Below are 104,481 nucleotides of genomic sequence, written 5' to 3'. Positions count from 1 at the left end.
TTTTTATACCTTCCAAATTAAAAAAAAAAAATCAAAACCAAAACCAACTTAACTGCTTGACTTCTCAGAGTCAGAATGACAAGTGACATTTGATACGGATGGCAGTTCACTAAACCTTCTCTAGCACATGGACAAGTAACACAGCAATTCTATTTGGGAAACCTACTGCAACTCCCAGCCTCCCCAAAAAGAACAGACAAAGTAGGTAGCTTTTGATTTATCCGGGGATGCACTGCTCAAAACTGCATTCATCTGCTGATACATGTCCACACCCAGGTGATGGGTACAAGGAAAGCCGTCTGTGTAAACCTAGAAACAAATCACCAGGGCTCAACTCTGCTTCCCAAGGGGATACTCAGGCTGCCAACTCTTCACAAGCACTGCAGTTCTGCTGTACAGGACGCAGGCTACAAAGCATGTCCAAAGAGATTGTCCACACTCTTAGAAATTATCCCAACTGTTCTCTCCTGTTTTAGATAGCCTATAGCCAGCTAACCATGTACCGCTGACCAAGACACTGCGTGAGGGAAAGACTAAAGCAGACAGACTTAAAGAGAACGGTGGCACATCTCCTCACACTAGACACCAGTTCTGGCCTGGTCTGTGAGGCAGAGTGGCCGATGACTGAGCTCACCTCACTCTAACAGGTCAGGCTCAGCAGCTCTTGGTAATTCTGGGGACTTCTTTAATATTCTGGGCTCTATTGTCCTCCTTTAGCCCCCCACTGCCAAGCACTGTCAGTGCAGAAGAGAGGATTAGATACAACTTTCATCTGACCTCCTCATGATGTTTCTTAAATATTCAGTGGCAAGCATATATATTTGCCTGAAACAGCAAGAGGAAACATGTGAGAAGGCTGCAGCATATTAACACCCTGAAGAGGAAATTCATCTACTCATACTTCTAACCAAGCATGAAGTAGGACAAATAAGGCGGCTGCTGCACAGTAGCAGATTGAGCCTGAGAGTGAGAGACAGGAAATCTGGGTCCTGTTCTCAGTGCTCCCTGTGAGCTCGACCAAGTCAAAACCTCTTGCCATCCCTGAGTTGCCCAGGTGTGCAAGGAAGGAAGATGGGCAAGTAACAGCCATTGCACCTGATGGCACTACCTGAGAGCAGGGGAGTGCCGCTGTCTCATGGACTGCATGGGTAAGGTCACCACTTGTGTAAATTGAAAGGTAACATGCAAACACAAGGTTGCTGGGGTCTAAGGAAGCAGTTTCACATAGACACTAGCAATTTCAGCAGAGAAGAGACTCAGAGACATTTCAGGATAACAACTGTAGAGCATCTATGGGGTGATGCCATACTAAAGTGCTGCAATGATTTATCACCGTCTCCCACCCGTTTCCCCTTCTTGTTACTCCCCTCTTTCTCCAGAGGTGATTTATCACTGCCAGGTAATTGATTCCAAGTTTTTAAGTGTTTCTTCTACTTATACTTCATGCAATTAAAAAATGTTTTCCTAACCCCAGCTTGTGACTGTCCCTATCTTCTGCAAAGCTTTATGAATATTTATGACCTATAAGTCTGATCCATCAAGCTGCTGAACACTGAAAGTCTGTAGTCTTCACAGGAGCGCTCAGCACTTTGCCCGATCTGCTTATATGCATGTATTCAGTTACCGGACGAAGGCTGGCCTCTGATACCACTGATTTCAGTGCCTGTTCATCATGTGCAAAGTGATTATTTATGGAGTGACGCTTTGCGATGAAAGCAATAGGCTCATTTCTCGCTGATCTCTTTAAACTGTGATGACTCCAGAAACCTTGTTGCAATAGACTGGTTTATGTCAGTTTGAAGAATCAATCTGATCTTTAGGTAAACACATATACATATCTGTATCTAATGGTATTTTCTTATGATCCGATAAATCACAGTACTTGTAAAAATATTGAGGGGGAAGTTCAAATGACACAAAACCTCACATGACAATATTGCATGCAACTACATTAACAAATAACGACACTGAAATATTATCACAAAGCATGCAGTAATGCTACTTGTTTACAGAACGCATGCAGAAGGCCCACACAAAGGGTATTTTTAAACTATTGATTGGTATCTTCTGTGGGATATTTTAAAAGTACTTTGCATCTGCAAAACTCAAAAGTGAGTTGTTCGTGTTATTTGGAACAGGTTAGACCAAATGGAGAGCCCCTTTTAAATCCCATCCTTAGAAATCACTTTGTGTTGCGGATTTCATGTTTGCTTCAAGTGTTTAGTTAATGACAGACATCTGTAGTAACGGCTTTTGCAGAGATGTTTTAGTATCCTCTTAAGAAATAAAAAGCTAAGTGTACGCAGCTTTCACAGTGAAGCTGTGTGTTTGGATCATCACATTTTCTTCTTTAGTCTAAACCAGATAGCACCAAACCAGAGAAAAAGATTCCCAGAACCAGTGAAAGAACTATTGTCTCAGTCTACACTTACTTACCATGGCCAGGCTTTTCAAACTTGCCCACTAGCTCTGAAGGCAGCTCAGTGTCTGACTGTCCTGTTTGAAATACATAGATGTAAAACTTCTCAGGATCTGAGTATCTGCTGCATCCACTGATTTCAGCTGCAGACACTTAACTCAGCTGAAAGCTCAGAACATCAAGTTAAGCATGAAGAGCTAATGAGCCAATTTAGAAAACCTGGGCCTGTCTGTCAGATGAAAAGGAGGACCCTGACAACACCAACAGATCAGCCAGGTGGTCCTAGGAACATCCATAGAGCACGGGCCTCCATAACACAAAAGCCACCATGACAGAAATAATAACCAATACAATTACTGGCAGCCATGGAGGAAAAGCCTGAGGCCTAAATCATTGCCTGTTGGAGCCAGTGAGAATTGGAGTGAAACATAAATTGGTTGTAGATCTCTTTTGCCCAAACGTGCATCTGCAAAATGGGACATATTAGTTTATTCACGTGAATAACCTCCACAGCTGAAAAACTGAGATTTCTGGTCACCAGTGTTGTCAGCTTAGCAGTCTGTACAGTGAATTTACATAATAAATGTTTATATAGTACCAATACTGAGTATTCAGAGATAAAAGTGATAGACAAAATGCACTGCATGTTGTGAAAAAAATGGTGGGTATGCAATACAGTATTACCTACTATTCAAACCTCATCTCGGCTAAAAATCAGATTTCTTCATTATAGTTCTACTGGTTTTGAACTGGTGAAATAAATCAGAGAAAATAAGTACGATGCATGAATAGATCACTGACACTTTGAACAAACATAGGCAAAATGAAAAATGAGCATGTCAGAATCCACAGAAAGTTTCAGAGCCTCAGCCCACAAAGTAATAGGTATTAGGCATGGGAAAGAGACAGAAGGTATCTAAATTTTCCTAAAAATAAGCTGTAATTTTACAAATGCTTGCACATGTGACAGCCCATTGAGCAAGCTTTCACGGTCAAGACAATGTGCTTTGATCTTTTTTCCCCTTCCACATTTACAGAATGCCATTGACATTGGCTAGAACTTCAATTTAAATAGCCTTTTTAATATCAGTAATCTATTGTAAATTCAGAAAAATCAAAACATTTATAAATATATTTTATATATCAGAGTATAACATATCTAGAGTAAAATAAAACTATATAGTTTTGAGAGGCATTCTGCGCAGCTTCTTCTATATGCTGTAAACTGTTTGAAAACCTTTGCAATCCTGCATCAGTTTTTTTGGCTTTATTTTTAAGCCAACATACAGGAAAGAAGAGATTATAGGGTTGGCAGATACTTTCGCCTAGGCCATCTGAAGAGCCCTGCTGCTGCAAAGACTTACATTGCTCACTTAACTTTTTGTGTTGATAGTTAAGTGTAGGTGCAAGGCTTAGCAGTGAGGTGGGCGGTGGATGCGGAGGTGGGAGTTCAGCCCTACACCTGAATGTTTACATTCCGTTCCAAACATTCATATTGACCCAGATTGAGAATCTGAGTATAAGTACATATGGAGTAAAAGATTAATTTCTTACTACAGGTAAACTTTGCCTCTGTATACTTAGTGCATTATCAGCTGTGTATAATATTAAACACAGACCTGTAGTTTACTGATGCTTTAATTCAATGTTTCCTTGCACTGCTGTTTAAAATAATCTATTTCCTCAAAAATGAATGATGTGCATATTGGATGTGTTAAATTTATTAAGATCATAGATGACTAATCGCAGAGCACCACATTTAATGTAGTATTTTTGTACTGTAATGGAAGCATGCCTTCCTTGGGTTCTTTTCCACATACTAAATTGTATTTATTTACCTGTATTTATAACTGTGCAATTTTTAAATATGTTTTAAAAATAAACTTTGTCTGTGGCTTCAAATATTTCAAAATCTCTTTTCAATGTGAAAATGGTCTTGACTATAATTACTTGAACTGAAAGGAGGGACCTACTTCTCCAATTGAAATAAAGGATTTTTTTTAATAAGGTCTTCTATCCTATTGTTTACGAAGTGAACATCCTCCTCTGCTTAAAAATTAAGCCCAGAAGACACTTTTTTCATTACCATTTTTCATAAATTCATCGTTACTCTGAGGTAGAGTTATTTTTATAATTTATTTTTATTTCAACATGTTGATCAATTATACTTACAACTGGAATTTATACTAGCTGAGGTCTGGCCCAATCCATTTTGCGCATATACTCCATATGAGGAAAAAGGGAAAAAAAGTAGATGAGAATTTTTCCTGAAGATCATGCAACTGCACACCTCAAAATTAAAACAGAAGTAATAATATTACAACACAATCTTTCTGAAAAAAAACCAAACTACCCACTCAAAACAACCAAACCCCCCAAAACCCCCCAACTTTCAGTGATTGAAATTGTTACTCAAGCAAATTCCCACAAACCACAGTGGGACTTGACTATCAGTGTTTTTCCGTTCTGGCTTTCATGTGATGAAGTGAAAGAGGTGACAGAGTAGAAATGACAACAATCTTTATGCTTTTACTATGGGACTCTAACATAAGCACAGACATGAGAAGGACATAAAATTCCTGTACACCGCTGTGGACAGAGATGACAACCAGCAAGGGGGCTTTGACAGTTATAGCAGAGGGCTATTGACAAAGCAGGACAACATTGGCATGGATCTGAAGGCTGATACTTTCAGTGGACATCTGGGTTGCTCCAGAAAAAAACCCAGAAGATTAGAGCCACAGTTTGCCTGTAGAAGGAAAGCTCTTTCAGAAAAGCCAACTGTCTGTCTATGGCTTTAACCAGAACTTTCCACCAAAGAAGAAAAGGGAACAGACACTAAAAACACACTAACCCTTAGGATGCAAGTAATGCGTGCTCTTGACACTGGTATGTTTTGCCAGGAGATGTTAAGGTTAGTTTAGTTCTTACTGCGCAAATGTACCAACAAAGAAGCAGCAGGAATGCCCATTAGTTATGTGCTCTGTAGTGAACACAGACTAGGAACACAGCACTGCAGTCCTGAAGCCAAACAAAGACAGTGGCTGGGAGAAAAGCATTAGTGCCAAATCCTACATACAGAACTGCTCAACAAAATCACTGGGAAGCATACTGGTAAAGAAGTCTGAAAACATAATCACCTACTCCACACCAGCTGTCAGTCATGCACTATCTGTCTTCAGTATTTTTATGGCATTCGTCTTTCACCACAGCTGTCAGTGCCTCCCTTATTCACGTTAAGCTTGTAGCACACCTGAGGGACAGAGAGGTGTTACTTCCCATTTTAGTGAAGGGGAGCAGAGACTGGGGCGGTGTTAACTTGTCAGTGATCTAATACTGCCTTCCACAAGCAGTCGGCAAAAGTTAGCAGGTACAAATCCTATACAGGAAATTTTTGCATGAAGTCTGAACACAGCCCTTTAGCTTGTACAAGGAGCCACATTCTCCCACCTCTTCCAGTTGCTACAAGTGGAGTGAACACAGTGCGGCATGACTTGCCACAGTCACAAAGGACATCTGTGATAGAAAAGAAACCAAGAGAGATCATTAAATTTGGACTTCAGTAGGTGACCCAACCCATCTTTACCTTTCTTATCATCCAATGCTTCACGTGTCCTCTACTTTCACGTAAGGAAATGTCACTTATAGCCCGGTAGGTTTACCTCTTACCTCTCCTCCAGTTCCTCGTCCCATGATCTTATAAAAAGATGAAAGGGTTGCCATGCCTCGGTCTTCTTTTTTGGCCTATTGCATCTGCCAAAGAGTCCCAATGGTCACACTGCTATGTAAAGCCATTACACATGAGGAAAAAAGACTTCTCCTTTACTGAACAGCAGGTGAAATTTCTCAATGACTATGAGGAACTACAGACCAAGTTAAAGCAGGAATTTGGGGGTGAAATGACAACACTCTTCCACATGAACATTGCCAACTCTCATGTTCAAAGAATGTCAACTGGCTTAAAGGTTAAAAAGAAAAAATTCAATCAATTTAAATCCTATTTTCTATTTGTGTCATGTTTTATATCTACTCAGGGCTTGGGGATTTTTAATTTTTTTTTTCAATCCACAGGAGTGCCGTGAGTCACAAGAAATCAAGAATCTCACAAATCTCTTTGTTCCCTATGCAGGTTTTTTCAGTAAAACACCAAACATGACCACAAAGAGTAAGAAAAGAAAGCAGCATCAAAACATACTCAGTCTATTCCTCTTCAGTTCAGACAGGAAAGAAAGAAGCAAGAATCCACACAATCACAAGATGTGAGAATATTTCTTTTTAATTTAAAACAGTTGCAACAATGTCTTTCACAACCTTTCTGATCTCAGACAAATAGTCTCCAAACTGTTAACAGTGCTTCAAGCAAACAACTCTGAATGGTGCAAAGTAAACCGGTACAGACACTTCCAGGATACAACAGTAAAATCACTGAGGAGTGAATAGAAATCAGAAACTGACCTCAGCCATTCAGATAGGAAAGGTGATGAGAAAAGAATAAAAAGTTAAGTCCAGTTACATATTTTGCATAGTCTGTCATTGCATGAAAATAGCAAAGATGATAAAAATGGCTGCTGCCAGGATGGAGGACAACAGGAATGAATTGGAGATAATTCTAAAGCAATCTAATGAGCTCTGGTTGCAGCTGTATTCAGAATGTACTCTACAAACCCAGTGGAGGCTGTCTGAATCAAAGAAACTGGACTAATGCTGGTTTCAGTTACACCAAAGTAAGTCAGAAGTAATGCCACTGAACCCAGTAGAATTACAAGTGATAGTAGTCCAGAAATATCTAGACTTGTTTTTAAACCACAGCTTTGAATAAATTAAATTTTTATCCTAATTATATTTTAGCTAGGAAGATTAAATAGGAGTTTGTGCCTACATGTGTTTTGGAGAGTGGAAACTGTGACTCAGAATGAGGGGTCTACTGGATCCAGCACGCTGCTAGGAATGAGAGGAGAAAAGGAAAACAAGGAAAAGTTGTTGAGTTTTTCTTCCTTCCACTCTCCTAACCTGAATGTATCACATGAAAAAGTAAAAATCAGTCGGAGAAATAAGAGCATTATTATTTGCTGCCAACTCCTGGCTTGCCATAATTTTCAGGTTAGATTGTCTCAAACAGCTCACAGTGATTTTTCTTCCTCCATCCTTTTTTGTCAAGAACCTCTCAGCACACCTAACTCCCTAACAGCTATTACAGTACCCAGACACATGGAGTTTCCCCATCAGCCGCTGTCCACTGTTGTGGACAGGTTGTGCACTGAGGCCTGGGCCAGCACAATTAATTGCATACAAATTTTAGCAGGCAAAGCTTGATAAATTAGTCATCTATTCAGTACAGTCTGTTTGAGTGTGGCTTCTGAATGCTGAAGTTTAAAAAACCAAAGTCCTCTCTCCCACATTAGGCTGAAGAGTCAGGAATTTACATCCTGCTCCTGCAGATTCATGATGTTCTTCACACATAGCCCATTGCAAAAGTGAAATGACTTAACTAGCCATTTGAAAAAGGAGGGAAGCCACTACTTTGGGAAATACTGAAGTAGTTCCTCAAACAGCTGAAGAACTTTTAACATATTTTCAAGCGCTAAATTTTAGAAGATCCATAAGCCTTTCACCTAAACTGCTCTCTGCACTTCTGACCCACTTGGTAGTTTAGGCAGGCAGTACACAAGAGTGATGAACTGAAAAGAATTTCAGAAGCTGAGGTGCTACAGTTCATCTATCACAGCCAGCAAATGGCTCCCACCTTTCATTTACCATTTCCAGTTTATCAAGTGTGCCTCCTATTAACTGAGATCAATCAGTCCCACAGCTATTCCAGTTTTGGGAGGTACCAGACAAATGGTTTGCAAGAGTCCAAGCTCCATCCTTAATCCTATGAGAGACCAGCCACGTTTCCAGTTTAATAATGAACATGTGAACTAATCTATTGGCCTTTATTTACCCAAGGTTTCTAAATAAAAAGGTAGTGGCCACCAGATCCTGTTAGTTTATAAATAGCCCTTTAAGTTCATGAGGCAAGAGTGAAGCTGTTGTGCTGAACTTCCTTGGAATATAACTGCGCATAAGGAAAAAAGAAAAGAGAAGAAAAGAGAAAAGAGAAAAAAGAAAAGAGAGGAGAGAAGGGAGAGAGGGGAGAGAAGGGAGAGAGGGGAGAGAGCAGAGAAAAAAAGAGAAAAAAGAGAAAAAAGAGGCCTTTTGTCCTTTTTGTACTGCCAGAATGAAAAACCACAAACATAGATATATGGAAGTTTTGTTCTTTCACTTTATATAGAAGATGTATCACTGCATAATTTGCTGATCCCATTGTCAAATCTGGCATTTTCTGGTGAAATACACAAATACTCAAAACCTGGAAGAAGGAAAAAAATTTCTGGCAGCTTTTATTTTGTCCAGAACTGGTGGCTCAGTAATTACAAGGCAGCTGAATCTCACAGGAGCCACTTAGTATTGTGCTAGGATGCCGCCGTTCTTTTGTGTCAATAAGGGCACTAAATGCCAGAAGCTTTCCCAGCGATTAGGCACCATTTCCACTCTACAGAATTATTGCACTAGAATTTCTCTCATAATCTTTTAAGATCAAAAATTGATTTAAAAAAATCAACAGTGTTTTTTTGGCTCTGCATGAGGCTATATGACCAGAGGGAGAACTAGTTTTCCCCAAATGCTGGAAAAAATGCCCTGCTCATAACCAGATTTTTAATTTGGGCTCTCTTCTGTAGTGTGTAGCTGCCTGAATTTTGCTATTAAACTTGCAGGCACTGACTGCAGAGAAAATGTAATTACAGCTCCCTGCCTCTCTCTGTAAGGAGTATTTTTTTTTTTTTTGACTGTTCCAATTTATTTTGAGGGCTCAGTAAGATTATATGAGGCAACTCCAGCAACAGTCTCTAAGCAGTGGCCAACACTGTAAGCCTTTGGGGGTTTTTTGGAATCATGAAAGGTTTTGCACTCACCATTGTATTTTTTCTAGAATTAGTGTTTTCAAATACAATTTAAAAACCCACATATAAATTCTTGTCTGTGATACAAAGTGAAATAACAACCCAAAGAAAACAAAACAAAACAAAACAGGAAAGGCCAGCCCCTACCTACCCACCCCTTCATCCCTGCCAGATATATAAAACCCCTTTCAGAAGGTGTCTGTTGAAGCAATCAGATTATTGGTGTGTTTGCAAGTTTTAAGAAAGCTGACACATCACTTCAAAGTGGGGTTTTCCTTTGTTGGTTGGTTTTTGTTATTGATTTTGGGGGGTTTTGGATGGGGTTTTTTTAAAGGGAGGGAGGAGAGAGAGGCAAATCAGTAAATCAGCTATTTTACTAAGCAATTTCCCTCACTCATGGATGGAACTAAATAAGCAATCTTTGGCAGAAAGCACAATTGCACTGTGAGTACTTTGTCAGGGAGTTGAATTCAGCTGGAATGTGAGTGGTCTAGATGCAAATTTCCCTGAAATAAATATAATGGGACATTACCCCTTCTTTACCTCCTTCATAAGAAAATAAAATTTAAACAATAGCCTTGCCCTTCCTGAGGGTATGCATTTAATTTTATAGTCAGAAAGTCTGCTTCTTTTAGCCATCTGTAATCCTGAATCTGTTGGAAGAACTTGCAAAACAAACATCCAAGAGAATATGAAAAAAACTATGTCTGCAAAAATAAAATCTACTATTTCTCTTTGGCAGAAAATATACAGGGCACTGACAGGAGATTGCTTCCATCTCCATTAGTTTCTTAGGTTTACACATCAAAAAGGCAAACCAAAATACTATAAAACTGCATTCCAACAGATATAACTTTAGTTGACTTTTCTCACTGTACCAAAAATAATCTCTCAAATAAGACATTCTGCTTTGAAGAACACTCACATACCCCCTTCCTCCAACTTTATATGCAATATGATTTCTCCTAAGTGGTCTGGAGTCTGGTTGAAAACACTGGCTCCCAGTTACCAAAGATGCAAATATTTCTTTGTGGTCTTCAACACACGCATGTACAGAACAGGCAGGAGGTGGGCTGAACTGGGCTATTTTTGTTCAACTCTGAAAATTCCATCTTCTCCATTTACTAGCTGCAAACTCCACCAGTAATCTGCATGGTCTTAAGGTACCCTTTAAGGTGTATAAATTTAAAACAACATACTATACATCACCTAATAGAAATTTTCCCTCTAACACTTAAGGCGGCATCAAATGACTGTTTTTAAATAAATATCCCATGTTTTCCTTTGCTTTTTGGCAGTCCAAGGATTAGGGGTCTTTTGTTGGTTTTAGATTTTCTTTTTTTATTGTACACTTTTTTGGGCAGGTTAAAAAGGCTTATGGCTTCTTAAGGCCAGGTAATAGATTTGAGGCCTAACTTGGTATCCTGTGGTAAAAATAAATGTAGCCCAGGTCTTTGGGAGGTCGTTCTGAGGCACAGACTCTAAGGTCATTGTAGATCACCCATCTGAAATGAAAACAAGATTGATTACATTCCACGTGTGTAAAAATCATCACAAGTTTATCAGGGACTTCTCAGATCCAAACTTCAAAGAGCTTAAAATCTAAAATTAGACAACAAAAACAAAAGATCAGAGAAACAGCACAAGCAGGTTTACTAGCAGAGTCAGAAACTGAAAAGGAAGAGGAACATGCAGAGGAATCAAATGAAGGAAAATCAGGGATTCCCAATGCCTAATAATACGACCATATCAAAATCACAGCCAAGATCAGCACCACAGTACTAGCAATACTAGTATCAGCCCATAGTTTGATGGGTTTCTATTGATGGTGAATGAAAGGAAGTTGGGGGAAGCTCAGATAAACAAAGCCAGCTACAGAACTGATGCCCCAAGATGAACAGAGATTTGGAACAAGCACAGGAGAGCCGATGGTACGTTTCAGCATACACCTCAGCAGAATCAGAACCGACTCACCACATCTACAATCTGTAACAATTTTAATTTCTTTGGTGGGAAATGTATACATGGTAACAACACGCGTGTTTTGTCTGCCATGAATACACACCCTGCTCTGTACAATGCATGCGTCAAAGAAAACATTTGCTCATCCTTGTGTGTCTCTCCCAATTCCACTCACCTTCCTTCTTTTTTGAGATGACAAACATAGTGGCCACTCATTGTGGATGTTCCCATGTGGCTGATGAACCCAAACAGCTCATATCCTGTTTAAGAAATACAAATGGGACCATAAGTGTCTTACTGCTAACATTGCAATATGACTCTGGGGAAACTTTCTTTTCAGTACTGGAGAAGCAGCTAAGCACTCCTAACTCAGACTCTGCATCCCCAAACAGTTTCTGTTAAGACTGCAGCATATTCTCACTTTAACCAGTGGTCAGATTCACTGTCAAACATCAAACCAATCCAAATCAAACCCAGATAGATCTGTACACATACAGCTGGGCTATGATCACAGCCCCTACCAGGAAAGGGAAAAGAGCAGATTCATTCCCAGTTCACAGAGAGCACCACAGAAAGTGCCAGAGGAAGGAATTCATTCTGCACACAAATTAGCTCTAAGTATGATCACAGATCCCCTATTAGTCAAACAAAAACCAGAAGTTTATACTTCAGCAGCCCATAAAAGAGAGGACAGGAAAGAAACCTCTTTCTTTAACATGAGGACAATTTTTGTGCTTAATGTCTCCAGAGAACTCAGCATTGGTTCTTGCTCCCCACCCATTCATGCTGTTCACCCAAATTACCACCAAAAGTAAAAGGGTACCTTCTTTCAGGATATTGCATAAGGACAGGGGCCTGGATTTTGGTGGAGAGGGCTTTCTGGAGCCATTTTACAGTATCATGTTGATTATCAGGTTTTCAGGCACTCAGTAAATGGTCTCAGTCTATAAAGGCTAAGTACCACAAAAAATAATTATTCGAAATAATTTTTTTTAACCTAACGATAATCAATGTTTCCCATGTCTCCAAGAGACTTAAGATTGGTCTTTATAATGTTAGAAACAAAGAAATGAATATTCTTATATCATAACAGCAACCACAGAAACAAAAAATCAAATTGCCTGTTAATTTTTTTTTAATAAGACCATTACAGTCTAGATCAGAAGTACAAGATTAGAACATACTACAGTTATTAGAATTGGTCACTAAAAACCTTCCAAAAACTGTTATGTGACAAATTAGAACCACCACTGAGCTTTTGTACTCTGTTGCTTTTACACTTACAATAGGATAGGTTCTTTGCCTGCTTCACAACTCTGCTGTACATTAGCCCCATCTTGTGGTTTATTTAGCAGTAGCTTGACTGAGGATCTCAAAAAACCAAAATGGCAAAGCAGGACATGCAGGATACTAACTATACCTGCCATATTTAGAATAAGGAACTTGGCTGGAGGGATTATCAAATCTCCCATCAGACCACAGGAGGACAGAAACTCAGGTGGTTTGTAACAGCAGCGTTACCTTTAGCCCCTCAAGATTTAAACATTCTAGCTTTTCTTTGTCTTTTTCTCTTAGAGCAACAAAACAAAAAGTAAAGCTAGGCCAGGAGAGACTTATATGCTGTGGCAACAAGAAACTTGGACTCCATTTATTCAGTGAGTCCAGAGAAAGAGTTTTCTGAGCAAACACAGCCCACAGAACTTAGCAGCCCCACAGAGCTAGACTCGGCCCCAGAAGCAAGATTGGAAGTAAATTGTCTGGATCATGTCCAAAAAACCACAATAACTACTTTCAAAACAGAAAGGAGCTCTATGAATGGCATAGGCGTGATGCAACAACATGGTAACCAGTTCTAAGCTGAAGGAGAACTTACTTCCAGACCCATCTTTGATCCTGGGTCCCTCCGATCCTGTCTCTGCAAGGATATTGGCATTAGCATTGTTCTCCATATCCATCATGTCCAAAGCAGGCTCAGTTTCTTCCTCGAGTTCAGGGTGGCTGAAGATCCATTCCAGTGCACGCTCCAAATTATTGTTCTGTGAGTTAAACAAGCAAAAGAGCAGCATTGAATACATTCTCTAGCATGCTACCACTCATTGGTCTTTGAACACAGTAAGGATCATGTTGGACAGCACTTAAAACTTGTAAGATACATACTCTACCTCCATGGAAAATAGTGTTCAACAAGCACTCTGCAGAAGCTTGACAGATGGAAAAGAAATCCTCCCACAACTAATCCCTATGGCCCCCGGGTTCTCATCTTAAAGATGCATAGTCTTTAGGCATCCAGGTTGTTTCTCAACAGATGGTACAAGAAGCTAAGTATTCCTCACTGTCCTCCACATTTTGACATTCATGTGAAACTCACAAACCACCTTCCCCACTCTAACCCAGACAAATCAGGCATCCCACGCTTTGCCAGATAGTTCTATGTGCATCACCCACTAACTGGATTTTTATATGCATGTTTCAAAGGCGTCTGAGCATGCACATGTACAAAGCACATAATATGAAATGGAACCCATGTGCTACCAATAACACATGGAACTCACTGTTGCCTTCAGTGCTTGAATTGCTAGATTCCTTTGGAAGCCCATGGAAATGATAATTGCAACCATCTCTTCGGGAGGTTGATTGTCTAGCCCAACAGCTCCAAACACAGCTGCTCCACTGGAAGCAACTTCTCCAAATGCAGGTATGACCAATGGCTCAGCAAAGTCTGGAACAAACAAACATTCATCAGTTTGTTCTTTTGCCTCACTGAACTGGAAAGTCAACAACACAAACAAACAACAAACAGGACCTGAAAAGCAGTCCTGAAATCAATGTAAGTTCATTTCACTGACCCAGTTGGGACTTAGATAAGTGGAAAGCCTTAAAAACAAGAAAATGAACATGCACGTTACAAAGTATCTAGGTGGACAAAATGCTGAGCAGGCTGGAACAACTTGGCACATCACAGAAGTGAAACAACTGCAGGAAAGCAGCAAAGATTGATATGGAAGCAATGATGACACCAGAATAGTAGACAACCCAGCTGATACGCCTATAGATGTAAAATGAACTGATTCCATGGCTGATATATGTCAGTCAAGCTCAAGTGGAACTCATTTCTCATTTACACAGGCAACACAAAAGCCCACAGTGAAGTGTGAACTCAACCAAATCTGTTTCCTCACAAACGAGTGCTCAGCTATACTCAGTGCTGAATCATGAGTCCAAACACTGCATGGATGAAACACAGGGAGTGGAGAACATCTAGCAGCCCTGTCCATCAGTAAATAGCCCAAGTTCTAAGTACGGCATGAATGCTCTAGCCTGAGCTAGAGAAGGCTGACATGGTAAAAAAGCATCCAGACCGCAGGATTCTTTGTACTTACACTTGATCACAAGTCAGCTTCCCCCTTAGCAGCACGGACCTAGCCAAAGGGTGGAAAACAGTGAGCTGGCCCACACCATCAGAGAGGACAGGAGAGTGTACTTCCGATGTAGCTTAGGTTTGTTTTCTTCTAGGCAGAGGATGCCACATAATGGTCAAGATCTGCATATCCCAGGAGCAGCTTAGGAAAATTCACTCACACCTCCAGGTTTCCTGGGGTGGGGAAGGGGGCCGTTGTTTCTCTGTCACACATTATAAAATTTCTACTGACTGCCAAAATGCACAACCAGGAGCTGAGTTTAACTTACACCTTGCAAACACTGACCTGGTTCTTCCATGTGTGCAATGATCCAGTTGAAAGCAACTTCAGCACCCAGGTTGCCTGTGTAGTACACAGCTTTCCGACACGCTTCCAAAGGAAAACCCATCTCAGCCAGTTGCATAACTGAAGACTCATCAATATCTAGAGCTACAAGAAAGTGCCTTCTAAAATATAAAAGTCTAATTTCATCCATTGTATAGTATTTCTTACTGTTATTCGTGGTGCCACATATTACAATACATATCTCTTGGGTTTGTTTTAGTACTGCAGTAAACCCACACCCATTAGAAAACAGCCTTGTACAAAGCATTATAGTATTTGTTATGGACTTACTGGCAATCTTTTGTCTCAGTAATCTACATAGATCCTTAAATCTTGATGAATTCCTACAGGACTATTTATTAAGAAAACTCACCACTGGATTTCAAGGGGTGAAGAAGTTAGGTGCTGAGCTTGGCTAGAGATGGCAGCCAAAAGCAATCACCTCTCAAAGGCAGGATCTTGCAGGTGAGAGAAACAACAGCTGCTGGGATCTAGCAGTCTCCAGTTGAACTTCATCTCTGAACGACAGGGCCTGACAGCTTCAGCTGAGATCAGAGTCCAGAGGGAGCCAGGATCAAGCAGCTGTGACCCCCCAGAACTGCAAGATCCTGCTGAGCAGCAGATAGAGGAGCAGCTCATATTCTGGCTATGCTGATGCTACTACAGACTCTTCAAGTGTGCTGCACACATGGAAGTAAATGCTGAACAAGTACAAAAATCAGCTGTTATTTAGAAGCATGCAGGGCAATACTTCATGCATCTTTATGAGGAGAGAGAAGCCATTAGCTGAGCAAAGCATGACAATTTTTTAAGCAGCTGAAATACCAGTCTCAGAAAAATGAGATACGTACACTCCACGAAATGGTTTGTCATACGATCTGAAAATTAAGAAAGGAAAAAAACAGGGAAAAGGACTTATAGGAAAGCTAAGTAGATTTATATGGGGAAAAACCAATTCCATATTTTTAAAGTCATAGAAACATTTGAATGTCAATGAATAGACGGAAGATGCTCTCTGCATGTAGCTGATTTTCATAAATGTAGAGGTCTTCACACATTTCTCTATCCACTTAAGTCTTAGATACCAATCAACATTCAATAAGGATGAGCACAAGGACTTCATCCTTAAGTAAGGATAACCATCCATGCACATGGAAGACATGGAACAATTCTTCTGGTAAAGATGAAGAGATCATAATGCAGCACAAGCTGCTCCACTAACCAGCACTATACTATTGCAAAAGAGGCAACTACCACACAGCAGGGTAAGTAGAAGACTATAGCCAGTAAAGCAAGTGAAATAATCTATTTCACAAAATATGATGTCTATCTTTGGGCACAGCAATTTCATAAAAATATGAATTATTTGGAGAGAGTCCAGAGCAACAGCATCAATCATAAATCCTGAAAACATCAAAGCAGAAAAGCTGGAAGAACTAGGGTTGTCTAGCAGGGAGGAAAAAAAGGCTGTGGGGTGTTTTAACATTCTTCAGTTAAGAAGTACAGAGCTGCTTTTTTGTTCATAGCTCCAAAAGGTGAAGATTAAAGAGAATCAGTATGTGCTAGAGGGAAAGGGGAATACAAGAGAGAATCAGGAGAGAAGTAGTAAATACCTTTTGGGTCATCAGGAATGATAATGGGAGGAGCAATGTCCGGAAGTTCCTCTTCTCCTGGCTGGAGACCCCTGGCCCGAAGGTGGCTGATATCTAGGAAGTCTGGCATGTCTACAGAAACATCTACAGAAGCAGAGAAACAGGCTAAGCTTATGAATCCAGCAAAATGACCTCACAGCACAACCTACCCCTTCAGAGAGGGAACTCTGGTACTCAAGGTATAAGCACAGCCAGGATTCTCCTCCTGAAAACAGTTATCTGAGAAATTCAGAACACTAAAGCACAATTTAAGTAGGAGGCTAGACTACATGAAACTGCATTTTAACTCCACAGACCTCATGGATTGGTTTAATTTGTCATAAAAGGAAAGAAGATTCAGTTAGGATCTTCACAGTATAAACTTGAAACTCAAGCCAGGTCCTCATTATAGGCCAAAGCGTGTACACCTTATAGATTATCTTGGATAGAATGAGAAAAAAGCTAAATATAAAAGGCACATACCAAGCTTTTTGGGTATCCAATCAAGGCCAAAGGTGAATTTCTTTATCTGCACCACTAAATACTCAGGAAACGAAGCAAAACGAGAAGTCCTGGGAAGCACAAGAAATACAATTCATTGAAACAAGGCAACAAAATCACTAGCAGCACAGATTTCAGTACCTCATGCACAGTGAGATGAGTAACTTTAGCCCTGAGTGAGATCAACAGTGATGGATTTCATAAACATAAATTTCACAAAAATGTTTTCAAGTACAGTGGACAAATATGGTAGTAGCTTTCTATTCATTCATATCCTGAATGTCAGTCCAAACCCTTGCAGATAATTCAGCTTGTAGGAAGATTACAGAAAACAACTACAAGTAATATTAAACTTGAACAAGCAAGTTGTTCTGAAGTTGAATGTCAGGTAATAAATTTTGAATGATGTATTGGCTAGAACTTCAGGGCATGGGCTTAAAACACATCTTGGACATAACGGAGTAACAATTAAATCTGCATTTTATTCACTCCCTTTCTAGTAACAGTAGCATTGTCCATGAGTTATCAGTCCACCTATAAAGCATTTCATTAAGCAAAGATAAAAAAAGTTGTCATTTGTAGTTTTTCACATGAAAGTCCTATATAAAAAACCTACATGATATTCTTATTGAGCTACTATAATATTTATCAAAATAGAGGATGACTCTTGAGTTTAAGAGGATCCCTAATATTTGTCAACTTAGTGAAAAGAAAAAGTTTAATCTTGAACACAATGCAACATTATATGTACCACCATTCTCCATCTCTATGCTCCCATTTTTCCCACATTTAATCTCCTGCATCGTTCCCTTTACCTTCCATTCATACATACCATCCTTTCTTCTAATTCACCTAATTCTGGGTAAAATACAGTAAATGTGTCATAAATATAAGGCCCTCCTACCATACTATAAATAAGTACTTTCTAAATTCTTCTTAGCACCATCTTGCAATTTTCGTAACTTTATCTGTGGCATGAAACTTTTGAATTTTAAATAGCAAATTATTCTTCATCTTTCTAGGTTTTATAGACAGACCTAGGGGATAAAGAACAGCTACATTACAAATTAACCCTAGATCTATTTAAAGACTAGAATGTTCTTCCAACATGTTCACAGTTAATGCAAAAAAACTTTAGATTTCTTCTGCATTTTTTTCCACCATACCCACTTGTGTCCCAATTTTTAATACAATGTCAGTGAAACTGTATGCTAAGACAGCAATGAGTCATTGATATGTTAAGCAATCTAAAAATAGAAGCTACCAAGCCACAGCAAACCAGTTGCAGAGCCCAATTTTCAGCCACTCCTTGCTGCTGACATAAAAATGGAACCAGATAAGAGATTAACTCTTGTTCTTAGCAAGAAGTACTGCCCCTGAAAATTGCACTGATCTCTACCTGCCATCCTATTTCTTCTTAATGCTTTTTTAAGCCCAAGATGATCTTGGTTCTTCTATCTACCTGATTATAAACACACAAGGTGGGTTCCTTCTTTTATATATCCATCTTGTACCATGGCTCCATATAAGTGACAGCAAACAACAAATGCAACCAAACACCGTAGCACACAGATGTGGTAGGGTTGAAATCCAAACATAAACAACAAATAATGTAAAACATAATAACAACAAAGTTTTCAGCATAGCACTTCACAAATGCAGAAATTTCCATCCATCTAAAGAACTTACTCACAAGAAACACAACCTTCGTTTGCTTCACCCTGTTTTGCTGCCACACAATGCTCATCAGCATTTTTAGTCAAATGAAGACATCGACTAAGCACTGAGATCCAGACTTATTTCCTACCACGCAATACAGAGCTCTATCGCTAGTTGAGACATAGGATCCAATTTTAAAACCTGGGCAGACAATTAAGCTACAAGCATTTAAAGTTCAAGCTCTTAACAACTAGACCGCATCACCTCTTGGAGTTTGACAGTTGAGAACAATTTATTTCCTGTTCAATTGATCATTACAACTCTCATCAGACTTCATGCGCACATTACATTTATGAGCCCCGACACTAATACAATGCCAAAGCCCATGATGCTTTTGTCTATTTCTCTCTGCATCATGTTCAGGGAGCAAGACAAGCACAGAACACCACCGTATAGTTTTTTAATAAGCAGCCACACACACACTTACTTAACTCCTGCAGATTTTGCTTGAAGGGCACTGCTCCAGAAATCCTCTACATTGTTTGGTTCAGAAAAGGCCTGCAGACACGCACTAAATGGTATCTTGGCACGGACAAGCTCTGGTGGAGGTCTCCTTGCAGCTTCTGCTTCTCTCCTCTTCAATTCATAGGCAATTAATTCATCTGAGAAATATATGTGACACTAAAAGCTAAATGAACATTGTCATGGTTACGATGTCCCTCACCAGTCTTATTTTTGCAAGTTTTAGAAACGCAAGAACCTATTTATCAATAAAACTTTTACATGGTTTTAACTACACATCAAATCTTTTCATCTGCGTTGGAGGCAGGAGCTACACTTACAACCACACCTCTTTTTTGAAGGTTTCTGTTCATGTGAAAACACAGAATTGGCAATACTGGGCAACAGGCAATTAAAACTTTGCCATGACAGCCAGAATCTTGTGTTGATAGTAACACCAACTACCCACTTTATCAGCTCAATCTGATTATTGCTGTCCATCTGTGTCATCTGACTTTCTAGACAGGACAGGATTATGTATGATGTAGAAAGAGTCCTGACACTAGCAAGCTGATCAGCACCATATGGTAAATTCATAAACTAATATACCTCCTCAACCATTACCTGGAAATAACATGCTCTTTTATAAGCAACAGAATCATCACTGAAACCGATGAACAAAGAATGTGAAATTCTTCAAAACTTAAATTTTCAAGTCAAAATGGTCTTTTTAAAATATATTGTTCAGTTCAAGGAGTTGTGGGCTAGATGAAAAGCAGTAGGTGGAATTCTGTGTCTTGTGCTATTTCAGAGGATCTGATCAAATAATCAGAATAGTTCCTTCTCACTTTAAAATATTTTAAATGTTGAGATTGTGTAGGAAACCAGACACACACCCCTTCTGGTGTTCCTGTGATGTCCCCTTCACTTCCACCTCAAGCATACATTTATTATGTTAGTCTGCAAGACTCTTCACCGATTGCAGGGGCAACCAAGATTTGTCAGTACCTCCCTCCTGCTTCCAAGTCTTCTGGCCTCCTCAGCCATTTTCTCCTTTAAAAACAAGTATGCTTTCTCAGGCAGCTCACAGGCATGAAAAAACCACTCTTGTATATTAAATCAATGTCCACCACTTCATCCTCCTTCCCTCCTCTCCTGAAGCCCAGGATATCCAAATTGTGTATTTTGGCTTTATAGACGACAAACTCCCTTATACCCCTATTGTCTATTATCACATTAAATCTTATAATCTGCTGCAAAAGAACACAAAGCTGATTTGTGTTTTTTTGGTTGTTTTCTTTTTATTATTTATTTTTTGTGAGTGTGTGTTTGTTTTTACAAGATATTCATCAGCTAGTATGTTCAGTTCCTTTTTTAGAATTAAAGAAGTTTTTATATACTGGTTCACTGTCCAGGACAAAGGAAATCTAAACCTAATGGGGATCTTTGGGCACACACACGCACAAAACCCAAGGGTAAATAAACTGTACTATAAGTAGTGTAGCACATCTCTAGGTCAAAACCAGGTTAAAGTTTTAAATCACAAATCTCTGACATCTGTGTCATACAAACTGCTATCATTCTTGGTGATATATTGCCGAGTGATGACATTTAATGGTGGTCCCACAATCTGAGAAGAAATCTGTCTGAAAACTTGCCAAGAGTATCCAGGTAGAATCCTTCTTCCATAAAAATATAAGCAGGGATGGTAAAACCACTGATGTGTGTTTAAAATCTCCTTTAAAAAAACCAAACAAACCAAGTAACCTTCCCCTGATCATTCATTGGTTTTATTTGTTACTTGGCCTTGAACCATTCTATCCATATAAAGAGACCACAAGGGGGTGAGAACTTCATTCCCTCATGATCGAGAGTCATCAGAAGGTCAGTCAATAGACCAGTTTTTCTTTACCTTTGTTTGTCGCTGCCTCCATGGCAACAGGTAACTGCATGATATAGTCCACCCTCTCTGTGTAGCGGACCTTTCTGGACTGGCAGCATTGTGTGCGTTCTTCCACCAGGAACCGGAAAACATCACTAGGATTTTCTGAACCTACAGGGTTTCTCTGAAAGGAATATTAGATCCAATGATTTAAGTGATGATCATTAAAATGACCAGAGAACCCAAAGGCTGCTGGCTGTTTAATGGCAAGCACAAAGACACCAATCTTGCATCCAGATCTGGCAGCTCAGCTTGCATTTTATTGCATGCAGAACTCTTGCACCCACAGAAAATCCCACTGAAGTCCACAATGTCTGCATACACAGCAGTATCTTTCTACACATAGTAACTTGCAGAGTATGTACCTAATGAATCTGACTGAGTCAAGGTGAACAGAAGAAGGTAGGAAGGTGGCAGGTTACAATAAAGATAGAAAGCTCAGGTAAATAACATGGGGTATCCTTTCAGCAAATAGAATTGCTCCTACCACTCCGAATCTGCACTGAAACAGAACAAGCAACTTGTAGTTTATTATCCAGATGAGAATGTCATACAAATAATATACCTCCTCTTTATTGTTCATGTTAATGTCTGTTATCAAGCAAAAGCCAGAAAAATGTCTTCTAACCACCCTGTAATCAGTACATGCATTTTGAGATGTGAAGTATTATGCATGCAAATGTGAGTAACTTCATCTAGACTGTAACACATGAATAAACACCCTTGATTCTTGGGGAAAATGGGAAAGAGAGGGAGAAAGGATGGACAAGAAAGAAATGCTTTAAATCACAACTGCATGTATTTGCAAATTTCCTTTTCAGAAAGACAGCATTAAAATTCACAGTACTGATTCTTTTACACACAGCACTGAGCTGGAGCTCAGTGGAACTAACATTTTAAACAGAAATATTCAACTAGTCATTTTGCTTTCAGCAGGGGAATCCTTCCTCACATAATGATTCAATGACGTACAGCTGGGATTTGTAAAAGAACTGGACATGGTAATTAGTTTGCTCCCAACCACGATATAAATTTGGAATAATAATAATAATAATAATAATAATACCCAATTCATTAATATTCCAGGACAGACTTCAATAAGCGAAACAAATAAGTAGCATGTAATCATAGAATGAACAGCAATTTAAAAGGACAGTCACATATATTTATAAATCTTAGAGCCTGTACAGCGATGATTGACCTCTCTATATCTCTTGCAGTTGTTATCAGCAGCATTGGCCCTGAGTGTGGTCATGCAAGAGTCTGAAGTAAAGAGAAGGGAGAATTAAGGAAACAAATGTTTCTAAACCAAAATATATTTTAATTAGTGTAATTTTCTAGATATCCAAGGCTAAAAAGCATATAATAAAAAATGAACCACTCAAATAAAAGCTCTGGCCTCATTGTCTAATATAAGCAGGGAAAAGAAGCAGTAATTCAGATTTTCTCACCTCTACTAGATTTATAAGATGTAGGAAAAATTCCTGTGCGTCTTGTTGTCTATTAGAGGAAAATTCTGGGTGGCCTTTACTTATAAAAGCCTTAAACATTCGGGGAGATATTCCATTGTGTTGAGGCTAAACAAAAGAAAGAGAAACCTTTTAAAGAAAGATTTTTCTTCATTCCTGGACCAAATATCCCAAGGTCCCTCCACCAGATCTATCTGTGGCCCATTTCTGCCACTGGAGAAATGATAGTTTCAGTTTCATCTGGTTTTCAACTTTAATAAAAATGGAAAGGGTCCTGAAACATGATTTGGGGGTTTTAAAATATGTTTTATGACATAGTTCCTACAGCGTTCACTCTGACTTTTCTACAGCATTTGCAAGAGATTAGAAGAGATTACTGAAGGTTTGCTAAAGGTTAGTAGTTTTCAGAAAGGCTAAAAACCTACACTGTTTTCTAACGTTTGACATTCCTTTCAGAACCCTGTTCCACCTAAAAGTATGTGGGCATTGAAGCACTTTGGTATATCAGCTAGCAGCTTTACTCAGGACAAAACCTTTCTAAAGATCTCTACAGAATCAAACAGAACTAATGTGTGCTGCATGCATTCCCAGATGGGTTGTTAAGAACAGACATGAATTTGCAATTTGCAGGTGTTGGTCATTTTGAGGGACCATAACATACTGCCTTTAGCCATTCAGTTACATCAGCAGGAAACTACACTAAATTAGAAAATCTCTAGCTTCCAAGAGTCCTAGTGTTGACTCTCCCACCCTCTATACCACTTCAAGAAGCCTCCCCAACCACCCCAAACTGCATCCTCAAGACAACACTAAATATTACGCCTTTCAAATAACACTTTTGACAGGGTCAAAATCTTTTACTCGGATTTGCCCTCATCTTCCACAAGACCAAATAATTTTCAAGACAATTCAAGCAAAGGCGTAGCTTTTGGGATACGTCAGAGGCTGTTAAACACTCAGCCAATCTCATTCTTTACTACACTTGCACTATCATACCAATAAAAAAAAAAATAGAAAAAGCAGCATGAAATGGAAGGCACATAAAACACACACTAAAAGAGCAAAATTTTATTCTTGATTTCACCAGGGTAAGGTATTCCTAGACCCATTGAAATCGGAAGCAGATTCTCAATTTTAATGCTTTTTCAATTTCTGGCAGTACACCAGCAACCACATTAGGCTAAGATGCTCTTTAAAGGCTCTCGTAAAGAGACAGAATCTCAGTATTGCTTGAACAAAGAGATGTTCTAGGGATTTCTGAATCTGGGGTTATATATCACTTTAGTGTCTTCAGCTGCCTTTCATCAAAGCTAGGACCAGGGAGAGAAATTCATAAACCAGCTCAAATTACTATATACCAGGCTTCTTTCTATGTCAGAAGCAAGAATATGGCAAGGTTGCACATTTGCCCTGATGTATAATGCAATGAGTTTGGAATCAAGCCTTGTTTCCACCTATACACCTTTTACCCAGCCATTTGAGCAGGGAGAAGAGAAACATGCCATGTGTGACAGTCTATAGAAGAGGATTGCATCTTACCCTCTAAACCCTTTCCACCTCAAGGACAGGAAAAATAACAGAAGAAATGGCAAAGCTCTAAACAGAAAATCAAGTCCTAGCTGATGACCCTTTAGGCTTTCAGCCTGTTTTTAATGTTAAAGCGGGTCCATGAAAACTGCTGCCATTTCCAGTCTAAACTCCTGTGGTGAAAAATTTTAGCTTCACAGTACCATGAATATTTATAGAATACCTAGCATACTTTCCCCATCAACAGTTGCAAAACAGTTTAGCTAAATATAGACTGTGCTGGACCACTGCAGATCTCATATGAATGCTTTTACAGGCAACAACTCCCCAAAACTTTGGATGCATTCCAAAGACCCAGAAAGCCAGAGGACTTCTTTGCATGTAGGAGGGGAAAAAAAGGTAAAAGAAAAAAAGTAAAATGAATAATTTATTTTACAGACACAAAACAGAAGCACTTGAAAACACTGAAGGCCTAAAATCCTATGAAATTATATTTATTATAAATGTCAGTACAACTCCTTGGATGACAAAATACTATCTGTATGTATACCAGCATTATGGGGGCAGGGGAATGCACCAAACAAAAAAAGCACCCCCAAATTGACAAAACAGATTTGTATGCCCAGAGTGAGGGAATGGAAAAAAATATCTGTATCTGATTTGTTTTTCTAAATAAATCTTCAATACGACAATGAACAAAAGCAGTAAAAGCTGTTTCAAATCCTAATACATGCTATGAATTGCTTGATAAGGAAGTCATCTGATGCCTGTAACTATAACTTTATTAAACTGAACTTATGAACAACACAATTGTTGTTAAATGGCAGTAGATGACTACTACTATTTGACAGAGTTTTATACCATCTGTCATTAAAAAGTTCTCAATATCTTAGTAGTAGTAATGGCTGCTGGGCTAAACATGGAGGTGTAGCTTTATTCAAAGGGTTCAAGTCCCTGAACTTCCAAAACATTATTCTTCATTCATATCCTGGATGAGTTTAAGAAAGCAGGTCAGTCAGTATACATAATTTAATGTGAGGAATCTGTTAAAGTCTATGCCACTATTCCTTAGTTACAGTGATGCGCTGGTAAATTTAAACTTTAAAGGAAACAAGCAGGATTCATTTCTTGTTCCAAAATAACGAATAGCTACTGTAGAAAGCAATCACTCAAGAGACACAGGACTTTCAGATCATGCAAACTACTCTGTACCAGATGCTCTCTTTGTCCAAAGTTTCCTTGGCATTCTGATTTCAGAAGGAGAAATTTCTATATCAATAACTGATAGATGAAGGTAGAGGAAAATATCTATTTCCATGGAAACTATTACCATGCTTCTGTGACAGAAGCATGCATGACTTCTACTGTGTATAAAACTACAACTTGGTATCAAAGATTCTTTCTCCATAAAGACAGCTCTTTTCTACAGGTAGTATTTTTAGTATTGGTTATTAGTTGACCTTTCATTTCTAAATATCCCATCTGTGGAGTCTGTGGTTTGACTCCACATGCTGCTTGGGGTCACAATAACAGAGGCTGGCAGGGACACAAATATATTCTAGGTCCAGTTTTCCCAGCATCAGTCTAAACAAGATGTTTCAAGGTAGATGATTTGAATAGTAAAAGAAACCTAAAATAACAGATTCACTGGGTAGATAACATTGTCCCAGTAACTAACGCCTTGCTTAAGACAACTGTTAATTGGATGACTCTAGGGAAAACAAAGGCAATTCCAAAAGCAGCAGAGTTTGAGCAGAAAGGCAAAATCTGAACTAATCTTCTCACTCTCCAAAAGCTGATGGAAACTTAAACCAACTTATAAAAAGAGAAGAAACTTGTCCATCTCACCACTAAGTTACTGACAGCTTTTCTTCTTCACAAAATGAAGCAAGAACAGGTAAAAAGATAAACCAGTCATTCAGGCAGTGCCCATTAACCTTGTTAATACAAATAGATCAGTCAGGTCTTTGTCAAAAATCATCCTTACTGCTAAAACCAAAAGACTGTTGGACAAAGAATATGAAGAGGCTTTCTGATGACTGTGAAAGTATTTGTTGCTGGAAGAAGAAAAAGCAGACAGATGAAGACACTTGTCTATGGATGTTACAATGCCAACACATGCCTTAATGATTTTTGCAGTGTAAGAGAAACAAGCAACTTTCATGTTGCAGAAGAACACCACAAAGGCAACATGAAGATTACAGAACCAACAATACTGGAGTTCTCAAAGCTAGATACTAGCTAGATATTGTGAGCTAAATATGTGTTTTGCTGCACAATTACTGCAAATTACAGTAAAAATAAAAGGACAGTCTCCCACTGATAACAGTCACTATGACAGAGACATAAAATGCTGTATTATATAAACATGGGGAAAAAAGGTTATTTTATCCTTCAATTCCTCTCTCCTTTGTGTGCAGCATGTTAGCTATACAGTACTTGCCCCTCAGTATACCTTTGTTCTGAAATTGCCTATTCTGAGAAAGCTGATTCTGAGGGGTTTTTTTCTATTGTGAATTATTATAGATCAGGATATATACATTGTTCTCCCCAGGATGTCCAGCAATTAGAGTTTCAATTTATATCCAAAACCAGATGCACTGCTGTGTTTCCAGGATAGATCCCCCTGGCACAGACATGCTTCTGCATGATTTCTGTACCATGAAATACTTGAATAAAGCCCCAGTGGACGTGGCTCTGCATGGCCCCTCCTTCATCTACATGAAAGCCTCCAGCACCACTTAATCTTGCATTACCTAGACAGCTTCTCCTGAAATCAGGTGGAATATTGTGAGACACTTCCTGGAAACAACTCTTTAGCTCTTTATACTTCTTTATGAAATTTAAAGAGGGTTTAGAGTTTTGTTTCCAAATACTCAGGACTCTCTAGATAACATTTTGTTGTTGTTGTTCCAAGAAAATAAACATAAGTTGCAAGTTCTGTGAACTTTCACACTCATCACTGGAGAAGCAGAATACTTTATTAGCAGAACCAATGGTTGCTTTAATGCTTTGCACAAATAGCCCTTGACTAATATATTCCTGACTAGAATCCTGCACATTCCACCTTGCTAAGCATCCCATGCTGGATCCACATGTGTTCTTCAATGCCCGGCACCTGTTCCCTTTTCTCAGGATATCACTTTTACCTAGTTACCAGGCTGTACCAACTCAGTCAAATACCTTGTGTTCTTCTTTCATCACCTGCTCAATAAGCTCAGATTTCATGGGTGGCTTAGAGTACTGGCCTGAAAGGAGGCCGTGTCCCAGTTTAGCCCTGTACAGAAGAAAGTGGTGGGGTAGAAACAAACACATGAGAAAAACAGAAGAGAAAAGATTTTTATTCCAAGCAATAAAGACGTTTACTTTCTCTGACCCCCTGATGAAACATCATTACCTGCAACTAAGCAGGCAAATCTTCCCATTCTACCTTGTGCCATATCTCACTTTCAAGCCCATGCAGAGGTGCTCTTTTGCCCTGCCATTAAATTATTTAGATTCTATTTACCTTGATTAAGTAAATCATTGAGAAGTGTCACTTACATCTGAGTGTTGAAATCTTGTGTTGGATCAAGAGGAGAGTAGTCAAATATTCGTGGAAGGTTTCCCACATACCTGGGCAGCAAGAACAAAGCAGAAACATTCAAATATTGCAGCTAGATTTACTCAAGGATATCCTAACAGATCCTCAGTTGTGATACACCAGCAGGCTTCCTCTGTGCTAACAAGTCGAATTTTGCATCATAACAATCTATCCCTGGTGAGTGCTTCTATTGTGGAAAAATAATAGTAAAGAAATTAGGAAATGGACATTTAAGTTTTGCTTAGAAGCTTCTAGCTATAAAGGATATGGTGGTGGTGTTCATCTGGAATTTAAATTCTATTCCTTGATCTTGAAATAGCTGCAGGATGGTGTTGCTCAAAACCATAGAGCTGGGTTGAGAACCAATGTACTTTCTACTCCTAACCAACATCACCAAATAAATTCCAAATTTGTATCAGGAAAAAAACACGTAAAAAAAATGTTTCTATTGAGTTTCTTCAGACAAACAAAGGCTAGTTCCTGACAATAAACACTGAGGTATACATTGTTCTAGGCAGTTTGTTGGAAAGTAAAGCATTTAGTAGCACACTATCTGAACATTGCTTCCTTTGGGCACAAGAAAAAACAGGCTAGGTAGGTATGGCCATGTTGAAAGAACACATCTAAATTCTGCCTGGTCCCTCCTTCACCAAAGATCTTCACTACTTTGTTGATACTAAGTGCTCCAGGTAACTCCAAGGACCATGCTGTGGAAAACAACCTCCCTCGGTAAAGTCCATTTTGATATTTTTCAAAAATGGAGGTAGAAAAGCTGGTACTTAATGAATCTTACAGATTGCACTGCATATGGCTAACAAAGTAAAAACCACAAGTTTTCTCCCTCTTCTTCTCCAGAAGGCAATTGCTACATGAAAACCTGGGAGCCTTTCCAAAATCTAAAAGCCTTACATCCAGCACACACACTACTACTGCTGTGGAATGAAAAAGCACTCTGAATTTTATTGCAAACCATAGACTGTCCTTTATAAAAAGACCTCTCCTTGGAGTGATGTATTCAGTTTTGATCTGTCAGGAATATTTCATATTCTTCTGTTGTGCTTTTGTCCTTTTACTCTCTTAATTATTCAGTGGAAGAATATGCTTACACTACCCTTTTCATGAAATGAGTTTGTTGGGTTTTTTTTAATGAGAATTTTAATTTAAAAATGCCTCTAATAGTTGCCCTCTTCTTAGGCAGACCTGCCTAAGTAGGTGCATTACTTTTCACTAGCATGGATCAATATTAACATGTTTGTGCCAGAACAGTTTTTTGCACGAATGACATTGGAGCAATAGAATGATTCCTGCAGCTATATGAAGGCACGGGACAGTAACCCCCCCCCCAATGTGATACTGATGATACTGACATAAATAGAGATATATAGAGATATGTACATATGTATATAAAAAGCAGAGACAGAGCAATCAAGTTTACAAGGTGGCATGTGATTTCCTACCACTGAAGCTAAGTGAGTAAGTTCTGATTTCAAAGGCAGATTTAGTTTTGTGTTCCAGCCTTTTCCAGAACAGAATAATACAATCACTAAATCCTGTAAGCAGCCACTGAACTGACTGAAAGAGACCTGTTTGCAGGTGAGAAAAATTCAAATACCATTTTTACTTAGAAAAACAGGAGATTGAGGAATGCAGCAGCTAGTGACAAGAACTGATTTGAAGCTACTTACGCTCGCTGGAACTCTGGGATGCTGAAAATGGCTTGCATGACAGCATTGAGGTAGCAGCTATTTCCCAAGTTCTTCATGCCGGTGTATCCTGGGCCATACATGGGCTTGAGTTTCACCCCAGCTTCCTGAATCACTTCCCATTCAGAGACTCTTGGTTTTATATCATTATCTCTTAGCCCATTCTCTGTCTAAAAGCAACAAGATTTTTTTTTTATCTGTTTAATTTCTGCAACAATTATGGTGCTGCTGTCATCATCACCAACTTTGTGATCAATACTCTAGAAAAGAAGAGCCAAACCAATGGGCAAAGGGAAGTAAATCCTGCATGTAGAAGAGAAGATCAGGGTCAGAAGGCTACCAGCTTTTTCTTCCAATATACCTCTTAGTTCTTTACCACAGACCACTGGCTCTTTGACTGTTCCTAGTTATGACCTCAATTCCAGCTGGGAGCTTCACTTCTCTCAGGGCTGTGACCTCAAGCCTCAGCATCAAAACACTGCATTTTTTCAGGTTTCATATTCCATTTGTAATGGCCAGGAATAGCTGCTGCTGTAGAAGCTGGTCCTAGTAAACAAACTACACAAAAAGCTGCAGATCCAAGAACTCTTCCCTTTGTTCAAATGGGAAAAGCCAAAATTTGTGACACTGAAGTTTCTCTCCTTTACAGCTCAGCATTCAGCTCACAGGTACATCGATTGTTCACAGCTTGTAGGTACAGGTCACTGCAGTGTCATTTACTGCTAGCACTACTCCATCACTTCACTAAAAATTTTTCAGACCCCAGTCAAACAGCTGAGACTAAGTTTTCAAGGTTGCTGAGTAAAACAGGTTCTCCAGAAACACCACTGGATAAGAGACTTTTTATTTGTGATATTGGCAAGGAAATTAGTATACCAAAAGTATTATTAGTACCATGAAGGCTTTTGAAACTGCAGTTTAACTCTTCTGTATCATTTTAGAGTTATTATTAGTTTTCTCTCCACTTGGACAATGGAATACACTAAAGCAGTATCAGGTTTGTTCATTTTTAACAGTTTCAATGTTCAGGTTCTTAGGTAGTGATACTAGGCTACGTGCTTGAGTGAAAAAAAAAAACAAACCCCAACACCAAAACCACCAAACAAAACAAAACAAAACCCAAACCCCATCTGTCTTTATAACCACATCCCATTCAGACTCCTTAGATCATTTAAACAGAACTGGAATCAACATCCACTGAGATACAAATTATTAAAAGGACTTCTCTACTAATACAGACCCATAACATGTTCAGGAACAGGACCCTTTTTGCCCCAGTCCCTTTCTAGTGTACTACACCATAGAGCACGCAGTTTTCTAGACTTGAGAGAATGTATTTTTTCATTTTGTAATGTATTTATTAACAAGACCTAAACTGAAATTTGTAACTTTACATAAAGAACCTTTCAACCACTTTACTTATCCATTGCTTAGCTTACTTTTGTTCAAGATTAGTATCTGCTTACACCTGCAATAGGCTTTCCTTCACTCACTGTAATTAAATATTCTAGATATTCTTCTCTAATTGAATGAGGTTTTTCATCTTGAAGGAAAATGGTACATAACACATGAGAAGTGAAACATGTAAACTAAAGACCACAAAGGAACTCTTTCGGAAGGCAACTTTCAGATTTGAGTGTAATGATTCACTCCTCTCAGACCTCAGAAAACAAAACATGGGCTTGCTGGCTGAACTTTACAAAACTAAATATTATCATAAGAGTCTGAAGGAAATGCACAAATATAAGCTAAAAGCATCATTCTTCTGTTTCTCTCCCACACCCAACTAAAGAAACAACAAGTAAACAACAAACTAAATAAAAGACTTATTTCCTACCACTTGCATCTGCAGCATATCAATTCCAAAGTGTGCCAAATGTTTTGCTATATGCGGATCTAAAACTGGCTCCTCTTCATCAAAGGAATAGACATCTACAAAAGCAGAAAGAAACCGATAACTTTAGTATCAAATGTTATCCCTTGTCTTTGTTTACCAACACTGCATTCTCAGTACAGGACTGCCTTATTCATATTCTCCAAGTCTGGTTACAACCAGCAGAAAGATACATAGCCATCCATATAGCTCAGTAAATATCTTATATGTTCTCAACCCAATCACCTCAACTTCTCCCTCAAAAGAAATTACATGCCCTCACAGTATTAAAACCTAAGAATATTTAATAGTGATCACAGTATTCCCGCCCCGTCCGTCCATCCCATCGTGTGTGTGTGTCCCCCCAATAAGAAATTTGTAGGGAAAACAAGGAACGGGGCATGCAAAATCCTCAGATATGTGGCCAGTCCACATTTTGAACATGGCAACAAGAGATTCTGAATTTTTGTGGAGCTACTAGATATGGGCAGACACATTAAAACTGTGAGCATATGGGGCCAACTGACTACTGCCAATGGTATTTTAATATCTAGTACAGTTTAAGGAATCCACTTATGCCCTTCTCCCATGGAGATACAGGGAGAACCAAGATTGGACTTCAAAGATTAATCTTCTGGTTAGGGAGAAAGGCTGATTTCATGACTGAGGCGTCCTGCTTTATTGTATGGGAGATCTAGATTTCAGTTCTAGCTCTATGATAGGTACTTATGCCCTTAAGTAAAAGCCCATAAACATTTTGGCAGGGCAAAGTTCAAACTCTAGAGGTAAGCAAAGTCCAGTGATGATATTTTCATTCTGAAACCAAGTTTAATAAATTCAACAGAACAAGAAAATGGCTGGAAGAGAAAAAAATCCTTTTTCGTGTTTACCAAGCAAGTCCTGTAACAAAGCTGAGTTCAGAGCAGGTTTCACCTACTTGAGCAAGTGACAACAAAGCTGTAGGCATCATAAAAGTATATGAGTGGTAAGACATGCACTATTAAGACTTGAACAGGCCTTCCCTCTTTTTCTCTTCTCTGTCCTCTTCCTCTGTAGTGAATGACTACTTCCCGGCTTTGGTCTCTACTCATACCAAAATCCAGAATCCCTCTGCCAGTCTGCCTGCACTTCTTTCAGCCACTTCCTTCATGCCCAGCAGAGTTTCTCACAGTTACCTTGCCCCATATGACCAGATCTAGGCTGAGAGAGAAAACTTAGCCAGGAGAAAGGTGAAACAAACTCAGGAGAGCAGGAACCCTGATAAAGGCTGTTCACAGCACAAATACCACTTCTGAAAGGTCCTTACCCTGCCGTCTCCTGGCAACTACAGACCCTGGCTCTGACTCAGCCCATCCCCTATATAAGACTTTAACAAAAAGGCAGTCTCCTTGAAGTCTGCTAGTACCAAACCCACACTGAAATGATAGGTTGAAGGCTAGCCAAGAACTCAAAGACCTAATGCAACTTTTAAAATTTACCAGCCCTATGAAAAACACTAACTCTCTCAAACCAGGGAACTATGCTTTTGAGTTGCACTGCCAGCTGCTGATTAGCCATCAGACTCTCTATTAACATTGGTCCTGATGACCTCTCTGGCATGCATGTGGCTGTAGCTGCCCATCTGCTGGAATTCCACTGTGTGGTAGCAAGCATGCCCAGAAGACCTGACTGTTCATCCACACACAAGAGATCACAACATTCCCATAGTCTTCTGGTGAGGTCACAGCACAGCCAAAAGATCCTGAAAAATTCAAACACCTAATGGAGTGAGATTACACATCAACTGATCTTAGGTGACTATTTCCAATGTGGAAGCTTTGCTTTTGTTTCTCCTCAGCTCTGGCAACTGAAGAGAGAGCAGCCATCTGGGACTACTGACCTGGAGCAGCAGAAATTGAACAAAGACACATTAATCTTTTCCTCAAGCCCAGCTCGTGTCATATGCTTTAGTACTTAAGTTCATGAGAGAGAGACAGAATTCTCTTATTTAGGGGGGGTGGGGGAGGGAATTTAAAAAAAAAGAAAGACAGAGCAGCAAATCAAGGGAAGATGATGACAGCCCCTAAACACAGGTCTGTAGTGCTATCATATGGACTCTGGTAGATAAGGAACGTAGACAAACCAGCAAAAGTGACACACTAAAGCTGATATCATTAGAGTGAGAAAGGGGAAAAAGGAAGGACTATAAGTGGGAAAAAAACAAAAAAAAAAGCAAGAAAAATCTGAGACAGACAACACAGAATATTATTAAACAGAGAATAATCATTATTATTCATATTATGGTAAGGAAAGAAAAAATGACAATGCTACCTGTACTTCCTTTTCTTCCACAGCTCAAGATTTACACCTATTCTGGCTGTATAGACATCACTCCTTCCTACTTGAAGGGTAACAGGCAATGGCAACACTGTCCCTGAAGAAACAAGTTGCACAGGATCCCCCAAAGTAGTACCTGACAATTGCTGAGATTGGCATCCACGAAACAATTCATTCAAGTACTTGTCAGATAGGGCTTCCCACTGCCAAACCCCCACTCCATTCCTCAAACCAGGTTCAAATATGCAACCTCACAATGACTTGAAATGAAATCTAATGGCATTGTCAAGAGAGGCAGCAGGTAGCACAGTCTGCCGAGTAGTACTCAACCTATTGAAGCAAGCAACTTTTCTGACTCTCTCATGCATCCTGTCCAGATCCAAGAGTGGAAGATAGAAGTTTGGTTCAGTTCCTGCCCTAATCCCAGACCTGTTTGTTGACAGAACACTACAAAATGGGGCTAATGTCCCAGAAATCTTTCATAATGTATGCAACACAGATTTCTCAAGGAAAGACAAGGAGCTCTCCTCTGCTCCCTCTGTGTACACTTAGGGTAAGTATAAGTGGAATACCAGCACCACCTCTTTCTCCTTCTTACTGGTGTGAAAAAGGAATAAGTTATGTCAGCAGAGGGACGAACACTTATTACTCCTCTACCATCATCTCTTCACCTCCAGCCCAGGGAAGCAGAAACCAGACAGACTTTGCGTCACAATCAGCCACGGAGCCTCTTTCCTGAAGCTCGTCTGTCATCCAGCCCTATCGAGAGGTTATGATTACCACTGCAATATAGATCAGAGAGAGAATAATTACTGAAAAGGAAACAAGGAGGGTTGGGGGAGGGAAGTCTTTTCTATAGGGAAACCAAGTAAACATCATCCAGAAGAACAAAGGTCTGTGGAGAACAGCTGGTGCCCCTCATTCAGAGGGAAGGATGACAGCCTGTCCTTTGTTATCCCAAAGGCCACCCAAGAGAAGAAGTAGCAGCTGATTGGTGGGAGGCAGAAGGACAGCAGCCGTAAGGAAACAAGTACTGCTGCTAAAGATGAGAAAGAAAAGAAAACAAAAAAATTGAAAAGAAACCCCTAAAGAATATTCTGTTTATTTTGTAGATGCAGTTGAAACCTACAGCTGGGCAAATCCTAAACACCTTCAATAATTGAGATGTTCTGATAGAAATCATCCAAGACCAGGCTTATGCAAGGAAACAATATTCCATCTGGGAAAGAAAAGAATGAATTTTGCTCAGTGTTTCTGTGCCACAGCTGGTTGAATCTGACTAAAGTCTCCTTTCCTTGACACTGAATAGGACTTAAAGATGAAAAACTCTCAACTGATGTGTGTTAAAAAAAGGGCTGCTCTAAACACCTATTTTTCATCCATATGGTCAAAAGCACTAAACCCAAAATATAATCATGCTATGTGTTCTTCTGTTTTTTATTTCTCTGTACAGCCGCAGCAAAGGATCTCTTTGCTTATGACTTTTTCAGCTTCTCATGTTTTTACTCCATCTAATCCTCACACACCATAATCTTCTCCACAGCAACACTGCAGAACATCACGCTCTGAGAATATGCAAACAAGGATACATCTATAGCTTTCTTCCCCTCTCAAGATAATCAAGCATTTTACAAATGAGCATCACAGCAGCCCCATGAAGATGAGCGTTCATTAGACTGAACAAAATGTTACCAAAACAATAAGGAAAAATAGCACAGTTTCTAGTATGATAAAAAAACATACATGCTGTTAAGAATGGACTTTTCTGATTTTAAAAATCATTACCCTGTATTGTTTCTATGTTACAGAGGGTTGAACCATTTGCCCTAGCAAATGTAGCAGAACTGAAAAATACTGTTTCTCTGGATTCTGCTGTTTTAAAATAATACCATTCTTCTATTATAAATCTACTATTATATAAACCCAAAAACCTATTTACACCAAATATAAAACAGGAGGAGAAAAGCAGACAAAAAAGGTAAGGGCTTTCTCTGAATGGAGTTTGTGCCATTCCCCCCAACCCCGATAAAGATTCACAGACTCACAGGTTTTTCTTTCCATATCACTCTCTCAAACATTTGCACTAGAAGCACAAACCCACTTGGTAATAGATATACACCTGTTAGTCTCATGCACAAAAGATACACCATCTCAGAACCTCCCAGGTGGCTGACCTGCTCCATCAGGAGTGATGGTTCCCAACTTCACTGCCAGAGGATAACCCGTCTCCTTGTAGTGCTCCATTGCATGCCCGTTCCCCCCACTGCCATCAAAGAACCACTTTCCACATAGCACAGAACCATCTGTCAGGTTTAGCCACAGATTCTCCCGCAGGTCACATTTTGAGCATTTCCAACCGCTGCAAAAGAAAACAGAAAGAAATGACAGAAGTAAGGAATGCAGGAACCAGTCCTGTATTTCCAAGGTAGGTCAAACCAAACATACACACCCAGCCCAGAGTCATGCAAGAGAATTGTTGGCTGAGTTGCTGGCTTTAGTTCTATTACTCTGGACTGTGTTAGAGAGGCTACAATAAACAAACTTTATTACCCTCACCTGGGGGGAATTCTAACACCATTGTCTAACTGTACAAGTGTTTTGGCATGTTTAGATGCCTGTAGCTCTTCTTCCCAGGAGTCAGGGTCCTGCTTCCTGTAGGGTGATTTTGCACTGAGGAGAGCATCACAAGCTATTGTCACCTAGAAGACAAACGTACGTCAATCAAAACCTAACATGATTCAGTGACTGGACAGAACTTGGCATTCAGCCCATTGCTAATCACATACAGACCTGGATATCAGTAAGACTATTTATATACTTAAATATGCACGTAATCTTCTAGATTGCAGTTGTTATTATTTTAGCAGGAGAGTAAGCACAACATGTGCTACGTGAGCTTCCCTGGGACAAGCTGGCATCATAATAAGGGAAGGAATACAGGAAGTAAAAGGAAATCCAAGAAACAAAGACAAAGCAGACTTTTAGAAATTACTGACTCTCTATTATAGCTAGTTAAGAAAGATCTCTATGTAAAAACAAGCACTACACATAAGAAAACAAAGCACCGTCTTGATAAAGACTGAAGCAGGAGACAATTCCTATCACCACTTGCACACACTCACTGACCAGTGCTGGTAACTCTTCTATATTGGGTAATAAGATTTCATAGTGATCAGGAAATATAACGAGTTTTGCTTCATCTTCATATTCAAAGTCATCATTGTTGAGATCGCTGTTTGTCTCTAGATCTGGAAAACAAGATGGGGAATGTTAGGAGATTGTCCTGAGACCAAGGTTCCTAAATTGTGGCGGGGGTACCACCATGAGGCATTGCTTGCCTGGCATCAGCCTGCAAGTTAACATTGTCAGCAATTTCTTATGGCTAGAAATTTTTGTGAAATCCTGGTCTAAAGTGAAATCTTACCATCCTGCAAGAGGATGTTCTGAGGACCAAAATTTCCATCTTAATCTCATCCCCAGTCACAATCACAGTTGATTTGGCCACTCTCCAAGCAGTCCACTGTTGCAGACATCACATTCTGTGAGGCATCTAACAAAATTCTGCTCATTTTGGACAAAATCAGGATGTAATACTGCTGTGCCTTTTACCCAAGATCTTGAAATGCTATACAATATGGAGACCAGGTCACACTACCCATGCCCAAATTGCAGAGCAGGAATAATACACCTCTGTTTCAGTCCCCCATATTTTCCAGATCACAGACCTGGCTGAAACATGCTATGGCTCCCATCCATCTTGAACCTATGACCTTTCCTCCCATGATGATGTCCATGGCTGGAAGTATTCCCGCACCTCATCCATAGTCTCAAATACCTACAGCAAGTACAGTTATACCAGCATTATCCCTCTCTTGCTAACTCCACTCTGTAACCAGTGTAACTATCTGTTTAAAAAGCACTTATTAACTACCAAAGCTTTCCTTTGAAGATCAGGCTTTCCATAGTGTTTGTGTACACTCTTATTGCAGTGTAAGGATGACTTTTTTTTGCTTATATATGAGCCTTGATCAAGCAACATGAGCTAAAATGCTTGTCCAAAAATAAGTGGACCCAGAAGGAAGCCAGAAGGGTATATAAGTAACCAAATGGCTAGTGTTTTTATCTCTAGCTCCATCAAAAACATAATCATCCCATAGTGAAAAGACCAAGTTAAAATCCTGCTCAGTTCTTTCCGGAACAACTGAAAAAGTCAAGACCAAATATGTGCATGTTGTGTCAGACATTTCACAAGATTCAGTTGCAAAAATAGCCTGGGCAAGGATGGGATCTTCTGGATCCTTCTCCCATCTGGAGATGCTGGATCTACTGTATTCTGATGTACCAGACAGTCACTGACAGAATAAGGTTCAACCAAGAAAGAAGATGCATTAGCAGTAGGCTAAAGCTGGCTCTTATTTTCACTCCAAGTACATGCATATGCTTTATGAGTCACTCAATACTAATAGAGTATTGGCAGCAACCACTTCACCCTGGGAATGCCTGAAATCTCAAATGTATATTTGGGAGAGAGGTGAGGATGACAGAGGCCAGATTCAGAAAACTAAGCTCTCTATTTACCCAGTGGGCAGTAACAGCCTGAACATCCTAAGTGATAAAACAAGTATCAAAAGATATTTTAACTTGACCTGGAAAGACCACCTCGAGAGGAATGTAATCCAGTTGCCATTCAATTTTTGGCTCACCTGCTGCACCAGCCAGTCCTGAGGGGTGACAACACCCACTGTCAGTGACTTCCAGCAGCATTATCTCTTTCTCAGCAGCAACCAACAAAAGTCCCCTCTCATCAGCTGAATACAGACACAAAAGCAAGAACTTTTTCTTATACTGAAAGCATGATGTTTATAAAGAAAATATTAATTCTTTACTAATTCTCCAAATCACACTATTCTCATAATGACCCCTTCCATTACTGCAGCATAACAGAGATAACCAGTGACCCCACTTTACTCTGGGCTTCTTTCCCAGCTTGTATTACAAGCCTGTGTTTTGATAAAGGAGTGAGTCTCAACAGATGCAGTCTGCAACAGTAAGCTCTTTTGTTCTATGAAGCAAAGAAATTGAGTATCTCCAAGCTGATGATACATATAGCAACACATCATTTAATGCTCAGAAATTTGATGGTGGCCAGCATAGCAAAACCAAAAGTACTGACCATCTCCTAAATATGACAGAGGTTCCTCAGAGAGGATAAAAACTCAGTGTACGTTCAGACAGGTTTAAAGGCAGCAAACGCCTCTTCCAGGGCCTGCAGTCACACCCTTCACTCAGCCACCAGAGGGAACCTGAGGACAGCTCACATTCGCTGTAGTTATCTGTAGACTTGTATAAGACCCGCTGGTATTTTCATTTCCTCATGATACCAACATTAAGTTTATAGTATTTACAATCCGCTATATAGAAACAGCAATGATATAGTTGCTTGGGTTCAAAATTCAGACACACACTTCAGTTCATCTCACAAGCCAGACAACAGCCAGGTAGTAGTGACTTTACTGCTACTGACCTGACCTGCATTTGAACTAGTGATCCATGGATGAAAGACTGAGTATCCTATTAGCAATCATCTGCTGCCATCTAAGGACTTCACACACTCAGGAACATCAGCCTTTTGTATGCAATGGGTAGGGAAGGAAAGTTCCTTTTTACCTTCTCAGGCTTCATACCATTCACATTACCAGAAAAGCAGAAAATTATGTCCTGTCAGTATGGCATTCTGGATGTCTGACATGCTGGTACGGCAGCATCACACTTCTTATTTTAAAGAAAGATACACACAGCTTCGTAACAGTTCCAGGACAAAACCATGAGAATTTAACTGGCAATTCTACTTTTGAAGATGACCATGTAAAGCTGGTACACTTCCACTCCACACACATACCCCCTCTGAATAGGAATTCAAAGGACCGCTGGTGCTTTTTGGCAATTACCACTCTGAAGACAGTTTCTCAAGGTTCAGATCCAGTACATAAGAGTGAAAGGGACTTCCAAGGTCACTGACTGAAGTCCCTTGATACAGCAGGTGACCATATAAACTAATTCCTTTTGTTGACTGTCAGACAGGCCCCTTAATGATGTCCAGTTTAAAATCCCCAAATCACCACTCATTTTTAAATTTTGGCTTGTATGCACTGAAAGCCGTAGTTGCTAAGTTCAGCAAGAAGTTCTACCTGCATTTTATTTTCTGTGCCTGTGCAAGGGCCAACACGGCTAAGTAAGCATGAGCATAGATATAATAAAAACAGATGACGATTACATTAGAAGGCAATGGAGCCCACACCAAATAAGGGCAGAGGTTGACCCCATAGCCACTGGGCATCATGTGCAGTCTGCAGGCAGTTTTGATGTTGGATTTTAAAACTAGCATAGAATTTGAGAGAGGAATAAGAATAACTATAAGAAAGAGATGCAGGAGGAAATCTACTTGCAAATGAGGCACATTTGATTAAAAATTACTGTAACACTAAACGCACTGAAAAATATGAACATTCAAGCACCATACTTCATACAGAGCTGTTTCTTGGACAAGGATGTTCTTCCAAGATGCGCTGTAAGTAGACGAATCTCTGGGCAAAAAAGGGTTTACTCAGTTCTAAGACTGAGCCACAAGACAGCCAACCAGTTTGTAATCTTTTTAAAGAGCTGACAGCTTGATGATGAATGTCCACATGACATTGTTCCCCTTCTAGTGGACTAACAGCTTTATGGTGCCTCCTCAGAGCCCCAGTTAAACATTGTTGTCACTAAAACAAACTGTCCGTAGGTCATAAGCGTTGTGTTGGAAGGCTGGGACGACAGGCAAAGCAAAATAACAGACACATTAAAACACAGGCTGGACTGATGTTATTTTGGCCAAGCGGTCAGTAGAGTAAATTTACCCCAGCTCACAGGCATCAATTTAGTGACGGTGAGAAATGCACTGCTGCTGAACTGACTGAAAACAGCAGCTGGAGGTGGAAGACAGAGTACTGTAAACCAACCCACCAGAGGGGAAGAAAAGGAGTGGATGTGCCCAGATCAGATTTAGACAAGTTACCAACTGACTGCACTAATAATAGTGGCATAAGGAGACTCCAGGCAGGACCCCTAAACAGGATTTCCTGTGCATATGGATTTGTGTGCATATTAAAGGGAATACAAACATGAAAATTGAATGATGATGTTGACTAGTGAGCTTACAACTAATTTTGAAACCCTAGAAAGACATCTTAGGAATCTGAGCTTGATCCTGCTCTCACTGAAAGCAATGGACAAATTTGTATTGACTTGGAAGTGGAGGACTGAGTCTTTAAATCAAATGATTTCTTCCTGAAGCCTCTAAATAATAGTGAGTTGCAGCAGCAGCACTTTGCAAACTATAAGCTATTCAGTTCATTTGTCTTCGGGCACATCTGAAACACTGACCTCATCAGATGAACTATAAAAAAGAAAAAATAAAAAAAATAAATCACTTTACAGTCATAACGTTCTCCTTTGTAGCAAAAAGAAAAGCAAAACTTTCTACTAGGATCATTTGGATCATTCACTACTTGTAAAATAACATTCAAAGTGTTTACTACAAAGCATTAGTATGCTGTTCTTATTGCTAGATATAGACCTCACTCCTTGGATTACTGGCACAGTCATGCGTTAAACAAGCAAAGCTAAACCACCAACATTCAAATTCTTAATTATTTTGCTAGCAGCATTAGCCTTTGTTAATCTAGCCTGATTTCCACAGTTTAGCTAAAGCAGCAAACTGTTAAGACTCTGTTAGTGTAAGGTATCTGCTCACCATTCTATACTCAACTCCAGCTTAGATGGCAAAGCCAGAAAGCAACAGGTTCACTCATGGTCTAATCAGTTCCACTCCTACTGCTAAGGAGTACACACAACTTCACTCGGCCAAAATTTAAAAAAATATTGTCAGGAAACACTCAAATCCTCCTAAATCACAACTTTCTATTCATAGATGTTATATTGGCTCTGGCTGAGACGGAGTTAATTCTCCCCATAGCATCCCTCACAGTGCTGTGCTCTGTATTGGTAGCTAGAAAGGTGTTGATAGCACACCAGTGTTTTGGCTACTGCTGAGCAGTGCTTGCACAGCATCAAGGCTCTCTCCCCAACATTTCCTCCCCCTCATTTCCTCACCGGCAGCCTGGGGCTGGGCAAAATCTTGGGAGGGGACATAGCCAGGACAGCTGACCCAAACTGACCAGATGGATATTCCATACCATATGACATCAGCTCAGCTATAAAAGCTAAGTAAAGGCAGATGGAAGGGGGGGCATTCATTATTTACATTTGTCTTCCAGAGCAACCACTATGAGTACTGAAGCCTTGCTTCCCAGGAAGTGGCCAGGCATTGCCTGCTGATGGGAAGTAGAGAAAAAAAATCTTTTGTTTTCCTTTGCTTTTGCATGCAACCTTTGCTTTTGCTTTATTAAACTGTCCTTATCTCAACCCATGAGCTTTTCATTGTATTTTCTCTCCCCTGTCCAGTTGAGGAGGGGGAGGGATAGAGTGGCTTTGGTGGGCACCTGGCATCCAGCCAGGGTCAACCCACTACAGGTATACTCTATAAGGGTTTACTTACATAAATATAAACTTAAACCACACATGGTAAAAGTCCTCTTCTGAAGCTTACCAAACAAAAACATCCTTACTGAAAACAGGGTTCTGCTACTGGCTGCTATGAGATCTAGGAGAGCTAAGTGGAGCTGTGGTCAAATCCAGTACTTATCCACTCTTATGAATGGTCTTTACACTTGGAAACGGTAGCTGAAAGTGCATTCACTGCTGTAGGCAGGCAGGTGCCATCCAGGAAAAGCTCAGCAAGTTTACACATTCTCCCAGACTCTCTGAGTGGAAGTTTTCCTTTCCGAGGCCTTCTCTGAGACCAGCTGTGTGTCATGGATACTGCTCCTCACTGACACTCTTCTCACCAGCAATTACCATCCTCACAGATCTGCTGACAGAGCTGTTCATTTGAGTACTTTAAAACATTTTAATTATGGTCTAAGATAGCCCTGACTTTGCTCAAAACAGACCTCACACAACTTGCTGCACTGGCAGATACTTCTATGGTAACTGGTCTGGAAGAGGACATCTGTCTATGGACAAGTTTTATGACAGCCACTCTGCCAGCTCTGTTTAGCCTAGAGACGAGGCTCTGGCATGGACCAACAGATGCCCAGGAAGAGGGTACCAGAATAAGGCAAAAATGTGGCGATTCCTCCGTCAGTGTATATATACCTCCTACCTTCCAGATATCTATTTGTGGGTTTTTGTTTGCTGGGGGTGTGTGGTGTGTGTGTGTTTATTTGTCTGGTTGGTTTTGGAGAAAGAGAGACAGGGGGAGACACTGCATGTAGCTGTGGTTTCTCTGTTCAAAAGAGAGGTTCACTTCGCATTTATAAAGCAAAATAACAGAGAACAAAATATAAAATGCTCTAGTCCTGATGTTCCACTTGATGCTCTCACTGCTGCTGACAACTGAGCTGACATTTTCAGAGAACCATTCACATCATATCTCTCTCAGAACTACCCTTCTGAACAATAATAGCTAATTTAGACCACATCACCATGCACACACAGTCAAAGCACTTCTCGTCTTCTTTGCATTTTTCAACATTTACTTATTCTATTGTTTAGTTACTCAGTAACACATTAAAAATCACGTCTAATCTCTTAGATAAATTTAAATTAACCAGCAAACTCTATTTCTTCATTTTTCAATCCCTTCCCAGACCATTTATGATTGCATTAATTCTTCATAATTAGAACATTACGAAGGACTCCACTGATAACTCCTGGGAGTAACAGGTCCCGGGGGACTCTGCTGGTAGCTCTACTGTAAGAACTAGGCCTCCAATCCCTTCAATACAAGGATCTTCCCTCTTATTCCACTACCCCTTTTGACCAGGATCTTGTAAGGAAGATCTTAGTACATTCTGTTAATTGAATTTCTCTTATTCATACAGTCCCTGAATACATAGGGGGACTACTACACATAGTCCCAGAGTTTTCTGGCAGACCCAGAACCATTACTTCACTTTGGAAACACTACCATGGTTCTTCTCTGTCCCGTCATATTTATACAACTTGCTATGGATTCTGACTCATTCTTTCTTCCAGATGGGCTAATATGAGAATTAAATTTAGTGATGATACTTTTCCTGGTCCTATCCTGTCTTTTTTGTCCAAAACTGGTATCACATTTACCATGCTGTGGCTGATTTAAACAAGAGGTTGCATACCAAAGACAACAGTGCAGCTGTTTCTTATCTGAGAGCCTTGTGATGTCATGGGGAGCTACCATCTTGTCCTATCAATTAACTTCTTTCCATTTTACAGACAGGATCTAAAACTTCTCTGTGTAATAGCCACACATATTGACAAGCACAAAGTATCTTCAAACTTGCTAGCCTAGATAACAATGCAGTGAGGATACTACTCCATGCATTGTGATGCAGACAGTCTGTTTTAAATATCACCCCAACCCACCTAAAAGCTTGCACAGTCTGAGCTGAAGTTACCATATCCACACTGACTAGCAACATCTAAACAATCTAGATTAAAGGCAGTTCATACATTTCATTGCACAATGTTATTATCCTTCCTGATTACATATAACACTCACAGCCAACACCCTCCGGCCTTCTCCAAAAGAAAAACAAAACAAAATAAGCCCAAAACCTAATGCATGTGCACACATGCACACACACCTTGCTATGGGTCTTTTAATGTTTAGGGAAAGATAGAGCTTCCAGCTGACTGACCCAACCAGTCTGTGTTTCTATTGCATTTGCTGGATAGTAGCAGTGCTAGAAAGTAATCACTGAGCATCCAAAAGATGTTTTCCTAATACTAAGGAAATTGAAAAGATTTTAGTATCTTTAATAGCTTTACATCAAAGAGGATTATAAGAAGCAATGTAACAAATGCCCAAACTGGATTGACTTTGTACACAAAGCTTAAATCTCTGGGTCTTCAGGGAATTATTCAAAGACACCTAGAAACACGGTGATGTTAGAGTTACCCATTGATCATTGTCTATTCTTGTCTGATAGGGTAAGCCCTAAGTGGCAGGCTACATATATTGGCTGATAATAGCCAGTTTGGTGCAAACCTCTACCGTAGGTGCCCAAGGTCACAATGAGAAAGACAGAAGTAAAACAACCTGTTAAGATGAGAAGTCCAGCAGCTCTGAACCAATAAGGAAGATGTTGGATTAAGAGATAACCCCTCTGTGCTTTTGTTTCCTCAGCTATGAACAAAGACAGGAATAATTCTTTGTTCTTTACTTGAAGCGTGGCCAAAAAATAATAAAATCTGCTGAGGCAAAGAAGTGGATACAAAGCATTTGGATGCGTGGAAGTACTATCTCAAGGATCAGAGCAGAGAGCTGATACCACTTTACTCCAGCCAGCAGGGGCTGCAAAGAGGACTGCAGTAGAGTAACAGACCAGATGAGATACATTTTCAAAAGTGCATTAGATTCCAGAAGTGCTGGATTAAATTATGATAGTTCTGTGTGCTCAATCCACCCCAGTGAAACTGCATTGCCTTCAGAAGTTCCCTGGGATCAGGACACTTGGAAGTGCTGCACCAGATCTACTCATCAGGAACAAAATGCTCTTGTGCAGGGATGGAATTTGAGGACTCCAACAAGGCACATCAGAGACACTACGCTATGTACACTGTGTGCTGGCCTACCACAATGACAGGAGCCTCAAAATGTATGCAGTAGATCAGCAAGAATAAAATTTGACCATGCTTTTTTACTTCTTGTTTACACTCACATTACTAACACTGTACAACCATTGCTGCATTGCAGCCAGCTTTGTTTCTGAACCAATTATGTGTCCAGTGACAAACATTATTTTCAATGTAAACTGACAGTAAATGGCATTTAGACCAGCATCTGCGACTTAACAATCTCTTCCTACAAAAGAAGTTTTGTTTCTTTATGACTCACCTTAAGACTTTTTTTCTCTCTAAGCCCTCCTTGCAAAACTTACTCCAGACATTAATAGCAGCAATTTAATGGATCACAATCTGCAAAGGCCTTTTAGGGACACACTCCACAGATCAAAGCAATTCCAAAGAGAGGCCATGCTATTGTTTCCCTTTAGCCATAAGAGCTGGCAATTGTAAAGAAAACATTTAATTTCTTCATTAACAGAAGAAAAATTCACTATTCACTATTAATACTGAGAGAATAGATAATAGATGAATCAGAGAAATATCACAGGTGGTGGGAGGAGGGAGAATATAGGCTTTGCATCACATTCCCCTCATCCATATTTGCGGCCCTCAGGTTTTCTGGGTAATCTGAATCAATGGGTATTGGATGAAACGGACACGGTAAAAATACTGCTTTCCATGAAGCAAGGGGATATAACTGTGGACATAACAGAATAAGAATTGGTAAGAGGTGCTCATAAGATATGTACTGTTGCATTCATTACAAGAGAGACCACAACATCACTTAAGAACATTTACCTGTGTAACAACTTTGAAATAATAACAACCCTTCCTATAACCAGCTGCTAAACAGAACAGTGCCACACTGAGGCCCTGTTATACCTAAACATTAAGTATAGATAAACATTTCAAGGGTGCTTTGTGGAAATCACAAGGAGAGAAGGGACAGAATTAGTCAAAAAATGCCTATCACACCCTAGACTGTTTGAGAATAGTTGAGGGCCTACTTCAGATTAAAATGTTTCATGTATACATACACATTTATCTCAATATGCACCAAAATTGCTAAGAATTACTTATTTGTGGGGACGAACTTTAAAAACTAGAACCAAAAGTTAAAAAAAAAAAAACCCAACAGAAAAAGAAATCCATAAGGATCCCCAAAGCCAGACACAATGGTGGACAGAACCCAAGTACACAGGCAGACAGGGTCAGAAAAGGACTGTGTGAAAGCAGCTGTTCACAATACCTAAAAATAGCTTAGCATTCCTCCTTTTTGGTAAAGCTCCACCAGATGCCCCTGGTACCTTCTGGAAAGAGAGAAAGAAACAATTAAAAATCCATCAAGTGAGACAACAGTAAATCAGCAATAATCCCATGCCATGACCATTTCTGACACACATCTATCTGTTCATGGTCCTTCTATTAAAGCACAGTCCTTGCTGAGCAAGAATGTAAGTCATCTTCATGCATCTCTGACAGTGGGACCCAACTCATCATTGCTTACTACCCTCACAGAGAGAGAAACCCATCATCTGAATCCTCAATATTTTGCTCTGTTAGCAATTAAGCAGAGCATGTCTCATGGTCACCGTGGGTGACTGCTGTTCTATCAACAAGACAGGTACATCCAGCATCACGCAGACCTCTCACCACTAGATACCCTACAGTATTTCTTAATGACTAAGGCTGAATTAGAGAGAGGAAGAAAAGGCTATTATCTGCATAAAAGACTCAATCCTTCACAACTAATTCCAGTATGACCACTTTGCTGTCTTCTATTAGTTCAGCTGATTTTTTTCTATCCAGAAAAAAAATGCCCTTTCTACCAGGATCCATGCCTGCTTCCATTAAGATCAATCCAAGTTACCACCATGCTTTCTTAATATTAGAAAGTATGGAGAAAACCTGACAACACCAAAGCAATTGTTTAGGGGAGATTTTATTTTATTTTTTAATTTAAGCTCCACAGCAGAGAATAGTAACTGCCAAGTGACTTTCAATTTCAAGCACTATTTTCCCAGTTCAAAATACCTCAGACTACTAGGGAAAACACTAGTAGCTGAGGAAATGTAAAAGTCAATGCACTTGCTGCTTAAGCTGTTTATTAACAGGCACCATTAAATCAAATCAAATCAAATCAAATAAGCCTCTGCGGCTGTAATGCCAACATGATGCATTATGTAGTGCATAATGTTAGTGTAGCTGGCGAGGTTGTTAGGCAACTTTTTTTTTTAATAATAATATTGGGATACAACAGGTGGAGAGAAACCAGCCAAGAACCTGTCAGCCTAGGGAAAGTTCATGGTTGCCTCTGCTCCTTGGTAGATGAAAGGGTCACATATTTTGGGTGGTTCCCTTCACCATGTAAATAAAGCTTTGGCCAAAGCAGACTGCTTGAATCATCAGTGAGGTCTTATACATCATAGGAAAGTTTTCCATTCTTAGAAAGAGCAGATGCCAACTAACACTCCTTGGTTGCACTTGAGAACAGAACCTATTATCCATATATACGAGCCCTAGGGAAAGGGATGTTGCAACTCCAGCATTTAAAAAAACAAAAATATTCCTCAATGAAGTGAAAATAACAAGCAGAACATTTTTTTCCTTACTACTACTGGAATTTAACAAGTGGAAAGCAAGTAACCAAGAATCCAAATTTATTATAAGAAAGCAGCAGCAAGATACAACATAACCCAATTAGAAATATAATATGATTAAATTACACATACTGCAAGGATTATAGCTTCAGAACAACAACAACAACAAAAAAAGTTGTTTCCAATACTAGGAAGCTCCAGTTGAATTCTGACATCACCAAGTGGGATACTGTGAAAGTCACTAAAACTAGAGATTTCAAAGAGGACGAATTCACATGGAGTGTTTATCACTGCCAGCTTGACATTAAATATTTCAGTTTGATTTTCCAAACTGCTGAATATATCTGAACTGGAATGCAGATGCTCAATACTCCTGAAAAACCCGGGATCTGACAGATTTTTTTATCTTGTTTCTCCATCTGTCAGAAGTCACCGAAAACATTCCCCATTCACAAAACAATTCTGGCTTCTAACAGATGTGACACACCCAGCAAACGGGAGTCCACACAATGCATCGGTAGTGGCATTAAATTCCGTTTGTGATGCTTCTCGTACAAAGTGTCAGTGTAGCCTATTCTGCATTCTCTTTGACTGCACCATTGCCACATTTTTTACAACAGCGTCATCACTGATAAAAATCCAGGAACCCATCACTGTAGGAAACGTTATGTTTCTCTGCCCAGTGTTTTCAACAGGGCTGAGGTATCACTATAGCACCAAGCTAAAGCTCTGCCCGGGGCTGAGTACTACGCAGGCAGTTGTATACGTGTCATACACTTCAGAAAAATGGCTGATTTAAAAATTCTGAAGAGTAAAATTCTAGGAAAAAGAAAAAAAAAATTTCCTTGATTTAGCTAAGAATTTTACCAGAGGGTGCTCCATAACTTGTGCTTGAGCACATTTCTGATGATTCAGCACATGCCTCTGGTGCTGATCTGCCACTGCCAGATACCCTAGCTCTCCTTAAGCCAATAGGCTGAAGATCTGACAGTTATTTTCTAATTGAATTGTGACAAGATACACAACTGATACTTATTCCAAACACCCTTGGAAGCAAATAGTGATTTCTGCAGCAATGCAGTGCATTCTGCAAGGATGATGCCTAGGGAACCATAGGCAAGAATAGCAGCCTCACTAAAAGAGTCTTAAGATAGCATATCCAATGCCTTTGGCTTTACTGTATCCCACACCATCAAAAGCTTGGCTTAAAAAACCAAAACCACAATGCAGCATGTGGCAGACACTTCATAAAACTGTACCAGTGAAGGCCTGATGTTTCACATTGCTCAAAGGAAAACATGGATAGCACGTAAGAAGGGAACAGTCATGGTAAACAAAATCCACGGCTAATGTATGAGAAATCCTATCTATGAGCTATGTTGGATGACATGATCTTCACCTGTACTGTAGAGTCAAACACTGTTTCCTACCAGATGACGCAGTGCACCAGTGCGTCACCACCTTCAAACATAGATGCCAGGCCCCTCCGCTACATCGTGAATCACAAGGAGAAAAATAGGAACCACTGAACTAGTTCAATTGAAGGGGTATGCAATGCCAAACAACAGTCGGTATATTTGTTTCTCCCTTTTGGAGTTCTTAATCCTAATCTTTATCCAGGAACGGAATTTTTGAGGCCTCATTTTAACCCCAGTTTACCTTAATATTGAAAATTCCCAGGTCACATGCTGAAAGAAAGTTACATACAAGGGAAGCCGACAGGATTTCTGCCCACCTGTCTCTAGTCCTAGATATCATCTTTCAGGAGTGTTAAATTCACTCAGATGAACTGTTGCTAAAACTAGACTAGGCTCTCCAAAGACTCCATTAACAGTGTGAAAGAAGATGTTGCTATCACCCTTACAAGGAAAGACAACTCTAAAGTATAACAAACATCATTAACAATCTCAACCTGGAAGGCATGCAATTTACCTCACTATAATTCTGATAAAATATGAATAGTCATCTACTGCAAATAAATAAATGATCAGGGCATTTTACATAACTCAGGGCCTTCATCACCCAGGGGAAACATTGCTGTAGAACAAGAAACGTGAAGTATTCTATCCCACTCCAAGCAGCTATTTTAGGCCCTCTAATTTGCCAAGAGACAGAGCTTACGGGAGAGTAAGCTATAAGCAAACCCAGTGCCTTCCATATAGCTCAGGTCAGAAGTCATTAACAGCCTTTTAAAGATGCCAGACAAACCACACACAAACACATGTTATGAAGCACAGGTTATAAGTTATTGTCGATATGCAGTGATATTGTGGAAGAACAGCGAACATGAAGTTTGTATGTATACATCCATGTGTGTGGGGGGTGTAAGACTGAATGAGGGCAGTGTGTGGCTCTAGAATCTAGCATTAATTTAAGCTAAGCTTTAGATCCCAGGCTGGGTCAGGATTAAGGCTCATGATTTAATTGTACAGAAATCTTAGGATGAAAAGAAGTCCTGTCACCCTGAGATGAAACCTCATATTAAAAAAAATCTCAGAAGCTTCCAGCCAAATCTGAGACAAAACCAGTAATTCTATACTTCAAAGGCAGGTTTTGGAAAAGTATTTAGTTACCTACAGTATGCATGTGATATGCAGACAATATATATGTGATACACTGAACTGTGGAGTAAAAAAGATCAGTGGAAGTCAGGCAACAAGCTGCCTTTAAGATCTGACTCTTTAGGGCTTTTGATTCATCTCAGAACTGAAGCTATAGGATTGGTTGGGATCCAAGCACCTGAATTTGATATCCAGCCCCAAATCTGAACATGTTCATTTCTGTCACTCGAGATTTGGTCTACGTCTGAAATGCATTAACTAAATGAGTACGAGACCCAGGAACTGCCAGGGTAGGTAGTTAGGAAGCCACAAGTCTCACCTCTATCACATGTCGTTTCAGATGCAAATACACACACTGTCCTGTTTTCCGGTAATGCCTTTCAATGTGTTCCCTTCCAAATCCCAGAAACGTGTTCATGCACACATAGAGACCTCCTTCTGATTCCTAAAAGGAATGACACAAATAGTTACAGCACAGAAAGAACTGCACAGGACAGAAAGGACTCAGCAAGCAGAAAAAACAAAGAATTGCAGATCTTTTCTGTTATCAGGCAAGCACTTAAAACATGGCTTTCATAGCACATTATGGTGTTTACATTATCAGTCCTCTAAGGAACTTCCACATCTATCACAGCCTACAGAAACTCATTGAAATGGGTTACTTTACAACTACAGATTAGTAAGCGTCCAAATTGGAGGTCTAGAAGTTAGTCTTGAAAAATTCTGCTTGAGTGCCCAATCCACAGAGATTTCTAAGTGCAGAAATTTGTAAGGCATAGAAATAATGAAGCACAGACATTTGTTTGAAATAGCAGAACTTTTTTTGGCCATTTGATTGCAAGAACAACATTCCAAATCAGAAGCACAGCAGAGCTGATGGTCCAGGGATTCAGCCACAACTTCTATTATTGATCACAATCTTGTCTGACAAAAACAGATCTCAAGTGATCTTATAGCTCTTAGAACTGGCTAACAAGAAAACTGGCAAGTGTTTTGTGAGCATTCTTCGGTATCTATCAGGGATTCTCTCTATTCATGCAATTAGAGTGGTTGGAGACAAGGGCACTACAAAGGAAATATAAAGATATATATTCCCGGTACTGATCACAAATGCTGACATTTCACTAACATAACCTGGCAGGAGTCCTATCACTTTCTGCTCTCCCAAAAGCTGGGTGTTGATGCTGGCTGTTATCAGGGTCTTTTTCCATTTTAACATCACTCCCAGATCTCTCCTACACCATTCAGACTGCCAGGAGGACTTTCAGTCATCTGGTTCATCGGTGTTGGATCAATTTTTTAAGCCGTCTCTAGCATGTATTGTTTTTAATAGGTGGTGCATAACAAAGATTGAGCCTTTCAGAAGTACTGTGACCTTCCTTCTACTGTGAATATGTTTGTGCTATTGGATAGTACAGAACATCTCGTGTTAAACTCCCCAAAGAACAACACGAACTAAACTCATCCATAGGCACCTTAGATGGAAATTAGGAAAAAAACAAAAAAAAATTTAAAAATCATTACCTCCAGAAACAAGTCACATTAGGCGCATACATGCGCATAATCATGTATTGAGAATTGTTACAGCAACAATTGCTTTGACAGGATACCACCTGATAGTGCCACACCTGAAACATATTCAGTACAGTAAACCAAGAAGTTCTCTCCTGCCTGGCATACCTCTCTTGAAGGCTCTGCCAGGCAGGAACCTCTGCTCTACCTCTGAGCCCAGCCAGGCCCCTCTCTCAGAGCGAGCACAAAGCTCGCCATCCTGCCGTGCCAGCCATGGCACAAGTTAGGCTCTCTCTGGTCCTGTGGACTGGGACAAGTAGCAGAGGGCAAGTCTGACAGAGATCATAGCTGATCTCCAATACTTTCCTAACCAGCATCAGGTTAATACACCTTGTTGTCTTCCAGAAAAGGGAGCTGAAGGGCTAATAGTGTTGAGCAGTTGTTGCTCATCTGATACCTGGCACAGACTGGCTAGGGCCTGACAAGCCTCTCCCCTCCCACCACTGCCCCAAAACCAGGCTTGAATGTGCTACTCTGAACCCAGTTAATTCTCCCCAACCTGTTTCAAAGACTGACACTGAGTATTTCTGTAGGGCTTGAAGGAATCTAAACTTCCAGCTTACCTACAACCTTCTTCCATACCTATCTGCTACTCTTTCAAACATGCTCATTTGTATCAAAACAACTAAAGCCAGTACTGAAGAACTGCCTCGGCCACCAATAAATACTGGTACTTCCACAGTGGCCAGCAGGGCCATGGAGACGAGGAACAGAACATGAAGAGAGACCAGAGAACAATGTTTTACCCAAAGCCTTTAGAAAACATCTGCCTCTTCTACTTTTCTTCATGTGAACCAACGCATACAAGCTTCATCTTTTCAGATTAGCTGAAAGATGAACGTGTAATGAACTATACAGCTGTTCCTTTACCTACCTCTAATGGACAAAAAATTGCATTGAGCATTCCAGGATTCAAATATGCAATCTGAAGCAAGGGTTTAGACTATCTGCCATTCACACTTAACATTTACCGTGAAGTAATTCTTTCAGCACCTAGCTATCACAATGATTATCTCTGCAGAGTAAATAGTAAACTATTTAGCCATCTCATTTCTGATCCACATAACACCTATCCGAGATTCTAGTTAAAAAAACACACATCTCATTTACATTTGAAATATTCACAGCCTTGAGAACAGGGCTGATATCTACAATTGTGCTCAAAAGTAATAAAATGGTTAAAAGAAAACTCCAAATCTGGTATTCGAAATAGTCACAAAAAACCGATTGTATTTAAAATGTGTTACCTTTATTTTAATTTTCACTACTCTTTTACAGATTTATGTACTTTAAGGCCCATTATACCTTTGCTGTCTGCTCTTATATCCTGTATTCCAAATCCTTTTGCATTATCTTCTCTGAGGTGGTCACGGATGTGTCTGCTACAAGAGAATCCTATAGGTACCCAGCCTAAATAAAAATATAGAGTGTTGTCACTCTCAGGTCTCAGGAACTTTGTTTAGAATTTTATTTTCTTGGAGATCATTCTCGCTTTTTCTGGAGGGAATCCAAGAGACCACTGAACCACTTCTGATAAGCAGTCTATGACAACAATCTAACACTTTCAGTATATGAGCTAAATGTAGAATCTGAGTAAGTTGGTTGTGGTTACTAACAAAACTGTTATTTCTCCTCGAGAACGCAGACAGACTAGTCTCTCACGCAACTTGGAAAGAAGCGGACAGACTGTTCAAAAGCCTAAAAGGTCACAGCAAGACAGGGGAACATGTGAAAAAGCCACCTTTGCAGAAGGCTGCATAAAGGATTAGGCCCTTGTTTGGTGCTCAGAGAACACTTGACTGATTTAAGACAGGCTTTGTGCTGGTGTATTTAACCGTTCTGAGCACACAACCAGTTCTGGAAGGAACAATATTTTACATAGGCTGTGGCATGTAAATCTTTGTGATCAACATTTGTTTTAGATATGTGTGAAAGTTTATGCTGGAGGAAGGCAACATAGCTAGTGTACTGAAGACACTATCTTACACCAGAAAAATATAGCTTGTCCTGAGACACAAAACCAGGAATTTTAGCTAGGTTCCCCCCCACCCCTTGCCTCAGCATGTACTGAGCATGTAGTGTGAAATTTAGGATAAAGTGATGTATAAACATTGCCTTCCATTATTACTCCAGTCTAAAGACATTGTTGGGGCAGAAGCTTGTACTTGCTCAGGCCTTGATCACTACCCAGAAGGCCACTTGAGAGTAGACTGGTCTTCTTACCCTCTAAGCAGAAGGAAAAGTGGTTACTCTTCACTGTATTTCTTCCTGTTCTTTGCTGCTAAGATGGTCACAGTATGCCAGGTGCTTTATTAATAGGACTGAGACACAGAGTCCACACCAGAGAGAAAAGTATTAAAAAAAGAAAAAAGCTCTTCTTACTTATTTAGATAATAATTCATGTTTTGCAAAGATAAGATGAGGAATGAAAGGGACAGGGAATCCACAGTGAAAGAGCTAAAATGCAAGAGAGTCACTCCCTCTCAGGCCTGAAAAACAGGGCAAGAAAGCTGGTGGATGAGAGGTCTGGCAAACACAAATGCCAGCCCACAAGGAAACAGAGAGAGATCACCACTTTACTTCACACACGCTCATGGCACCAGACACTAATAGCTTTTAAACGCTACTAACCTGATGAGGATTTGAACTAATGACCTGCATCCCATTACCAAACCCCCGAACCGTTTAGACCCCTTAGGGAAATCTAGGGTTTAGCAATTTCAACTCCTGAGGTGGCTCAGACAAAAATGAATTTATAAAAACACAATTGCTGTGGTGATCTGCTAACACAGCAAACAGTTACAGACTTGGGCACAATGCCTACTATACAAGTGTTTGCTTTAGACCCACTAGAACAATGGTGAAACTTGCTAATATAGGTATCAGAGAAGAGAGTAAAATGGCACCTCAAGTCTTCACAAGTCTCCATACCCAAATATAAAGAATGAAAAGGTTGTTCATCCTATCACATATAAAGTAAAAAGTACCAGCTATGACAGAGGGGCACTGGCTCCTCTGTGCATTCTGCCACGGTTGCCATGAGAGTGTTTCCCTACAAAAACCACAACCATACAGAACTGTTACAGGCTCTATTCAGAATGTCTGTTCATCAGGAATCACCATAATTAATCTGGTTGTGGTCACAAGACTCTTGTTGTATAACTACAATCCAATCTTTAATATATTGGAAAAGTTACAGGACCATCCCTAACATACACATACTGCATTGAATCCCACAATAGTGTAACTAAATGACACATATTTTCTTTCAGGACAGGCTTAAAAAGAATAACAGATGTCTCAACCTTAATATTCACCTCAACAATATATAATAATTTACAATGAGGAAGAAGAAGGCCTGTCTCTCTGTCATGCACCAGTACTACCTAAATTGAAACAAGGGAAAAAAAAAAAACAACCCCAAAGCAAAGCACAGCCAACCAGCTGAACACAATAGCACATAGAGATGGCTCCAGCAAAACAAAAAATTAACTTTCAAGTTTCCACTGCAATAAATACGGTAACTTCCTTGGGAGGAAGAGAAGCGGAGCTGGGAATCAACCCAAAAAATGTGTGCCAAAGGCCAGGAATATATCTAGTCACATTCAAAAGGAACATGAGGTATGAACACTGGCATAAGTCTGCCTTCTAGACAACTGTCCTCTGTCACCCAAAGGTGACAGGAAAGCAATGGTGACAAAAAGAAAGCATAAAAGGAATAATAAGAAGTAAAATTGGGCTTCTGCTAAAGAGGAGGAGAAGGAGAAGCAACAGAATCGGAAAAAGCAACGGAATGACACAGATTTACATTGCATTGATCACAAGTACACACAAGTACACAAGCATTGATCTGAAAATACATACAAGCAGCGAAGGAGCCACGTACTGCTGGAACTGGTGAAAGACAACAGAGATTGGAAAAGATCTGGGTTGGGCAGAGAAAGAAAGGACAAATGATCTGGCAGTAGGAAATAAAGTACAGGGCTTCTAATAACTGGACTGTTAGCTTCAAATGCAAAAGTAACACTTCCCCACCCCCCCTTAAAAAAAAAAAAGAGAGAGAGAGAACTATCAAAGTTTCTATTTTATCAAACTTTGTGACAGCAGCATGCAAAATACTGAACAGCTTGAAGAAAGTACACATCACTGAAATCAAAAAGGTATCAGGACTCTGGAGTTCTGATGTTATCTGGACAACCAGATAAAGTTCTAACAGCAAACACATTACAGTTTTGAAAGGTTTAAAATCCTCCATGTTCTAGGCTAAATGCAAACTACTAGGGATGGCACTGGATATTTCCCTATGAGCAGATTATTTCACAATTGCTTAACAAAGATCTCCGGTATCTCTGTTGTAGCTTCTAGATGGGCACATGGACAAGGCCAATCCAGTACAGCATTTACAACATTTCCTGGGAAGAAAAAAGCCATGTGGGCCAGTCAGTCACTAAAATGAAACCAAACCACCATTCCAAGAGGTGGATTGACTGCTCGCTCACTTGCATAAGTCATAGGCAGACACCAGAGCAGGGCACACATAATTCCAGAGCAGTATCTTGTACAAGTCACATTCACAGACAAGATCAAGGCTTCAAGATAAGTGAGCAGATAAAATGGCAAAACTAATGTTAGGTCATGAGTACTTTAACCTGCAACCAGGAATACAGAACTTCCATCCATCCATCAACACTCTTTGGGGTCAGATTATCCAGGTGCAGATTGCATGGGCCACTGATAGACACGTCTCAGATCCATCACGGCTTACTTCCTAGCACAAGCCTGGTACCACACCTCAAGCAGTACCACCTATAGTGCTTCCTTGGCAGCTTAGATTTAGAGAGCGCCTGATGATTTTTGCACTGTGCAGAGCCCTAGCCATACAATTCTGTTGGTCACAAAGACAGTGCTGTGCTTCCAGAACAGAAAATGTGGGGAGAAGAGTTGAGAGGAAACCTAATGATTCCACAGCAATTCACCAGAGCTCCAGGGTTGTCCATTTGCCTGCATCTCTGTATTTAGCACTCCAGGTACCTTACAATCAAAGTCTCTCTGCTACCCAAAATACTCCAGCTCATCATCACTCTGGATAACAGGATAACTTAAGTTTGGTCAGTCACGGATATAGAGGGAAAGGCTAGTAAGGTCCAAATTTAGATCAAACCCATAAAAATGCACAACGCACATACACACTGGTTGTTCTCCAAACCTGCATTGTTATTTCTCATTTGTGAGCCACTGCAGGCACAACCCTTACTGATTTTACCATCCTCCAACTTTGAAAGACCATTTAGTTAACCTTAGAGCCCTGGTGCACTCCCAGCCAGCAAACACTCGCCCATGGGACAGCTTTGGTATCTCCCTGTGATGCAATAGTACAACACTGCTCTGATTTTTCAGGTGATCACCCACCACCAAGTGATGCACTGCCTCAATAACTTGGAGGTCATTTTGCAGCTAGGCCAAAATCCTTTGTCTGGAGTATTCAATTTGTCTTGGTGTATTCAGTCCTCTTTGTTTCCTCACTGCTGCTCCCATCCCATCAATAGAAACAAGATACCAGCCTACCCCTCCCAGACAGCGGCCCCAATGAGTTTCTAATTTTCTTCAATGAGTATCGACCAAAGGAACAGCCAGACAGGAGGTGCTTATTTCTAGAAAGTTTTATGCAGCATGGTCACTGATATCCATTACACACTCCAGACTCTCAAGGATTTCAGTCTCAGCTGTACTCTCTAATAACCAGCAGAGCACCAGCACAACTTAGCCTTTGGGAATTGTCCTAACATAACCATTGCAGAGTCCCCAAGCCACAAAAACGAAGTCAGCAAGATTCACAAAGGAAGCTGTTGTCAGCAGCAAGGTTTTCCAGTAGAGTGAAGCCAAGCTTTAAGCTGCTCAAACAAACACAGTCCTGCAATCTACAGAACCAGACTGCTTGGTCCTGCCGCTGTGTCGGACTCACAACCTGCACTGTGGTTGTAACCAATGCTGTTCATGGGGAAGGCTTCAGAGCACACCCATCTACAACGTGCATAGCCTGCATGTAAGCCTTTCTTATAGTCCAGTTTGTATCCCTTTTTCTAGCAGCTGCCTCTCCCTTGGATGCATCTTTGCGTCTTTGAGCAAAGATCCATTGAAAGGTTGGAATTTCCAGCTGAGTACTATACTTCTATAAAAATAATAATAAGACAAAGATTATATAAAGCAATCTTTTTGCCTCCTGCATTCTACTGAACACAAAGTCAGGCTCATCTGCCAAAAAAGGGAGAGGTCACAGTGGACAAAATAGGAGAGAAGGAACCTACATCACAGTGGCACAGATACAGAAAAACAGTCACCAAGAGGGAAGACTGCACATCCTATCTGAAAAATGAGAAGTACAGGGCTTCACCAGTCAAACTGTCAGGAAGCGGTAGGCTACTATAGCTGCTGGGCCGGACACCAGAGGGAGCAATACTAAACACTAGGCCATGCTTGTGTTTTGTAGGGAGTCTTCCTTCCCTCCTAAATTCCTGTATAAAGAATCAATGGCTACCTGGAGGAGGAGCCCTCATCAGGGAAACAGTTTTTCTAGAAGCCACCAAAAACCCCAGAAAAGTCATTAAAAATTAAGTCATAAAAATGCATATTTTCTAATCTTATGAGACAAGCAACTAAAAAGTATCACTAGGGCTCTTAAGCGCACAAAAATTTGCCTCCTGTTTCTGCCAACTTTCCTGGAAACCAACCCTAGCATGTTCTGTTCAAAACAAGCCAAATCTAAGGACATGAATTTCTCATCTGTTTAGTGGTCTTTCTAACAATACTACCTTTCTGACAAGATCATCATGCTATGGGTTGATCCACATGGAAGAAACACACTGAATACCCACTTGTACGTCTCCTACTGACACTTCTGAATTTTCTCTACTAATGATTCTCTTTGTAGCACAAAGGTGCCATTGTTCTCAGATCTTCACACAAGGAAGTAAGATTTAAAACTCATGGAAAGGGAACATCAGCTAATTTTGAGAACAGTGAAGCTGCCTGTATCCACTGGAACACGGATCTTCAAGTGACACTACACTGCTCAAATCCGGACAAGAGGACACAACTGACAGAGTGACAAACATGTCTGCAAAAGCCAGGTCTCATAGTCATGCTAAGCTTTGCACAATTGAAAGCAAAAGATGGAGCCACTCACACCCAGTACCTCGTTCTCTTTGGCACCTGCTGACACGAACAGCTCTGGTTTTGACCATCTCACCCTCCTTGGTCCTTTTCAAAACTGCTGCAGAATCTTTCTCTATAATAATACTACTTTGTACCCTAATACTCACAGGTCTGATGGTTTTCAGTGTATTTTAAAGATCCCAACACTTTCTTACAGGAAAAGTAATAATATACAATTAGCAGAGCCAAAGAAACTTGAGTATAGAGCTGCTGTGTGACCGGGTATGTCACTTTAAAAGATACAGACAAACACTCAGGAACTTCACTTCTCTGTGAGGAAATTCACTTTGAAGAAGAAAAAAAAGGAAAGGCAAAGTTTGAGAGACAATCTTACAGTGTTACTGAAAGAAACTACTGAAATAAAATCAGGTATTGAAAAGTGACAGGACAAAAAAATCTTGCATTGAGTTGACTACAGAGACATGCTGAAAAACTGCAACAAGGAGCATATTTAAAATGGCAAAATGAGATGATGTGAAGAAATACTGAGAAATAAACTTACAAGAGAAGACACCTCCCCCATCAGAAATGTAATCTGGAATTTCACCATGGATAATAAAGCCAGGAGCATGTTTTTTAACATTGCTCATTTGATTTAATATGACAAACAAACAAATAGTGTATCTTCTTTCAAAAAGAGGCAGACACCTCAATAGGAAGAGGCTTGCTTAGGTTATACCTAGCTAACCTAAGAAACTAAGTCACTAAACAAACCCAATACAAAGCATACAGAGATAAACATCTCCCTTTAGCCAAGGCAACAACCTGTCTGTATCCTTTCACTTTCCTTCTGAATGAATGGCTGTAAAAACACAGCTTTGCTATTTTCAATTTGTGAATGATAGTGTTTTACACAAGAAAGCACACATTTGCCCTTTAGAGTTGTCATCCTAGAAACGGTATCCAAGTATCTGTTAGATTATATGGGAATAAAAAGTAAAATCTGAGACAAGACTTTTGCTCAGCTAAGCTGAGGAGTAGTATGGGCTGAAAAGCCATGGAAAACAATAGAAAGCGAGACTGGTTTCATTTTTACTGGTACTACACAGGTTCAGCTAAGCTTATTGCCCAATGAATGCCTATAACACAATTTAAACAAAAAGCTTTAACAACGGAGGGCAACATTTTCCAGAATCTGATATCTCTTCCCAATAAAGCCAAAAGGATGAAACGTTTTTGAAAAAATAAAACAAAAAGAAAAACCCCAAACACCACACATGGTGATTCCAACTCGTTTTGCTACTTTTATACATAGTTACTGTTAATTTAACTTTTGCTCAAATGTTTTACGTTTTGTTCAAATATATTGGTTTTTAGTAAACACAGCTTTTGAGCTTTTGCTGGTTTTACTCGCGGCTTGTTGGGGGTGGTGGTGATTGGTTGTTTTTTAATCTGTAGCAGTATTTAATATCCCTTTCTACTTGTTAACAGAAACTTTTTATAAACCATAATGTTGAAGAAGCCTGAAAATGTTACTAAAAACATCAACTATGTATTGAAGGAAAGATTGTGGTACATTCATTTTGCCCCCCAAAACCTTGTTAAGTATATATGCAATTAGCGCCTCTGCAGTAGAGTCTGATTTGGCAGTTTTAATCAGACCGCCTCCCAGCACAGTCAGGGCTGCTGGGTGACACTTGAGATCTGAAGAGTACGGGTAAAAATAACCTCTGTTCAACAAGATATGGTGAACAACAGACAGCTGAGTCACCTTTAAAACCAATTTTGATTTTCTGTTTTAGAAAGAATTATCAAAGAGAGGGGGATAAAGGAGTAAAAAATCTCTTTCATTGAATATCCTGTAATGTAAACCCTGAGCTTCCTTTTGATTGTAGCCATCGACTTTAACATCAATATATAGTGCTCAGTCACCTCTGGGAAACATGAGGTTCACGTAGAGAAGCAACTTCTAATAAAATTTCAGCTCCATTTAAGAAGTGTAATTTCTAAACACCTGTTTCTTCAACCATTACTATTTATGAAGACTTCCAGTGTTATCAGCAAAGTTAAAAATGAGTTAGGCCCCAAATCTGCCACTGAACACATGCAATCTGTGGAGCTTGTAGATGTTTTGCAAGACAGTTGTAACACCATAGAAAGTTTACTGTACATCAAATGTCCATTTAACAGCAAACTAAACAAGCTAGTGGGGAAATACTGCAAGTTTGTTGAAGTCCAGTGACATAACTGAAACCCTGGGAGAGAAAGTGTTCCAGAAGGACTTTCACACTGATTTTCAGGTTAAGTCTTTACTTTGGAAGCTTTCTCTGAAGATTTTAAAAAAGAGAATGAGCACCGAGACAGCAGGAAAGCAAAACGATTGGCATCTGCTAGCCAAAATATGCAAACGAGAAGGCCAGCTACCGCTCCTTTTTACTACCTCAGTGTGAAAGTAAAAAACAAGGGTTCCCGGGGGGAGCGGGCAGACCTCGGACGGCCAGAGCCCATTGCCCAGGAGGCAGGAAAGTTTCCCCAAACCCGCACCCCCCCCCCCCCCCCCCCCCGTGTCTAAGCAACCCCTTCAGACCGCCTTAAGGAGAAAAATAATAAACGAACGAACCAACACCGCTACCGCGAAGGAGGCGGCAGCGATTTGCCGCGAGGAGCCCCGACCGCAACGGACCGCGCACCGGCCGCGCAGTGCGGGGGCACGGGGCAGGGCAGGATGGGCCCCCACCCCGCCGCGACCCCCACGCGTGGCGGGGGAGGCACTGCAACCCGGGCGGGGAGGGCGAGGGGAAACCTGGCTGCGGAGAAAGCTACGGCAGGTGGAGGCAGGCGGGCTAGCAAAGGAAGGGATGGATCGGGGCGGGGGGGGGGGGGGAGGGGGAGATTTTGAAGCCTGAGGGGGAGGCGGCGGCCCGGGGAGAGGGCGAGGGGCTGCCCTCGGAGCGGGGGGTGCAGCGGGGAAGGGGCCGCAGGAGGGGCGGGTTTGCCGCAGCCCGCGGCGGGGAGGGGGAGCGGAGGCAGCCGGGGGCGGCTTCGCTGCACTCACAGGCGAGTCGTAGGAGAAGGCACACTCCGTCTTGTAGACCCGGTCCCCTGACTTGGGCACCCGGATCGTGGGCATGTAGGGGACGAGCAGCTCGCCCAGGTCCCCGGCGGCCATCTGCGCATCGCCGCCGCTGAAGAACGCGGCCCGCTGCATGCTCACTCGCTCCCTCCCTCCGGCCGGCCGGCCGACGGCGAGCGGGCGATGCGAGGGCAACGGAGGCGGAGGGCAGCCGGGCCCGGGGCAGGGCGCGGCGGCAGGAGCCTGGGCCCGAGGGAGGGGAGGGGGGAGGGCAGATGCTATTTTTAATCCAATGGCAGCGGGAGCGGCACCAGCTGCGGCGGCGGCGGCACTCGGGGGTCCCGGCGAGGGCGGGCGGGGGCGGGCCGCGCCGCGCCCGGCGACCCCCCGCGGCCTCCCGTCCCTCGGCGGCGGGCGCCGAGAGGTGCCTGCGGGGGCGGCCGTGGGGGCCGCTCTCCTGAGGTGATTCCCGCCCCGCGCGCGTGCCGCGGGCGGCCGTTAGGCGGCAGCCGGCGTCGCGCGGCCGCCCCGCTTCCCCGCCGAAGGGCCCCCGCCGGCAGCCGAAGGGGTGTGAGGGGTGTGAGGGAACCCCGGGCGGCCCGCTCCCTCCGCCGCGGGGGTGCTTGCAGGCGGGGCGGGAGAAGGACCAGGCACGTTTGTTCACGCGTTTTGCCAGAAAGGCTTCATTTCCACGGGGAGGGGGAGTGTGGTGTGTGTGTGACCTCGTCTCCTGGTCGCCCTGCGTGGCTCGGAGCAGGTTTCCCTGTGATCAGTGATGCTCTGCTACAGGCTCTTTCATTTCGTTTTTAAGCAATTAAATACCATAGGTAAAAATATATTAATTCTCAGCTGCAAGGACTGAGTAACTTCGCGTGCCTAAAACAAGCCCTTTGACTGCGAAGTCCCTAACCTCTAATTAACGGCAGTCCAAGTGACCGTTGGGTACAGGTGTCTCTCGGCATGTAGGAGCGAGTCTGTCACGGTCCAAGTCTGTCACGGTCCCGCTGTGGACACTCCGCACGATGTTGTATTTCGGCGCAGCCGGGTCGGCCTCTACCTTAGCGGTTTGTAATCTGGCAGGGCAAGCAGAATCGGTTGGTACGGAGGAAGGAGCTGTTGGGATAGAGAGCGGGAATGCCCAGCCCCAGATGCCCTAGGAAGCCTGCGGCAGCGGCGATAGCCAAACGCAGATTTCATGTTTTGAGGGACAGTACCTTTAGCGTAAAATGACCTCTTTTTGGTGTTTGCTGTGTTTCTCTTTGCTTTTCACTTCGAAAGAATACTGTTAGGGGAAGGAGGAATAGAGTGAAGTAACTTTGTAGGAAAAAAATACCAAAATAATTTTTTTTTTCCAAGCAATATCTAACAGCTATTGCATATGCCTGACAGCAGCAGGATCAAAGAAATGACTAATACATTTAAAACAAAGATGTATAATGTAGATGAATAGCCTTCCAACCATAGTCCACGTTATATCCAAGGATTCATCAATCACTTCCAAGCAGGTGATGCCACCTTTGCTAGAACCACCTTTTACCTCAGAAATTAAAGTTTCAAAAGATGCTTCTAGTAAAATCTCAATTAACAACAGAATTGAAAAATAAGTTTGTATCCAGCCATGGAGAAACAGGCTGTGAGACTAAGCAGACCAGTGCAGTCTGTTCTCAGCAATTTTTCTAGCAAAAAATCAAGTGTTGGGAACAACGTGAAATACCAAGGGCAGAATATGATGTTAATGGAATGGCCTTAGACTTACTCAGGAACAGACATTACATCAAAGACTCGCAAGCGTCGTTGAATGTGGGATAAAAAACACAAATTAATACAGGGTCACCAGACATTTATTCTACCTGAGAAGACTTTGTACTTTTTTAATGGCTTCTCTTACAATTAACTCAGCGTTTATAAATGAGAGCCATAGTAAGACATACAAGCCCTCTAACCTGAAAGATTGACTCAAAAAGGACAGGTCAAAGCACTGATAGAAAATCAATCAGTCTTTCTAATGTTTGGCAGTGCTAGGAAACAGCAAACAAGGCAGTCTTTGCTTAAAATAGTCTGTGCAGTGTTGCTTAAGGTAAAGAAACGCATGTGTTTTAACAGTTTGAAACCACAAGATGTTCAGGGGTTACTAAAGCACTTGGGCTTATTTCCTTAAAAAAAGTGGGAATTTTGAGTATGGACACATAGTTTAGGGTCACGAATGGTAAGAGACACTTCCCATCAGTCTCTTGAGGCACTTAAAACCAGAGCTCTGGAGTACTGTGGCCAGTAGAACCCGAGGAAACACATCCCTCTAGTGGCAAAAGTCTGCCAGATAAAGACAGTACCCTTTACATTCCCTACATAGTTGTCAAAAGTGGTGTAGAAAAACAGCTGTACAGTTCTGAAAATGCATAGCAGGTATGTGTGTGGATGTCCTCAGGTGCAACTTGCCTTATTCGTCTTGCGTATTGGTTAATAACGGTTGCATGGCACATTTCCACTTGAGTTTTTAAACTCTGCTGGTTTACTTTTTAAATTCCAATTCACCCTAGAAAAGAAGCATTTCCCTTTTCATCTCCAAAATCACTTATGTGGCCTCTCTATGCTAAATGCATTAGGAGTATAAAGTTCCAAGTTTTCATCTTCAGATTTTGCTGTCAAGACTTATATTTTTATGTACTAGAAGTTGTGTAATCACACAGCAGAAGATGGTATCTGCTCACCTAGCAGTGATAAGATGACCCATAAAACCCATTAACTAATGTCAGCCTATACCATTCTCCCTGTATTAATCTTTCTCTTCAGACATCTAGCAATCCTTTCACAACCTTCAATAAGCAGTTTCCTATTTTTCCCTTATTCATCTTACTAAGCCTGTTACAGGAAGCAGAAAGCTCTCTAACAACAGCTTCAATAACTTGAATATATTGCTAAAAATGTTAGATATACAGCAGTTACTAGGAAAATACTTATCTTAATATTTGCCCACTGAGATTATTCCTTCTCATGAGAAGTTTTACATGATAGAGCATAGACTTTAGCCTAGGAACTGTGGGGTATTTTCAAGAGTACCTTAAAGACTTAGGCTTATAAAATCCCCTAAAAATCACTAAAACGTGAATTTATATGCACCACACACTTTTTAATGTTCAAGAATCTTTCCTTTGCTTTCTACTATATCTGACAGTGTAGACAGTCATAGCTCTAAGCAAGCACTTCTGTCTTAATTCTGCCTTCTGAAAACACAGGAGATATCTGAGGTAATAAAACCAAAGCCTTGTTAAAGACTGTCCTCTCCACAGCTACTTGGCATGTGATTCTCCATGTCACTAGATACATACTTAAAACATGAAAGTTATGTGACAATGATAAGTACCCCTCACTAAGAGTTTTCTGAAATATGAACGTATTACTGACCACCAACTGTGTTGCCATCAATGAAGATCCTTTCTGCCACAAAGGGAGTATGTGGCTCTGTTTTAGATCTATTACCATTTAGAACAGGAAGCGTAGATCATAGCAAAAGTACCTGTTATGCTTTTAAACCTCATTTAAAACAAACCGTTAAAAAACCAACCAAACCAACCCCCCCAGAACAATGTAGAAAGATGTTTCAGAGAAGCCACTTTTTGGATGATCTACACAGAGAATCGTCCAGTTCAGAAAGATGCAAAGTCAGTCATCTTCGGGGTTTTTTTTTTTTGTTTTGTTTTTTTTAAGGGTCTGTTTAGGAAGTCTTTTACAGACACGGATGGTATAGGTGGTGAGACTGGAGAAAATGAAAGAGCAGACAAGCATAAATTATGCATACACATGAGAAAAAAATTTTAAAACTGGTGACAAAAGTAATAAAGGAAGACCAGCATGGCTGACACTATAAGGGATGAAGAGTATTAACAGATATCTAAAGAGAGAAACTTTTGAGATCATGCAGAGAAAATGATAGCAGATGTTGAACAGTATGTAAGTTGGGAAAAAATAGTGAAAGACGAGTTTGACTACAGGTAATGAGAAAGAAAGTATTTCTCTAAAGGGGCAGATAAAAGATTCCAAAGATCTGAAGGTATTTTTCTTACTTAGTTCATCTTCCACAAATTATCTGACACAGGCATTGCGAGAGAAAAAAGTCTTACAGTTTCCTATACCTTTCATTTAAAATTTTAAATACTAGAAATCACATGATGAAGACTAACATTACCAACTTGTATCACATGTATTAGGTCACAAAGCCCATTCTACATTGATGTTCTGGAGAAAAGGTGTAATTGTTGGCAACTGCCATAAGGCATTTTCTCTAATTAACAACGTTAACAGCTATATGAGCTTAACTGCCACACAATTTCTTTCCAATTATCAGAATCAACACAAACATTGCTTATTTTTATTAATGGCTGTCAGTAAACAGCAGGATGTATATTACATAGCAGTCACAATTTGTTGGTATGCATTTAAGACCATGCATACTATCTTAAAATGATTTAATTGTCAGGTGTGGATTTCATAGAATTGTCAACGAGATTTTTATCTGGTGTTTCATAATGATACCAAGGTCCATCTCCCCTGTGTCTCATCAGTCTGCGTGCCTCCAACTGCATCAGCCTAAAAAAAAGGAGCAACAAACACACTCAGCATGAAGTTTGTTGCTTTTGATCATACATATATTGATGTTTAACATCATGGCATTACTGACAACAGCAATAAGTTTAGCATCTGTGGTTTATAAATACTACTGAATCATAGGCAATACCAAAATATGAAGGGTTCAACTAAAACATGAGCTATTACATCCTGCTATTTCAATTTTTTTCAGCAAGTCATCTCACAAAAGAGTAATAAAAATACTTGCAGTTGTGTCAAAGGTTCTTGCCTCATAAGGGGCTATACAGTTTTGATATAGTTTTCAACTAAAAATAAATAGGAGCATGGAAATCAGAAGTAAATGTGATGGTAGAAGGAGCTATGCTGTCTTGGTCCCAATAGCAACAGTTTATGGAATTCAGACTTTCTTCTACCACCACAGTTTACTCCTGAGTAAGTATAGAATAAACTCAGTACAACGTTGTTGCTGCCCACAAAATTTTCAACAGCTACAAGGAACATGATCAGTCCTGTAAACTGTCATTTAGCTACTCAGTTAAGCTATGAACACTAGCAGTAGCAAAAAGAGCTGTCCATTTCCTGACTCAGGAAGACACAGCTATACCTTTATAAATATGAACTGTTTTGAAGAGACAGTTGTTTTACAAGACTGCCCTTGGATCATTCCAGTTCTGGTAATCTTAATACTGAGAAGGCAGGGACTACAGATACTGTAACTTCCACTTTGCCACCAATCAGTGCAGCAAGCACCCAGGGTCAAGTGATACATGGATAAGCACGTTATGTCAGCATCCAACTCAGTATGTTAAGCAAAATAAGAGAGTCAACTACAGTATGTATCAGTATTTTAAAACCCTCAACTATATAACATACCTCATTTCAGTTTTCTTTGCTTCGACATCAAGCAAAGCCATCTCTTTCTCATAGTCCTTTTCAGGGGGGTCAAGGAAGTAACGAGCTATCCAGCGACTTATAGGGTGCTGGAAAATACAAAAGCAGAGGTTATTCATGCAACTTCCAAGTAGAAATGTTGTCATAACTAAATCATTTTGCACGTTCCTGGTCTTGAAAACACATCATCAGCACTATGGGTGCTGCCATTCAAACCATAATAGTAAAATTAAAAACATGTTCAACTATTTGTAACGTCAAAACCCTAAAAAGCTGTATTTTTTTTGCCATTTTTAATGCCAAGATAACCTGCAGATGACTATTCTGTAGCAAAATTAAAAGTTAATGGAAGACATGTGATTTATTTTCTTTCTGTTGAAGTAAAGTTCCTTAAACTGCCCCTGTAATCACAGAAATGGACTCCAAACCTTACTTTGATCAGTAACATTTTAAAGTTTTGCTTCCGCATAGGAACAAAAGTCTAAATGAGTCAAAACAGTCATAGTAGTATTGCTGAATTCAATAACTTCCTATCAAAACCAAAAAAGTGCTTGCAGCAAGAAGCCAGGGACTAATTTTAAGAAAATACAATGAAACGAAAAAACTATAACCTTGAGTTTCTGACCATAAAAATCTTCAATTCTAGATATAAAAGCATGTGTGATGTTGGACTTTGAAACAAAAGAAAGTAAGGTCACTATAAACTCCAGTATCTTAAGATGTTGTAGTTCTAGAGCAAGAAACAAAGAGAAAAACTGCACACTAAGAATAAAGAGAACAGAAGACTGTTCTTACTATTTAGGAATATTATAAAAGAATTCTTGGCATATATCTTCAGCAATTTACTGGCATAAAGTTACAGATCACTTGCATCTACTTGTGTCAATAAACAGATTTCCTACAGCAACACGCACATTCCATAAAGCAGAAAATAAGCAAGTTTACTAAAATCATAATTGCACAATTCAAGTTCTACTACACTGATATCCAATGGCAGGGATATGGCCATCCTCATTACCACATTCCACACATTTTACTCCCAAAAGCATCATCAGGAGGAAGGCTGTCCATAACATGCTGCCCTTTTACATGTTACACTCACTTTGTAGTATTCCCAGTACTCTGGGATATAACCTTCAGGAATCTCTGCAAGTTCAGCTTCACCTGACAACAAAAGAAGGGGAGGAACATTTAATTCAAGTATTTTTTTTTTTTTTAAGTACCTTATATTCTGCCTTTCACATTTGGAGAAGATCATTATTTCACACAGAGAGCACTTAATCCCTCAATCTGAACTCTATTCAGAAAAATTGGACTTGCATTTTTTTCCAGACACTTCACACTGCATGTATCTCACAGGCTTTAAGCCACACAACAGAAGTGTGAAATTAGCAGCTGTACAGAAGAAATAACTAAGATCGAGTCCACAGAAATGCCCTTTAAAGTATTGAGCTAAAAGCATGGATTTTTCCTAATTTCTCTAGTAAATGAATTCCATATTATTACAGTAGTAGATTTAAAACACATATTGCCAAGCAGAATTTTGGCTTTTTTGTTAGATAAAAATCAACAGTTGCCGTGTATGCAGCCTTCTTAAAGAAATATGTAAAACAAGATAATACAGACTCCTCATCTGAATACTGAAGAACTGTTCACTAAACCTCACTGATGTTTGAAAGGCTGTCAAAAGATAGAATTTCTCCATTTTTAAAAATGTGGAAAGCTTTTTTTTTTTTAAAAGCAACAACTACAGAAAAATAAAAATACTGGGAGCATCTTCTAGGTACTTATACAATATTACCATAATTGTTAGGCCTATTTCATAGTCTTCCAAAGACCAAGCCTTAAAGGATCTATTTTTTCTATCCAGCGTGCTTAGTTTCTATTTAATAATTTTAACCGTGTACTTAGCTTAGTCAGGACAGAGCACTCACCAATGAAGACGTTGACATATGTTATGAATAGTGCCACTGGTACCCCTGTCAGAAATATATAGAATTTCTGTATAGGGGAGAAAAAGAAAGAGAAACAGTATGGGAAACTCAGAAGCCTGACAAAATTTAGATGAGGATAGTCTGCAAATGATGTAACAGCCAATAACTCTTAGATTCGCATTCATAGGTTAGATAGGGATGTTGTAGGCAAAGACATATTGCTGCTTAAAATGAGTTAATTAACAAACTAGAATACAGAAACAGCGATGCTGTGTCAGTCCATGAGCCTATTTAGTTGTGCTTTCAATCTCCCAGGGAGGCCAATCTCTGCAGAAGCAGACAGTAATGCTTTCCCTGAATGCCATCTCAGCATCTTGTGATGACTGGCTTCAGCATTTAACTGTAATGAGGCACTAACATCAATGCAATGTAATCCAACATAAATACAACCACTGCTGGCTTTGGTAACTGTGGAAGACCTATAAAGGAAGCCTGATCACATGAAGGGAGTTGTATCAAGTTGACTGTTACTTGTCATAATAGGCTTTATCCGAAACCTAGTTTTTTAGGGGTCAAACTCAGGTCAGGCTTCCCAAGTCTAATCTCTGGTGTTAGTGGGTTTAGGTAACTGAAGGCAAACCCTGCAGAAGAGTAACTTAATAGGTTTTAAAAAGGCAGATGGAGTGGAAAGCATTTGGAGGGTACACATACATGAATAGAGACGCATAATTTAAGAACGCTACTACAGCATTAATTTAAGTACCTGTCATAATCTTTGCCATTTAGCCAATCTTTTTACTTCATCTGGCCCTGATTTTATGACGTATGACAGAAAATTCTTTAGGAGGAGGACTGAAAATTCTGGTGTATGTGAATAGTGCCAACCACACATTAGATGCTGTCATGTGAACAGTGGGGAAAAATTCTATTTTAGAGTCTCTTACACCATTTGCAAGAGATGCGTTATACTGAGTGTAATAAATTTGGTTTTAACTCACCAACAAGTTCAGAAATCGAGTGTCATAAAAACTTGTTGCCTTGATAATAAACATTCTCTTCCCATGGCTGCTGCTATGTCGTACAGGAGCTGAAAATTGAACCAAAGTATTATGTTTTCTTCTCCCTTTGGTGATTGTGCCAGGATAAGGTCAACGATGCATATGAAAAAACCAAAAGGTATTTTTCTTCCCGAGTTTAGACATAGATCTATTCCTACCTGCCAGTCCCAACAAATAAGTCACTGAACGTCAGTCACTATGCAGGGCCAAGTAAGCTCACAGATGAGCCCGTCAGCAAGTCTGGCCTCCCGCCAACGTCGATCCACGTTCTACCCGAGAAGTGTAATTTCTCAGCGGCACGGAGACACACCTCGCACCCCGGCGAGGGACCTTCCTGCGCGCTGAACGCCTTTCCTACACCCGCTCACCCCAAAGGGAGACCCGCCGCGGCGGCCCGCAACCACCGCCGCCCCAGACCCGCCTTCCCGCCCCACAGACAAGGTTAGCGGGGAAAGGCCCGAGCGCAGCCACCGCCCCCAGCCGCGGGACCGAGACGGCGGCCCTCGCCCCGCACCCGCTGGGCCGCCGAGACGCCGACCTCCCTGAGGCGGCGGCCCCTCTCCTCAGGAGGGCCCCTCTCCTCAGGAGGGCCCCTCTCCTCCGCTCCCCAAGGTCACTCGCCCCTCACACGCCCGCCTCCCGGCCTCGTTCCCGCCGCCGAGACCCTACCGACGGTGCCGGGCAGGCGGGCGGCTCCGGCGAGCCAGGGGAGGCGGGCGCCGGCCGCCGCGCCGCTCGCCGCCCGCCCAGCTCCCCAGGCAGCCGCTGCCCGGAGCAGCAGGCTCATGGCCGCCATAGCTGGAACTGGCACGGGGGCGGGGCCGGCGGCGCCGCTCTCCGCGGCGGAGGTGAAGCTAGGCGGGCGCCATCTTGGCCAAGGGCAGAGCCTTCCCTCTCCTTCCGGCGCCCTCGCGGGACGCCGTCCGCGGCGCTAGGCATTGTGGGAGGGGCGGCGGGGGCGATGGCGGGCGCGGCGGCGATGGCCGCCCTGTGCCGGCGCCTCACGGGCGCGCTGCGGCTGTCGGGAGCGCGGCCGGGCTGGACGGCCGCCGGCCTCCCCGGGTAGGCACCGGGGCGGGGGAGGCTGAGGGCCGGGAGCCGGTTGGGGTGGGCCGTGGCGCGGTGTCCCGGAGGAGGGAGAGGCGCCCTTCGCGGCCTTGGCGGGAGGCAGGCTGGCCGGCTGCCCTGGCTTCTGACACCTCGGCTGGGGGTTGCGGAGCGGCTTACATCGTCGGGCAGAGGGTAAGCGTAGAGTGAAGCGTTTCCCTCTGCACCTCGCTGTTTTGCCAGCCGTTATGCTTCCAGCGCGGGGTTTTCCTTGTGCCTGTGCGCCGCGTTTACTGCTTTTGCCATTTAGTTAAAGTCAGCGTAAGAGGACGTAGCTCAAACTTACTCTTTTTTTTAATTTTCAAATTGTTACTTATCTCGGAGTATCCGGAAATGATAATGACATGAGACAAAGGGTAGGGGAGAAGGCAACACTGAGAAGACGTTTTTATGAAGAACTGAACCTGTGCCCTTTCCCCTTAGACTGTGGTATTCATCTGTCTGTAGGACCTGTGCCCTTATGAAGGAAAGGAACATTCTCATTTAGCTGAGTATTGTTTTTCCTATCGTATATAGTATCCCCTTGAATTTTTATTCAGATTGACGCTGAACCTATTTCACGAGAACCTAGTAAAAGTCGAGCCCCTCCATCAGTTGAAGTTTCTGCACACTACTTTGTCTCGGAGAGGTCTGGAGGAATTTTTTGATGATCCAAGAAACTGGGGAGAAAAAACAGTAAAGTCAGGTGAGTTATATTTAGCATTTCTGATAGTGATCTTTGAGCCACTTGTGCTCAGCTGAAATCTGACCTACTCTTTTGCATTATAGGAAGTATTCATAGCTACATAAAATTTTTTTATGTATATGTATGTAAATATGCTTGTGCATTTTGCCTGTTAATTTTATTTTTTTGTGTGTATTCTGCGTTTTATGAAAGCAAATAGCTATTATGCAGTAAAATACTTTGCTGTAAATCCTCTGCCGTGCTCTTATGTGAGAGTGTATCACAGAAGAGACATTCTTTGATGACATATACAGTACCAGGGAAGAAAAGTATTTCAATATAAAGAATCATCTTACAGCTTTCCCTGTTCCTAGCTTTTTACAAACACAAATAAACAGTACATGTCATTGGCTTTTTAATGTATTTGTATATTCAAAGCAAAGCTGAATATCCACAGGAATAGCTTTCTAAGAGATAGTATTTTTTTAAAAAGTGATCCTTATTCTGTTGAGTCAGCAGACCCTGCTAATAGAAGCTTTTTTTTTTCCCAGAATAAGAGAAGTTTGTTCTAGTTAATTGATTTTTTTTTTTTTTTTTTTTTTTTTTTTTTTTTACAGGGGATGCATGGAATATAAAGCAGCTAAGGGGTAAGAGTAGTGAAGATTTGCACAAACTTTGGTAAGTAAGTTTTAGTGAAGTAGCTTCTCTTCTTTCAAAGCAGCTCTGCCTGTTTTATTAAACTGTGGCTAGTGAACTTACTAGCCAGTGAATTTAGTTTGCCATACAGCTCTGCATGCTTAAGCCTGCTTTGGACTTGGAGCAGCCCAAGTTCTGGTACTGCTCAGAATACAAATGCTGTACTGCAACTGCAGGTGGTTGTGTGATAGTTGCGTCTAGTACAAGGGGTTCAGGTTTGGTACGAAGAGGCTGTGTCTGAGCCCTCTGGGGGTTGTTCAAACTGCAGGACAGGCTTGGTTGTAAGTGACCTCTGGCGGGCCTAACCACTGTATGAGATCAGGTTGCTCAGGTCTGCATCCATTCTGATTTTGAAAGCTTCGCCACTCTAGGCAACCTGTGCTACGGCTAAACTAGTGCTGAATTATTACTGTGAATAGTTTTTTCCTTGCTGTATCTTGTCCTTTTGCTGTGCACCTGTAAGAAGAGTCTGGCTCTGTCCAGGTATTGGAAGACTACTTGGTGTTAACCTTTTCCTTCCTTAGCCTTCTTTATTCCAGGTTAAGTAAACCTGTCTCTCTCAGCCTCTCCTTGTATGTCATGTATATCAGCCCTCCCCTGCCTGCCTCTACGGGGCTTTCTGCAGTTGGTCAGTATCTTTTCACTTCTCTATATGAAGCTAGCAGGTATAGGATATGGGATTATAGGTTGGACAGCTGTGCTCTATCCAGCAGGGTAGTGCATGAATAATCCAGAAATTATTTCTGAAGTACTGTGCTTTCTGATCTAGGTATGTCCTACTGAAGGAAAAAAACATGCTTTTAACTTTAGAGCAAGAATCAAAACGACAGCTCAGGCCTATGCCAAGTCCAGAACGATTAGAAAAGGTAACTTTTTCATACTAGCTAAAAATATAACTCTAAGTAAAATTGCTGAGTGAAAGGTGAAGTGTTGATAAACTTGTTAAAGACCATTTTTTAAAATTATTTCCCTGATTTTAGTATATGCACAAACACTGTGCTCAAGCAACATAGTGGGAAAGGCCTCTCCACCTGTTACATAAAGAAATATTTTGCCATGTTCATGCCCTGAAACTGCACTAGAGGATTTCTAGAAACTTCCTGGTAAAACTTCTACATTATCTCTATCCTTACCCTCCACAAACTTTTTTTAGCTACTTAACTGTTGCCAACTTCTTGCCTCTGACCTTGTCTTCTCCAAACTTGAGCCCTTTGGTTCTTTGCTGTCCTCACTTTTGTCATTCATTCCTTCTTTTGCATTATTGCAATTCTGCCACTAATTTATTAAATTCTTTCCCTGGTATCTTTGCCACTGAAAATTTCATTTACTTATAAATCAATTGCACAGATGGAAATCTGCACCTTCACTGGCCAATTAAATAATCCAGCTGTTTGACATGAGAGATATTCTCAGATACTCCCCTATCTGTCCAATTTATTTATGGAAGAGTCTAACCATTACATTGTTAATTTGAATTTCTTTGTATAGTTAATAATTTGACTGTTACTTGCCATCACACACATCCGCAACTGCATTATGATCTCTCTTTTTTGTGTCAGACATTGCTTTTTTTGGTCTTCTACTTGTCATTTTCATTGCTGTACTTATAAATTAGGGCAGATCTAATGTAAAACCCTGCTCTGGATCTCCTAGTGTATCTTGTTCTAATTTATGCTAATACGGTTTCTCAACTGTACTTCGATTCCCATTCTGAACAGTATTTTCTGCTTAGTCCCACCTACACATCCATATTCAGCAATTAAAAATCACAGTAGAACTTGTTTTGGGAGGGAACTTAAGTAAGTGGCCCCAGCACTTCAAAAGTCAAATCTTACTAATTGCCTGTTTGGTTTTGGCTGAAGCCCAAGAAAAGTAGAAGTCAAGCACCAGTTAAATACTATGATTGCACTGAGCCAAAATACAGCCATCTGCTTATTAAAATTAGCTCTAGCGGCTTCCCAGAGCATTTAACATGTTGCCATATGTAATGTGTGGTACAGCAATATTATGAGACAGACCTGACTAAAAACCTTCAACTCGAAGTGTCATAGTTTGGTCAAGGCAGCTTTCTAATCAGCCAACAGGCATTACTGAGGCTGTGACCAGACTCCAGAGTGAAAACTAGAATAACAAACAGCCAGTGCAAACCATCTGACAGAAACACATACAGCATGTCTTCTATTTGCTTCTACTTCCTTTCTGCCTCAGAGCTTTCTGTACTTCTAGCATCAGCATTAGATCTGGCTTTGTGTATTAGCCAGCTAGTCTTTAATGAGATATCAGACTGTCAGTTATTTCATATTTGTTCTGCTTGCAAGTTAGGTTTTTAAAGCACCCATTCTTCACTGTTCTAGTACACAGAACCAATTCAGCTGTTTCACTCAGTTCACAACTGTGAGATGGCTCACGATGGAACTCCTAGTATGTTTTACCTTTGCTTTTCCTTTAAATATTGTCTTAAATCTTCATTTGAGATCTTTTAAATTGTCAGCATTGTGTTCTGTTGGCCCAAGCTGAAACCATTTCCTACTTCCAGGTAGAAAAGTCTATGAAAAATATAGACTTGGTTGTCAGAGAAAGAGAAATTGCTTTGAGGCTTTTACAAACTGGCCATGAAAAACCAGTACCTGGCGAGTGGAGACATGACTTCTTAGGACGCACCTACTGGTAAGGAAAAGAGAACTTTTTTTTCATGTGTGTCAATTTTGCTTGCGGTACATCTCTTTACTAGAAAATCCTTATCTAATCAAGAAAGGATGCATGTACTGTATGGAAAGACACATGTTTTCTGGTCAGCATTCAGGTGCTTCCTGAGTTTTGGTTTTTGTTTTTTTGGTTTTGTTTTGTTTTTTTTTTAAATGTGGTTATAATTGCTACTAAATAATTCAAACTCTACCATTAATTATAACAAAATTAGCTCCATGTAACTAATATGATTTCTGTACTCAGAGGATGTCTGTTACTGTAACTATTCTGTAACACATGAATGAACTAGGGAGTACTGTTCAAGTTGAATCACCTGGACTTCCCTAATTATAATGCAAAATCCATATATTGGGCGACAACCACCCAAAGTACTGCATGAGACCACATAAACATCTGTTGGAATTCCCTACTAGTCTTGGCAGATATTTAACTTTGTTGGAAGCTTCTACCTTTAGAATTATTTATTGTCCAGATACTTTCAATAATCTGTAATTTCAGGTGATGATGCTGAAGTCTCTGGCAGGACCTGCTCTTTCATTAACCAGTATTTTACCCTCATCATATTGGCATTTGAAGCACTAACTACAGTATTCAGCTCTGCAATAACAGTGTAGATAACAGAAGGTCACACATTATAATAATGCTGAATTTTCATTTGTTTACCCATTAAATATAAATCAGCAGAGTACTAAGTGCACTAACCATTAGATCTACATCTTTAGGAATGAGGCTTCTGTATGCCTCTTTCTGCTTGGAAACATTGTCCATGAAGAAGGGTTTGCCCATATACTTGGAAGCCCAGTCCCCAGTTAAAGCAGGGGGAAGGGACAGACAACATGAAATGGTCTTTAAGCATATGCATGCAGAACCTCTGCAATACACATAGTAGTAGGTCTGATGCAATGTGGATGCACTGGAGTCTGTAGGTGAGTCTGCACAAGCCATCTGTGCAGCCCAAATGCAAGAGAAACCCCCAAAATAAATAAGAGTCTATATTTAGAGGGAAATACTTACGTTCTGGCAGATTTGCTCTTGACATGACACTCCTAATACTGGCGTTTAAAAGAAAATTGTAGTAGAAACAAAACTCTCTTCACATGCAGTTTGTTCACATCAGCTTTTGGAAGTTTTCTTATGAAGGAGTAACTTTAAAATATAAATGCAAAGAATCATTATCTACTATAGTGGGCCCTCTCTTCAAACACCTACAGTTTTTAAAGTATGACCACTTTCTACAGAAAGATGCTGAGCTATGTATGAGACGTAGTTATAAACCAAGCCAGCAGTAGAGCTGAAAGTAAATACCCACATAGAAATTCTGCGATCTACTGGTCAGACCACTTTATCACTGTACTGTAACCAAGTGTAACTGGTAGAATCCAAGAATGAAGACAAAAAGTATACATTACATAATCACTTATCTGTCTTTAATAGGTACACTTATAAGGAATGGCCAATACCATGGTACTTGAACAAAAGACACAAAAGGAAGAAATTCTATTACTTACCTCATGTGAATCACTTCATCAGGTAAAAAGACTTTTTTGACATTGAAAGTTATTTCTGATCTGTTCTTCAGTCCTTCTTATTCCACTTTGCAAGGAAAAAATAGTAGTAATCTTGTTCTTTTTACAGCTAGTAGACTGAAAATAAGGCTTTTTAAAATTACAGCTTGCTCTGTTTCTTTTTGCTCTTCCCATTTTAGTTATTAAGAGATTTGGTTATCTATGAAGTTGCACTGTAAAAGTAACTTTACATGCAGACTACGTAAGATCCTCCCAGAGGTTGAATTTCTGTAGAACTCAAAAGCAGAAGAAAAAAATAAATTTGCCTTGCAGGCATTTTTGCTTATCAAAAGCTAATTAACAGTGAAGTTGTTAATCACTGGGAACCTCTATTTCATTAGAGGGTTGAGCTTATTAAGGTTGTTACAAGCTATCTAGAAGTTAACCACGCTGACTTCTTTATTTCAGACTCAGACTTGAAAAATCTTTACGCAGAAGGGCAAGGAGGCAAAACCTAGAGAGGACGAGGCGGAAGGTCTTGGAAAGGAAGTTCCCTCACCTTGCCATAAAATCTCAGAGCCAGTAACATGCTGGAAGAGCGCTGCAAGCAATTGGTTGAGTATCTCTGACTGGAACATGAAACAAGTTCTGAAACCAGTGAACAGCTCGACTGAGCATTCCTGAGAGTCTCTTTTTTTTTTTTTTAATCCCACATTTGACCTAAATTAAACTTGTGATCTGGAATTAAAAAGCAGCTTTGGTGCATAACTCTAATTAATCCTAACAGTTGTTTCTAGAAATATTTGAAAAATGACTTATTGACCAGCTATTATGAAAGTAAGATATACATCATTAATAGTGAAAAGCAGCAACTGTCTGCCAGATGAAAGTATAAAGTGTAGGGATAATATTTACCTGGTTTAGTTTAACAAACATGCATTAAAACCAGACAGAAACACGAGAGCCTCTGAAGCTCAAATACTAGCCTTTGTTCCCTGATCATCTGAGTTACAGGTATGTCACCCAAGTTACATGTGCTTTCTGCACAGAAGCATGGGAAAATACACTCTTCAGTCTGCTACGGCAAACTTTTTTCCTGTTTTAAGTCTGGCTTGTTAAAAAGTATGAAATATTTAGTGTGTCAACTTGTGACAATGTGGTCTTTATACCTAGATTTCTAGGTACCTATGACAAATTCAAACATCTATGCAATGTTTTTTTGCAGTGTGCAAAATGTTTGAAGGAAGACTGGTAATAGTCTTCTATGAAATTGAAGTAGAAAGGTACTGCTACTGCGCCCAGTTGATGGTAAACACCTACTTCATGAAAGCTTTTAACCTTCAGATGAGATTGTGCAGAAGTTTAGAACAAAGTCACAAATACTAGTCTTTCAGGAAGCAAATGCGCTATGCAATATAATCTCATAAAACATGGGAAACTCCAAGGGAACCAAAACTGTAAGAGATAGACGCCTCTCCATCATCTTGACCTTCAGTTACTCCTCTGCATCACACAAAATACCCAATTCTTAAACCAAAACTCTACAGAAAGTGTTTTGCTCTCCATAAGGTGCTAGAACATTCACAGATAGCACCATTATACTGTAATTTAACATACACAGAAGATAAGTTGGATTAGACATAATGAAACCTAAGCACATGACACACAAGGAAAGCTTAAAATGCAGTCAATTCATGAAGAGAAACCAAAAAAGCCTACTTCAGATCTTAACCTCTAGCTACAAGCTGTCCAGTCAATTTTAGTACTTCATTGATGCCACAGTAACTTTATAAAGCATTACTCATTGCAGCATGCTAAGTTACGAGTTCAGTTGACGTTCCACGTTCTACTTGAATGCAAACTAGACCAAGTCTTTTTCTTCCGGTATGACAGCACTAGCTGGTGGCTTATATCACCTATTGTAGCTGACTTTAAGTTTGCCTCATTTTGTAAGAGAAAGATGGTTGGTCAATAGCTTTGAAAAATCTGGACTAAACAACTTTGTCCCGAGCAACTAATGGTTATCATGATAAGACAAAAGCAGATGGTTTTGATAAATTACTTTATTGTTTGGAGGTAATGTGAAACTGTTTCCAACTAGAGGCCTCATCATTATTTACCCAAAAGGTCTTTTAGGATATGAAAAATTTAGCAGTACTGTTTACATTATTATTTTTTTTAAATCAGTTAAATCCTATTTGGTTTTCCGCAGCTTTTAAGATAAGGAGCAAAACTTCATTGTGTCCCAATACAGAACATCACACAGCTGTAAATTAAAGTAAGCTTAAGGGTAACATAGAACTGCATCTTGACAGCCAGTTCCCGCTGAAAAAAAAATCATCTGACTTCCTCCAACCCTGAGTGCACACTCCCCATTGCAAAATGCAGGCACTTACTGACCCTGCTGTGAGTCATCTGAGGGGGCTATACCAGCCATAAACCAGTAGTGACTGCCCCTTTGAGTTAGAGCTCCCTGTAAAAACATCAAGCCACATCCTGAGGTCTTCTGTGACTATTCTGGGCTTGGACAGACAATTCTTTGCCTTAACTTCCCTGGCTCAAACAAGTTTTGCTTCTCACCTACACCACAAAGGCATTATATACATTCCTAGAAATCAGGTGGAAAGCACTGATTCTTTACTGAAATGAAACTGCTCCATAATAGAGAATTAGCAAACCAGTGCTTAATGTAACATTCACTACATGGAATGTAACACTTCCACAGGACAGTAAAAGTTTACACTGAACTGAGTCACCTATAGTAGATTACTAAATACAAACTTTCCATTTTTAAAACAAAAGAGTAACTTTCTCTGCAAGTACTCACAAAGTTGCTCAAATATAAAATACGAAATTTTATTTTTTAAGAGAGAAAAAAGAGCAATTTAAGGCCAAAGTACCAGCAAGGAAGACTAATATATGAAAGTAGATGAGATTTTTAATAAATCTGCATGGGCATTTGCAAGGTTATGCCTCTATCTATTAGCTAACCTGTAAAGCTGTTCCCAGGAAAAGATACTAGAGAAAATAGATATTTATACAAAATTATAAAATGCTTGTTACATGAATTATTGCTTTACAAGGGATGTAAACATCCTTTTTCTATGATAGTACCAATTAGGTCTCTCAAAATTTCTAAGGTTTGTTAAAATGGAACTTGAATTATGCAAAAAATCCAATATAAACTTTCTACAAAAAAGAGTCCATCACATTCCTGAGTATGCTAAAGCTATAAAACAGAAGGAGCACTGAGCAGGCAGCAGTTTTCACAGTCAGAGGTTTAAGGACATTTTCTTTCTACACACTGTTTCCCTCCTTCTTCATATTCTTGCTTAGAAATCCACATCTGTTGAAAAGTACCCTACAAAAAAAACAAAACAAAACAAAACAACCACAAAACACACAATTAAAAAAAAATATTTAAAAAATCAGAGAACAAATGAAGGTGAAGTGAAACATGATTAACTTCTCCTATGATGAAAAACAAGCAAATCTTTACATTAAATGAGGTTAGAGGACTTGACCTCCTTAACTATCTTTTCCTTTGAGTTTTATATTGCTAGCAATTAAACTAAAGACAGGAAGGTGCAGCACTGTAAAGCTGATTTCAGTCTCCCTTTCCCATACTGCTAAATTAATCCCCACAAACCATTTCAGTACTCAGTAACTTATAGAATTAAGCTCAGGAATATGATGCAGAAACAGGTTTACTACGTTCATGGTGTACTATATACATATCATTTCTGGATAGTGTACGTCAAGCCTGCACCTTGCCATTAAAAATGGGAGAACATGGCAAGTTATTTTTTGATTAGAAATGCTCATGTTTTGGTTTTTTTTTAAATAGATTCTCTTCACCTTACCACAAGGATAGATAAGATTATTATTGCTAGGGTAGCACAAACCCTGCAACGCACACTTAAGCAGAATTAGCTTTTTCGGTGACAGTGCTGCTTAGCATAGCAACATAGTAACACAGGTTTACTAACCAAAGAAGCCAAAATTGAACCACCAATCCATGAGCTGAACCTCCGCTCCACTGTTGTGTTGTTCGCTATCAACTTCAGGCGCATGCTCTGAATAGAAAAGGAGGTAAAATGAAAGAACAATCAGACAAACTGTAGGCTGGTGGCCTTTAGGGAGAAGAGAAGGACAGCACAAGGAATTTGGTGTATATACCAACATGCAGGTGAAACAGGTCAATTTTATTAAACTTGCAATAATGCTCATCTGCCCTGTACTTAGAATTCAAGAATAGCCACAGTGGAACAGAACATGTATGGCTTTTGTCTTGTCTCCCAAGAGGGAGCAACAGCAAACGCTTAAGGTTAGAAATAGGGCAGGTAGAGAGCAATAATACTTGCACTATATATTGTCATCTCTAACACTGGGCTACTTAAAATGCGCACTGGGACTAAAATGTCTAACATTGCTGAACTTAACTCATCTAGTGCTTTTTAGACCCATTCCTTCCTTTTGTTTTCAAAATGCCTCATAGCAATAAAATCTTTGCATTTCAGTGGGTTCCTCCTCACCTGTTACAAGAAGCAGTGAGTAACTACCTTTCTCAGTTTCTCATAACATTCATTTCAGAGTTGCTACAAGTAGAACATTTTTTCTTGAATATGAATATTCAAGAAATATCATAAGCTATATGTGCTCTCGAGAACACAGGTGTAAGGTATTAATACTTGCTTTGACATCAAGTGATTAAAAAAGAAAATACAAGTATGTTAAATCACCAGGTTTTATCTATGGGTAGGTTGAATTGCCTGTAGAATCCAGGAAGAACAATTCCCATGACAAAGTGACAAGACCTCAGGCAGAATGACTGAATATGCCGCAAATTAGTCAGCAACACTTCAGAAGAGAGACCATCAAGGGAAATAGTGGCTGTTGCTTAGGGACAATTACAGAACTTAGAATCACAATCTGAAAGCAGGAATGAAGAAGTAAAATGTTCAGAAAGCAGTTGCGATATCTGCTGGAATTCATTTCATACAAGAACTTTTCAAGACTTCTTTCTTTAGAGAAGGAGATCTCTTGCCCCACAGAAATCTCTTCAGCTGTTGGGTTCCTAACAATGTGGAAGCTATGATACATGCATGTGAACTTATGTGACAGAAAAGCAGAATGATAAGTAACTCAATGCAGTAATTTAAAGAGTTGTTTTACCGGTGGAGTTTTCTGAGACAGCTCTCTATTCAATCTGTCTGTGAAACTCTGTATTAGAGTGTTTCCTCCTGCTACAATCACACTGCCATAGAGACCCTAAAAAGAGAATAAGCAACCTACAATATTATCTCTGAAATCATTCTGAAAACAACCATTTCACAGAACAGAGACGAATGGCACACAAGTACATATAATCAACAGCAATACTACAATTACTTGATGCCAACAATATTACCTCTCCCAATCCAATTAATTTTTTAGTCACCTGAAAAATATTTCAAGACAGCTTAATATTAAACTATACAAAGAAGACAGAAGCTATGTGATTAATGGTTCTAAATGATTTCACAGAATATTTTCTACTACAGAGAACCCTATACCTACAGATATCTCCTGTAACCACACAGTTGGTTTTCCTACAGCTGGATATTCCAAGCACACAGGAAAACCCCACAGCACTGCAACAGTTTTCAATCTTACTAATGCTGCAGTTGGTGAACAAAAACCATGGCCTGGCCTACTAAGTTTGCCTGACATGCCAGTTAAAAGGAAAAATTTTTTAAACAACCCCCATGCGGTCCTTATCAAACTTGAATATTTTCAAGTTGACATCTGAGAAAGTTAGAACACAGTTTTAAAAAGGAAGTTTTCCTTTAATACCTCTTTTCTTTCTTCTAATCTCTATAAAAGTTCCATATGATTAGTTATGTTTAGAAAGTTTATCTGCCATGCCCAAAAATCTGAAGATAACACTCAAAGTTATGAACAGAAAATGCTCATTTGAAGCCAACCCAATGCACATTATGCAGTGCCAGCCACAAAATCTGGACGTTAGCTATTTAAATATAGGTAGAAACACCAAGTAAAAGTAAAAAATCCTGATTTAGCATTTTGTAAGACAAAACTGTAATTGTACATATTCCCATATATAAATATGTAATACTTAAGAGAATTATTCTAATGTGTTTATCATTATCCTAGGAAATCTACGTTTCCTCATCAACAGTGTTCTAGTCCCAAAAAATTATATCAGCACAAAAATATCTATGCCTTAAAATAATACAAGTCTGACTAACACTTACCGGCCTGATGTCTATATCACACATTCCAACGCTTGTTGTGACAACGTGGCTCACACCCAACATCGTGTTACCAGATAAACCCTAGAATTAAAATTAGTAATCTACACATCATCGCTTCAAAAGAGCAAGGCATATGAAAGCCCTGAATGAGTTGAATTTACAAGTATTACTAGAGAGGGAGCTAAACATTACTTAGGGAAAGGAGAAAAAAAAATAAAATCCTATTATCCCATTCAGCTCATCACTACCCATTTTGAACTACATTTCGTCCTTCGTTTGCCCAACCCTAAAACAACACAGGCAAATTCTACCCCCAAGAGAACCATGCAGTGTGAACACACACATACAAATCATGAAATTAAGAATATCATAGAAAAAGAAGCCATGTGATAATCTAGTAATTTAAAGCCTTCCAATTACTACAGATCATAGTTGTTTTACCTTTACATTTGAAGGGTCAAACAATCCCTCAGGGATTTTTAGACGCTCAGCACCAAAGTCACAGTTATAGCCATTGGGGAACTCGTAATGAACTGTTGGCATCTGTGCTGCTACCCTAGAGCATCAGTCAGAAAGTTAACACATCAAAGCTCTATGTAAACAAGATGTTAAGTTATCTAAGTAGCATTATAAACTAAGGTTTTAATGGGAAAATTGTGATTGATATGACTTACACATTCCATAATATTTAGTATGATCTCATGCATTTTGGAATATTAAATAAAAAACTATCACCTGGAAGTATACTGTATTTCTACTTTCAGAAATAAACAGTTTTTATCTAAAAACTTCTTCTGCAATAAAGCCAGCCAACAGTAATGAACAGGGTAAGCACCCCACACACAACTGGTAATTAATTTTACAAGAAGGAAAACAGTGACGTACTGTTCATCATAGGTTGAATCTGATACTTGGAGGACAGAAGCTTGGAAGTCCTGAATGACACACTATGGAGTTAAGAATAATATGGTTATGAGAATGTCAATTTTCAATTTTATAGAATTTACAGAATTGATACTGACTTTTTAAAGATTTTCTAGTTCAAGAGGAAAACCTGATATACTCACAAAACTTCTTTATGGGAGGCCTAGGGGAGTTTGAAAGTGGGAGAAATGACCTACTTACATTACACATGTAGTTGTGCCAAGACCTAGTGACCTGGGGTAACTTCTCTTTTCTCTTCCAATTTGCTGGCGACCCCTCACGAACTGCCTCCTGAGATTGTAGGAAACATGATCATCAGTTAACCATTTAAGCCTCTCCCCAAGCAAACACTTAATAAATAAAGTTACTTCCCCCACCTTTGAAGCAATCATATATGGAGGAATTATCTCTATGTTCATTTCCTGAAACAATTCCCGGCACTGCATAGTAATAAAGTCTCCTGCAAGTGGTGATTTTACAATACCTAGAAGACAAAAAGAGAATAAAAAAACCAAAAACATCCCACCAACAAATAAACTCTCCCTACAAACTATTTGTCAGTGAACACTGTTAGGGCTTTTTTCCATATTTAAGGGGATACTTAATAACAAAACTGTAAAAGCAGAAAGAAAGCTAACTCAACCTTGATACTACAATGCTGTTACTCATGAAAATGTTTACCTTGCTGAAGTACATATCCATCATGCACTGGAATAGCAGTGGTGTGTGTTGCTCCGCTATCCAAAATGAGACCTGTAGATCTCCCATTAGCAAAACTAGCCAAAAGGATTAAGGAAAATATTGTAATTTTCACTTTAGTAAAAAATGTTGCCATACAGTTAGCGCATAACTAGGAATGAGGACCATGATGTGTTATTCCTTGGCTCTACAAAAGGATTTGCTGTTTTCCAGTGTGCATTGTCTTTCTAAAAAGCGCACAACCTCATAGAGGGAATGGCTTTCAGCTTCTATCTGTGAACTATCCTGAGCTTTGGACGTACAAAGGTGAGACTTCACATGAATATTATGCAGCAAGCTCTAAGTACATCCAACTCATTTAGACTCTGAAGCTGGAAACATGTTGTTAGTTTAAAATAATTACAAATATTCATCTTAAGGCTATGGGAACCTCAAGCTCTAATTACTGTATTTAGTAGTCTGGACAACACCATTTCAGGTCTGTACTATTCTTACCCATGGTATACAATGGCGAAAAAAAATTAGAAAGGCAGGGGGGGAGGTGGGGAGGGGAAAGACAATAAAGACAACATTGCCTCCAAGGAAAACAGTCAGATTGGGAGAACTTCAGAACTGAGCTCTAAAGCTTTAAAGTTCAGAAATGGAATTTGTTTACTTCCTCCTTAGATGTTTATGGAAAAATTAAATCCGAAGAAGAAAAGTTAGACATGCTGTTATACTAGGAATTGCCTAGAATAAGTTTACTGTAATTTCCGGGGGTGGCAGGGAGTGGGGTGGGGAAGCAGTGAAAAATTCCAAAGGATACGCTGTTAGAACAGCAGTTTTACACAAGAAAAAAGCAGGGATGTTGTAGTGTTCAAACATCAATTCAGTCAGTTTTTCACGCTTTGCTCTAGTATTCCACTAGAAGAAAAAAACCAAACCAAACCACAAATAAGTGACAAAAGGGAGATATGTTTATCTTGAGGATAATGAGAGCACACTACATGAATGCTAACATAATAAAGAAGTAATTAGAATTATTATGGCCACGGTTTCAAGTCATATCAAAATTCTATAGAGGCAGATTTCTAGTAATTTACTTCTTTAGAACCTTTTTTATTCCAATTGTACTACAATACATTAATGCTTATCTATCACACAGAATTAAAAGTGATATACACTTACTGTTACAACAGATTTCTTTACACTTCTATAGCTCTTCCAGTATCAGTCTCTCAAAGAACTCTCTAAAACAAGTAACATGCCCATTTGACAAGGGGAAAGATACATGAAATAACTTGCCCAGTTGAAAGAAAAATAAATCCAGATTTTCCTGTTTCCAAGGTATCTTCCTACAGTTCTACTGTACTTGTGAATAAGCCAGGATATGTATCAAATATTCTACACATTACTGAAAAAGTGAAGTTTTTTCCAAGCCAATACATAAAAGTAAGATTAGGTCTGCAAGGAGAATGTTAACGGGAACCTCTATTCAGACACCCACTGAGCCATTAAACATGAAATAACCATTCCAAATTCATCCATACTCCACAAGCTACAATTCTACACAAGGGAATAATGAAAAAGAAAATCCTTTTCATAAGATTTTATTAAAGAAAGGCATAACTTTTGTATGGCATGTCTACCTTTTGTATTCTGACTTTAAGATCTGTCCTTCAAATGCTGAGCATTATTAAGTGAAAGAAACCTTGTCCACCTATTTTCCCAGAAATTTGTATTCATCCACTTCACTTACCTTACAGGGCCATTTACAGAAACGAAGACAGAAAAATTACAGCTTCTCCATTATAAATATTATTCTCTGTCACGTAATATTAGTTGTAAGGCTGAATGAAGTGGCAGATTTTGAATAGCATTTTATTAAGCGTAACTTAAGAAGACATCCAAACATCTTTTTGCTTTTATTCTAGGCAGTAATTTTTTTTTTAATTCTGTCTTCTTTTTGATAAATGAAAAACAACAGCACATTGCAAATACTTTCTAACAGAACTCAGGCAAACTATTTCAAATTGTTTTCTTTTTTAGACTTTTTTTTTTTTTTTAAACTGATTACTTTCCAGAACCTGGCAAAGTATTTTAAAATTGTTATTTCTATAGCTAAGTCTTAACACTTGAACCTACAAGCCAATATCAGACTTGTCCAAGACTAATGTTTGTAGAGTCAGCAAGAAGATACAGTTGAGACTTATCAAAATCCAAAGCTGCTTTTACTCACTGGTGCTTCGGACATAAGGACAGGATGCAAACTTGCTTCAGATTTAATATGCATCTTGTAAGTGTGATCCAAAATTGCCTGGAAACTATCCCAGTCTTCAACTGTAACAACATTGAAGCAAGCAGATTAGTTACCTCTAAGTTTTGTTCCATTTCATAAATACATAAAGGTATTCCAACACTTTTTTTGCATAGAGCTCTTGAGTCAAAAGCTATCCTCCGCAGCCATACAACTCCTTTAATAGCGTTGCAAAATTCTCTTCCTCTGTAATCACGATGATCATAACATTTCAAGAGTTATGCTGAAAGTCCACTGAGACTGTAAACCAACTATACTTCATGCAATGTGTAAATCAGGCATCCATTCTTCTGGCTTCTGTTGCCATACATAGCATCTGTTTACATGAAAGCTATGACTTTGCAGCCTAGCAATGCTATTTTAAAAACAGGTAGAAAAAGACAGAGCACCATACTCATTCCATTTTTTAAAGGTGAAATGGCCTCCATATTTTCCCTTGGAACTCTCAGGGCATTGGTGTCTATGTAGTAAGTTGGGCCCCCTTGTTTGCCTTTGTCACCATCTATCTCCATCAGAGTGCTGCCATTGTCCCTTTCTAGCACCACACCAATGGCTGTTGGAAAATCAACCTGTAAGGCAAAAAGGTAAGCAGTACATGAGAATTATTAACGTTTTGGGTGGTTTTTTTCCTCATAAATTCTGAGCTTTCCCTATACAATACAGTCAGAACAAAAACCAGCATATTCTGAAAACTCGTAACTAACAAGACCTAAGGCATAAATTCAAGTTGCATTTCCATTGAGTTACACAGATTCTCACCTTTGGACAGTCCTCGCCCGCATAGCCTGCTCTCACTGTATACGAGCCGATGTCAAAAACAAGAGCCCCGACTTCATCTGAAAAGATTGTTAATAAAGAGGTAGTGAATGGTTATTACACTCTACTACAATCCTGACCCTTCCCTGCCCACTGTCTGTTTTGCTTGCAGAAGAAGAAAAGCAAGTCAAGGCATCTTTTTCAAGGCAAGGAGAAAGTTCTCCATTCAGAACTCCAGTTACTGGAGAGCTGTTAGAAGACTGCAGACAGGCTTTTGCTTGGACATTCCAATACCTTCCTTTGGCATAAATAAAAGGGGAATTTTAACAGAAGAGGGAGAATACAGTTGCATCCAAATAGATTACAAGATAAAGCTTTCAAAAGGTGCTCGCTTAACAGTCACACGAAGCCAGACGAGCCCAGACCTCCTGGGGGTGATCAGAATTAGAACGGTGGCCCTGAAGACACCGACTTTGTAAATGAAGGCTGCCACACCACGAAGCACCCTCATCCCTTGCGTGTACGGATCCTCGCTGAGGTGCTCTGCACCCCCTCAAGAAAACCAAAGTCTGAAACAAAACACCCGGACTTTAGTCCCGACGGAAGGGTGTGCAGAAGTGCCCTGGGAGGAAACGACACCCCGGTTTCCAAAGCGCGGGGTTTTCTCGGGCCACCCTGCACCCCAGCAGCGCTAATTCAGCCCAAGGCCACGGCTCGGCCGGTCTCCGAGGGAAGCATCTCAGCGAAAGGACGCCGGGAGGGACAGAAACGAGGCCTGCAGCCGCCTCCTCTTCCTCACGCATGCTGCCACCCCGCCTCTAAGAAACGGAGGGACGGGGAGGGCTCCGGCTCCGCTACGGACTTGTGGGAGAGCCGGGCCGCGGTCCGTCCCGCCCGCCCGCCCCCCCCGGGTTCGGGGCCTGAGGGAGCGGCGGGAGGCGGGAAGCGCCCAGGGGAAGGCTCGCACGCGCCGCCTCACGGGACGGCGCCGAGCCCAACGGTCGCGGGGCGCGGGGGGGGAGGGGAGGACGGGCAAGCGAGGCGGCGCCGGACTCACCTCCCCCGTACACGCCGCCACTCATGGCTGCCGCTGAGGCCCGCGCTGCCCGGCCCCGGTGTCCGCCGGCTCCTCTCCTCGGCGATCCGGCAACAATAGCCCCTTCGCCCCTCTCTTCGCCCGGCGACTCAGCCTAACCTGCAGGCCGCCGCCTTCGCCGCCAATAGCAGCGCCGCTGCCGCTCGCCCGCCCACCGCGCGGCGCCCCGCCGAACCGCCGCTCCGGCACAAGGGCCAATCGCGACCGGAGGGAGGCGGGGTTATGCCGCGGACAGCCAATCCTGAGGCAGGAAGCGGAAGGCGGGCGGGCGGGCGAGCGAGCAAGCGTAGGTGCAGTGTGCGGGAGCGGCGGTGTGAGGAGAGTGGCGAGGCGGGGAGGTGTGAGGAGCCGGCCGGTGAGGAGCCGGAGGGCAGATGAGGTGGGGAAGTGGAGGGGAAGGCTGCTGGCTTCGGTGGAGTGGGGAGAGGTAGCTTGGGAGTCCTGAGGGCTCGTGGGGTGGGCTTGTTGCCGGGTGAGGGGTTACGGAGGAGTGGGGTGAGTAGAGAAGAGAGCTTCTGGGGGACAGGGGCCGGCTGTGGAAAGGAGTGACAGTTACTGCAGCTGGGCCCTCCTTGAGTCTGTCCCCTGCTACTGTCACTGCTCCTTTGGGCTCTTCCACTGAGAATAAAACGTGTTTAAAGTATACCTTGATACTCCAAGCCTGTGTTGTTCCTCTCTCGCTTGGGGCACTCCTTTGCACCTCAGACCTCAGTCCCTGAAGCTTGTCTGGATAGTTGGGCACTTCTGATTTGCTAGCTTAGCTGCCTGTTTAGCAGTTGAACTTGTAATTAGGATTTCAGATCACTTTGTTTGGTATCACAGTTCTCAGCCAAATTTGGTGTTCAGCCAGAACAACCAGAGAGGGGGAACTCTAAAGTTGTAGGAATTAAAGGAAACAAAAGAAAGAGACCTCAGACATAATCAGAAGTGAGCATTAGAGAAGACTAAAATCCTAACTGGAGAATAGGGGATTTGGCTTAAAGTGTAAGCATCCCTAGTGTGCACCTTTTTGAATCCCTATATAAGGGTGTAGGTTTTTTGGAGGGGATGGAGAGCTGGTTTGGGTGGGGGGGTGTGTGTGGGCTACTATAATCATGGGTGTTCAAGTTCACGTAAGACATATAGCTTATTTCTGTAACACTGTAGTAAGGATCTCCAAGCGATTAGATTTAGTCAGCATGATAGAATGATGTTTCATTTATTACATTTACATTTACCTATAAAGTCTTACATAGCATAACAAATTATCTTAATAAGAATTAATTATTGGACTGTAAATAATAAAAAAGTGTTTCTTCTATTTTCACCATAAGACAAAAATTAGTGCTATGAGTCTTGCTTAGTCTTATTTTGATAGGGCTTTCAGAACTTCCTACAAAGCTTTGTTTTTTTTCTAAGTTGTGAATTAAGTTTCAATTATATGTCCTTATTTACACTGAATTTAATCAGTGAGGTAAGAAGAGAGATAAAATTTATATTTGGAGTACCCAGTAGTTTTATTCAGGAAATTTGTAAAGCTGTAGTGATGAGAACAGATTATTACGAATTTCATCAAACTTTATGCTAGTGAAGGAGCAAAGCAACCTAGGTGTGTGTGTTTGGACTACAGGTCCCAAGATGCTGCAGTTAACATGAGGCTGGTGACCAGCAGTCCCCCTTTAAGTCTCATCCTGAATCAAAACATAGCAAAAGCAGTAAAATCCAACAGTAAGGGACAACCAGTTGGGTGGGGGGTTTTAAGCACAATTATGAGAATATCAGGAGGTGATTGGACTTATCAACTCTCAAGGGCAAGGAATTTAATTTGACACACTGTTTTATTCTCTGTTTCTTTAGTGAGCAAACATAATTTTATTGTGCAATTAAGAAATGCGAAGTTTTTACATAAGTTATAATACAATACAACTGCAAAATAGAGATGCTAGCATTAGGAAGATAAATATAAATACTGCTGTTTCACTAACTATATCTCATAAAGTCAGTGCACCTCGATTTCGTATTATGAAATCTTTTAAAGTTAATGTGTTATCATGATTTCCAGTATGTGGCACTAATATTCAAAGTAGAGTTGTTTGAGGAGGAGGAATTAATTGCAGATGGGAAAAGCAGTTCAGAAATTTGGAGTTACAGTGCTAGAGGATCTTCATTTAACTCCTGCTTGTACTTTATTTTGTAGTAATGGTTCATTGTATTCAAATGATAATTGACACTTGAAGCCAGATCCTGTTCTCTGCACAAGAGCTGCTTATGATTGATCTGCAAGCCAGAAACAAACACAGCATTCTGCTGCTTTATTTTTCTTCAGTATTTCTTCAATGCAGAAGAATTCCCGGTGATGCCATCTGAAAACGTTTGCCAGGGTGAAGAGGCTTGTGGCTGTGTGAGGCATGGACAGAGGGCGTGCCTGTACTTGACTCATCTTTACTGCTCCAGTGGCTGATCGGGACTGATAGTAAGAACTGCAAGGTAATGTGCACTGGAAATCATGCTGATATCTAGAAGCCTCAGGATTTGGCAAGCATAAGGAAGTAAAGCCAAATCTGTGTAATCCTCAAGAAATCTGGAGGATATGGGGAAGAAAATTTAGACTGACAACTGTCTAGGTCTTACTTTTCTCTGCCTTGCACCGTTACAAGCATTTACATCAGTGGAAAGTGTGTAGAACATCATCACTGTGATTTGATAACATTTTACAGTGACTTTGCTTTCCAGCAGTGTGTATAACCCTACAAAGTTCAGTGCACAAGAGAAATAGACTCCAGGCACCTTTTTTCAGCAAAGTCCAACCTTGCTTAAAGAGATGCAAATCTAGGATTATTTCAGTGAATACCTGGACATCATCCTATGTTTGCATAAGAGCAGGTGAAATCTAGAGTTTCGCCACCACTGTCCATAACGTACCCAAATACTTTGGGTTTTTTTTTTAAGTATTTTTGCTTAGCTTCCTCAGAAGCAAGGATTATAAAATCAAAGTCAATGGAAACAATGAATGTATTTTATCTAGGTTCCCATATTGGTACAAATGACCATAGTATCTCAGCAAAGTTGCAGGTGTAGGTATAATGCAAATTATGTGCTTTTAATGGGAATATCACATACTGATTTACTGTATGTGACATTGTATATAATAAGTCCAGAGTCGGACACTAACATAAATTGTCCATAGGAATAAACAGAAGAATCATTTTAAAAGTGAGGCATGAATCAAGACACCAAATGATGATGCTTTCTAGTAAGCAAAAGTTAATTTCATCAGTGATAGTCTGAAGAATCTGAAGCTTCCTGATTATTGCTTTGAGATTTTTTAAAACTTTATTAAGATGTAATTGTTTCAAGTAAGTGCATTCACCTTTTTGGTAGCATAAAACAATGTAGAAAATGATGCATATGTCAAGCCAAAACTGAACAGAATGATTTTTTGTTTCTCAACAAGCTGCACTTTCCCATCGGGTGGCTGATGGCCTGTTGCTTTTGCACAGTGCCATACAACTGCCAGTCAATCTCTCAGACTGTGGTGCCAGCTTTGAGATGTGGCAGCAGACGGGCTGTGACAATGGGTTATTCATAATGTCTGTGTTCCTCCTTGTTTCTTGATTGCAAAATGCACATTAAAGGTTTTCTTATTGTCAGAAGAGGTCTTAAATGTTTATGTGAACTAAAAAAGAGTCTGTAGGTGAAAAAGCAAAATAATCATTAATAGTCATTCACTCAAGAACTTTGTATGACCTCTCAACTGTCCAGTATCTTTGCTAAAGTACTTGAGTACTTTGTCAATTTTAATACTTCCCTGCCTTACAGGGGTGCTGTGAGTATAAATACGCAGTCATCCTCCTTCTGCAGAGAAAGAGCTAAATCACAAACTAAATGCTAAACCTCACTAAGGGGCCTCAACATTGCCATACCTGACCCTTAGGTTCTTTCCTCAGACTGGAATCCAAGCACTGAACTATGTTTCATATAAAATGTACTAAAGAGAGACACCTTAAACCTGAGTTTGTGACAACGTAACCACTGTACAGGATGCTTGGGCTTAGCGGTTGAAAATGCTGAGGAGAGGAAGTATGTCTGAAATCTTTCTGTGACTCCAGCAAGACAGTCACAGGGATATATGTTCCAGAATCTTCTTTTGGAGCTGGTGTGTTTAACTTGTCCTTTTGTAAAAGACCCATGACTCACTCTTATTTTAAAACTTGATTGAAGGAAGAGGTAATGGTGCTTGCTGTTAATATACAGTCAACTTTCCATCACCAATAGATGGCCTGACTAAGGTTTTTTGGGGGGGGGGGGCCAGGCGGGGCGGGGTGCGAGGAAAGAAGAGAATGTATGCTGAGATTCCAGCTGACTGTCTGGAATAATAGCGGCTAGGATACACTGGAGAATGGGATGAAAAAACACGTAATATTAGTGCTGCTTTGTTGTTCTGAACCATAAGTCGTTCCCTGCAAAACCAAATTGGAGGAATCTGGACCACTTTCCTTATTTAGCTCAGGGATAGTATGAATTCACAGAACAAGATTAGGTGTGAAAGTGGTGCAGCAACATTTGCCTGGAACTGGTTCTGAGGTAATAGGTCTGCGGGGCCAGAACTTAAGTGTGCCTGTATTGCCCTTCTCAGATGAGTGTCTTGTGTACATATGTCTCATCTGGCTCAGATTTGGCAGAACTTACTGTTTCAGGCTTAGTGCTTGGTCTGTAGACACTTTGGATTCTTGCAGGGCTTATTTGCTTGGCAGCTGGGCCAAACCTGACCTGGCTCAGTACCTCTCATCTGTAGAAACAAAGCTACTTATAGTTGGGAAGCCAGCTTAGCCTGATAAACAGAAGATCTTTGTGTCAGCTGAGCCTTACCATTATATCAGGCATTTTGCTCCCCTGCGCTTCCTGCTGCTAGAATGGAAATTTGGCTGTAATAGCTGAGCAGGTAGCATGGAGTACAGATCTCCTGTTTCTTGGTCAGATGCTCTGTCTTCAGCCTTGCAAGGTTCAAATTCCTATTTCCAACTTTCCAGGAGGGTGCTGTGTTGCCTCACTAGCACTTTCAAACTGTGATACCATGCAGCTAAGAATCATGGGTCTGTGCAGCCAGAGGTAAGGAATCCAAAAGCAGAGCCTGCTGATTAACCTACTCCTCTGAGAGAGAAGAGCCCCGAGTCCCTATTTCTGCATACACATTCTTTATTGCGTGAAATAAGGCAGTCTTGGGAGTAGAGCTGTAACGGTGTGCTAATCAGTGATCTTACAAGAGTCGTGACACTTTTTATGTTACCTTTTCAGAGCCCCGTTAGGCTTGGAATCTTGGCCTATTTTACTATAGAAAGCTGTTTTCACCTGACATCTGGAAATGTTTGTTGTGAAGGGGAGGTTTTGGTGTAACCATGTCTATTCTGTGCAACGTTTGTTCTACCACCAGGAGAGGGCACAGGCAAAGCAGAGGGCAGAGACACTGGCAATCCATATCAATGTAGCAGGTATAAATAAAGGTTTGGAATACAAACTAGAATAGCACTATTTCTACTGGGTTTCAAAAAACAAGGTATTGGCTTCATTTTCTAGATTTTTGTATTATTGTATCACAAAAAAAAAAAAGAGATTGTTATAAACTTAATTATTAAACGGTAGTGAGGAAAAACAATAGTGTATTTGCTGAATGGGCCTGTTTGCAAAGAGATTGTAACTTTTTTCCTGAATTCATTCAGGTCATTACCATGACAAGTATGTACTTTATCATCCAAAATGAGTATGTAGAGCAATGCAATTGCACTGCAGCAAGAAGTCTGATGCAGGAAGGGTGCGCTTTTATTCAGGAGACACCGATTTATATGGGGAAGGTTAGGATTGCAGTGCCTTATCTGAATATTTATTCACAGAAAAATCTGTATTCTAGGGCAATCGTGCTACTACTGTTCAAAAGTATCAGCTGCTAAATTACAGCATCAGCACACATCTGTATTAATACACTCCATTTTAAAAAGTCATTGGGGTGGTAGATAAGATCTTTGCATAATTTGATGATCATTGAAATTGCTGTAACATAAGTTCATGGCATTTTTAATAACTATGGTAAGAATTCTGATTTTTAGATCACATGCAAATTTATAATCCCTTTTACTTCCCCTTAAGTGGTTATCTTGGAATCTGATTCTTGTCTCTCACCACTTTTACACTGGCAGAGTGTCTTTTATTTCAGTACAGCAGAATTGTAATCAAGAGGTGCATCAGGCCCAAGACATCTTCCTTGCAAGTGAAATTGAGAGGAATCAGTGTTTCCAAGTGTTGTCAGGAAAAGATGTGGTACAGTGCAGAACTTGACAAGTTCTGCAGATGATGAGCTTTCCTTGAGTCCTGATATGTCAGCTTATGTGTGTCGGTAGTCTTCATTATTTACTCTGTTATATGAAAATTAGCTATGGCATAGGGAATACTGGCTAGGAGGGTGGTCAGGGAAGTTCTTTCTTGCAGGACATAAACAGCATATAAGAGCACCACTCCATGACAGTCTTGGTATTTTGTATTTGTTCATTTCTTTAACCTTTCAACTATAGAAGGCTTTTAGGGGGAGAGTTTTATTATCAGTCATGATACTTGTTTTCTTTGAACAATCAAGAAAGATAGACAAAGAAAACTGTCTAGCACTGTGGGATGCTTGTGGTAGGGGAGAACTAATGTGAGCAAGTCTCAGGTCCCTTTAAGTCTCTTTAAATTACTGCTTTTAGGAAGCTGTGCTTATGCTACCTTTTTGATTGGTTCTGCGGATGATAAGGTTGCAGCATAAGCTATATTATATTAGTTGACAATAGATAATCTGTCTAGAACACAGACTGCATGAATATCTTTATCCTAGTAAGTGCTTTGATCAGAAATTTTTTCTTTTTGAGACACACAGAAGAATCCAAACTGAAACACAACTGGAGAAAACCAGGCCTTTTAAGCTATATTTCTCAGAAGCTGCTTATTTTCAATGGCTTGTTTAGATCTGCCTTAAACAAAGTTGTAAACACAGTTTCTCTAAATGTATACTAGTGCTTTCCTGCTCACTGGTGCTAGCACAGGGATAGCCAGTCCTAGGTGCTGAAGATCTATGTTGCTTACTAGAAGTTCTACTGCTATATGGATCCTGAGACTGTGTCACCTACCAGAAGCATGGTTCAGTTGACTTGGTAGCTGATGAATAATCTGAACTACCAGCTCTCAAAGTAAGTCAGCAGAGACTGCAGGTGACACCATCATTGGTGGCCCATATGACCTTGCCCTGTCTTGTGTTGGAATGGTTGGACTTGCCACTGTCCAATCTTATCAGAACTACTCCAGTTTTCCTGCCCCAGGGTTCCCCAGCTAAGGTGGTTGTCACCTCTTGGAATATTTGGCATATAGTTTATGGGGTCATAACCATAAGGTCTCTCTCAGGAGAGACTGATCTGAGTCGCAAATGTGCTAGATGACAAATGCTGGAACTGGAAGAAAGATGGAGTGAGCGTAATGAATTGCTGGGTTTGGATGCATCTGTGTTAACGGGCAGACTGTGTCTATAAATTTGATTCTAATTGAGTACTAAAGGATACTAACATCAGTGTGTTCATATTCAGATGTTTGTATTTTCTGAATGTTAGTACTTTCTGAATGTTAGTACTTTCTATTCCTTAGTTTATCTCACTGAATTTCACTGTAATAATGTTGCCAGTTAAAGCCAAATGATGGGAAGGCCAGAAAATGCTGAAAGCCTATAGTTTCTGCTACTAAGGAATGTTGTTATCTTTCAACACGGACATCCTTGACATCAGCTAGTCTAGCTGTAATATCACTAATGGAGAAGCGCAAGGACACTAATAATGGGTTTGGCATCATCTGACAAGGCACATATCTGTCCTCTAGAAGGACAGAGAAAGAAAAAAAAAATTATTTTGCTTACTCAACAGTGTATTGTTCAGAATCACATTCATAGCTTAGGAAACAAAAATCATCATTAACCCCTTTCTGACATTTACAAGACATGACAGTGCCCTTATAGAAATAATATGTTCTGATAGGTTTTTTTTATTTTCTGTAACTCTGGCATATAGTGCAGTGGGCCTGCTAAAACCTGAGCTCAATTTCTCCAGCTAAAAACCAGATGGGAGTAGACATACCTAAGAGGAAGGACAGAACTTGGAAAGTATGGAGAAGGCCCTGTGTGATTGTGTTTTACACCAGGTGACTACAGGCATGTTTAAATGTCTGGATTTTGCCACATGATGCATTTCACAAGCATTTAAATGGTTGGTCCAGAAAAATGCTGAACTCCCACTGACTTAAGCGAGCTGATCCTTTCCTGGGATGAATGACTTAGAATAAAATCAGTAATAACTTACCAGATGATTCCTGTCTCCAATCTATTTTTAATATACTGACCAATTTTTAATTTAATTTTCTAATGTATTGGCAAATTTTATCAGTGTATAGAAGGATTGTTTAAGGATTGGCAACCCAATTTTCCATCAGGCACTACATATGTTAGACTCAGCAGCATGGCTGACACAATGTCACGAAATGGGTGTAAGATTCTGTCATTGTGCCTCTTCCTAAGACTCCATTAGAAGCCTTGTTCCCTGGCTGCAGCTCTGCACCAGTGTCTTCGCCTTCTCCTCATTCATTGACTGGATTTGTCCCTGTTGTGCTGCCCAGAACATTCACATGAGTCAATCTCACATGCTGAGACAAAAGCAAGTTGGTAGGGTTGGATATGATAAAAAAAGATGAAGGTTTTGTTAAGACCATCTGTTTGCAAAAACACAAAGTTTTTGTATATTTAAAAATACTTTTTGGTCTTATATCTAATAACATTTCATACAAAGTATGTCCATGACGGACCACATTTGTTCTTAAAAGAGCAAGTTTGGGAACAGTGATGGTAAGATTTTTGTTCTGTTGTGTTAACAAGTAGAAGGTAGGTGGAAAGTTTGTAGTTGGATCTCAATTTCTGCAAAGGGTAATGGTGGAAAAATGAGAAGCTTAAATTTGGACCATCAAAGAGAAAATTTATGGGAAACCTAGAGCATACATTGGCCATCTACATATTGGTGAACTTTGCCTTCTGTGGTTTCTAAACATAAAATAGTGCTTGCTGTCCTCTTGTCAGGAAAAATGTAGTATCAGAGGTAATGCTACAGTGAGGTTTCACTTTGCTCAGATCAAGATATTTCTGTCAATTATAACCCAGCAGAACATTTGCTAGTATGATGTTTGCCAGAGTTTAAATAATTAAAAATGAGTTGTCTTCAGCAAATAAATAAAGTACACCTAATGGAGCATTATCTTTTGAATATCCTTTCTGTTCATTACCTGTTTTGTTATAAATATCAGTCACTTGCAATGGCTCCTTCAGCATTTTTGGAAAGTTCTCATGATACAAGTGTACTGCCTTCTTCCTGATTGCAGGGTGATAGTAGATTTTGAAAATAATAAAAATGAAGCCCTTTTTTATATAAATCTTTTCAGTGGTAGTACTGAAAGCTCTTTTTAAATGAGTTAGAATCTTTATTTGCATTGTGCAGCTCGGGAAACATTTTGTGAGAACTCATCCAACAAGCTAGTAGTATAGCTGAGTTAAATAACTTGGGTCTCCTTAAATCTCAGCTCACTGCCCTAGTCGTGAGGACAGTCAGGGACCCTGCTGCTGATTTAGTTACATTTTCTCTCAGGTAGATGGTGATTCTGTACAGATCTAACACTGACTGGAAACAAGTGAAAAAAGAAAGAGTGAAGATACTTGTCTTTCCTCTTCTTACTCTGCTTCTAAATTGTGGAGCTGGACAAGATTCAGTCTCGTCTCTAGTCTGACCAACAGCAACCAGAGGGTAAGGCTAATTCATCCTTAGTGTCAGCAGGGTGTTTCCAGGAGCAGAGCAACAGTGCAGCAATGTCATGCCTTTGCCACACCCTGAAACGGAGGGCTGTGTGTGTTGCTACGTCCATAAGGAAATCTCACTATTCCAGAGCAATTGTTCCGATAAAGATTTTTCTTTTACATCAACTCCATTATTTGGCGAAGTAGTGCATGTACTTCTCTGTACAATTATCAGATCAGTCTTCCTTCTGTTACACTTAGAAAATCATATTTTAACAGTATTTCTTTGGTAGAAATATGTACCCTGCACTTAATACGCTGATTCTTCCTACCTTTATAGCTTGTTTGCTCTTGAAGGACCTGGATGTAATTTTTTAACTTGGGTGTTGGCAAAGTTTCTTGCCTTTATTCTTGTATGAACAAGCTGGGCTTCTAAAGCCTGTCTATCTTCTTCTTCAAGGACACCTAAATTTGAATACGTCTAAATTTCAATGAGTGCCTAATTTTGCTCCAAAAAGTTTTAATTAATTGATTTTAGGCAGCTAGGTACAGAAACATCCTAGTTGCAGCTGCTGGTTACTTCTATTTCATTTAAGGTTTGAAGTGGGGCAGAGTTCAAATACATCTAACATGTTTTCATCAGGAGTTCATCACAAAACTCAGTTGTCATGGTAGAGCCTTTTCCCTCCAACTTTTACGTAATAGCTAAGTAGTTAGAGCAGCTACCTCGGTTCGCTTACTTCCTCGGTTCTTCTTATTTCATCTCTGAGAATGGTGCCCTTTCCTTCAGGTTATAAAATGATCTGGGTGCTAATGCTTTCCAGTATGCTCTTTGAAAGTTGGCTTATGTGCATTTAGGAATCCAGAAATCCTGAGGTCCAAAGAAGAACAAGTAAAAGGATGCCTGATGCTGAATCGTAATTGGTAACATATGCAAGCAGGGGTGGAAGATGCTTTTCTTGGGTTTCAAACCCAGAATTGCTTCAGTTTTACTTAATGGTATAAAGAAGAGTGGTGCAGATGCTAGAGAATCTCAAAGCAGATTTCCTTTTTATCTTACTTGTGATTTTTTCCATCTAATGGTGGAAGAATTAACCACACCCAAATTTCTCTAGCTCTGTGATGTACACATCATAGTGTGGTCAAATTCACTGTGATCATGCTGTGCAAAAATAAGAAAATGCTTTTTAATTTCTCTGATGTTTGGCTAGAATCATGTCTTCTTTAGGCAGAGTATAGTTATCAGTAACACTAAATACAACTGCTAATGTGTTTATTTCTAATAACATAAACACAAGAACTCGTACAATTTGTACAAATGCATTGTTGGGAAAAATGAAGGTATGAGAGTAATGTGAATAAATATAATAACAAGTAACTTCACGTAACAATAAATAAAGTGAAAAGGAATAATGAAAAATACATCCACTCTTGTCTGAATACCACTGTGAGCTATTTTAATGGGAAATTTTAACAGAATTGAAAAAAAAGAATAAACCCGGTGTCTGAATTATTAAAATCATCAGAAAGCAATTTGCTTCAATTAAAGACTTAAAGATGCTCCCAATGCTTTGATTAAGAAAAAAATTAGAAAGTTTCTTATTCACCTCGGCAGGCATCTCTGCAAAATGGAAGGTCCCTTGTGCTCCTCTGAAGCCATTTAATGCATATATGAGCATGGATTCGCAGAACTATCTATAATGCATATAGTGCTTTCTGCTCTCAGTGGCTTTTTTCCCACTCTCTTTACGTCATTTGCCATTTGTGAGGGTTGCCAGGGTAATGACCAATCATCCCTGGAGAGATGCCTGCTAGTAAGGACAACATAGGCTTTCTCTTTTTTAGTATTCTGCAGTATGTATTTGAGAGCTGTTCTAGCATCAAGATTGCAGAACTTTTGTTTAGTTAGTAGGGAGTGAAAGTTTACAGAGTATGAAATAACAGCTTACAACTATTGAGGTAAGTGAGGATTTTTCTTTTCTATTTTATTAACAGCTCTGTCTGGATTTATTCAAAACATTAAGCATCATTACCAACTTTTTATATTTTTTGCTATACGTGTATCTGACCTTGAAATTAGTAGAAGCAGAGAGGTTTTGCCTAATTTGAACAATGAAATCTTAGTAATGCTGCATATACAGCAGGTCAGGATTTTATTCTCTTTGTAATTATGAATCCCACAGACTTTCTTACCACCACATTCACCATATACATCCACTCATCCCAAAAATATTTTCAGAAGAATTAATTAAAAACAAAAACTCCACAGTGTGTTGTAATGCAGATTATGGAGCATTAACTGTGGTTGCCTCTAAGGCAAATGGGAAGTTCTGAATAGTTTTCATTGTACTGTATGTATATAATAGGCCACATCAACTGGAAACTGAAAATCCAGAGCTGAGCCCTAAACTATAAGATGTTGAAGATGTTGAACTCCTCTTGTTTTTAAATTTTGTCCATTAAATAGACACTTGCAGGCTCATAGGCTAACTCTTTGTTCACCTGTGGGCAATGAGAAAATACAACCTCCAGATTGCAGAATTTTTTTCTGGAACTGATGCTATCAGTAGAAGCTGGTGGTGATAAGTGCCCTGCAGAATGGGCCCAAATTTTCTTCTTTTGCATATGAGGGCACATAAATAATACAGAGGAAAGGAGGCAAAAAAAAAACCAACAAAAAAACCCAAAAACATTTAGAAGTTCCCAATGGCCTCAGAAGTTTCTGTGAAGTATTTACATGTAATCTGGGTTATGACACATATGACTGAAGTGGTTGCTTTGGGGTAGGATGATTTTTTGTTGTTGTTGTTTTAAATGAACTACATTGGAATTATTTTGAGTCAAGAGCATGTTTGTTGGTACAGTCCCCTGTTTGTGTGCTGGCTTCCTGGGAGAAAGGGACAATCGACAAGGTTGTTGTATTGTTTTTCTGTAGAATTGCTAAGGTATCAAAGTTCAAAACAGTAACTGCCTCATCAAAATTAGTATTTGCTGCTTACATGTATTTCCACCTGTGTATGTGCTTCATATCCTGGCAATCTTGCATGTTGTGGTGGGCATGACATACATTAACCAGAATAAAGCACATATATTTATTTCACTCTGTTTCCTGCTTAGTGCAAATAAATACAGAGTGTGAGTTTGACTCACACTTTTCCCCAGTGGAAATATATATTTGGGGCATTTAATTTAGTGTGGTAAATTCCAGTTGCTAAATTTTAGGTGTTACTATGTGTTCAGATATGTTTATGATAGCTTTGCATTATCAAAACAACTGGAGGACAGCAGCGAGTCTGGATGTGTATATATGAGAGAAGAGAATTGAGAGTGACAATTTTAGTCTGAGGTGAAAATGATCTTTTCATCAGGCTGTTGAGAAAGTATGTTTGTTCAGAAAGTAGACCCGTTTCCTCTTTCTAAAAATTGTTACTGTTTTTTTGAGATATCTTTTCTGGATATCACTTTTAAGCAGTTTAAGATATGAATAATAGTTAAATGCTTACACTGGAGGGGAAAAAAATCAGTGAGATCAAAGAAAATTTATCATTATCTAATGTTCCTAATTTATCAGCATTCCATATGATTCTACCATTTTTAGTAATCTAGGAAGCAAAACCACAAAAACATAATTTTGTATTATTGTAGATGGTGTCTTATGACAGAAAAATAACATGATGACAACTAGATAAGGCATATTAATTAGTAAAGTAGGTTTTCAAATGAGAGGTTCAGAGGTATACCTTTCTGGAGAAGATGGTGGGTAGCAAGCCTCAGTCTTTATCTTTCTGTTCACCTTTTTCCTGTCTATCTGCTTCTCCATCTCTCCTTTTCCAAACTGAAAATGCTCTGTGACTGTATTGTGCAAAGAATAGCATTTGCTTTCAGACAGTGGGACAGAGAGACAGAAGCTGAATGGAGGAGAAGGGAATGAAGTCTACATTGTCAGTTGTTCACAGTATAATGTCTGTCAACAATTAGGGCAAGGCATTTGTGGCTCTGAGGAGTGATGCAGAAGATAGGCGATTCTGCAGCAACAGGTCTGAGAAATCAGGAGGCAAACGGACTGGGAGTAACGAAAGAAAGCTGTAAGGTTAGGTGAAACTAAGTGGTTTTAGCAGTGCAGTAAACTAACCAAATAGTAGAGAGCTCCAGGGAGCAGGATAGGAAGAGACAGGGCTCCTGAAGCATCTTGATGAAGCTGGTATGCAGGGTTTGGGGTGGTAAGCTGGGGAGGATAGGTTGGATAGAGACAGACACTAAAGTTTGAGATGCAGTATTTACCCATGACACGGTATAAGTGCTGTTGAGCAATTTGACCCTTTTAATGCCATGTCTATTGCTGGAAACTTTGGAGTGGTAAATTCCACTTGTTTCTTTATCTTCTACTTTTGAATACATAGAAAACAAGAGGAAGAATTAACAGCATAAATTGATCCACTGATGAAAAGTCAGGCTTCAGACCAGGTTGATAATTATGGCACAGGCTGGAAAATGAGGAGATACTCATGAATGGGAAGACAAGTTAGGATAACAAAAGAGAAGCAGTGCTTGTCCTAGAAAGATTGAGACATGCTGGATAAGTGCAAGAATATATAAAAACATTCCTTAGCCGAAACTCCTCATCCCTTGAGAAACAGAAGGCGAAAAATAAAGGTGAATAATCATTGAGTGAACAATAGTTTGTAAACACAAGGTATGACAAAGCAAATAATTATTGATAACGGTATTAGTACTATCACCACACTGGACAGCTCAGCCTAAACTGTGGCCTTTGCTGTTAGAGGTTAATTTTCCCGAGACCTGATAGATTATTTTATCTGATAGGTGTCATGTATCCATGATCTGGCATTACCTTTTTTGTTGGTTTTTTTTTTAAATTTTGGTGGTTTTTTAATTCGTGACTGTGGTGATTAATTAGACCATCTGATGAAAAATTTACTAATTAATCTTTATCTAACCAAAGCCCTATGGTTCTGTGTTTTGTTGCTGCTGTTTGGAATCCAAGCTGTTACTGTGTTACCTGGGCCTAACTGTCCACTGCTACGAATAAG

The 104,481-nt window shown here is 40.1% G+C and overlaps 4 protein-coding genes and 1 long non-coding RNA gene across 6 annotated transcripts; 1 reads left to right on the top strand and 4 right to left on the bottom strand.

Moving 5' to 3' along the window:
- Positions 1 to 6,679: 6,679 nt before the first annotated feature.
- On the bottom strand, positions 6,680 to 62,685 carry USP13 (ubiquitin specific peptidase 13). Of its 2 annotated transcripts, XM_075031445.1 has the most exons (21): positions 62,420 to 62,685; positions 50,960 to 51,085; positions 46,729 to 46,789; positions 36,897 to 37,018; positions 36,327 to 36,469; positions 35,945 to 36,129; positions 31,419 to 31,513; positions 29,564 to 29,751; positions 27,839 to 27,910; positions 27,479 to 27,572; positions 22,751 to 22,876; positions 21,270 to 21,423; positions 19,344 to 19,518; positions 17,180 to 17,268; positions 16,679 to 16,801; positions 15,917 to 15,943; positions 15,027 to 15,170; positions 13,875 to 14,041; positions 13,196 to 13,358; positions 11,498 to 11,582; positions 6,680 to 10,865 (listed from the first exon to the last, which is right to left on the bottom strand). In XM_075031445.1, exons 1-21 carry the CDS (start codon positions 62,570 to 62,572, stop codon positions 10,772 to 10,774), a joined length of 2,586 nt encoding a protein of 861 aa, XP_074887546.1. In that variant the 5' UTR covers positions 62,573 to 62,685; the 3' UTR covers positions 6,680 to 10,771. The 2 variants fall into 2 exon arrangements, with proteins under 2 accessions (XP_074887546.1, XP_074887547.1); XM_075031446.1 differs by lacking the exon at positions 50,960 to 51,085 and having other exon boundaries at positions 62,420 to 62,684.
- On the bottom strand, positions 53,460 to 57,003 carry LOC142032616 (uncharacterized). Its single transcript, XR_012650924.1, has 3 exons — positions 56,077 to 57,003; positions 54,436 to 54,533; positions 53,460 to 53,622 (listed from the first exon to the last, which is right to left on the bottom strand). It is a non-coding gene; the product is annotated as an uncharacterized LOC142032616 (long non-coding RNA).
- A 3,866-nt stretch (positions 62,686 to 66,551) lies between the features above and the next one.
- NDUFB5 (NADH:ubiquinone oxidoreductase subunit B5) lies at positions 66,552 to 71,733 on the bottom strand. The gene is made up of 6 exons (XM_075031444.1): positions 71,574 to 71,733; positions 70,845 to 70,933; positions 69,847 to 69,913; positions 69,015 to 69,076; positions 67,895 to 68,001; positions 66,552 to 67,021 (listed from the first exon to the last, which is right to left on the bottom strand). The coding sequence occupies exons 1-6, from the start codon at positions 71,698 to 71,700 to the stop codon at positions 66,901 to 66,903; spliced, it is 573 nt and encodes a 190-aa protein (XP_074887545.1). The 5' UTR covers positions 71,701 to 71,733; the 3' UTR covers positions 66,552 to 66,900.
- A 132-nt stretch (positions 71,734 to 71,865) lies between these two features.
- Positions 71,866 to 78,356, top strand: MRPL47 (mitochondrial ribosomal protein L47). Its single transcript, XM_075033148.1, has 8 exons — positions 71,866 to 71,886; positions 71,971 to 72,146; positions 72,551 to 72,696; positions 73,293 to 73,353; positions 74,141 to 74,237; positions 75,908 to 76,038; positions 77,512 to 77,607; positions 78,051 to 78,356. The coding sequence occupies exons 1-8, from the start codon at positions 71,866 to 71,868 to the stop codon at positions 78,166 to 78,168; spliced, it is 846 nt and encodes a 281-aa protein (XP_074889249.1). The 3' UTR covers positions 78,169 to 78,356.
- A 2,068-nt stretch (positions 78,357 to 80,424) lies between these two features.
- ACTL6A (actin like 6A) lies at positions 80,425 to 89,758 on the bottom strand. Its single transcript, XM_075031441.1, has 14 exons — positions 89,572 to 89,758; positions 88,518 to 88,594; positions 88,153 to 88,327; positions 87,681 to 87,781; positions 86,268 to 86,365; positions 85,445 to 85,539; positions 85,141 to 85,247; positions 84,965 to 85,054; positions 84,725 to 84,786; positions 84,281 to 84,395; positions 83,840 to 83,920; positions 82,758 to 82,853; positions 81,572 to 81,658; positions 80,425 to 80,943 (listed from the first exon to the last, which is right to left on the bottom strand). The coding sequence occupies exons 1-14, from the start codon at positions 89,594 to 89,596 to the stop codon at positions 80,863 to 80,865; spliced, it is 1,290 nt and encodes a 429-aa protein (XP_074887542.1). The 5' UTR covers positions 89,597 to 89,758; the 3' UTR covers positions 80,425 to 80,862.
- Positions 89,759 to 104,481: the final 14,723 nt, after the last annotated feature.

This window comes from Buteo buteo, chromosome 7, assembly GCF_964188355.1.
Source record: "Buteo buteo chromosome 7, bButBut1.hap1.1, whole genome shotgun sequence".
In the NCBI taxonomy this organism is placed as follows: Eukaryota; Metazoa; Chordata; class Aves; order Accipitriformes; family Accipitridae; genus Buteo; species Buteo buteo.
This window is presented reverse-complemented; position numbering and strand designations above follow the sequence as displayed.

Excerpts from the sequence above, each read along its gene's own strand:
- USP13 (XM_075031445.1), bottom strand. The coding sequence starts at position 62,572 with ATGCAGCGGGCCGCGTTCTTCAGCGGCGGCGATGCGCAGATGGCCGCC. Across the intron at positions 22,877-27,478 it reads TGATGAAAGAAGAACACAAG|CCTCAACACAATGGAATATC; the intron begins GTATTTGACTGA and ends TCTTTTGTTTAG. Across the intron at positions 11,583-13,195 it reads GATCAAAGATGGGTCTGGAA|GATATGAGCTGTTTGGGTTC; the intron begins GTAAGTTCTCCT and ends TTTCTTAAACAG.
- NDUFB5 (XM_075031444.1), bottom strand. The coding sequence starts at position 71,700 with ATGGCGGCCATGAGCCTGCTGCTCCGGGCAGCGGCTGCCTGGGGAGCT. Across the intron at positions 69,914-70,844 it reads CTCGATTTCTGAACTTGTTG|AAATTCTATATATTTCTGAC; the intron begins GTGAGTTAAAAC and ends TCCCCTATACAG. Across the intron at positions 69,077-69,846 it reads ATATGTCAACGTCTTCATTG|GTGAAGCTGAACTTGCAGAG; the intron begins GTGAGTGCTCTG and ends TTTTGTTGTCAG.
- MRPL47 (XM_075033148.1), top strand. The coding sequence starts at position 71,866 with ATGGCGGGCGCGGCGGCGATG. Across the intron at positions 73,354-74,140 it reads GAAGATTTGCACAAACTTTG|GTATGTCCTACTGAAGGAAA; the intron begins GTAAGTAAGTTT and ends TTTCTGATCTAG. Across the intron at positions 77,608-78,050 it reads CATGTGAATCACTTCATCAG|ACTCAGACTTGAAAAATCTT; the intron begins GTAAAAAGACTT and ends TCTTTATTTCAG.
- ACTL6A (XM_075031441.1), bottom strand. The coding sequence starts at position 89,596 with ATGAGTGGCGGCGTGTACGGGGGAG. Across the intron at positions 88,328-88,517 it reads CGGGCGAGGACTGTCCAAAG|GTTGATTTTCCAACAGCCAT; the intron begins GTGAGAATCTGT and ends TTTGCCTTACAG. Across the intron at positions 85,540-86,267 it reads AAAACTGCTGTTCTAACAGC|TTTTGCTAATGGGAGATCTA; the intron begins GTATCCTTTGGA and ends CCTTTTGGCTAG.